The sequence below is a fragment of the Onychomys torridus genome, chromosome 1, assembly GCF_903995425.1.
Source record: "Onychomys torridus chromosome 1, mOncTor1.1, whole genome shotgun sequence".
Taxonomy (NCBI): domain Eukaryota; kingdom Metazoa; phylum Chordata; class Mammalia; order Rodentia; family Cricetidae; genus Onychomys; species Onychomys torridus.
In genome coordinates, this window is record NC_050443.1 from 64,460,252 (window position 1) to 64,582,147 (window position 121,896).

Consider the following 121,896-nt stretch of genomic DNA (forward strand, 5'->3'; position numbering starts at 1 on the left):
TTGCAAATTTTAGCAACAGGCTTTCCCTCCATCCAATTGTTCTTGTACCCTCTCTAGTCCTGTGTCTATTGTATTACATTGATAGGTACCAAGGTAACATAAGAATCACCCCTCAGATGTCCATTTGAGCCAGACAAGTGGGGGTTCCTGTCTTCCTGTAGGTTGTTACTCAGGAATATGTCACGTGTTTTGTGAGGGGGAAGCTGTTGCAAGCCCTCAGCTGGCTCAGGGTGGTAGCAAACTGCCATCATGGTATGTGTGGCCCATCCCAGAGCAGGACTGTTCTGCCTAGATCAGGAAGTTATGAGTACATAGGTGTTGCATTGCATTGTTGAGACCACTAATTACCCTCCAGGATTGTTTTCCATTGAATAGTTATCTACTGCACCTCAACACTTAGTGGCCTATGGCAAAGATCTAATATTTCTCACACTCTCAGGAGCTGCCTGGGCTCAGCTGTGCTGCTCTTCAGCTCATTGTAGTGTCAACAACTGCATTCATAGGATTGTTTGATCCCTTCCCTTCAGCGTGGCCAACACAAGTCAGATCCTCTTCTACTCAGCTTGTCTGCAGGAAGTCATTAATCGACAGTCACATCTGAGCTTCTCTAGATGGAGGCTAGATCTCAAAAGTCATGACAGGAGAAAGCTACTACAGTTCTTAAGGGTAAGGCCCAGAAACAGCACCTAAATTCACTTGTTAAAATGTGTCATGCATCAGAATCACCAGGGCATGTTGACAGGAGCCTTGCCATTACGGTGGCTCCATGAGCAAATTTACAATAACAGCCCAGTCTCTTTCAGAGAGCAAAATACACCTACCAATTCATATCACTATAAGCAATTTTACTAATGTGCTGACTGTAGACATGTATTTTGGATAGAAAACCTTCCTATTTGGATTTCCATTTTCCCAAGGTGCTAGAAAAGATGTATTTCCACAAATTCATGTATTATGCATTTTCACTTTACATATATATTTACACTTGTAAGTGGGTTGATCCCTTGTGGAGAGAGAGAGAGACATTTTAAAGCAGATCCTGGAGAAGTAATTTATAAACACTGTGACATTTATGCTGCAATAAAAAGCACCACTCTTTACCCCACCCCCATTCCTTGACAAGTGGAAGGCCTGGAATGAACAGTTCTCAAAACTTTTCTTAAGATCTCAACACTTTAGAGCCTAGCCATACTCCATAGATCTCTATTCAGCCTGCTTGACTTCTTTTATGGTGGTTAAAAAATAAAATGATAAAATTTGTCATTCTTATCATTTATAAGCAAATATTCCTGTGATGTTAAGTACAGTTGTATTATTGTGCAATACATCTCCAGAATTCTTTCATGTTGTAAAACTGAATCTCTGCACCCCTTAACAACAACAACAACAAAGACCCTCATCCCTGTCCCCAACTTACACCATGAGTCTCTGAATTTGGTGATTCCAGGTAGCTCACATGATTTGTATTTATTGATGGTAGCAATTCTTTTGTGAGTAGCTCACCATATCTTCTTAGCTCATTCTTGATATAGCTCTTGTCAGACTTTCCTTCCTGTTGGGTGAGCAATGCTCCCAGGTGAGGGATGCTCCACGGACTTGAGATAACAAGATACTTGTTTAATCCTCCCCTAATGAATCCTGGACCATGCTCACTTTTGGCTGACGTGAATATTGACCTGTACTCACGGGTATACAAATATCAGCCTGTTTGATTTTGATGGGTTCTCACTGTTCTTTCTCTCTTCTCCTGAGTCTACCCTGTCACACACTCTGCATCAACACTTTATGTTCATACATTTGTTCCCAAGCACAATGACCAGGTTCACTAACGGGCTGTGATCATCAGCACATGCCATGCAGAGAAGGGCTAGCTTTGATCCTCCACAGAGACAAGTGATTTTTACCCTCTTCACAGCAAACTACATTCGAATAAGCAGCAAGATCACACTTTGGTACTCCTCTCAGTGGCTCTGTGAACTTGAAGTCAGGATTCCATAGTAATAGTGGAAGTGGGTTTTAAATCCAGAAGGCTGGAGTGCTAGGAATTTGTGTTGCTGAGGCCTCTCATGTGTTTCTACATGATTCAACCTCCTCTTGGAACATTTGAGGCAAGTAACCTCTGCTGTTTGTGCCTCTCTGTGGCTTGGATCACATCACACAGAACTCTGTGGCATGGTGCTCCATTGAACCTGAGAGAATAGAGGGAGAATTGACTGGAGATGATGCCCCTGTGATCAGAACCCAGTGTCTGAGGGAGCCGATAATGGCACTGTGAGCCTAGGAATGGTGGGATCCAGCCAGTCTAATCAAATAGGCACGGATCACATTGTAGACCAGAGAGTGATACAGCTTATCAACAGTAATAATTGGGTAGGTCTTAAGCTCTCAGCCAGAAATGAAGATCCAAAAATAAAATTATAGAAGAGAGAGCTTTTGAACTTATAAAGTTAGGTCCTCTGGGGAGAAAAACACTACACCTATGTTAAAGAGTCTACAAAGCTGGATGATTGATTAGAATGCCATGACTTTGGAGAGTCAGAATGCTGCAGATGAAGAGCCAGTTTTCTTAGACCATTTGCCAGTCGACTATCATCTACTTCTTTGTCTTAACTTAACATTCTGGCAACTATTAAAACCTTGGAATGTGTTCTTAGCAAACCATTCACTTCCACAACCCGGAAGTTAAGAATTTAATTAGATAGCAATTGAAATCTACAGCAGAGAATTCTCAGCTTTGCCATGAGCCTGCAGTCTCTACTGATGTACTAAGTAAATGCCTCAACTTATGACTTTCTTTGTTCTGTAACAATCAAGTCTCGTGTTTTCATTTCTATGATATAACATGTTATTTAGAGAAGCTGAATTTGTGTTCCCAGACTATGGTTATTGGTCACTCACTCATATTTGGCTTAGAATAAACCATCTCTTGTTCCCTTTGAAATGAGAACTGTGCCTTCCATCAATGTTTTCCACTGACTAACAGTTCTAGAGCTAATGTGCACATAGCTAAACACCTACAAGAAGATAGAGAGTGCACAAAGCCATCCCAGGTGGTGAGGGTCTCCATACCAGGCTCCTGCCACAGCTGGGGACCCTGGGACAGTGTGGCAGTGTTAGGACAGACAGGAAGGCAGATGGCAGCATACAAGTCTTCACGGTCTGGAGGCAGAGGGGCTACACAAAGTCGAGGAAAGGAGAATAAGACAGGGATGGCAAGATCCAGCCAATGAGCCCCAGTTTGGGGCCCTAAGGTCTTCTCGAGTTCTTGGTCTGCAATGGCAGACTCTGTGAAAGAAAAAGAGATATAAGGCTGAGTAGCGAGGTCTCATTCAGCTGTAAGGAGAGAGATGGAGGACCAGGTCAAGCAAGGAGAGTGGGACCAAGGGGACCAGTTGGCACCTGAGCCACCCATGTCAAGAGGAATTCTAGCCTACTGGATAAGATCTGATTCTCTTGAACTCTTGTTAGCTTTTAGAAATCAAAACAAAAACCACTGATTTATTTATTTATTTATTTTTTATAAAAATGGATTTTTTAATAATAAAGAAAAAATTATTTATTAAAAAAATAGATTTTTTTTCAACATGTCCTTTTTAAAGGTACAATGTTTAAAGGAGAAAAAAAAAAGACTAGAGATTCAGATAAGACAGAAATGAAAGGCATTGCTTCAGGAGTTGCAATGGACAAAGGACGTGCCTCCTTCCCAGAATTCTCCTCCCTTCGCCCACACACGGTGCACACAAGGCAGAGGCTCCCAGCCATGAAGCATAAAACAAACGACCACATGACCTTCATCTCCTGTAGGCATGAGCTGAGGATCTCAGGGACACTGCCAAAGTCGGTATCTCATCTGCTCTCCAGAAGCCAACACAGCCGTGAGCCAGCAACCACCCAGCCACTGGAACCTCTTGGTCACGAGGCTCTAATCCTCCTCCTGCCCCTGGCCAGCCAGCCAGACTTCCAGGTAACAACACAAGCTTCCAGTGGGTGTGCTTGTGTTGTGTTCCTCTCATACACAGTCTCAGCACTTACCAAAGATGGAGGAGTGTGAGGAGAAACAAGACCGGAATCCAGCTTCACTTCTCATCAGCTACAAATGTAGTGATACAGAGTGAATTTGAATCTTATCCAATTACCTTTGCAGCCCTATGAGGCAAGCGTAGGACTGTCCCATTTAAAGTATCTGAAGCTCAGAGCAGTTTAGTCATCCGTTCTGGGTCACAAGGCTCAGAGTGCAGAGCTGGTCTTGAACCCAGGCGGTCTGACTCTAGAGCCCCTGCCGTTCACCTTAGCACTTGGCACTGTCCAAAGGAGCCAGCCTGCTGCTGAGTTCTCCGTGAGACACGAGTGCTTTAAGATACAGGAGAAAACCTATAATCCCTCCAGGTGGGAGAGAGAGGCAGGAGGAACAGGGGGTCAAGTCAAGCTCTGCCTTACCTACATAATGAGTTCAAGGCAAGCCTGACATCCTGTCTCCAAAGAAAAATGGAGGGTGGCTGGAATATTTCAACATAATGTGATTAATCCTCATTAGTGTTTTCAAGTGCAAAAGTTATTGTCTTTTTTTTTTTTTTTTAAATTTCAAGATGAGGAAAGTTAGGGAAAACTGCAGCAGGCAGAGAAAGGATTGAAACTTACACCAAACTGACCCAACATAAGATGAATGAAGCTACACTTCCCACATGGAGGAGTAACGGACCGGGGCTGAGGGTGGAGATGAAGGAAATAAGATGAGGTCTTTTTATCTGAGTTCTAGCAAATGCTCAGAATAATCCAGAAGTGGAAAAGAAAGGTCATGTGGAAGAAATGCCGTTCAAAGAAAAATACAGCTATCTGCACGAGAGAGAGAGAGAGAGAGAGAGAGAGAGAGAGACCCCAAAACATTGTCCTAGTCAGTGTTCTCCAGAGAAACAGAAGCAACAGGAGAGCTAGATGATGTATGGGTGGGTAGATGGATGGATAGATGACAGAGAATATAATTTATAAACAAACAAACAAACAAAAACCACAGGTCACATAATTAGGAAGGCTGAGATTCCCCCCTTTTTACCCTCTTGAACTTAAAGACCCAGGCATGCTGATGACATAATACCCAATGAAGAAGAGTCAATTCTGAGATGTCCAAGCTCAAGCCTCAAGGCAGAAGAACCAGTCCAGTTCTCCCTTTCTCCCACTTCTGTTCTGCCCAGGCCCCCAGTAGATGGGGCTGGGGTGCCTCCCACATCAAAAGGGCCATCTGCTTTATTTAGTCCACGTCCAGAATCACTGTCTCAACACTCCCAAACTTCATTAACCTGGGTATCTGGTGAACCATTCAGGTTGGCACATAAAACTACCATCGCGCAGTCACATGGTGGCACTCACAGGTCTGTGCTGGCTGCATTGGCAGGTCAAGGTGGCTAGGACTGGACAGTACTGGTGCTCCTCACAGTGGCTCTCCCAGCGCCGTGTCTCTCATGGCTTGCAGGGACCAGCAGAGGGGCAGGGGCTATACTTTGGGCCATGCAAAGACAGGAGCAAAAGAGATGCAGGCCAGAGTTAAAGAATGAAAAGTCTTATTTTATACTTCATTCAAGCAAAGAGATACTAGGAAATAAAAATAGCTTCGGAAATACATTAAAAAAAAAAAAAGACCAATATGACAAATGTTAGCAATGTAACAAGGAATAATCAGGAAAAAAAAAAAAAGCATAAAAGCAAGAATGCAAAGCTAGGTCAGCAAATGTGTACTGGAGGCTTGACATCGTTCTCCAGCTCCATGTGCACCAAGGAGTTAATTCAGCAACCTCTGAAAGCAAGGCTTATTAAACCCACATTTTGTACTGAAAGAAACTGCAGACTTAAAGATCCTTGTCTGAGTTCATGAAGACAAATAAGCAGAGATGGGATTTGAACTTAGGGAGTCAGAGTCCACAGTCCAAACTTCCTAAATGCCACTCTTCTGACTTCAGACCTGTTGGCTGTCATATTCACACGCCAATTATTGTCCCAGCAGGTCTGAATTGCTTCTCCCACAGGGTTATAAATAGCAACAATTATACAAAAGCCAAGCCTGGTGTCACAAGCAAGAGACACACAGGAAATAAATGAGCAGAGGTTTCCGCAGAAAGGAGCAATCAAAATGTACTAGGAAAATGCAAACCAAACATAGAGGCCCTACAAATACGCGATTGGAATTCAGACAATAGTAGAAGGGATGAGGGGGAAGATGCAGGCCTGAGATGTGTGAAGGATGCAGAATCCACAGAACTTCAAAAGGCTGAAGTGGAGAGGAAGGAAGAGCTGGGAAGCCTGGGTGAGTAGCAAACCTGAGAGGATCAGCTCTGGAGAAGAGATGTTAGACCCACCCACTTATCAGCTTTCACCTGAGAGCTTCCAGCCAGCCGCTCTTCCCACTCTCCAGTTCCTCAACCACCCAAATGCACACAAAATTGAGAGCTGAAGTTGGGTGGTGGTGGCACACGCCCTTCATCCCAGCATGCTGGAAGCAAAGGGAGGCAGATCTCTGTGAGTTTGAGGTCACCCTGGTCTTCAGAGCAAGTTCCAGGGTAGCTAAGGCTACCTGTCTCAAAAAAACAAAACAGAGAGAGAGAGAGAGAGAGAGAGAAGGAGAGAGAGAGAGAGAGAAGGAAGAGGAGGAGGGAGAGGGGGAGGGAGAGGGGGGAGGGAGAGGGAGCCAGGAGGGAGAGAGAGAAAGAGAAAAAAAGAGGGAGAAAGAGAAAGAGAGAGAACTCAGGAAGGGAGGGAGGGAGGGAGAGAGGGAGGGAGGGAGGGAGAGAGAGAGAGAGAGAAAGAAAGAAAGAAAGAAAGAAGAAGAAGGATGGAAGGAAGGAAGGAAGAAAGAAAGAAAGAAAGAAAGAAAGAAAGAAAAAGGAAGGAAGGAAAGAAGAAAGAAAGAAGGAAAGAAAGAAAGAAAGAAAGAGAGAGAGAGAGAAAGAAAGAAAGAAAGAAAGAAAGAAAGAAAGAAAGAAAGAAAGAAAGAAAGAAAGAAAGAAAGAAAAATGAACGCTGAAAGCTGGCACAGTCTGTTGTGGGAGGGAGCTAGGTGCTGTGGAAGATTAGGGTGGGTGGAGACCTAGTCTAGGAAGTCAGCCCAGGATTCCTGGGGAGGTAACATTTGAGCTAAGATTTGATGAAAATCTCTGACACAGACCTTCCCTGATAACATCAGCAGCAGTCCCAGCCCTGTCCCATTGTTCTTCCTGGCCTATTTGTTTGTTTTTGTTTTGTTGGTTTTTTTTTTTTTTTTTTTTTTTTGACAGGGTTTCTTTTTGTAACCCTGGAGGTCCTGGAATTTGCTCTGTACATCAGGCTGGCCTACCACTCACAGAGATCCAGCTACCTCTGCCTCCCAAGTACTGAAAGTAAAGGTGTGTGCCATCACCATCCAGCTAGTCCTGTTTGTTTTGATATCATTGGTCACTTTCTGAATATCTGATATAGGTTGTTTGTAGCTAGAGCCCATCTGTAATAAAAAGCTAAGTTCTAGGGAATCAAGATTCAGTTAGCTCATAGAAGACACCAGATAACCACTGACTGACCTACACACAAACAGACCACTGTAGTCCCTGACATGTGAGACACACACTTTTGCCCAAGCATACCACCATGCTGTCACTTCTCAAAGCCCTGATACAGTTTGATGCTGGCAATATCCACCCAGTAGACAGAAGCAAACTAATGGTGCAGGAAAGAGAGGAGAGCTAGTTACAAGATTTTCCAGAGCCTGGGGATGGATGGCATTTCAGATACCTGTGGCATACAGGCCATCAGACCATGTCATCAAATCCCAAAACCAAGCCACTGAGAACAAATGCAGGTGAGCTAAGGGAGGTGGTGATTAAAAGTTGAGATGTTCTCAAAGTCAAGCTGTAAGGATTATGTCTTTAATTACACCATCAGCCTTCGAAGGCATGCCCTCTCTGTACCCTCTCTTTCCGTAACGTCTCTCCTTCCATATTTCCCCCCTCTACACGGTCTTCTCTCTCTCTCTCTCTCTCTCTCTCTCTCTCTCTCTCTCTCTCTCTCTCTCTCACCCTGTCTCTCCCAATAAAGCTCTAGAAAGGTAACTATGATTCTTCCGCCACCGCAACATCTGTTGGCATGGCCACACAGGTGGTTGCCAGCCACGAGCGCCACCGCTTAACCAACACAAGCGACTTCCACTCTGGGAAGTGAGCCCATGAGAGTGACACATTGGGCCCACTGTCAGCAGTAACAGATAGTCTCTGTCACACAGAGGCCTAAAATCAGGATAGTATATGAGTTTTTGCTGGAAGCTCAAAAGAACACAGTCCATATGGACAAATCTAAGAATGTCTACTGGGATGATTATACAAATGGGTTCGGGAGTACGGAATTCAAATCCCTTCCTGATCCTAACCCACCATCAGGTAACAAACAAACCCCACCAAATAATAATTTTCTTACCAAGACAGTGCTGCCACCTGTACCTGGGGACCCTATTGTTTCAACAGTTCCTGGGCCTCTGCAACCCAGAGGTGTGAATAGCCTGATATCCAATGGCAAGTTCTATCATTTGGGCAGAACTCAAAACAGCAGGGCCCATATGGAGAGGAAATTATTTTAAAAGGACCAAAATGTCTGATTTGCATAACCTATGTTTCTTGTTCCTGTTTGCACCAACTGGCTGTTATATGAATATTTGAATACTTGATGACAGATTGATACAATAATATCATTTGCCAAAACCTCCCATTGTTGAGAAGGGTTTGAACCAATTTTCTCTTTCTGTTCAGGATGCCAGTATATGGAAAGAAATTAAATGGTGCCAGAATGGGTTAAGTGTGGTGGTATTGTGTTCCCTGAAATATTGTGCACACTAATAAACTTATCTGGAGTCAGAGAACAGGATGGCCACATGGTAGCACACGCCTTTAATCCCAGCACTGGGGAGGCAGAGCCAGGTGGATCTCTGTGAGTTCAAGGTCACATTGGAAACAGCCAGGCATGGTGACACTTGCCTTTAATCCCAGAAAGTGAGCCTTTAATCCCAGGGAGCGATGGCAGAAAGTAGAAAGATATATAAGGTGTGAAGACCAGAAACTAGAGGTATTTGGCTAGTTAAGCATTTGGCTGGTTAAGCTTTTAGGGCTTTGGAGCAGCACAGTTCAGCTGAGATGGATTTGGATGAAGACTCAGAAGCTTGCAGTGTGAGGTAACAGGATCAGCTGAGGAACTGGCAAGGTGAAGAAGCTGTGGTTTGTTCTGTCTCTCTGATCTTCCAGTATTCACCCCAAGACCTGGCCTCAGGATTGATTTTATTAATAAGACCCTCTAAGATTCATGCTACAGTTAAGGATAATTGTTTACCTCTAGCAAAATGATATTTTAAATATACACATATAAACACAGTACTAAACTCACTCATTTAGAGACAATGTCCAAAGTCATAGTACAGGCCCTTGGTCCTACCCAGGCTGCAGCCACTGACAGCAGTGTTATGTGGGACCCATTGTCTATATTCTACTCTATTTAGTTGATGGGCTTTGGACACTCCAGCTAAACTTTTATTGAATTGATCATCAAAAGATTAGTAACTGAGCCCTATCCAAACTTTGTCACTTGGGGCAACATCTTCCCTAGGCTAGAAAAAGTCAGGAGTGCCCCCCCCAAAAAAGGCCTTTTTCAACCTTCTAAACATGACTACTATCACCTCTTAACGGCAGATCTCATCGTTATGTTTTTATTTAGACCAAACTAAGTCTTGAGGAAATTGTTTCTTCTACTCCCGTTACCCACACAAATAGTCTTGTGATGACTCTCTCCCCACGCTGACTGTGGTCTGCTACAGTCACAGCAGCCCCCTGCACGCAGAAACAGTGTGCAGTGGGAGGGATGGGTTAACCTTCATCCTTCATAGAGATGAGTCAACAGCCCAGCCTCCTGGGAACATCGTCTTAGGAAATTTCACAAAGAAAACAGAACTCTAAAAATTCTACCATGAAAAGGACATTGGACTGCCAGGCTGGCCTCAGCAACTTCCTTCCCCACTTCTCCTGGGTTCTCAGACCATCTTCATGCTTGTCTCCAACCACCCACATCCCATGTCTCTAATCCCCCCTTTCATCTTTCCTTCACTCATTCCTCACCCCTTTCTTCCTTCTCTCGTTCCTTCCTTTTTCCTTCTTTCTTTCCATCCTTCCTCTTCTTCTTTCCTCCCCCTCCACTGAAATTCAAGAGAAATGATGGAAAGAAACCAAGAGGTTCACATAGACACCATCTGATAAAGGAAGTAGACATGGCTTAGAAGTGGTATCATGTGTTCACACATTTGGATCCGTGCTGGGATCACAGAGTTGTGTGGAAGGAAGCAGTCTCTTTACTGGGTTCATCTTCATGAGCTTCACACAGTAGTGTTACATCAGTGACATTTGGATGTTTTGTGGCTTAAGCCTGCTGTGGTAAGTGGATTTTCAGACATCAGGGCTCCTTCTCTGCCCTCTCCTGCTGCTCTCCTGAGGTAGGTAGTCTTGGCAGCCTAAGGAGGCAGCTGAATGCCAGGTAAGATCAACATTTGTTGTTTTGTCTCTTTCTGGTCACACCAGGTCCAAGAAACAGGTCATACCCCATGTTCTGCACCCTGCAGTCCTCGCCACCAGACCTGGCACTGCCTTCTGGATATTACCAGTGGGGTCCTCCAAAACAGAGGCAGAAATGAAATCTGGGATACCAGGTGTTTATCAGGGTCACATCTGTCTGGGAATAGGGGGATCATGCCTGGGTCCACTGAGCAGGTCACTCTGTATGGAAGTGACAAGCAAGGCTTGAATATAGGTCTTGACCCATGAGAACCACCTTTCTCCTTTCCCTTCCCACAGCATTCCTGGCTACAGGAGATGGCGTCCATCCTGCATGCCCAGTAGTCTTTTCTTCCTGAAGGGATGCCACACTGGCCCTGAGGGAGGTGCTGACCTGCTCAGGGAGAGCCAGAGGGAGAAGGTCTGTACAAATCAGAATATGAAGATCTCCCAAACCTTTCTTCCTGTAATATCCTTCTGAGAGCCAAGGAACTTTCATGACCACAGTTCCCAAAACTGGACTTCTTTGGAAAGTGAACTTATTCCAGTCCACACTGGACTGAGCCATGCCTGCCAGAACTCCGAGGACCTCTCCAACTCATGGGACCAGCAGAAGAACCTTCAGGTTTCAGAATGGGACCTGATCCAGGACAGGATCAGAGAGCTTAGTGCCAGCAGCCCTGGACCCCAGTCAACGCCATGGGCCAATGCAACCATCAACCCTGTATCTCAGAGAAGAAAGAATCAGTTGCTTCCACTGGGAACAGTGGTAATCAGAGATCAATCAGCTTGTGGCCAGAAGCTGTATCCCATGAAATGGAAATATCACTAGGATCCTTCCTTAGAAAGAGTAGCAGTGAGCTGGGCCACTGCCCAGGTAGTCTTGCTTGGTGACAGGAGGAGCTAGGGAGTAATAAATCTTAGGAGCAGAAAGGCTAGGGAGGAGATCCATTTCCCAGTGACTGACATTAACTTAGCATGCGGCAGATGCAGTGGAGGCTAAATCAAGGGATGGTATTGGAGCCCCGACTCAGGTGACTGCAGATAGATGCACTTCAACAAAAGATGATCCTCATCCCCACTACTAAATCCTCTGATACCGCACATTAAGTATCCCCTACAAAGGCACAACTCTGTCTTTGTCACTGTCATACACAGAGGCCCCAGGGTTTCCCCACAGACCCACTTCTGTGACATGCCTCCAGCCTCACTGCCCTACTCACTGTTCCTTGCTGTGCCTAACAGCTTTATTGAAGTCACATCCTACACTTACACTTGTGCTTGCCCAGCTCAGTGGTTTGCAGTAGGTCCACAGCTGTGCAGACATCACTAGAGGTTGACTCCAGTGCATTTTCATTACCCTAAATTACTCATTAGCCATCAACCTCCACTTACCCAGTACATGGACACTAGCAGATCTAAATAAGTCCTCATAGATGGCCTTATTCTATAGGCATACAAATGTGACCTCTGTAACCCGTTATTTTACTGTAGCATAATGCCAGCATTCCTCCACACGAATAATTTGATCTGTTGTGGTTAACCAACATTCTCCTACATAGTTGTACTTTGTGGATTTCTTTATTGACAAACAATGTTAAACATATTTTATGTTTGTTAGTGTGTGTGTGTGTGTGTGTGTGTGTGTGTGTGTGTGTGTGTGTTTGTTTGGAGAAATGTCTATTCAAATCTGCTGTCTATTTGTTAATTGGATTTCTAGTCTGTTAATTGTGGAATGGTAAGTGTTCTTCAAATGGTATTGATAGGAAAAGAAAAAACAGAGGGAAATCGCCCACTGGCTTGAGGGGCATTGAGGCCACTGCTAGCCAGGTTGGAATTAGCTGTCTGCAGTAATGGAATAGGAAGTGGGAACTCCCATGGGTTGAGAAGAGAGTAGAGGTGCAAAAAATACACTCAAGAAAAGGAAGGGATAATTTTTGAAAAAGAGAAAGAAAAAGAACATAAAGTTGGGTGAGTAGGGGGTGGGAAGGAGCTAAGAGGGGTTGAGGAAGAAAAATGGGATCAAAATATATCATATGAAAACAATTTTTAATTAAAAAAACATGTTTAAAAAAGAAGAAAAGGAAAGGGATGTTGGAAGGAGCTGGGGAGAATACACCAGTCCTAGGATACACTGACCCATATGTTTTCTTTAAAAGCAGGGGTAGTCCTTCTTTTAGCAATAGTCCCAGTGGTGCCTAACACATAAGCATTGATCAATAACAGATTTGGGAGTGGGGTGTACACTTCTGAATAACAAGTGTTGTCTGTATAAGACCATTCTGTGCCATTCTAAGAGTGCATGACTTGTTTTGATGGGATTCAGGAAAAAAGAACTCAGGTCCCCCACCGTTCAAAACAGCATCTTGAACTGTCATCCATGTGGAACTTATTGCTTTTTCACCATATGCTCTGGTGCTGACAAGAACCAGGGAGAGAAGATTCCAGCTCCTAAGAGTCCCAGGATGTGGGATAAGCTCAGCCAGTGAGGGTGAGCATGAGGAAGAGCCAAGGCACCTGGCATCCTACCAGTCCAGACCTTAAAGAATCAGAGCTGCTGGGCCATTGCTCTGGGAGAGCCCACTGTCTGTGTTGCAGAATGTTATCCCTTATCTCTGGCCCAGAAACTCAGTAGAAATGGCAATCATTTCCCTCTTGCCTATAGTGATTACAAACCTTGAAGGTGGTTGAGAGCTCCTTACATTTCATGCTCTTCTTGTGCGTGGTCTGCTAGGGGAAGGAGAAGAGGCATAAGTATGAGAGTCAGACAGATGTAGACAATTCCCAACTCCAAGCTCATGTAGTACCTATGAGGCTCTGAGTGTTTATGTCTCTCCAAAAACTAACTTCTATCCTGCTGGGTTTAAGTGGAGGGCACTTTAGGAGGTAATAGGGATTCCGTATTCTTATTGGGATGAAAACCTTCCATCCTTTTTGCCTCTTGGGGACACAGGGGGTACTGTCCATGAAAAAAGAATCCTTAGCAGACACAGCATCTGCTGATACTTTGATATTTGACCTCCTGGACTCTTGCACTGTAACCAGTAAGTTTATACTATTGATGAATCATCCAATATTAAGGTATTATGTTATAGCAACTCAAATGAAGACAAAACCCTAATTTAATTTCCTAAAGAATAATTCTCATGGCTAATCTGGGACACATGGAAGGATATTTGGGTCTTTGGTGTGCTTATACTACACTATCTTCCCCAGGTTCCATTATAGCCTGGTTGTACTAGAGGCCCAGGTACACCCCTCTGAGAAATGTACCCAAACAGCCTCATTTGATGCCATTGGGAGGTAGAAAGAGACACAAACTGTCACCGTATTTGAATCTTATACAACATGACAATTGCATTAAAATAGGAATCAAACACAAAACTAACATGCAGTGAACACAAAGATTCTAATATGCTTTTTGCATTTTCTGGTAAAAAGAAAAATGAGATAAGTAAGCTAAATCTGGTGAAATGTTACTATTCATTGAGTCTGAGTGACAGGTGTGTGCTTATCTATAGGAAACAGCTTTGTACCCCAAAGTGGTAGAGAAGAAGCCAGTGCATGTTGTAGGATTGGTGGAGGGAGGAGATGGTAGGTAGGTGAGTGCTACATAAATGTTTCTGTGGAGAAGTGAACAGACATCTATCAAACCCAGATAGAGCACTGAGCAAAGAAAGCTAGGCAAACCAGTGAGTTTATTGGGATCACTTACAGGAGCATAGGGGGCTCAGAAAACTGTGTCACCAAAAAGCATGATGACAAATTGTCATCAGAGAGATTTCACCCAGAAACTGATGGAAACAGATGCAGACCCACAGCCAAACATTAGGCAGAGCTCAGGGAATCCTGCAGAAGAGGGGGAGAAAGGATTGTAGGAGCCAGAGGGGTCAAGGACACAAGAAAATCCACAGAATCAACTAACCTGGGCTCATAGGGCCTCACAAAGCCTGAAGAACCAAGCAGAGAACTTGCATGGGACTGACCTAGGTCCTCTGCATATATGTTGCAGTTGTGTAGCTTGGTCTCCTTGTGGGACTCCTAACAGTGGGAGCAGGGGCTGTCTCTGACTCTGTAATCTGCTTTTGGGACCTTTTCTCCTGCTGGGTTGCCTCATCCAGCCTTAATAGGAGAAGGAGGTGCCTAGTCTCACTGCAACTTGATATGCCACAGCTGGCTGCTATCCATGGGAGGACTGCATCTTTCCGCCAAGAGAAAGGAAAAGGGGTGGATGGTGGTGGGAGGGAGGTTGGGAGAAGGCACTGGGGGGAGAAAAGGGAGGGAGGGGAAACTGTGATTGGGCCAGGTAATAATTAATTAATTAATTAAATTTAAAAGCCAAAGAAACAAAAAACAAAACAAAACAAAACAACAAGCATGGTTAGCAATACATAAGCAGCATCCTGGCTTGCTGGCAGCTCCACGGAAGAGTATCCTCTCTCAAGCAACGGTTTGCTGCTTAGAGAACTTCGGGGAGGGGCCTCATGGATCTTGTAAATTTTGTATATATATATTTTTTAATCTTGTAAGTTTCTGAGCTTCCTGAATCTTAGGAGTTCCCTCTTCTCTCCAGAAAAGAATATTTCAAGCTGGAGGAAAGAACTACATAATGGTATGGAAACTCCCAAATCATTGCCTGAGTGCAGCAAGGACAGGGAGCCTTGGAGCTGAGCTGGCTTTAAAAATTCAGCTTGGTGAAGAGCTACAGGCAATTAATGACTGCTGGGAAAAGGAGAGTCAGCATTCCCCAGGGATGAGCCCTGTAACTGGTTATCCAATATCAAGAAGTCAGCTCTAAAGGCATACACATACAAGCCACACTAAAGAGACTCAGTAGGTGACTCTTCTTCCTGTCCTTCTTTACAGACTTGCTAGTCTCATCCCCAGTCCTGTACCAGACTGCCTGCTTGCTGAAGCTTTTCTCCAACCCTACCTCTATCCCCTGGGGACTCCATAAAACTTTGCTGTGGACTCTCTCAGCCCTCCCTTCTAGCCCACTCCTATTCCTTTGTATTAGCTACTGGTACCTAGAAATACTTTCTACCTGGGACCCCCAAGTAGCCACACCAGACCTGAACTTAGCCTTTTCTCCTAGCCCATCTCTATTGTTCTCTACCACTCACTGACCTGCTGAAGCACTCCCTACCAGGGAACCAACACCCACCCCACTTTCCTGAGATCCAGAGAGGTCAGCAGAAACCAAGGAGTGGAAGACCCACAAATCAAAAATTAGACCAGATATCAACATCCAGAATCACCTTAACCATCCTAACCACAGATGTCCAAACAAACAAACAACCCCAGATGTCTAGACACCAGTGCAAAATCACAAATGTTAACAGCCAAGACAGTGTGCCCCCACCAGAACCCAGTAACCCTACTGCAGCAGGCCCCGAGGAATGTGATAGAGCAGAAACACAAGACAAGAACTTCAAAACAGTATTGTGAACTTGCTCAAGGAACTTAAAGAGGATGTGAATAAATTCCTTAATGAAGTCTGTGAAAACACAAACTATGAGTGAAATGAAATAATAAAAACGGTTTAAGACATGAAAACAGAAATAGAATCACACAAAAAAAAATCTAAACTGAAAGAAAACTGGAAATAAATATTTTAGGAAGTCAAAAACCCCAGAGGCAAGCTTTACCAACAGAGTGCAAGATATGGAAGAGAGAATACCAGTCCAAATACTGAAAACAAGGTAGAAGAAATGGGTATCTCAGACAAAGAAAATGTTAAATCTAAAAATATCCAGGCACAAAAAAATTCCATTAAATTTGGGAACTTAGGAAAAGACCAAATCTACAAATAATAAGCTCCTGTTTTTGAAATCCAATAAAAAAGACACAGATTAACACATTGGGTTAAAAAACAGCATCCATCTTTCTGCTGCATCCAAGAAACACACTTTAACATCAAGGATAGACATCACCTCAGGGTAAAAGATGGAAAAAGATATTTCAAGTAAATGTAGCTATTTTAAATAGACTTCAAATATCTGACAAAATAGACTTCAAAACAAAACTAACTAAAAGAGATGGCATGTACACTACATACTCACCAAAGGAAACACCCACTAAGAGGGTATTACAATTCTAAACAGCTACATACCAAACACAAGGGCACCCAAGTTCATCAAAGAAGCTCTACTACAGCTAAAGTATCATATTGATCCTCACACAGTGATAGCAGGTGACGTCAATACCCTATTCTCATCAATAGAAGAGAACCAAATGGAGAAACATTGGAGCCGATGTCATAAACCAAAAGGACCTAACAGATACTTACAGAACATTTCATCCAAACACAAAAGACTATACCATCTTTCCAGCAGTTCATGGAACATTCTCCAGAATTGACCACATCCTAGAACACAAAACAAATCTCACTAGATAAAGGAAAATTGAAATAACACCCTGCATCCTATTTGACCACCATGGATGAAAACTTGACACCAAAAATAGAAACACAGAATGCTTACAAACTCATAGAAGCCGAACAATTCACCACTGAATGAAAACTGGTCAAGATAGAAATTATGAAGGAAATTAAAACTTTTTCGAATCGAATGAAAATGAAAACACAAAATACCCAAACCTGTGTGGCACAATGAAGGCAGTTCTAGGTAGCTAGTTCACAGCACTAAGTGTTTACATTCAAATATTGGAGCGATAACATACTAGCAACTTAATGGTGCATCTGAAGGCTCTAGAACAAAAAGAAGAAATGACACCCAAGAAGAGTAGACAGTAAGAAACAATCAAACTAGAAATCAATAAACTAGAAACAACAACAAAACAATATGAAGAATCAATGAATAAAATTGGTTCTTTGAAAACATTAATTAACAGACCCTTAGGCAAAATACCTAAACCACATAAAGATCCAACAAGGACAGAGAATTAAAGACAAGTTTTCCTTATGAACATAGATGCAAAAATTCTCAGTAAACTCTATCCAAGAACACATCACAAAGATCATCCACCATGATCACATGGGCTTCATCCCAGAGATACAGAGATAATAACTCAACATATGCAAATAGATAAACATAGTCCACTATATAAAGACTGAAAAAAACCCACATGATCATCTTATTAGATGCAGAAAAGGCTTTTGACAATATTCAACAACACTTCATAAGAAAAGTCCTAGAGAGATTAGGTATACAAGGGACATACCTCAATGAACAGTGAGCCCACAGCCAATACCAATCTAAATGGAGAGAAACTCAAAGCATTCCCACTAAAATCAGGAATAAGACAAGATGTCCACTTTCTCCATACCTATGGCACTTAAAGTCTTAGAGCAATAAGGCAACTGAAAATCAGGGGGATAAAATAGGAAAGGACGATGTCAAAGTATCTTTATTTTCAGGTGATAAGATTTTATACACAAAAGACCGTAAAAACTCCACCAGGAAACTTCTACAAACAATAAGTACTTTCAGCAAAGTAGCAGCACACAAAATTACCTCACAAAAACCAGCAGCCCTCATATATACGAATGACAAACAGAGAAAGAAAATAGGGAAATAATACTTTTCACAATAGCCTCAAAATATATCTTGAGAATAACTCTCACCAAGCAAGTGAAAGACTTGTATAATAAAGATGTTAAGACATTTGAAGAAAGAAATTGAACAAATCAGAAGATGGAAAGATCTCCCGTGCTCATGGATCAGTAGGATTAATGTAGTGAAATTTGCCATCCTACCAAAAGCAATCTACAGATTCAATGCAATCTCCATCAAAATTCCAACACAATTCTTTACAGATATTTAAAGGACAAATTTAAGCTCTGCATAGAAACACACACATGCACAAAAGCAGGATAGCTATAATAATTCTGAATAATAAAAGAGCTGCTAGAGGTTATCACTATCCTCAATTTCAAGTTATATTGCAGAGCTATAGTAAAAAAAAAAAAAAAGGCAACAACAACAAACAATTGTATTGCCATTAAAGCAGACACATTGATCAATGGAATCAAAATTGAAGACCCATATGTAAGTCCACTCATTTATAGATACCATTTTTTTTTACTTTTATTGATTCTTTGTGGATTTCACATCATGCATTCCAATCTCACTTATCTCGAATTTGCCCTCCTGCCCTTGTACCTCTCCCAAATCAAAACCAAATTTAAAAGAAAAATCCAAAATCAAACAATACAAAGAAACAAAACAAAAAATAAAAGCAAGCAAACAAACAAAATCTTATGGAAGCTGTAATGTGGTCCATTAGTCACACAGTCTACCTTGAATATGTATGTATGTATGCCAGAAAATACACACTGGAAAAAAAGACAGCATCTTCAACAAACAGTACTAATCAAATTGAATGGCTGCATGTAGAAGAATGCAAATAGAAACTTATTTATCACCCTGTACAAAACTCAATTTGAAAAAGAATCAATGACCTCAACATAAGGTCAGATATTCTGAAACTGATAGAGAAGAAAGAGAGGAAAAATCTTGACCTCACAGGCACAGGAAAGACTTTCTGAATGGGATGCTAATAACCAGGCACTAAGAACAACAATTAATAAGTGGCATCTCTTCTGCTCTTCTGTTTTTTTTGAAGGGAAACAGAGGAGGAGTGGATCTGAGGAAGAGGAGAAGTAGGGAAGACTGGGAGGAGTAGAGGGAGGGGAAACTGTGGTCAAGATGTAATGTATGAGAGAAGAATTTAAATAAGTAAATGTGACCTTATAAAACTGTAAAGTTTCTGTATGGCAAAGGGCACCATTATTCAGACAAAGCAGCAGCCTATAACATGGGAAAAGATCTTTACAAATCATGCATCCATTAGAAGGTTAATATTAAAATATATAAAATAAAGCAAATAAGACTTCAAGAAAACAAATAACCTATTTTTTAAAAAACGATGTGCAGAACTAAAACGTTCTGAAAAGATGAAACATAAATGCCTGAGAAACACTTAAAGACGTGTTCAACATCCTTCATCATCAGGGGAACACAAACCAAAACCTGAGATTTCATCTTATACCAGTCTCAATGACGGCGTTGTAGTTTTCGTTTGGTTTATTTTGCCTCTTATTGCTTTGTGTACATTTTTAATCTTACATATCTTTTGCTTGTGTATTGTGGTTCCTGATTTTGGTTTTTAATGTGTGTATGTATGGTTTTCTGTGCTTCACTTATTAAAATTTTCTGTTTGCTGTTTTTGTTTTTTACTTGCCTGTTTTCTAAAGAGAGAGGGAAGGTGTGAAGTTGAATGGGTGGGGAGGTTAGGAGGATCTGAGAGCAATTGGAAGAGGAAAAACCATGATCAGAATATATTGTATGAATTTTCAATAAAAAGTATGTATATTGTATTTATTATAATATGTATAAGTATCAGTAATAATTACAGACAAAGAGGCCATTGGTTTGAAAGAGGGTGAAGGGGTAGGAATGGAGGGTGTTGGAGGAAAGAGAGGGTGGAGGAAATAATGTAATGTTTCAATTAAAACTTTTGAAAGGAGTAAATCAGCCACCAAAAGCACTTTCCCCTGCCTCACTCCCTCCTCTAATCTGACCTCAGTTTCCCCTTGATCCCTCCTCCATCCCATTGCACTTTTCTTGGAAAGCCAGCCTGACACATTGCTGGCGCTGGGATGGCCCGCACGCCTTCCTTTTGAAGGAGCCTCCCTTAGTCAGGAAAGCATTTTCTTCTGAGGTTGCCTTCATATCTGTCACTCTAGGCCCATCTCCCTAGCCCTTCCATTCTCTTCTCTGTCGTATTTAAAGGCTGGTGTGCCATCTTTAGCATTTGCTCCATCAACAATCTCAACCCAACACAGAGACTCCCCACAGTACCCCAAACTTCATCTCTCTTCTGCCTCGAGGCCTCCACATCTGACTGTCCACAAAGCCTCACTTGGCCTTTTCACACACTTCCCAAACTGCACTCATCCTGTCTGAACCCATGATGCAGTTCTCCAATCTGCCCACACCCCAACAAGAGAGTCTTCTCTAGCCCTTGCCCCCATCTCTGCTCAGCCACTGCAACTACCAAAATGAGCATCAACTTCCTTGACAGCCTTGTGCTGAGACATTGCATGCCAACCCCCAGCAATACATAGCTGTTCATCCTTCAAACAAATCTGGCAGGGCTCCTCCTGTGTCAGCTCTCCCCACTGCCACCACGGCCTTAGGCCTCCTTGCGAAGCTGTAGGTCATTCTCTGCATCTCTAAGATGTAGATATGACCAAGTCATTCGGCCATTTTCAGAGTCCTGGAAACCCGACTAGGATGCTGAGGAATATCAAAAGCACAGATGCACAGATGCGTGTACAGAAAAGCTGGGTCAGGTGGGCCATGTGCACTCTAATCGAGGGGCACCAACTTCCCAGCAACCTCAGCCCTCATCACATTCATTATGTATAGCCTGAGACTGCACATCAACAGAGACCACCTATAGAGACCTCCTACTGAAATTCCCTAACCCCATGTGTTGTATATAATAAATGCTGGGCCATCTTCCTGGACCAAGGTTAAAATTCTTATCAGCGCCCCCAAAGTAACTTGTATTTGACCTCTGCTCACCTTCTGACACCTTTCTGAAGTCTGACATTCTTTCCCCAGACTGCATGGTTCTGCCTTAAGGCTGAACTCCTCACACACTTCTGTATCCATCTGTGCTTTCTTCATATCTGCAATTGAAGCTCCTGATTCTGTGACAGAGTTCAGCATGAATATCCTTTCTTCCAGGAAACGTGCCCAGGTACAAGGATTTGGCCAGCCTCCCTACTGCACAGGTCTCACATTGCCCGCCCCCACCCCGTCTCCTTCATGCACTTAATACGTTTGCACAAAGATGAAGTGTAAATGTTTCTTGAACATCTCTTTAACTCTTTGGGTTAAAAGGTCCAGGAGGCAGGCACCGTGGCTTCCCTGTCTACTGAATCTGCCATGAGAGTTCAAATGTGCTTGCTGGATGAGGGAACACATGGTAGAGAGGAGGACAGAAGAGAGTGAACACTGTTCCTGTTCTGCAGACTCACGGGGAACATGAAGTTATCAAGCACTGACTGGAAGGAGCAGATGCAAACAAGAGGAGTTCCTGTTTGCTCCTAAGTCAGAGAAAGCAGGTCGTCACCTGCAGCTCAGATAGTAGGCTGTAAGAAGCAGGTCATCCCATGTGACCAGTGGTGATGAGAATCACTGGAAAGAACATCTGGTGCACTTGCCTGTACCTGCTGGCTGGTCTTTTCCAGTGACAGATTCATTAACCTTAGGGAACAAGATAAGAACAGATCACAGACAGAGTGGCCTGAGATTCTATTTCAGCCTTGCTCATCATCCTGCCCCAGGCTCAAAGCTCCACATGTGTTATTTCCAACCTTTCCTCTTTTCTCCCTAGTCTTGTTTGTTGGATTAGAAGTACATCCCTTCAGAGGGACAGTGCTGAGAACTAGAGCCTGGAGTTGGAGGTGTTCAGAGACATCGACAGCACAAGTCCCCAGCGGAGGCTAGACAGGTGAGCAGGCAAAGATTCCTCTTAGACTGGGGTCCCTTGTGGCTTTCCAGGGTACCCTGGACTCTATCTAGCAAAGCCTTCTGGGAAGCTCCATCCTGACATACGAGAATCTCCAGGAGGAGTAAGTTGAGCTCCCAGCAGGGAAGAATAATGGCTAGATACAGCATTATGGCAGAGTCCTGGTATCCCAGGATGTGCGTGCGTGTGTGTGTGTGTGCGTGCGTGCGTGCGTGCGTGCGTGTGTGTGTGTGTGTGTGTGTGTGTGTGTGTGTGGTGTATGTGCATACATTTGTGTAGGTTCATGTGCCCAAGTGTGCCCATGTGCCATGTGGAGGCTGGAGGAGGATGCCAGGTGTTTCCCTATCACACTCCGACCTGCTTACTTCCTTCTCTATCTGCACCCTGCATAGCACTGGGGTTATAAACACACATGTGGCCACTCCTGTCTTTTTAACATAGGTGCCAGGGATTTTAACTCGGGTCTTCATGCTTGTACAGCAAGTGCTCTTACCCACTGAGCTATCTTCCCGGCCCGTTTCTCTGCCTGAATGTGAAAGAGTAACCTGCCACATTATTCTGTAACATTTCATTGATCTCAATTTAGAATGCTAACCTAGGCATGAGATTCATAGAGCTGAGGCTGGGGAGATGGCTCAGTGGTAAAAGTGTTTCTGCTCTTCTAGAGGACCTGGGTTCAGTTCTCAGCACCGACGTCAGGTGGCTCACAACTGCCAATAACTCCAGTTCCAGGGTATCAGATGCTCTTTGGTTTCCTCAGGCATTGCACTCGGGTGGTACACATACATAGACTCCCGCACATACACATATGCTCATGAAATAAATAAATCTTTTTTTAAAAGATTGACAGCAGTCTGCAAAAATACTTCTATTGTGAAAACTCATTTTAACAATTTGTATAAATTTCATTTGTTTTTATTTCTTCAAACTATGGTACCCTTGTCTGAAATAATACAATAATGATTATAGGATTTTGTTTTGTTTTGTTTTATTTTTTGTTTTTCGAGACAGGGTTTCTCTGTGTAGCTTTGCCCCTTTCCTGGAACTCACTCTGTAGCCCAGGCTGGCCTCGAACTCACAGAGATCCACCTGCCTCCCAACTGCTGGGATTAAAGTTGTGGGCTACCACCGCCTGGCAATTATAGGATTTTTGAAAACATGCTATTTGTTTCCCTTTGAATTTGAAACAAAATAAAAATTTTAGTAGCTTGAATGAAAAATTATTCCTCAAATGGAATCTCAAGTATAGGAGAGAATAAATACAAATTCAGGCATGATTGGTTTTAGCACCTGACCCTTTGAAAAGTAGCCCCATATACTCTATACATTCAACAAATGTTGTTTGAGAATTTCATATGGAAATATAATGTATTTTAATCAAATCCATCCCACAATTACCCCCTTCGACTCCTCAGCACCTCTCACCACTTTTCCTCCAAATTTCATATACTCTTTTTTTAAACCATTGAATTCACTTAGTGCTGCTAGTATGTGGGTGGAGGGCTATCCACAGGAATGTGGACAGTCCATCAAAGACCAAATCTGAAAATAAACTGACTATTCCTCCTCCAGCAATGATCAGTTACAGATAGTTCTTCATGAGTCTCACAGTGATTCATGTGGGGATTTTGGCTGGCTTTATCTTCTGCAGGTCCTGTGTGTACAGTCATAGGCACTGTGAGCTCCTGTGTGTAATGTCCTTGTTAGGACCACAAAACTGTTTCACAGCAGTTTTCTACCACTTCTGCAGCTTGCAACCTTTCCATCCTTCTTCTGAGATGATCACTGAACCTTAGGGAGAGGTGTGTGTCATTTAGGATTAAGTATTCAACAGCCTCTTATTCTCTGCACTTAAACCATTTGTGTGTTTCTGTATTGACTACCATCTACTACAAAAAAAAAGAGAAGCTTTTCTGATGAAGGTTGAGAGTGGCACTGATGTATGGGGGAAAATAAATATTTAGGGTACAGTTTAATACTGCGTCCATTTACCTAAACAATAAAAGTAAGTTCTCCCCTATGACCTAGGACTTACCCAGCTATGGGTTCTTGGCCAAGTTTACAGTACCAAGCATGAGTTCTTTCTTGTGGAGTGGGTTCCAAATCCAATCAGAAATCAGTGGCTACTCCCAAAGCATCCATGCTATTATTGTACCAGTGGGCATATTTTGCCAGACAAATCATTGTATATCACAGAGTTCACAGCTGGGTAAGACTGTTGATGACTTTTCTCCCCCAGTAACTTGCATAGTACCTTCCAACACTATGAAAGCTGTCCAGTAGGGATGAAACTTCTAGGCCAGTACCAGATTGATTTCTCCCTATCCTATGACTTAAATATCTGGTGACTTCAACAATAAGTAGTGTTAGCATCAAGTTCTGGAAGATAAGCAGAAGCAATGTCAATAGCCTGTATTTTGGGGGAGTTAATGGAACCCTATTGAACATAACTTGAAAGGGGGTAATCCACTTCTGGCATGGGGTTTTTAGTTTGATAGCCTGTGACATCAGAGAGATGCATTATCCTTGCTTGTAGGTAACTCCATTTTAACTCTTTTTGTATATGTATATTTTTAGGAAGCTTCTACAATAGTAGGTTTTTGAATGGCTTTTTTAAAAAAAGATTTTGGTATTAGTTACCCATCCCTCTTCCCTCTTCTCCACCCTGTTCTTCTATCCTCCACCCCATTTAACCCTTCCTGTTCCATTATTCCCCTTTCCTCCTTCATCTACCTGTATTTTTCTATACCTCTGCCTTGAAAATCTTCCCCACATGGCCCCTTTCCAGTCTTTTGACTTCTACAGGTACTTCAATTTTAAATACACCTATTAAAAGATTAAAAGTTAGGATTCACATGCGAGAGAGAGTATAAAGCATTTGTTTTTCTGTGTCTGGGTTATCTCACTCAGAATGATTATTTCCAGCTTCATAAATTTGCTTGCAAACTTCACAGTATCATTTTTCTTTATAGGTGAATAAAATCCCATTGTGAACATGTATCACATTTTCACTGTGTATTTATCAGTTGATGGACATTTAGGCTGTTTCCACTTCCTGATTGTTGTGACTAGAGCAGCAATGAATTATGGACAAGCAGGAATCTCTCAAGTACATTCTCGGCAATAGTATCACTGGGTATTATAGTAGATACATTTGTAGCTTTTTGGGGATCCTACACATTGATTTCCATAGTGGCTAGACCAATTTTCATGCCCACCAACAGTAAAGAAGTGCTTCCCTTGCCCTGTATTTATGTCAGCATTTGATGTCATTTGTTTTCTTGATCTTATCAGTTGTGACCACATAGACTAGACCAGAAAATAAGTTCCCCATATATACATTCATCAAAATAGTTAATGTATGAAACAAAGAAATGGCTTGAAAGATGCAAGAGAGAAAAATCAAATTACATTATAGAAGCAAGCCTATCATAGTAGGAGCTGATTTTTCAATGGAAATTTATAAACAAATGGGTCCCAGACCTATATACAAGTTCTGGAAGACCACAGATGCCAGCCCAGACTACTGTACTAAGCAAAACTATCTGTCACAATAGAATGAGAAAGAAAAAACTCTCCACAAGAAAAGTAGGTCAAAGGAATTTCTGACCCCAAGGCAGCCTGACAAAGGATACCAAGAGGAATCCTTCAGACTGAAGAAAAGGACATGTGTATATAAGAGGTGACAGAAAGGGCTGGAGAGATGGCTTAGTGGTTAAGGGGGCACTGGCTGCTCTTCCAGGGGTCCTGAGTTCAATTCCTAGCAACTACGTGGTGGCTCACAGCCATCTTGTATCCTCTTCTGGTGTGCAGGCATACATAATAGATAAATATTTTTTTAAAAAAATGATAAAGAATGACTTAATTAAAAAAAAAAACAAGAGGTAACCAAAAAATAAATAAATAAATGAACTATGCTAGGTCAATGACTAAACAAAGGATAACTAAGAAAACAAATATCCTAAGATCCAACAAAATCAATACATAACTTCCACTAATAACTCTGAACACTAATGATCCATCACCCTGAGTCAAAGGCATAGATTATCAGGTTGGATTTTAAGACAGGGTCCATCATTTTGCCCTCTACAAGAAACATGCCTCACCACCAAAGATTAAAAACTACCTTAGGGTGAAATGGTAGACAAACACATTCCAAACTAATGGAACCAGAGAACAAGCATGACAAAATAGGAAGCAAAATAGGCTTTGAATGGAAATTAATTAGAAGAGATAAAGATAGTTACTTCAGAGTGATCAAGGGAACAACCAACCAAGAGGACATTACAATGCTAAACATATATGCACCAAACTCAGGTATACCAACTTCATAAAGTAAATGCTGTTAGAGATAAAGCCACAGATCCGTGCCAACACATTAAGAGTAGGTGACTTTGGAATCTCACTTGCACCAATGGACAGAACATCTATACACAAAATGAACAGAGACAAATAATGCTAAATGGCAGCAGAATCAAACAGACCTAATAGACACCTACAGAACATTCTTTCTAAGCACTAGAGAGTACACACTCTTCTTGGCATCCCATAGAATTTACACTGAAATAGACTACATTGTGAGCAGGAGTTTCTGTCCCTCAAGCCATCCCAAGTAACCACACTGAGGCTTGACATTAATTATAAATGTTCAACCAATAGCTCAGGCTTGTTACTAGCTAACTCTTACATTTAAATTAATCAATATTTTTTACCTATGCTTTGCCATGTGGTTCATGGCTTGTTACCTCATTTTCTACACATCCTGTTTCCTCTATTGGGGTAAAAAGTATGTCTCAATATATACAGGAAAGTTGAAATAATTCCTTGAATTTTATCTGAACACAATAAAATAAGGTAGAATCAACAGCAATAGAAACCACAGAAAATACTTCCTGGTTTAAGAGACATCCTTAGTTAGTGTTAACTGATTATTAACACCCCTCTTTAACATAAAGCTTCTCATACCCAGAAAGGGTCTATGTTCATTGCCTAGGCTGGCTAGTGAGGGATGAGACTATGGGGTGCTCAGATGACAGGTGGGGTGTTACACAGTGGAAGACAAGCAGTAGCTGGACCAACCTCAGGACCAAAAGCAAAATTATATATATATATATATATATTCCAAGTTCCACATTCCAAATTCTAGGAGAAGCCTGACTTCCTCAGCATCCACCATGATGTCCAAACTCTGGGCAAGGATAGACACCATATACTTCCCTCCACGGCTGATCTTGAATGACTTCCTTGCTTTTTCATGCTGTACCCATTTTGTCCTATGCATTGAATGGGGCAGTATCTTCAGATGTTAGACTGAAGATGGCAAATGAAGTTCAAATCTTCTTTAGTCTGGGAGAACTTGGAGGAACACCAGGTGAGAGACAGTTCTGGGAATGAAGGAGGATCAAGCTTTGAGTCAGCTATTGCTGATCTGACTTTCCTCTGCTTCTTGTAAGGCACAGTCAAACTCAGGCATATGTGTCCATGTGGGGAAGGTGCACACGGCTGTAGCAAGCAGAGTTTAAAAGTGCTTCTTTGGTAGCTGCCGGCTGTAAAATGTACTTCTTTTATCATGAGGGAGTGATGGATTTTGCCAAATGCTTTTTCAGCAACTAATGAGATGATCATGTGGTTTTTTCCTTCAGTTTGTTTGTATAGTGTATTACATTGACAGATTTTCATATGTTGAACGATCCCTGCATCTCTGGAATAAGCCTACTTGATCATGGTGGATGATCTTTTTGGTTTGTTCCTAGATTCAGTTTGCAGATATTTTTATTGAATATTTTTGCATCAGTGTTCATGAGGGAAAGTAGTCTGTAATTCTCTTTCTTTGAGTCTTTGTGTGGTTTGGGTATCAGGGTGACTGTGGCGTCATAAAAAGAATTTAACAATGTTCCTTCTATTTCTATTTTGTGGAACAATTTGAGGAGTATTAGTATTAGCTTTTCTTTGAAAGTCTCATAGAATTCTTCACTGAGACCATTTGGCCCTGGGCTTTTTGTTGTTGTTGGGAGACTTTTAGCTACTGCTTCTATTTCCTTAGGGGTTATAGGTCAATTTCAATTGTGTATCTGGTCTTGATTAATTTTGGTATGTGTTATCTTGTGGTCTTGGAGAGATCAGGGAAGTAATGAACATACCTAAACATAATAAAAGCAGTATATAGCAAACTGACCACCAACATCAAATTAAATAGAGAGGCTCAGGGCAATTCCACTAAAATTAGGAACAAGACAAGGCTGTCCACTCTCTCCATATCTATTCAATATAGTACTCAAAGTTCTAGCTAGAGTAATAAGACAATAAAAGGAGATCAGGGGGATTTAAATTGGAAAGGAAGAAGTCAAAGTATCGATGTTTATAGATAATATGATAGCAGTATACATAAGTAACCCCAAAAATTCTACAAGGAACTCCTACAGCTGATAAACACCTTCAGTGAGGTGGTGGAATACAAAATTAACTTTAAAAAAAGTAGCCCTCTTATATACAAATAATAAATGGGCTGAGAAAGAAATCAGGGAAAGTACACCTTTCACAATAGCCACAAGTAATATAAAATAACTTGACTCTAAGCAAGTAAGTACAAGACCTGTATGACAAGAACTACAAGTCCTTGAAGAAAGAAATTGAAGAAGATACCTGAAGATGGAAAGATCTCCCAGGCTCATGGATCAGTAGGATTATCATAGTAACAACGGCCACCTTACCAAAAGCAATCTACAGATTTAACACAATACCCATTAAAATTCCAACACAATTCTTTATAGACCTTGAAAGAACAATACTCAGTACCATGTAGAAAAACAAAAAACCCAGGATAGCTAAAACAATCCTGTACAATAAAATAACTTCCAGAGGTATCACCATTCCTGATGTAATTGCTACTACAGAGCTGTAGTAACAAAACCAGCATGGAACTGGCATAAAAACAGACAAGTGGATCAATGAAATTGAATCTAAGACCCCAGTATAAATCTACACACTTCTGGACACCTGATTTTTGACAATGAAGCAAAAATGTACAATGGAAAAAAGAAAGCATCTTCAATGGATGGTGCTGGCATAACTGGATGTCAGTGTGTAGAAGAATGCAAATAGATCCATATCTATCACCATGTATAAAACTCAAGTCCAAGTGTATCAAAGACCTCAACATAAATCCAGTTACAGTGGACCTGATAGACAAGAAAGTGAGAAATAGCCTTGAATGCATTGACACAACAGACAACTTCCTGAATAGAACACCAGTAGCACCAAGACTAAGATTAACAATTAATAAATGGGACCTCATGAAACTGAAAAGCGCTGGGCAGTGGTGGCGCATGCCTTTAATCCCAGCACTTGGGAGGCAGAGGCAGGCAGATCTTTGTGAGTTCGAGGCCAGCCTGGTCTACCAAGCAAGATCCAGGAAAGGCGCAAAGCTACACAGAGAAACCCTGTCTCAAAAAACAAAAACACAAAAACAAACAAACAAAAAAACCTGGAAAGCTTCTGTAAGGCAAATGACACTGTTAATAAGATAAAATGACAGCCTACAGAAAAGGAAAAGATCTTCACCAAACCCACATCTGACAAAAAGTTGATCTCCAAAGTATATAAAGAACTCAAGGAACTAGACATCAACAAATGAAATAATCCAATTAAAAAATGGGTTACAGATCTAAACAGAGAATTCTCAACAGAAAAATCTCAGAAGGCCAAGATACAGTTAAAGAAATGTTCAACACCCTTAGCCATCTAGGAGATGCAAATCAAAATGATTCTGAGATTCCATCTTACACCTGTCAGAATGGCTAATATCAAAATCACAAATGGCAGCTTATGCTGGAGAAGATATGGAGCAAGGGGAACACTCCTCCATTGCTGGTGGGAGTGCAAACTTATACAGACCGTTTGGAAATCAATATGATAGTTACTCAGAAAACTGGGAATCAATCTACCTCAAGACCCAGCTATACCACTTTTGGGCATATACCCAAAGGATGCTCAATCATAACACAAAGACACTTGCTCAACCATGTTCTTAGCAGCTTTATTGGTAATAGTCAGTTCCTGGAAACAATCTAGATATCTCTCAACTAAAGAATGGGTAAGGAAAATGTGGTACATTTACACAATGGAGCATTTACTCCATTGTTTTAAAAACAATAACATCATTAAATTTGAAGGCAAATGGATAGAACAAGAAAAAGTAATCATGAGTGAGGTAACCCAGACCCAGAAAGACAAACATGGAATGTACTCACTTATAAGTGGATATCAGCTGTAAAGTAAAGGATAACTAAAGCAGAGAACTAACAAGGCAACTCCACGTAGTTTATCTGGTAGTTAAAGGAGGTTTATTTCAGGATAACTCACAACCAGTAAAAGGTTTGGTTATAGGATCTGGGAGAGGTGAGGTGCAGCCCAGAGTGGCTCTCTGGAGAACTCTGATTTGGTCTGCAATCCAGCATCCAGGATCACAAGGAGCAAAGAGGGCCAGCACATACTGATCTCGGGTCTTAAGGGTTCCCATCTCAGCCCTGCCCCAGCAACAGGTTACAGGTAGGTATGGCAGTTACCAGCTGCCTCACTAGGGGCAGTGCTTCAAGATCAAAGCTGGAACAGCTACCCACTACAGATAACTGTCACAATCCACAACCCCAGAGAAGCTAAAAGTAGATTAACCATCTTGTTAAATAAGAAACACAGAACCAAATACAGAGTTAATAGCCAAGAGGTCAGAACAATAGCTGAAAGCTGAAAACCTTACCCCTCACTGCTGCTGCTGTCTTTCCTCTCTGCAAGAGGCCTACTTCCTGTGTCCTGTCTTTTTTATAGACTTTCTGTTCTGCCTTCTCATTGGTTGTAAACCCAACCACATGACCTACTCATCACTGCCTATCTGTACAAACCTCCAGGTCTTCTATGGTTGGTATTGAGATTAAAGGCATGTGTCGCCATGCTGGCTGTATCCTTGAACACACAGAGATTCCGCCTAGCCCTGCCTCCTAAGTGCTGGGATTAAAGGTGTGCACCTACACCACCCAGCTTCTGCTATGGCTTGCTCTGACTCCAAGGCAACTTTATTAACATACAAATAAAATCACATTTCAGTACAAATAAAATATCACCACAGCTAAGTAATCAGGAGGGCCCCAAAAAAGAATGCATGGATCTCCCTGGGAAGGGGAAATAGAAGAGATCTTGTGGGTGCAGTAGGGGCAAGTAGAGAAGGGAACATGAGGGATTGTGTTGGGGTTTAGATGGAGAAGAGAGTACTGCAAGAGATGATTGGAAAGGGGTGGCATTTTGGGGATAAGTAGAAACCTGGTGCAAGGGAAACTCCCAGAAATCTGCAACAATGAACCTGGCTAAGACTCGTAGCAAAAGTGGATGCGTATTCTGAACTGAACATCTCCTGTGACCAGACAGGACTTCCAATGGAGAGATTGGGACACAGGCCCAGCCACACAATCTGTAGCCTACAGTCTGTCCTGCCTTTGGGTAGTGTGAGGGTAGGCAGGGATGGGAGAATTGTGAGAGTGGCCAACCAATGACTGATATAACCTCAGACCCATCCCATGAGAGCAAGCCCATCCCTAACATTGCCTAGAGTGCGGGGACTCAGAGGCTGGATGGCACAAAGACCTAGGACAGAACCAAACACGACTAGAGAAAAAAGTCAATGTAATGATGCCTAATGATATTCTGCTATACTCATAGATTGGTAACTACCCCCAATTGTCAGCAGAGAGCCTTCATTCAGTAACTAATGGAAACAGATGCAGACACAGCCAAGCATTGAGCCAAGCTCTGGGAATCCTGCTGAAGGGAGGGAAGAAGGATTGTAGGAGCCAGAGGAGTCAAAGACATCACAAAGGAACCCACAGAAACAACTAACCTGGACTCATAGGAGCTTACAGAGGCTGGACTGACAGTTAGGGAGCCTGCAAGGGGCTGACCTAGTCCTTTTACATATGCATGACAGTTGTGTAGTGTGGTCTACTTGTGTGACTCCTAGCAGACAGAACAGGAACTGTCCCTAACACTTTTGCTGGCTCTTGGGAATATAGCCCTCATACTGGATTGCCTTGGCCAGCCTTAATTCAAGGGGAGGAGCATAGTCCTACTGAAACTTGATATGCTATGCTTTGTTGATACCCATGGGAGACCTGCTATTTCTGAACAGAAACAGAGGAGGGGTGGATTGAGGTGGGTGAAGGGGAGGTAGGGGGAGGGAGTGGGATGAGAGGAGGGAGGGAAAACTGAAGTTGGGATGTAAAATAAATGAATAAATTTAATTGATAAAAAAAAAAAAATTGTACTTCTTGCTCAAGCCTTGGACAACCAGCAGAGGTCACCAGGGAGCTCTGTCCTTGGAGGATCCAGGTCTATGGTATCTACACCCTATGATCCACAGTCTTATCACTTGGCAGGAGAAGGAGCCAAGAAGGCTCTGCACTGTCAATTAAATGTTAGAGAGCCTAGGAGGGACACAGTTATAACCCATTAACCAGAGACATCAAGTGAAATCTCCCTTTGTGCTCAGGAGAGGAGAACTGGCAGTTGCCCAGCACTAGGAAATCACCTCAGGTACCCCAGAGATAGACACTCCCAGAAACTCGAAACTGCCCAGTTCTCCCTTTGTACTTATTGCACAAAAACATGCCATCCAGGCCCCATCTGGGTCAAAGCACTTGCCACCAAGGCTGACAACCTGATCCCAATTTCTGGGACCAGCATGGTAGAAGAAAATTGACTGCTGCAAGCTGTTCCTTGGAATGACCTCTGTCCGTGCAGTATAACATGTTCACCTCACCCACTTCCACATACACACACATGCACAAAACATGAGATGTAATAAAAAAAAATCCTTGTTAAATATGCAGTTTATCTAAGAGACGAGCATGTTAGAGAATCCTTCTACAATTCCATCACTCTAACAAATGTTTCCATTTTGAATAATTTTCTCTCTGGTCTGTATTTCTGTATAAATAACTCTACAGAGTTCGAGGTTTCTCTTTATGTTTTACATCACATCAAAGGCCAAGTACTTTTTCACACAACTCTGGGTTCTCCATCAGCACCATCCTAACAAATGAAAATTATCTCAGTTCCTGGGTTGTCCTATGTTCACTATATGAAGGGCATAGTATCAAGTGTTTGCAATGCATCATCTGTTTCTGAGACAGATGGATTGATCCAGCCGTGCCTCAAGATATTAGGCTGAGAGAGATCAGTATCGTTGGACAAAATTTCCTAAATAAAGTATAAAATCTTTGTTGTAAATATTACTGAATTTTTTTTCCCTTCGAATAACTGAAGCTGTAAGGAGTAAGGCACTCAATTGCTTGATTGGCAGCTGTCAGACCTTCTCTGTAGCAGGGTCCTTGCTGCTTTATGAGGTCCCGGGTTTCAGCCCCAGATGTAGCAGGGTCCTTGCTGTTGTTCCCTTTGGGGGTGGGGGCCAAGTAGGTGCAGAGTCAAACCACACAGACTCCAGGAGAATGTCGAAACAACAAGCTCAGTTTCTTCAGGAAGAGGCAAGCCTTCTATACCCTCCACTCTACCCTGGGGGGAGGTCTGATGAATATACATCTGCTGGTGTGACATGGCTCCCTCTCATTGTTCCAGGTCATCTCCATGTCATGCTTCAGCTGCTGTTGCTAATCCCCTTAGGCAGACCCAGGTTGGCTCTCAGAAAATATCTTTTTTACTTGTTTGGGCCATCTGGCCCTCAAGCCCATTAGGGAATGAGTCATCCCACACCTCTCCTTGTGCTTGGATCCTTTGAGCATGAGAGCTGTCATCTAAACTTTGATAACTGCCCAGATCAGCTGTCAACCTGATATGCTGGCCACTCTGAGTACTTCTGAATGCTTCATGGACACTCCAGGACAATTCTGCTCCTGCTGCAAAGATTACAGTGATTGTGGCTACTATTGAGACCATGGCTTTTGCCTTAGGAGACTAGTCACAAGTGCTCCACACAGCTCACACTGGCCTCTGGAGAGTATACCTTAGCCATAGAAACCCTCGCTCACCTCCACCCTGCCTGCAGTGGAATTGGATGGCTGCCCGTTTCACAGTTATTCCCACTCGAACACTAGGAAGCCCTTCTCCCAGTAACTCAGCAGCAAGCCTGTGGTTGGCAGAGAGGAAGCTGTGCACACGTGAAATTTGTGGCTGGTAATGAAGGATGTTGTGCATGAGTCCACCCCATCCTTTTGGGGGGGCCATGTAAGCAGTCTGCTTTTTAGTCTCTTTGAGTCAATCCAGGCTTTCTTCCTCCTCATTGACACCCCCTGCCATGTTTTTACACCAATCTCCAGTAAAGCTGCTCTCACGTGGTATCTATATATTTACAGCCGACATTCTGTCTCCATCACAGGTAGAGCAAACTAAGCTGCTTGCACAAAGAACAAGCAAATCCCCAGGGCTTCCAGATCAGATGACAGCAGGTAGATGACTATGAGAAAGTGATTTCCAGTGTTGTAAGGCCCTGAGGATGCCTGGGGCTGGAAGCCTTCGGCTCATTCAGTGGAGAGGAGAATGGCTGCAGAGATGATGAAGGACTGCAAAGGTGCTGAGCAGGCATCAGTGGGTAGAGAGGTAAGACTAGGAAAGACTATGAAGATCCAAGCAGAAGAACTGCTGGAGCCAGCCAGTGGAAGGGTTCCAGGCTCTGCCTACGGCTAAGAGCTGAGAGCCTTGACACCAGCAGCTAGGAACTCTTACACCAACTGCTGACTGCTGGACCATTGGCGTTCAAAGCCTCAAGCAATAAGCCTCTGACTTAAGTACCTCGAGCTATAAATCTCTGGCTTTGAAAGCCTAGCAGCATAAGTCTCTCGTTCTCAAGGCCTAGCGGTAGAAGCCTGTAGGTTAGAAGCCCAGCCTGTAGGCTGCCAACACTGTGGGTGGCTTGTTGCCTGTTCGTTTCCATCTGAATAGAGTAAAAGGAGCTGATTTTTTTATAAACAGTTTAACCCTCACAGCATCCCTAAAATGAAGACATCCTTTTATTCTAACTTATAGACAAGAAGCCTGAGATTCTGCAGGATCTATAAAGAGGCAATGCTCTCTTTATAGGCTGGCAGCAGAGTCAGATTTAGAATTCACGACAATTATCAGGTTTTCACTTTCAGCATTTCGTGGCCCAGGGGCTCCACTCCTGCCCTTTTCCTCTAATGAGCTCTACTCATTTGCACAGTGAGACGCTCCCCAGAGTAGACCCCACAAAGTTTACATAGCAAGGTAGACCTTTAGTAAAGATTGTCTCTGCGGGGGGGGGGGTGGGCGGGTACTTTATGGCCGTGCCTGAAAACCTACGGATTTCCTGAAAACTTGCTTACATCGTGTCATATTTCTCTCCTTCCCTTCTCTTTGCTCTACTCCAGTTCAAACTCTAACACTTCCGAGCTCAGCTCTGAGACATCAGCAAGCTTGTGCTCTGCCTCTGCTTCCCTGTCCTCACTCCGCTGTTTTCCTCTAACTACATCTGTGTCTTTTTTCCAGGCAGAATAACTCATCCCTCTCTCCTCTCCACACACCCTGGGATGGGAGTCCAAGATGTATGGACCACGGAGAGCCCATCTTCTTGAAAAGGTAACAAAGGGCTGGTGAATGGGGTGCTGCCCACACCAGGCTCTCTCCCTCACACTCTGTTCCTTCTCCTCATAGTGCAAGCAGGAGCCTTGAAACGGGCAGCAGCCCACAGCAGCATGGAGTGCCCCTTTCTAAGTAAGAGGGAGAGAGAGTTCCTAGGCTGATGCTTGCCTTGATGTACCTCCTCCTGTTGGGTCTTTCTCCTCCTCTGCACTATTGGCTCTTGGGGACTCAAAAGCAGTTATGTTCTTGAGTCTTCCCTTCCTAGCTAAATATTCTGAGTCCTTGGCTTGGCAGAACCTAAGGAGGCATTAGCCCAGGGAGTAGTATGCTGCTTAAGCACACAATAGTAGTCTCAGTTTCCTTATGTGACGGAGTACCAGGAGGAGGTAGCAGACACTGTCAAACTCAGATGACCAGAACACTAGTTCTGGGACTTGAAACTGAAGTCTTGAGACTGCTTAATTGGCCTCTGCCTCTATTTCCTCATCTGAAAACGTGCAAGTTGCCGCCCACTCCACCCTCCTGTAAGCGGATAGCTGAAGTACCCAGGATGCGTAGGAGTGAGCGCCGCACACATGAGGCTGGTCCGGCAGGCAACAGTCATCTCTTTTCCCTTGACTGTCTCCTTTTCAGGCTGCATCATCCATCAGCTCTCCCAAAGTGCAAAGAGGAAGGATGGGCTGTCACCAATGTCTGCTTCTCTCTGCTGTCCAGCCTCTTGAGAGAGAGAGCATGAATCAACCAGGAAGCTGTGGCCCTGAAGCCCAGGGAATGGGCAGGAGGAGGAGCCGACCCCGCAGTGGCCATGCTGTGTCATCGGCAGAGGCAGGGAGCCCAGAACAGAGGCATAAACAGCACCTTGAGCAAAACAACAGCCAACAGCTGGGGAGTTGCCAAAGCTTCCCTCAAAAGCAGCCTCCTTCTCCTCCTCCTCCTCTCTGTCCCCCATCCAGGGATAGAGCAAAGGAAAGTCAGCACTAACAGGAAATTCAGAACTGCCTGGACCCCAGTTCAGTGCAAAAACTGAGACCAAGACAACAGGCGACTGGCCCAAAGCAGTGCACGGACAGAGGATTATCCAATGTGTGGTCACCATGCTGCTCCCAGGATGGGAAATAGAGGTCTTTTCTGAGGTGGATGTCTCCTCCTGCCTCTATGGGGCCATTGCAGCTGATCTGTGCTCCAACATGGACAAACAGGACAGAAATCCAAAGCTCAGCTTTGCCTGGAGTAGGAGCCTCACCCATGCTTGGGAAACAAACTGCTGTGTTAGGCATCTGGACATTCATGCTGTCAACTCAGACCTGCCACCAATGATACACAATTGAACTAGTGTCTCTGCCTTCTAAGCACACCTGCCAATGGGTAGACAGAACCGGAGTGAATCAGCAAGCATGTTGCTCAACAGCAGAGCAAGAAAGTGCCGTGAAACTAGGCAAGTGAGGTGGAAGAGAAAAACCATGTAGAAGAGAAGCATCATGAGTGAGTGACAAAGGGAACAGGCTCTGTGGATCTCAGGAGGAAGAGCAGTCTGGGTAGACGCAGCACAGAGTAGAACAAACTGGAGTCCAGGGGAATTGCTTACAGCTGTCAGGGCTGGAGAAGCAGGGATGAGGGAATGACATCTCAGAAGAGGTTGGAGGATCTGATGATCTTTTAGGATGCTCTAAACCATTCAGAAGGGGATGAAAGCCACTGTTGACCTCTGTGCCAAACTGTGGTATTCTCTGACTTGGGCACTAAAGGGGGATGTTTCTGCTGCTTAGAAGACTGATGGCCTTCAAAATGTATTTATAAGCCAAGGCAGGAAACACAGAGTAAGAGAGAGAACACTGAAAAGGACTCCAGGTCTGAAGGCAGGAAGGCAAAGTCTTCCTGAACTGCATTCCATGTGGCGGAGTGGTTTCTCTGAAGATGCTCCCCTTGTGGCTACAGGCTGAGGTGGGTCAGAAGCACAAACACCCTTTCTGTAGGGCCAGGAAGTCACGACACCAAGACCTAAAAGAAACCTAGAAAATAATAGCCAAACCCCATGGTAGAGCTGAAATCTGCCTCTTCCAGCAATGACTATGCCTAAAAGCATTAATGCTTAGCCTGCAGTGTTTGCGTAGGGTAAACCCTCCCCAACGACTACACTGGTAATTCAGGTAAGGTAAAAACTGATTTGGAGCTGCCGATAGTTTAAAATAGCCAGTAAGATTCCCGAGAGGCTGGAAGTGAGCTCCGTTGGTAGAGTGCTTGCCTAGCATTCATCACACTCTGGCTTTGATCCACAGCACCATATAAACTGGGCATGCTGGCACACTCCTGTAGGCATTGATTTTCCCCAACCAGCTTCTTGTGAAACTCACAACACAAACAGAAAACTGCCCACGGTCCAGGATAAGCTAGGTTATGCTACAATAACAACCCCCTTCAAAAGGAGGTAGGAATCAGGAAGCTAGAAGATCGTGCCTGCTTCGTGACATGGTCACCGTACACGGGACCCTTGTTTCACCTGACATTTGTAAAGACAGGAGAAGCCCACGGACGCAGATCTGAGGTTGTGACTGTGTTTCTAGGGTACAAACTAATGTGATGATGAGAGTAAAGCACAGAGACAAGGTCTGTACCAGGGTGACGCTGACACCGATTCATCTCTTCAGCCACAGCCACAAAGAAACAGGGCTCCCACCGCAGCCGGCGACAGTGATTGGCTACCCACTGAAGCCAGGGCTGAGAACCAACTAACTGTGAGAGACGACATCTGTTTTGAACTTTGAGAGTGAGAGGAAATGCTATAACTAAAGACTGAGTGCTGACAACTAGGTGAGATAAAGCACATGCTACTCAGCCAGACCCAGCCGTTCTATGGGCACATAGTTAGAAATACGTTGGGTGCTATGTTTTTGCCAAGCAAAAATAATTACCCAATTAAAAAGCCCATCTGGATACTGTACATCTCTTTGCAAGCAATTTCTATTTACTTGCAGTGGACACAGAGGAAAAATAAACTTCCTTTTGTAATGTTTACCAGTGAGGTCTGAGCTTCCCCTGGCACACTGCTTACTGGCTTACATTTGGTGCCAAATTTGATCTCTTCAGCAATCCTGAAAGAATCTTTTGTGCTTCATGACTGGAAATATGGCAAATACCATGTCTTGGCAACTGTTTTCTATCTGGTGAGTTACAAAGCGAGAATTAGAACCCAGGACTGTCTGACTCCAAGTCCCATATTTCATCCAGAGTCTTGTGTTCACTATCACTGTGATCAAAATTTATACAACTATCTGCCCAGTGTCCCACTGCTATTATTATGTTTCCTCCTCCTCTTCCTCCTCCTTTCTCTTTCTTGCTCTCACTCTGTGTGTGTATGTGCATGTGTGAGCAGGTACGTACAGATATCAGAGGTCAGTATCAGTGTCTTCCTTTACTGCTCTTCACCTTGTTTTTGAGACAGGGTTTCCCCCTACATCTGAAGCTTGTTGATTCAGCTAAACTGGCTGACCAGCCAAGCCCTATTAATCTTCCTCCCTCCACCTCCCCAGTGCTGGCATTACAGGTTCAGACAGCCATGCCCAGCTTTTTATGTGACTACTATGGATTTGAACTCAGGAATTCATGCTTACACAACAACCAAGCCATCTCCCCAGTCCTCCACTTCTTTTAAATGCAGCCATGTCAGGATGTGGTTAACACTGTCTGTTCCATCAATAGTCATGGTGGTCAATGCCATTGGCTTTTACAAGCCCAAACCCTTGGTCCCAGTGTCCTGGGTATGTGGAGCTATAATGCTGTTCTAGGAAGCAGATAATTTACTTGCTTGGCCAGATGACTTGCTCTGGTAACAACTTTATGAGTCAGGCCATAGTTGAGCGCACCCTTTCCTGTCTCTCCAGTGAGACCAAAGCATTGAAGATAGAAACTGCTTCTCCATCCTGGATTCCCAAGTGATGTTACCCACATGAAGCCAATCCACAACCAACCCTTCATAGATGTACAGCATGAGTCCTGGGTGGATAACTGTCTCCAGATGCTGAGAACTAGGGGCTGTTTGTTATACAGTACATGTCACTTATCTTGACTGGTGCCCTACCCAGTGGGTATAAGCTCCAACTTGGCTTTATAAAGCCCTGACATAGAAATCTTTAAAGTGGAACCCAACAAAATTCATTCCTTAAAGTGGTTACACAAAGCTCTGGGGACTGCCCATCTTCATAAATTGGAGAGGAATAAAAGTCAGTGTGGAATTATGAAAGAAAGTCACTGATAATAGACAGGAGAGACAGGATGTGGAGAGAGAAGCCTTGGAGTTGACAGGGACAGCAACACTTTAAGCCAATGTACTGTTTAACTCTCTATCCTGTTTTCTGGAAAATGGAGGAGTTAGCCATATCTTCCTACTCATGGAAGAATTCTTCATTTTGTTTTGATGAGTGAATGCTCAGAAGGTGCTTAAAATCATACTGTCTGACTTTAAAGTATCAATATACACTATCATTTAATTATTTTAACTAGTTCTTTTATTTAGGCCTCTAGATTGGATCCAATTTCTCACTATTATAATTTTTTTTATAAAACAATGAACATTTGTGGTATGTGTTTTATCCAGTGGCCAGTGATTCCTTCTTTTAATGAATTCATTTACATATACATGCATATGAATGTTTTGCCTGTATGTACACCATATTTATGAAGGGCTCATGGAGCCAGAAACAGGCAACAGCTGCCCTGGACCTGGAGCTGTTGACAACTATGAGCCACCATATGGGTGCTGAGAAAACCAGGGTCCTCTTCATGAGCAGCAAATGCTCTTAATCATTGAGCTATGGTCTCCAGGTCAATCCATTGATTTCCTTAGAAAAATGCCTGAAAATGTATTTGCTTGGTTTATTGTTATGAACAATGAGTACTCAATTGGCATTTGTTCACAAACTGCTTTCTAGAAATATTGTACTAATTTGCATTCTCATAAATGTGTACTCATTTATCTGAACCTTTGATTAGCACTGGATATTGTCAATATTTTAAATTTTTTCAACTTTACTTAAAAGGCGCGTTTTCCTATTTGCATTTATTGCGTCGGCAGAGGGAGCGGCTGTTTCGTCTTGTTATGTGAGTTTTTCTGTTGTAAATTGTTTCCAGCTCTCTTCTTCCCCTTATTTGGGGTGAGGGGGTTAATCCTGTCTTTATGTAATGATTATATGACCTTCACAAATTATGTTAAAATGTTGTTCTATTGGGGCTATCAGAGAAGATAGAGGATATAGGACCACCACTTAACTTTGACTTTTGGATACACAGTGAATGAAAGTATTCACACTGAAAAGTAACTCATGGGCTCAAACATGGTGACTTACACCGGTGATCCTAGCAAGCTAGAGGCTGAGACAGGAGGAGCATGATTTCGAGGACAACCTCAGCTGGCCAACAAGTTCTAAGCCAGCCTGGCTCACCCAGTGAGATCTTGTGGCAAACAAAATAAAAATAAATGAATTATGGTCTACCTGAAAATCAAAATTAACCATAGGTTTGCTTTTAAAATTAAATTTAGCAACCCCCTGTCACATGTATAGTAAATACTTTTCCAGCTTATATATTTTTCAATTCTGTTTATATAAAGATCATTTGGATTTTTTATGCTCATATCTATCAGCATTTTCCTTTATGGGTTTATGAGGTATTAGAGAGGCTTTCAGAACCCTGAGTTTATGACAAATACCTATATATTCATTGCTTGGCTTCAGGATTTCTACATTCATCATTTGAGTGATTTGTAATCTATTTTGGTCTAGGGAACTATATAGAAAGAATATTCTTACCTTTTGATTATGACTACAGCCATTCCAATATAATTTACTTCAAAATTCTTCTTGTTCCACTCACTGAAGTACCACCTTCAACTCTGAATTTTTCCTGCATTTCTACTTGGGGCAGTGTGGTATAGAATATTATTTTAAGATGTGTTATGTTTATTTATGCTGTACAACATTTGTTTAAGTATGCAAAGATCTGTTCCATCCTTTCATGTTGCATTTGTTTAATTAACTCCGTGAAGCTGTATTACTTTGCCTATCTAAAACACCTGATTGGTCTAATAAAGAGCTGAACAACCAATAGCTAGGCAGGAGAAAGGATAGGTGGGGCTGCCGGGCAGAGAGACTAAATAGAAAGAGACCTGGGAGCGAAAGAAGGAGAACTCAAGGGGCCAGTCAGCTGGTTACACAGCAAGCCATGGAGTGAGAGATAAAGAAAGGTCGACAGAAATAGAGAAAGGTAAAAGCCCAGAAGCAAAATATAGATGAAAGAATTTAAGAAAAGCTGGCTAGAAACAAGCCAAGCTAAGGCCAAGCATTCATAAGAAAGAATAAGCCTTTGTGTGATTTATTTGGGTGGTGGCCCCCTAAAGAGCAAAGAGTAAAACAAGCAACAACAGCAGTGAATATTGCTCTAGGTGTGGTCCTCCTGGGGGGTGCCATGACATTGTAATCACTGTCCTCTGTAGTGCAACAGAGGAATGTGACACAGGTGAGTAGATTCCAGAGGCACCAAATCCCTGACTCCCCTTCTCTACCTGTGTGACCTTGGATACCTACTTCCATTGCATATCTGTGAGTGGCAGCAATGCCATTATCTGCTTCATGGATTTGTTGTAAAGAATAAAATGTGCTAATGCCTGTAAGCACTCCCGAGGCAGTAATACACATTTCACTTTGCTGTAATATCCTGCAGGACTGCTTTCCCATCCTCTTCTTGGTCCCCACTCTAAAGTCATCATGTCAATTTACAAAAAAAAAAAAAAAATCTGTTTGGAATGTGACAATAATTACATTGGAAATGCAAACACAGAGGATCTGATTGGGTGACGGGGCTTCTTTTTCTTGTCCAAGAGTAAGGCTTGTGTCTTAATAGAGTCGAATTCCTCTGTTCCTCCAATCAAAAATAGAAGGGCCCCCAGTATGATGTATGTTCCCTGATAATGTTACTAATAAAATCTGAGTCCTCTCTCAGGGTTTTTAACTAATTAAATAATTTTTTAAATATTTAGAAGAAAGCTTGAGGACAACTTCATTCGAGTTTAAAAGAAAAACCTCAGTGCTGGTAGGCTATAAATACCAGCAGCTGCTTTGGAGAAGAAGATGGAGAAGAGGAAGAGAGAAAGCCATGCTATTTCTAAGAGGCCAAAGGTGGACACGCAGCCGCAGGGCACAGGGTTAAAGCATGCCGCAGCTTTGTCTAGTACCAAATAGAAAGAGATAGGAAGAAGAAATGGCGGGAATTAAGTTTTCTAAGTTCTAACTCAGAAAAGCAGGCCTTAGCTGAGCCACATGGCTCTGACTCTGTGAGCAATTCCAGGGGAGTGTTCTTTAGAAAGGAAAAGCATACTCTCTCATTAAAGGGATAATTACCCCTCCCATTTCTTTAGCATGTCTTAAGGTGCATGAGCCTTCCTGAGTGGTGGTCTCTCTACCAGCCAACCGACTGGCACAGCCTCTGAATTAACTCTCCTGTTTTGGATAGCTTGGAACGTTAGGTCTCCACCCAAAGCTAGAGGTAGATTCTGTTCTTTTACCAGAAGGAAATAGCTTTGACTTAATGGGCGTCAACAGTGCCCTGAGCAAGACTACTGTAGCAGTGAGTCTACATCTCCAGATATTTATGATTGTTCTGTTAGTGAAAAGAGGATTTATCATCCGTATTAGTGACAATAACACTGTGAGTTGTTGTGTTTATATCATGACCTGTCAGCTCACTGGGGAGAACTGCTGTTGTTACTTTTGATTTTCCTGCCACAATCATATCCCTGCAAACGGCTATTGCTTTCCTCCTGGTTCCCAGCTTAAACCCATGGCATACACTAAGACACACTCGGTCATTTACACTTCATTGCCTTCTCCTTTCTCTTGCCTAATTGCATCCAGCAGACTTTCCAAACTGGCCTCCCAGACTCTTCCCTAACTTTAATGGCCATGTCTTTGTAGGTTCTGAGCATACAGCCGAGGAATCCTCGCAGGAAAGCTTCATGGTTTGGGGGTCTGGTTTTTGCTTTCCCGCCTCACAGAGGGACTTTTACAGAGCCTGTGTGCCCTTCCCTGAGCCGGTGGCGCTGCACTGGGGGCCGAAGTTTCTCCCTGCGTTTCCGCTTGAACGGCGTCCAAGCCTTGCCTTTAAAATGCCAGGGCTGCCTCAGCTCTGCTCACAGCCGCTCTTAGCGGCTGCCCGGGGCTCACCGCGCCGCCGCCGGGCGCTGACTCAGCCGCAGTCGGGCTGCTCCGCCGAGCAGGACCTGGAGAGTGCGTGCCCAGAGCCGCCGGGGAAGCACCGCAGCGCTTGAACCGCGGGCTTCCGGAGCTGGAGCTGGGGGCTGGCCCGTTTGGGTCCCCGAGGGAGCGCATGGGACTCGCCTGGTCAGGTAAGACTGCGGGAACGTCACCCTGAGCATCCTTCCAGAGCGGAGGGCGAACAGCACCGTCTGCCCTGCGGGAGATCAGTCCCAGTTCCAGGTAGCAGGAGCGGGATCTGCTAATGCAGTGGGGCCTGGCCAAAGCACTGGCTGCCAGGAGACCTGACAGAACTAGACAACAGGACCCCAGTGCCTGTTACCTTGGCCGCCAACCTGGAGGGCCAGTCCCGAGCGGCCGGTAAATGCACCGCTTAGGATGGAATGGCTCAGGGCTACACTTAGCAGCAGATAGCTGCCTTGTGTGGTTCGGGTCTCAACACCCAGGGAACTGGTAATGCTGGGTTCAGATTCATCACCTCCCAGTAGGAGGTCCTCCACTTTCCGCCTTTAAGGACTCCAAAGAGTGTGTGTTGAAACTGAATCAAAGTTACCAATTCCCTCTTGTCAAGTTCAGCGCCTGAAATTCCATGTGCTTGTGGCTGCCAGCAGCAGAGAACAGATTCTCATCAGTGTAGTTGATGAAGGTCATGATTGATGGAACTTCTGGGGAAAGTTCTGTCGTGGCAGTCTTTCTAAAGAAACGTCAAGTTTCAGTAGGGTTTTTGTCCTGATCTGTGTGAGAAGCCTAACTCAAGTTTTCAATGTTTTCCCCCATGTCAGTGGAGAATGGTTCATGTGATGCTGTGAAAAGTGTGTTATGGTGCTAAATTTGATGTGTCTAGATTGTCCACAGGGAAAGTTCTGGAATGGGAACTCTCAGTCCAAGGCAATGCATCTTCTCACTGGATGCACCCTGGGGTCCTAGCGTCATACTGATCTGTCAAAATGTGGCTGTGTACCCAGAAAAGAAGCCTCACCGAGCCTCCCTGCTGCCTTCCTAGGAGAGGCTCCTTGTAACCACTTCTGTGTCAGCTTGGGGGTTCTGCCCCCACATCCTCTGAGATTTCTCTGGTCTTCCAAATCCCAGCCAGGGATTTTAACCTTCCAGCCTGACACCACAAACACATGCAACCTTGCTATTTCCCCCAAAGTATGTTGTCTAGTGAATCTTGCATCCAGCATCACAGCCCCTGGGTTTCCCTCAGCTTCAGCAAGCCGCTTCCTGAGCAGGGCTGTGATAATCTGATTCGTCACAATCCATGGTCTTCTGCAAAGTAGGTTTAGATCATCATAAAGCCAAATATCAAACTTTCGGGTGTGATTTGTAAACTGGACTTTGGTTAAGGTTATATTTTTGAAGGTAACTCATGGTATGATACTGCACCAACTTCAGAACACGTGAGGGGAGGGCTCAAAACCCCTCTCTTTAGGGAAGTACCCTGAAGCAAATAGCCTTGCATTTACTCCAACCAGGAACTGTGAGTAACCTATTCATTTATTCTCTGTGCCAATGCATTAAGATACTCTGGTTCCAGGGAGTTGATTCCCTAATCACTTTTCCAGTAATGCCATTTATTATTTCTGAGCAAAGAACAGAAAATGAATGCATGAAATATGTCTCTAAATTCACCTGCATGTGGAAAATCATAGCAACTCTCAGGCTATTAAAAGACAAACATAAGTCTGCAATGAACAAGGTTAGGGTGGAAAGGGGATATGTATACGTTGGTGAAAAGCACCCATGTATGTGCCTGAGGAAAAAAATTAACTAGAATTCCAATGGCTGCTTACAAACTGATTTAGTGAATGTGTATCTTTCCAGCCTGTTTCCTTACTGAGTTAATGAAAGATGCAGTCATTCTGAATATACTGCCTCACTAGTTAATCTTTATTTGACAAATATTTACACTGTGCAGGCACAATATCACAGCACAGCCTCAAAATCAGCAGCCCTGTGGTGATCCACGTATGGTATGGCTCAAATTCAACACTATTTCCAAGACCTAAATGGAAACTGAAATGACATCAAGGAAAATGTCCTTCCATTATCCTGCCTGGCCACAGTAGAAGGAGCAATGTTTATAAACCTGACGGGGTTCCAAGCCTCTGAGGTTAATGCTTCTAATAAGTTCAAATGTGAAAGAACGGCATAATGGCTCTGGATGTGGGCACTGAAGGTTCTGGAATTGCTCCATGACTGTGAGTGCTTTAGGTGACTGAAGTTTCTTCTTGGAAGTGATTTTTTTTTTCAGTATTTGCTTTGGAAGGAAATACTCCTAATGTGTCATATTTGCTTCCTCCCATCAGAGGGTTGGCTGTTGGGAATCTGTGTCCCCTGCTGACTCACAGTGGGTGCTGTGAAAATCAGTCACCCTGGGCCCCTCAGGGAGAAAGCTCATAGGTGTGAGAATAAGAGAGATTGGTCAGAGTTTTGTTTGGGCTTTGTAACTAACACATGACCTTAAGCAAATGACCTTTCTGGTTCTCTTATTTGTTAATCCCTAAGATAATCAATACTAAGTGTTGCATTTATTAAGTACTTGCCACACACTAAGTATTTTGTATATGCATTCATGTAACTTTCACAATCACATTTTATGTCTGTGCATGAGTAGTGTAGTATATGCGTGTGTGCATGTGTGTACAGGTGTGCATATACATGGTGGAGTGCATGCAGAGTCCAGAACTCTACATCAGGTGTTTTCCTCACCCACTCTTCACCTCATTTATTAGAACAGGATCTCTCACTAAACCTGGAGCTCACCAGTTCCTCTAGACAAGATGGCCAGTAAAGCCCAGAGATACTCCTGCCTCTGCCTTACTTATTACTAGGATTACAGGCATGAGCCACTGTGCCCAGCAGCTCTCATGGGTTCTTACACTATGAGTAGACACTTTACCAGCTGATCCATCTCCCCAGCCCTCAGTGTCAGATTTTTATCTCCATTTTCTGATGAGGAAACTGGTGATTAAAGGTGTTACCCCAATTAATTAAGGCTGATCAAGGATAATAAAACTTGGGTTCCAAACTGGCATGTCTGATTTTGAAAATGACACCCTTTTTCCCTGAACTGAACTCATTGCATGAAGTTGCTTAAAGAAAAGAAAAACAAAACAAAAAACAACTCTTGAAAGTCAGCTCTCAAAATCATGGAGGTGCACTTAGTGGTGATAACCATTTCCACTTTCTGAAGACTCAATTGCAAGAGTTGTTTTTTTGTTTTGTTTTTGTTTTTGTTTTTGTTTTTTTTTCTGTTTGGAACCTATGGATGGGTCCCTTTGTTACTGGCTCTGACTTACCCATTATCTCTTGAAAGCTGCTCTCTACCTCTAGGACTCAGTTTCTATATTTATAGATTATGGAAATATTGTCATCCTTACTGGGAAAATGTGGGAACTGGAACTGGAACTGGTGTTATGTGAACAAGCCCAGCACACAGCAGGTGTTTGGACACACAACGCTTGGAACCAATTCTCTTATATTTTTGGTTGTGAGCCTAGCCTTTAACGGCTGAGCCATCTCTCCAGCCCATTGGAACCAATTCTTACTAGCTGGTCCCTCCCATAGTCTGCTCCTATGGTTTCACAATGGACAATGGTAGTCAATAGATTTCCATGGCATGTCCTTGAACACAGACTTCTGTAGCTAGACATTCCCTGAAGGGTGCCCTGATGTGTTCCCTTGATTAAAATGCTTCAAGCCTTTGTAGGTAAAGTGTCCTTGTGAAATTCATTCCTAGAATAATACAAGGAAATGGTGTCACTGACTAGAAGAACTAAGGTTAGGATACCTACTCCCAGAATCCCCCAAGATTTAGAAGAGGCCCCTATAGCTCACAGAGACTCTACACAAATGAGCATCCTCCAGAGCTCATGTAAACTTGGACTGCATCCCCTCTCATGGTATCCTGCCTGGTTGCTTGCCCAGGACTGCTTTTGAACCTCACCCTGGTGTGGAGAGTAGAGGAAGCCCGGAGTGAGTGAATCCCTGAGTGTGTATGTGATATTGACATGGGTGGGGCACCGGACCTGCGAGAAAAGTGAAAGCTTCCAGCTACCAGGGTGAGTCTCATAGGAAAATGGCAAAGCTTTCCTCTGATCCATGTGTCGATGCTGCTAGTGGGTGCAGAAAAATGTCCACCATAGCTTCTCCCCTGCCCCGCCCCACCTTGCCTCGGTATTTATAGCCTGAAGACTGCTTCTCTACAGAGACTGCTCTTACCAAGATTAGTTAAACCTGTTTTCTTGATCCAATTGTATACCATAAACCCCGCCTCCTTGTTCTGCTCTGTCACGAACATGCACTTCTGTAGTGCTGCAGCGTCTCCAGCAGAGAGCTTTGACCACCTCCACCATGATCCCCATTTCCTGTCTCTGTGTCTGCCTGTCTTTCTTTTCTTCATTCCCTTGCCGACCCAGTCAGGTTCATTCCTGGAGCAATGCTTGACAAGGCACCCCACGTCCCGGACTAAGAGCAGAGCAAGTGCCTCCTTGGCCCTCTCCTCAGGGTCTAGCCCCAACCTTGGCACTCAAGACTGCTTGGAATTTTTTTAAAGTCTATTCTTTTGTTTTGATTTTTTAAGTGACTCATAATGGCTACATATTTATAGAGACTTTCAAGTGTTTAACGCTCATGTGGCAAGGACAGGCCCAGGCAGAGTAATGAAAACAAAGGGCACCTAGTCACTTAGGCTTGAACCTCTCAGCTGCCTCTACTGAAACCTACTAGTGACAGGAGATGTGACCCTGGATAGTCAGAAAATGGCCTCAACAGCATTTCGCTTTCATGGAGAGTTTTCATTCTGACCTTTGGGGAATTTCGTATTCTGTCTCTAAAAGATTTGACTCCTAGTGCTGGCCCCATTAGAATCCCAAGGACTTCATCCCTGCCCTTGGAACAGAATGATGGAAGGTTGGAACAGGTCAGAACTGTGCTGCTGCCCCTGCAGCCCAGGCTGGAACAGATAAGGTGAACGAAGTGCATTGTCCTTTCCATGGATGTAAACTCTCATGCTCCATGGCCATAATGGGATGTGTTTGTCATCTGAAGATTGATAGCTGACAAGTGCCCTAATACTGCATGGAATCACCACACACCCCTCTTTCTTTCTGACAATGCAGGTTCTTCTTGGCTCAAGTGGAACTTCTTGTGTTCTAGAAGACTGTAAATAAATGGCTTGTGTTTGCCACACCTGCATATGCCCAGAGCAGATATTGCTAATTGATCACAGTGCTGAATAAGCCCTTGGCATCCTCCCCAAGAGTTACCCAGAGTTGACTCAAGAAATGATCCCTAGTGGGGTACCATGGCTGATGGGAAGCAGGGAGGAGTTTTATGCTAGGGGAGCAATATGAAAGTGAAATTTCTGAAAGGGTTTGCCCTTCCTTCCTGACATCCTCACCTCTCCCAAGCCAAACAAGCATCCTATAAAATCTGCCCCTCTACAGTCCACCATGTCCCAAGTGTCCACAGACAGATACATCCATTCTAGATTATTTGATGCTCTTCTCCTTGGCTTGATAGGGGGTGTGTCTGTGTCTACCCTGGGCTGCTTTAAATTACGTATGACTTATACAGCTAAGACATCAGAGAGAATGAGACTTCAGGTTCAGAATGTTTGCACTTCTGAGGAGGCAGACTGCATGCTGGCATAACAAGGAGGCTTCCTGCATAAGAACAGGGACCTCTGGATCTCTGAAGGGCTAGGTGGTCCTACCAGCCAGACCCTCATTAACAGCATGGCCTTCATCTTCCAAGATGACCCCACTCCTGGAAAACATTGTTGCCCTCTCTTATTAACTGAAGTCTCAGAGGGGCTCTTGTCTTCACTGGGCCAATTGATTTGACAAATAGATATTCTGGGCCCAACTCCCAGGAAGGGAGTTCCGTTCCACTGGCATCAACCCTATAGCAGAATTGTTCAGTCGCCAGCAAAGCCTATGTCCCCTTCCCTGTGTCCCAGTTACAATATTAACATATTCATTCTCAGCTCTGCAGAAGAATGGAGGTAAGCTGCCACTTTTAGCAAGCAGAGCAATGAAAACCGTGCTCTCCCCGGCGGCCACATCTTCAAGTGAACAAGGACGTTATTGTTAATCAATATACATGCCCTCTGAAATCCAGCACTCGGAGAATTCATTTTCTTCTTCAGCAGTTCCCTTGATTTCTGAGATTTCATCTGAGAGAAAGAGAGGATTTTTATACTATTGGGAGAGGGAGGATTTGAGTACTGCTACTTGAGTACTATCCCAGGACCCTTGTACTTCACAATTCAAGGGAGGTGTTCCAACCTGTGATACCAAGGAGGGGACTTTTGCCTCCTTTAGAAACAGTCAAAGCCTTAACCCTAACTTAACCCTTTGATTCTTCCAAAAGAGATGACGCATGCTTCTTCGAGGTCCCTCAGAAGTTCCAGTTGTGAGTGAATAAGGGTGGGCCTAAGAGAGCTTCCTACATGGGCACTGTTGTAACATGGGGTAAAGATGGAAAGAGGAAGGATCTAGTTGTCAAGACCCAACAGCATATTGACCAATTTCAGAACCGTGGAAGTAATTATCCTGGAGATGCATAGGAGCCTCTGTGGTCAAACTCTCTTGCTGTGGCTTCAAATCCTAACTCCACTTTCAAGTGAATGACTGCACACACACACACACCCCTGCTGCTCTGAGCACCCTTCTCTCCTGGATAAAATGGAGGTAGGAGCATGTTCTCCTAAGCTTTAAGAGAAGCTTATAGAGGACAATGTGTGACTAACCCAGCACCATGCCCAAGGAAATGTGTTTGGCAAAATAACTTGGTTGTGAGAGTCCTAACATGCTGAAGGCAGGAGAGTGGTGCCCAAAGAATCACCCAGAAGGCTCAGTGTATAATACAGTGAGGAGCCCAATCCCAATCCTCTAGACCAGAACTTCCTGGCATAGAAGCAGTAACGCACATTTTTGACAAACTGATAGAACTTTAGAGTCAAGTATGAGAGTCACTGGCCCAGCATATACATCAGGGTTTCACACTAGCTTGACTTAAACTCCATATCTCTTGATTCTACCACTCAACATCTGGACAGAAAATCAAGTGCCCTGTTTCCCCTTCTAAATGCACACATGCACATTAGCTCCCACAGTGGGCTTTGAAAGGGCATTTGTTAATTTTCTGCTTTCTACAAAAGTCATGACACCATCAGTTGTCAGCTGTACCCACAGCATCTCAGTCCAGCAGACGCAGCCCCAGTCTTCACTGCTCCTGCCTAGAAAAATCACAGGACAAAGACAAGACCTGGATCTGGAGAGAAACCACAGGGCTTCCAGCTTTGATGATACTGTCTCTTTTAACGGTTGCTACTGTGTAGCAACATGCCAGGATTGCTCCAATTTCAATGCAGAAATGGGGAGTCTGCCTTCATTTTAGGACTAGTGTGTGTGTGTGTGTGTGTGTGTGTGTGTGTGTGTGTGTGTGTGTATCTCATCTTTATAGAAAATGAATTTTGGAAGGGTGGACAACATGCTCCTTTGGGTGAACAAGAATTTGAGTAGCTGAGTTCCGTGGATTCACATAGTAAGCATTTGCCAGTTACAGTTTTTGGCAGTTGCAATTTGGTTATGATCCTGGGGACTGAGCCCAGAGTCTTGTAAGGCTAAATGTGTACTCTATAACTAAGTACATAATCAGTTCCCCACTAGAATACTTTCTAGAAATACTTTTGGTGTTATACAAGAGGTGCTATATGGTGCTTTCAAAATATTCTGGAGATTATAAAAAGAGGAAATGACTACCTGTAATCCCAGACCCATGACCAGTATCTCAGTATTTCCTCCAATTTTTGCTTTCTTTATCTTTGTGATGTTTTTATATTAAACAGATAATAATACGGTTGGATTATGTGTAAAAGAAGCAGAGTAAACTGTGTTCATAAGTGCTGAGGCCCATGTATCCTGTAACAACGTGAGGCATGGTCAGGCCCTACCCTGAAGAAGGTTCTATGCAGGATGTGGCATATGGGCCACAGAACCTGACATAGAGTTTCAGGTGGAAAGAGCAGGGGTGGAGAGAACTAAGCTCAGTGTGGCTTCTTTGCAGTCCCTCCCCATGAGGTAGAAGAGTCTACCCCCTCCCCCAGACACTAAGTGGCCTTGAGGTGACGTCAATAGGCAAAAGGGAAGTGATGCTAGGTGACTTTCAGGGCTGAGGAGGCAAAGGCCATGCCCCTTTTTGCTGGTCTCTCTTGGGACACTCACTCTATGACTTTGATCTGCCATATCTGCCCTGAAGCTGCCATGTGGGACCACATAGAGAAAGTGATACCTAAAGGACCCCAACTGTGAATCTCCCCAGGCCAGGTACTGGAGCTGTGAGTAAAGGGCCTTCTCCAGGACCCCAACCTCAACCACCAAATGACAAAACACACAGAACCACCCGCAGCAGAGTCCAGTCACCTCCCAGATTCATGATCAAAGTAACTATTGTCACTATTTTTAAAAAATAAATAACCAGGACAACTTCTCTGGAAATTACACTTATTTTAGACTTGAGATAAACAGATTGTCAAGGGCAACATGCCTGGTGGGACTGTCTAGGGACAGAGTAGAGAGGCCATGGTATTGTAGTACAGCAGGGTGACAGAGGCTCTCCTGTGGAGGGAGTTTGATGACAGCTGGCCAGACGGATCATTTCTGGTGGTTTCTGCCCACAGTGTCCCCATGCCTTCACTGTCATCCTGACTTTAGGAGGTGGGCACACTGGTCATCGGCCATGAGCATCCTGAGATCTGAAGCCAAACATATAAAAGGAGTCATTCAAGTCCTGATGCTAATTAATGGTGGGACCCTTTCTTAAAACCCAAGGCCTGGCTCTGTCTCCACTGCCCATCCTGATATTTGTTTCAAGTTAGGTGGAGGCTTCTGGTACACTGATGGAACACCACGTGAGGGTCTTGATAAAGTATGAGGTGTCTGCCTGACTTGGGAGGTGCTGAACTTTCCCTTCCCTTTGGGAAAGATCCAACTAACAGGCTTTGGGACCCATGGCAACAGCATTGTCAGGAAACGTCTCGGAGACCAATTGCTAGACATTTGAGTTTCCTTGGCTCCAACCTCAGAGTGGCATCTAGGTTGAACTTATGCCTGCTGCCAGAACTATCCAAATCCTGATCTCACACATTTGATTGTTCAGAACAACTGACTCAGAGGAAAAGCTACCACCAGACTGTCAGTACGGTGGTGCTTTACCATTCCAGAAACTAAGACCCCTCCAACTCCTGTGCACATGAACAGTCTCCTAGATTGCCTGACCAGTGACTTACAGTGGCTCCTGACCCAGCCTCCTTCAGCCAATCCGGGTTTGTTGAGTCAAGAATACTGTAAGGATCACTTCAGCTCCTGCTAATTCTAACACATCCTGCAGCGGCTGCGTACCCCTCACTGCCTTCAGTCCGGATATTATGTCACTCACTGGCCTCATCTGTGCCTCAGAGACTTGCTTGCTGGGCTCAGAAGGAAGAAGGCATTGGTAGAGGCTGAGCACAACTGCTTTATGTTCACCCAAAAGCAGGCAGACATTTTCAAGGACTCCTAGCAGTGGAAGGTAATGAGTAGACGCCGGATTGAGCTTTCCATTTCTCACACCCTTAGCGACTAGGAGGTGGAAATAGAGATGAATGAGGGTCGGGTAGCTGGCTCCAGACATGGGGAACCCTTGGCAAAGTCACACTCCTTTGCCCTCTGGATGGTTCTTAAGTGTCAGTATCCTCTACCAGTCTCTGCTCTGCCCTGAACACTGACAAACAGCTCTTTCTACACAGACAAATGCTCATTGGGCTGCTACACCCACCAGGTGGCCAATCAGACATGGAATGTCACAATGTTCACGAGGAGGCTTGAGAGGACTCACTGACAGGTGATGGGTAGGTGTTCCCAGGCCCCAGCCCAATACAGGACAGTGTCAACAGCACAAGGGGAGGGGCTCTGTATCTCAATTGTGTAGGTAAGCGGATGAGGAAGATGAGACTGGCAAAGATCCCCACTATGTTACCCCCATTATAAGCCCTGGAGGGTAACTCTGGCCACTTGTGTAAGGCATGTGTGCATCCTGCGTGTACCAGCCCGTGAAAGACACGGCCATGGCAGGACTCTACCCCACCTCTCACCACTCACCCCAAATGGCCACCCATACTCTCCTTCTAGAGTTCTTCACCTTGTCTCAGAGATCATACTGAGGTGACCATTGGCAAATGGAATCCCCAGATGCCCTGGTACATACTGGAATAGCCATCATCTGATGAGTACCTTGAACCCCGGGCTCAGGGGACGTAACTTCAGTTTGCCAACCTTGAGTGGTTTATAGCATCTTCCATTCTGTAGGCCACACAGGAGTCCCTGGAGCCCCTTCCCCACAGCCAGGCCTTGCTGGCAGTACTGACTGGCATCTGTTCTGGGTGTCAGGTCAGGGGAAAATGGCAGGTATACTTGGCATCACCTTCCTGAGCCAAGGGGGACTCTGACAAGCGGCAGGTGGGAGCCACAGCTCATGTGGCTGTCCAACAATCCAGGGTTCCTGAGCTCTCGGAAGAGCGAAGATTGAAGGCTCTCATTCCAAGCTTGCTCCTTGAAATCCACACATTCATGGGCTGGCAAAATAAGATGTCTGTGGAAGCCAGGCAAGTGCCATGACTGAAGCAGATGAGTCTAAGGGACAGAGGATAGACGACCCCGAGCACAGACCCACAGGCAGTTGTAGTTAGAGTTTTCCTGCCTGGCCCACAGTCAGGACAAATCTCTTACCAGCCAGTCCCATAGACACTCAGACCCAACCATGAAAGCACACAGAGACTTATATTGCTTACAAACTGTATGGCTGTGGCAGGCTTCTTGTTATCTACTTCTTCTATCTTAAATTAACCCATTTCTATAAATCTATACCTTGCCACATGGCTTGTGGCTTACCAGTGTCTTTACATGTTGCTTCTCATGGCGGCGGCTGGCGGTGTCTCTCTCCAACCTTTTACTTCCCAGAATTCTCTTTTCTCTTGTCCCACCTATACTTCCTACCTGGCCACTGGCCAATCAGAATTTTATTTACACAGAGTGATATCCACAACAGGCAGTCTGAAGGGTGCTGGTGACTCAGCTTCAGCTTTGCGTGGCTACTCCCAACTGCAGCCTCAGTGCAGCCCCAGCACAGCCAGACCGTTTTCCCAAAGCAACAAGTTTCATGTAAAATCTTCCAGTGGTCAGCACCTTCAAATGAAAACATCATAGAACTGTTCAGACCAACATGACAGCCACCATGTTGTGACCTTTGGTTTAAGTACTCTGTGGAAATTGATTAGTGAGCTTCCGTGGCTGCAGACTTTTGAACTGGCAGATACTCCAATACAGAGAGGCAAACTGGAACTGTTCTGGTGGATGAGGACTCAGATGGAGCTTACGTTGGCTTCTCACTCTTGCCTCACAGTGTCCAAATCCTGAGGCCTCTCTATTAATCTCTGTTCTCTGACAGATATGGTACATGCCTATATTTGCAACACTTCAGAGGTAAAGGTGGGGAAAATAAAGGCCAGTCTGGGATACTTGTCAAGTTTAAAGCCAGTCTAAACTGCATAGCAAGACCCAGCCTACCTTCAAAACTGAGTGCTGAGTATATAGCTCAGTAGTATAATAACTGTATAGCATACTCAAGACCTGGGTTCAATGCACAGCACCAGGAAGTAGAAAAAAGAAAGAAACAAAAACCCTATTGCCCTGGCTCACTGGACCCTCTTCCCCACTGTGGACCAGGAGTTGCTGCAGACTTCAGAGATTCTAAATTGCTACCAAATCCTGAAAGCATAATGAAGGACATCTGGGGTGCAGAAACTCCTTTTAGACAATCTCTCAGCTGCCATCATGCAGGTACAGGTGCATCCCCTGTCTCCTTAGATGCTACAGGTCTTCACAGCCTGCACAGAGTGAAACACAAATAGATGCAGTGACCAGCCCCTGTAAGCCTCCATTTTCTCATTCCTGCCCTGCCCGCCTCACCAGGGTGATGCTGGAATGAAAAAAAAATGGGGTATGGACTGTCTTAGTTAAAGTTTCTATTGCTGCAATGAAACACTGTGATCAAAAAGTAGTTGCAGAGAAAGGTGCTTACTTGGCTTGTACTTTCACATTGCTGTTCATCACTGAAGGAAGTCAGGACAGGAACCCAATTAGAGCAGGATCCTGGAGGCAGGCGCTGATGCAGAGGGCATGGATGGGTGCTACTTATTGGCTTTCTCATAATGGTTCGCTCAGCTTGCTTTCTTATAGAACCCAGGACCAGCAGCCCAGGGATGGCACCATCCACCAGGGGGCTGAGCTCTCCGCATTGATCACTAATTGAGAAAATGCCTTACAGCTGGATCTCATGGAGGCATTTCCTCAACTGAGGCTTCTTCCTCTCTGATGATTCTAGCTTGTGTCAAGTTGACACACAAAGCCAGCTAGCACATAGTAATAGTGTTTCCAACAGGGGAGCCTGGCAGGAAAAAGGACATGCTACCATTCTGCGCATCTGTCTTCCTTACTTGTGGGAAGGGAAGACAGTGACTTTGACCTTTCTGCTCCTCCTTCTCCAATCTGCTTTAGACAGATTTCCTGGAGGAGACCTGGCCTTGTGGTGTTCAGAATGCTGAACCGACCATGAGAACTCATAGCTTTGGCTAACAGCATGTTACCATTGTGGTGTTATGGGTAGAGAGGGAAAGCCAACCACAAGCTCTCCTTCCAGACATGTAGACCCAGCACCAGCACCAGTGGGTACCTGGGGCTCTATAGCTTGTTCAGGGTGGAAGGTAGAATGGCTACTGTCCTCATCTCAAATAATTACAAGAGCCCATTAATACCAAAGTGGAGAGGACACAGTGCATCTCCCTGTCCTCAAAGATGCCAAAGCTTGTACATGTTTGATTATAAGTAACCCAAAAGGGGGCCTTCCATTCCGGCTTCCGCTAATAAAGATTTCCTAAAGTCTTCAGGCAGAAGGGTCTGTTGAGCAAGACATAAAAGTGGGAAAACCCACATTGTGTTTAAGGATTTAGGGGAATAGAGAACAATATTCGAGAAGAGAAGGTGGGGAAGGGAGGAGGGGGCAGAGACAAGGCAGATCTTCACACCTAGACGCACACTGCTCTTCGGAAATCTGGATATGAAAAATTGGGATGGCTTCTTCCACCCCCTCCTATCCAAACTGCACTCACGGTCACCGAGACGGTTCACTCCTTAGTGGGAAGCCTCCTCACAGTGATGCCCTTCTGGGGTTCCTCTGGTCCTGAGGAGGGGCCAAGGTTACCAGTCACCGCACAGGCACTTTCAGTCCTAGCTCTATCTCCCAATCCTTGGTAGCTGGTACTGGCCTCCAGCTCTCTTTGTATGAGGACCACACAGCTCTCCTCCTAAGTCTTCTCTTGAAAGGCCTAGTGAGAACAGTGGACAGGAGATGAAGCACAGATCTCACAGCCAGGTTTAGGGTTGCTGGACCTGCGACCATATTGTCAGAGTTTCAGCAACTTTGGGAGTGGCTAGTGTGTCTCTGAAGGATGTGGGTCCCTGGTGGACTACTTCAGGGCTTGATAGAACAAGATGAGAAGACAAGGGAAGCCAAGATTGTCTAGGGGAAACTCTAAGCCCCTAGAGACCCAAGAGCCTGGAAGGGGAGTCACACTGCTGCCCTGTTATCTCCAAGTGACCATATCTGCTGCGTGTGCCTTTAGTCACTGCGCTTATTTTCACTTTAAGTGGCATCTGGTCTGTACATTTGTATCTTGTACAGAGTGTCTCCAATAAGCAGATGCATCTTCAAGAGTGCTTATCAATGAATCAATGAGACAAATTAGCTTCTAAGATCCTGTTCCCCTTAACAGCATGTAAGGAAAGTTCTCAGGACTTCCAGATGGGAGACACTCAACTTTACAGGATGAATTGGAATTGACACAGCAGCTAAGAGCTGGGGGTTGGGGAGGGGGTGGAGCCACCAGCAGTAATGAGATGAGTATTGCAACTGAACAAGCAGGGCATTGGTGCATAGCAGTTTAATGGCAGAGGGGAGCCATGTCCCCAAACGGTACACTGATTAAGACAGGCAAATGAGAGATGGGAGGGGGAGAGAAAGAGAGAGAGAGAGAGAGATGGGGGTGGCAGAGAGACCTGATCTCTCTTAGACACAAAGGACGGAGGCAGATGTAGGGTTTATGGCTCCTGAAGGTTATGCAATCTGGGAAGTCCTTTGTAATAACAAAACAAAAGTAACTAAAAAAGCACACATTTGGAATGAGGAAAGTCACAGCAAATTACAAATAATAAAACGATGTATTTTTATACTTTTTCGTAAAAAGGAAAAGAATAATAAACACCCTTTTAAATGTTTCATTATTTATGTGTGTGTGTGTGCATATGTGTGTGCTCACCTGCATGTGGGGGGTCTGTGGAAGCCAGAATAGGGTTTCAGCTCTCCTGGAACTGGAGTTACAGATGGTTGTGAGCTGCCTGATGTGGGTTCTGGGACCTGAACTTGAGTCCTGGAAGGAGACTACAAAAGCAATACACACTCTTAACCACTCTTAGCCATCACCTAAGGATCTTCTTTAAACAGTAAACTGTTGAATCTACTTCCATGATATTTTCAGAACCTCATGCTCTATCAACTGAGCTAGACATACACTTCACTTCCATGGCATTTAAAAACATGTTTTGACTGATCTTTGACCATCTATTATATTTTAATTACTTTTATATAATTGTTTCTATAGAAAATATAAATACTGCCAGTCTTCCAGCATAGGTGATCATACTTTATTGGCTTAGCTCAGAAAAAAATTAAGTTCATAGCTCACAATGCCATGAAGAAACCCCTGTCAATATTCTTTCATGACCAGGCTGTAAGCTTTTTAGGCATTTCCAATTTTCTCAGGCACCATCAATCTTAATGACTCTGTGAACTGATGGCATTCATTAGCCAGTCCTCTTCAGTGTCCACACTGCTGTGAGATTAGGTGAACTGCCTCTTGTCTTCCTGGGAGTCAGTATTTCATGTCAAATAAACACAAAGTTAAGAGTTTCACAGATGATTGAGCTACTTCAGCTCAAGGGAAGAGAGTGGGAAGAGGCGACAAGTCCACATGGGGCACCTCAGCAAGCAGGGGGGATGCGAGGGGGAAGGAAATACATGGGAACAGTTGAAAGGTGGAAAACAGCATTAGACACTGACAGGTCTCTAAACACAAACTAGCCTGCCTTTAATTAAAGAATCAGGGCCTGTCGATAAGTTGCCGAGCATACAACAGCAAAGAAAATGTGTTTCTAAAACAGTTAATTAGCAGAAAAGCCAGGGCTCAAATCCTCCTTGCCATCAAATACCCTTTGAAACCTTGCTACATGTGAGTTCATTATGCAAAGGTCATCTTGAACCATACAAATATGTGGCTCTAAATCAACATGAAGTGCAGCCCCAACTCAACTTCTCCACATCCTGATCCCCCAAACACTGTAGATTCTCAAGGATCTACAGACAGGAGCCCAGAGTCAGAGTACTGACACAAGGCTGTGGTTCTCATCCATTGCAGCCACTGTATCTAACTTCTGGAAATTTTGCTAAAACAGGGCACAATGTAAACATACTCTTTCAGTGTGTGCCTCCTCAGACCTTAGAAGAGGCTCATGAATGTAGGGAAGTTGGATCTTAAGCTCCACTACCCTAATACTAAATGTACCTCTGCAGTGGAATCCAGAAAGGAAGGCTTCAGAAGGAAATGAGAAACAAAGCCAGGTCTGCAGACTCTAGCTGGCATGAGGATGGCCTAGGTACAGAGATGGATATGAAAGAGAGTCCAGCATGCTCAGGACAGTGGGCCAGGGCAGTGACCTGCTGTGGGCTTCACGCAGACAGGCGTTAGAAGACTCGGCCAGAGAGTCTTGGACTGGGCTCTGTAAAGAAAGCTGCTGGTAATGCTGCCTCCTGAGATATTTTGTTTGGTAGTGGACATAGGATAAAGAAGTGAGTAGTAGAAGACCAGAAACCTGGGTACAGAGGACTCTGGGCTCAGGAGAGACCTGGAACATAGAAGCTGAGTAGGGCAGATCCAGAAGGCAGAAGACAGGGTTTGGAGGCTGAGGTGATGAAGGTAACTGAGAGATGAAGGAGGTCCCTCGGCAATCTTCCCTGGCATCACTCTCTGCTCAGAATGCCAACTTATGACTTGGAAGACAAGAATGATGTGCTCACTCATTTAGGAAATGCTTATTGTAAAACAGCTAAATTGGATCTCTCAGAACCTATAAGAGGAATCAGCATAGTGTTTTGTAAGGGGCCAGAATGGAAATGCTACAAAACTTTATCGCCCCTTTGGCCTTTCACAACTACTCAGAGGTTGAAAGAGCAGCCACTTTGCCGGACAGTGTTGGCGAATGCCTTTAATCCCAGCACTCGGGAGACAGAGCCGGGGGATCTCTGTGAGTTTGAGGCCAGCCTGGGCTATCAAGTGAGTACCAAGAAAGGCGCAAAGCTACACAGAGAAATCCTATCTCAAAAAAACCAAAAAAAGAAAAAGAAAAAAAGAAAGAAAGAGAAAGGAAGGAAGGAAGGAAGGAAGGAAGAAAGGAAGAAAGAAAGGAAAGGAAAGAAAGGAAAGAAAGAAAGAAAAGAAAGGAAAGAAAGGAAAGGAAAGGAAAGGAAAGAAAAGAAAAGAAAGGAAAGAAAGGAAAGAAAAGAAAAGAAAGAGCAGCCACAGACACTTGTGGGTCAAGATGTTTGGCTGCACCCAACCACTTAGGGACATAGAAATGGAATTTTGTAATATTCATACATTTCATGGCTTTCATTTTTTAATGGTTTCTAACCATTTTAAAATGCAGAAGTTGTTCCTGCCTTCTGGACTGTAAAGCAGATTTGGCCATGGGTTGCTGGCCATCCCCTACCATATTACCATGTTTGGGGAATTCCCCGTTGCAGAGGGCGTGATCTAAGTGACTCCCTACTCAGGGAGCATTCCCCAGAGAGCTCTCCATGCTACACCCTTGAGCATGCATGCTGTTATGGGGCATGTTGTGTAGCAATCTGAACCTGTAGAATTCTGGACAGCTCCCAGCCAAAAGTGGGCTGCTGCCTGAGTGTGCAGGGCTGTGTTCACTCTGAGCCAGGTACACAGCTACTGGCCCCATAAGCATCAGCTTGGCTTGCTATGTGTTCCAGTTTTTCAGAAAAGCAAGCTGAGGTTCGAAAGAGATAAAGAATGTACTCCCGAGTGCCCCGTTGGCAAGGAACAGAGCCACACATGAGACAGTTGAGGAGAGGAAATGGGACAGTTATGCCGTGGCGAGAAGGCCAGAAAAGGTTCCTTGTCTTGACCACACAGTGAGGACTTTTTGGTGTCAGGAGAATATCCAGGAACACCCCAGTGAAGACCTTCGGCGGTTGAGCCTCCTCAGGAGAAAGGCCAGGCTGAAAATGGAAATTGGGACTTGATTTCCCCTGAAGCTTTCCACAGTCTTGTGAGGCCACTCCCAGCATGCCTTCTGCTCCAGTCAGTCAAACCCACAACTAGGTTATGTAAAATGAGTGTGATTTAGGGTAAGTTTCTTATGTGATGCTTAACCAAAGAAACCAGCATCCTGACCAGTAACTTCTGCAAGGCCCAGGTGCACTATGGCCCTTGGCTTGGGATACACCTCTCCTGTACACTTTCCACAGTTTTCTTTAAGTGGTGCTTTGCATACTAAGAGGAAGAAATTTGTTCCCTAGGCTTGTGGGTCTTGGGTACCTCCCAGGTCCTTGCTAGCACCCAGTGGGGTAAGAAGGTCCACACACTGGCTCTCTATCTGTTTAGCTGAGCTCAGAGAGGTACCTTGTGCCTACCTGGCTCAGCCAGTTGGAGAGATTTTTTTCCTTTCTTCCAGTTGAAATCTAAGAGCAGCTGAGAGCAGAGGAAAGGCCCTGGCTGAATAGCACCGAGAGATCATGAAATCTATCTGAAGTCACACAGCCATCAAAGGGCACAGCTATTCCTGAAACCCTGAAGACTGGTCCCAGCCTACAGCTCTCAGCATCTCACTGTTGCTCCCTCTTGGGCCATGGCTTAGAAGTAAGGGAAGGACCTTAGCAGGTGTGTGTTCAGAAGTGGTCAGAGCAAAGGTGCACTGTGGAATACCAAGGAGCAGCCTTGGCTGTATGTGATACAGGGACATTTTGACATTGGGGATTTTCCAAAGCATCACAGGGTGGAATGGTGGTGGGTTTTTTTTTTTCCATATTGTACATAAACCATGCCCCATCTCCCTCCACCCCTGATTCCGATCCTGCCATGACTCTCTACATACTCAACTGTCTCGCTGACTTAATGCATTTCTTAGGTTAAGGCAACGCATGAGTAATTTGTTTTCAAAGTTTCATCTTAAATGCTCCCATCTCAGAGGAGCAGTCTCCAAAATGTCAGCTTTCCATAATCCATATATGTGTCCCCAAAGCCTCCCCACACGAGAGCACTCCAATGAGTAACTGCTTTTCTTTGTTTCTTGGTTTCTGCCTCACACGCTATATGTCAGGACCCTGTTTCCCATTACACTACAGTTGATACTGGGGAGAATCTGCCCCATGACTCGAGGTCACTCAGTTCTGAAGCTGCATTTCCCTCTGTTGATGGGGATGGAGAAGGTGACAAGGAGCTGTAATGGAGACTTGATTCCTGGCCACTTAGAAGCCATAGACAAGCCCTGTGGGTTCTCAGAGCCACGGGTGTCCAGTGCGGGGGTGAACTGTCTGTCCTGGCAAACATCTCTACAGATGCAGTGAATCCTGCTTTATGGGTGCACACAGCCTCTGTGACTGCTGCCTTTAAGGGCCCATTAATTTCAGAAAGATTAATCACTCCCTGAGACAGCCAAGCTGGTAGCTTGCAGCTCCCTACAGTTGGTGTGAGTCATTGTGCAGGATATGGATTTGAGACATTTTCCCCAGAATCTTTACCACCATCATCTGAGCTGGTGCAGTCTGGTCCTTACCACCTCCATGCAGCCCCAGCTCCAAGCTCACTTTGAGCAGGGTGAATGTATCTTAGAGGACTTGGTCCTTGTGAGATGTCCCCTTGTCAGAGGAGGGCAGTGGCCATGCTGTGAGTAAGCCTCACTAACAGTGAGGTGGCACCATAGCTTGGAGGATGGGGACATCTTGTGTACCTGCAACCTGATTGGAAGACTAAACATCTACAGAAGGAAATAATACAAACAAAAACACAAACTGTAGATGTATATTGTTTTCTTCAGATACCACTTCATTCTTTCAATTCGGTAGCTTGCTTTTATTATCTTTCTTGTTGAACATAACTGTATTTTTATGGAAGCACTTTAGATCTGTGTTCTCATTTATTCTTCTTGGAGATCCAGTGATCCAGTGGTATATTACAATGCCATTGCAAAGGTAAAGAAACTGAGACTTGCTATTGCATGACTGGTCTAAGGCCACATTGCTGGCAGTCAAACAGCCAGCCGGAGCTGAGACTTTGCATCACAGGCCATGTCTGCAAGGGCCTGGTTTCCAGCTTCCCTGGCAAAGGCCTTTGGGCTTTTATCTGTGATGGTGAAACATTACTGCTGAGTGTCTCTGGCTATCTTTAGGGAGAAAGAAACTCACTGCTGGAGCATTCTTGGGGATGGAGGGATGTTACTTGGGAGCTCTATGCATGAGGTGTTTGTGAGGCTCTGAAAGGTTTTTAGGAGAGGAAACCTCGGTCAAGAGCTGGTACATCCTGCTGCCAAGAGGACTCGCACTGCCCATCCATGCCATCCAACTCCGTTTCTTGGTTTGAAGAAGATAGCTGATTATTAACATTAAAAAAAAAAAAATCCAGCATGACCAAGTATAGTCACTCATACCTGTCAACCCAGCACTCAGAAGGCTGAGACAGGAAGATTATAAGTTAGAGTCCAGACTAGGCTGCAAAGTGAGACAGTCTCGAGATGAAGGAAAATCAATTGAGAGCTCTTTGCCAGGGTTTAGCGATGCAAATGGTAAATAATCACATAAAGGGCAGCAGATTAAATGGCAATCAGATTAGAGATGAAAATCCAATTTCCTCAAGATCTTTTTGGCCACTGGTTTAACATATTTGGAGATTGCCAAGATCGTGAACAGTTCCTCTGAGACTCAAGGTGGGAGGCGGCCACAGAAGCCAGGGCTATTCCTGTGTTCATAGCAATTCCCATCCCTGCAATACCTTGCTGCCCTGCCTGGTTCTCAGCCCACGGTCTTTCCTGCCTGATAGCCTCCAGTGCTGTCCACAGCCAGGGTCCACCCTGTTCTGGCAGCCGTGCTCCCCCACACGCGTCCATCTTTCTTTCCAGTCACAACTGGAGCTACTGCTGATCCCCACGGCTCTGACCCATCCTGACCCCAGAAGCTCTGTGCCACCCAAGGTACATGAGATTCCCACAGTGTTTTTGAAGCCTCATGGCTGAATTATCACAAGACCCTCCTGTTTGTTCATGCTTGGTGACACCATGAATGGAAGCCCTCTTCCAAAATAGAAATTATGGACAAATAGCAGCAGCTGCTGTTCTCAGTGTACATACAATCTTTCTGTGTTCTCAGATAACAGGACAAAAGTTAACGTGCTCTTTATCATTACATGGTGTTAAGAACAGGTTTTGCAGGGAGGTGATGAGAATGTGACAGAAGGCAGGCAGAAAAAAAAAGCCACAAGGACAGTCAGAGATCAACAGTCCAAATACAACGATGCAGCAGAAAAACAACCCTGGCAGTCAGGATTTCTCCAGAACAATCAATCTTCCAAACTCCCTCATTTCCTTCCTTGGTTTGTATATCACAGAACGATGCTTAGGACTTGCCTCATAAATCTCTCCCATGGTGTTCACCATCTTCCTGCTCTTAATGAGGTGGCTCACATTCAGGAAGGGGACGCTGACAGGGGAAGTTAAATGTAACAGGGCAAAGAAAAACATGCAGAGGGAATGGGGAGAGGAGGTCGGAGGACTGTATCCCAGTCTTTCCCATTGATCAGATGGGGTGGGGGACACGATGCAGGAGAAAGGTGGGAACAGTGAGTCCCTTGGCCATTTGGACTGCTGGGAAGACAACTTGAAGACCCCCATATGAAGAGGGAGCAGGAGGGCAGACAAAGCAGGGGTAGGAAGATAGCTAGAAAGGTCCTAACTGTTTGGAAATCAGGCAACACCCTTTAGCAACAGTCAAACAAGAAAATAGTTGAGAGCAGAAAACATCTGGAGCCTGTGGGTTCTGGCTAAGTCATTGCTTAGAGGAATGTTTACAACTCCAAATGGGGACTTAAAAAAAGAGAAGAGGTCAAAAATCAATAATGTAAGCTCCCAACTCAGCAAGGTAGAAAAAGAAAAGTAAATTAAACTCAAAGAAAATCAAAGGCAGGAGATAAAATAATGACAAGACCTAAACCAATGGAACAGAAAGCGAAAGGCCAAGAGCTGCTGCTGCAGAGATTGGGAAAGTTATACGCTGATATGAGAAAACAGAGGAAGGTCTGAATTGCCAGTATCAGGGATGCAAAAGATTTGACCAACATCTTCAAATAGCAAGAGGGTTGTATGAATGACTCCCTAGCACTAAGTTTAAAGGTTTAGAAAAAAAAGGACACATTTCTTTTAAAACCCAAGATATTGAAAGCAATAGTTAGAATGACTGCAGCCCAGGTCCACCTCTTCTAGCTAAGTCTTAGACCAGAAATGGGAAGAAAGTCCATTACAGGGCCTGGGTCAGCCACTAGGTGTGGAAGAGACAAGGGCTCAGGTTCTACAGCACACAAGAGCTATTGGGAATCCACTCCAGCCGAGCAGTGGACAGCAAGGCCTGAGCTGCTATAGCCAACGGCTTAAGTAATAGAAGCCCACAGGGAAAGATTCAGATAGACCGGAACGGTATCCAGAACCGACATGGGCACAGACCACAAGCATCCAAGGACACCTTCCCCAGGTGTTCCAGGACACCAAGTTCTCACTCTCTCCTGTCCTCGTCGTCAGACCCCAAGTAGATAGATCATTTGCATCACATTTTTCCAGATCATGGAAGCTGCCTTCAGCTCCCAAGTATCATAAAATCTCCTGCTAGGAAGAAAGTGAAACTGTGTTACACACTTGAAAAGAGTCTACTTCCTTTATAGCAAAATAAAGTAATGACGTTGTCTCTGTGTGTGATAAAATGAGTCTCAGTTTTGACAGTCCTTTTTCCAAGGACACAATAGACGTATCAAGGCCTAATTTTTGAAAACCTAAATTACAATTATCACACAAGTGTAGAATGAGCAAGTGACAGTGATTAATTTAATTCATTAATAAGAGAACTAGCAAGACTGTAAAGGTGGTGCTGTGGTCTGAGGTGTCCTGTGAAATTTGGAGACTGACAGCTAATCTCAAATGCAAGAGTATTAAGAACAGCTGTTGGGACTCATTAGGTCATGAGGTGGAGCTAACAGAAACAGGATTAGTGCCCCTCTAGAAGACTACCGGTCTGTCAACACAGCCTCTTGGGATGTTGAGGCAGGAGAATCACAAGGTAAAGGCCTTCGTGGGCTAGGAGGCAAGATCAAGGTCAGCCCAGGCAATTTAGTAACACTCTGTTTTAAAATGAGTTTAAAAACAACAACAGTATGGAGAGGTGACTCAGTGGTTGGGAGACCCGGCTGTTCCTCCAGATGACCTGGGCTCAATCCTATCACCCACAAGAGACTCAAAACTGCCTGTGACTTCAGTACCATATGCTCTCTTCTGGCTCCCACAGGCATTACATGCACGTAGTAGCCAGACACAAGGGCAGATAAAACACACATACACATAAATTAAATTAAATGTATTTATTTATTTTTATTTTTTTATTAATGACATTCATTTATTTATTTTACATTCCAACTGCAGTTTTTCTGCCTTTCTCTCCTCTCATTCCCTCCCTCCACCTCCCCTCTGCCCTTCCCCCACCCACCACTCCTCCATTTCTCTTCAGAAAGGGCAGAGCTCCCACGGATACCAACAAAACATGGCATATCAAGTTGTGCTAGGACTAAGCACGGACCCCTTGAATTAAGGCTGGGCAAAGCAACCCAGTATGAGGACTAGGCTCCCAAAAGCCAGCCAAGAGTTAGGGATAGCCCCTGCTCCCACGGTTAGGAGTCCCACAAATAGACTGAGCTACACAACTGTAACATGTAAGCAGAGGGCCTAAGTCAGTCCCATGCAGGCTCCCTGGTTGGTAGTTCAGTCTCTGTGAGCTCCTATGAATCCAGTTTAGTTGATGCTGCGGTTTTTCTTGTGGTGTTCTTAACCCCTCTGCCTCCTACAATCCTTTCTCCCCGCCTTCCAATGGATTTCCCCCAAGCTCTGCCTGGTTTGGCTGAGAGTCTCTGTCTCTTTTTCCATCAGTTACTGGATGAAGCTTCTCTGATGACAATTGGGCTAGGCACCAATCTATGCGTATAGCAGAATATTGTTAGGCATCTTTACATTGACATCTTTTTCTCTGCAGTCATGTTTGGTTCTATCCTAGGTCTCTGGGATATCCAGGCTCTGGGACCTGGCACTCCAGGAAGTGTCAGGAGTGGGCTCACTCTCATGGCATGGGTCTTAGAGGTTGGACACTCCCACAATCTGTGCTCCACCTTTACATATCCCAGAGGCAGGACAGACTGTAGGTCAAAGGTTGTGTGTCGGGGTTGGTGTCCCAGTGCCTCCACTGGAAGTCTTGGCTGGCCGCAGGAATGGCCAGCTCAGGTCTATCTGCTGTTGCTAGGGGTTTCTCTTTCACCATGTTTCTACTTAACCACAAAATGCACCGCCTTCCAGCCATCTCTTTCAGGACTCCCCCTCTCCATCCACCCCTCAACCTGATCCCTCAAGTCCCTAGCTCACTCGCCCCCAGTCCAACCAGGAGATCTCTATTTCCCCTTCCCTGGAAGATCCATGCCCCTTCCCTTGGGCCCTCCTTGTTACCTAGCCTCCCTGGATCTGTAGATGGTAGCCTGGTTATCCTTTACTTTACACCTAATATCCACTTATGAGTGAGTGCATATCATGCTTGTCTTTCTGGGTCTGAGTTACCTCACATAGGATGATTTTTTTTTCTAGTTCCATCTATTTGTCTTCAAATTTCATGATGTCGTCACTTTTAACATCTGAGTAATAACTCCGTTAGAGTACATGTACCACATTTTTCTTTATTGATTGTTTTTTCAGTTGAGGAGCATCTAGGTTGTTTCCAGTTTCTGGCTATTATAAATAACATTGCTATAAACATGGATACCACTCTTTGACATATACACAAAGGATGCTCAATCATTCCACAAAGACACTTGATCAACTATGTTCAAAGCTGAGTGTTGAGGTAGATCAATTCCCAATTTTCTGAGAAATCACCCTATTAATTTCCAAAGTAGCTGTATAAGTTGCACTCCCATCAGCAATGGAGGAGTGTTCCCCGTGCTCCACATTCTCTCCAGCATGAGTTGTCATTTGTGTTTTTGGCCTTAGCCATTCTGGTGTAAGATGGAACCTCAGAGTCATTTTTATTTACATTTCTCTGATGACTAAGGATGTTGACCATTTCTTTAAGTGTCATTTACATTTCTTGGCCATTTAAGATTCTTCTGTTGAGAATTCTCCGTTTAGATCTGTACCCCATTTTTAAAATTGGATTATTTGGGGTTTTTTGATATCTAGTTTCTATAGTTCTTTATATATTTTAGATATCAGCCCTCTGTCAGATGTGGGGTTGGTGAAGATCTTTTCCCTTTCTGTAGACTGCCATTTTGTCCTATTGACAGTGTCCTTTATCTTACAGAAGCTTTTCAATTTCATGAGGTCCCATTTAAATTTTTCAGTCTTAATGTCTGTGCTATTGGTGTTCTGTTCAGGAAGTGGTCTCCTGTGCCAATGTGTTCAAGGCTGTTCCCCACTTTCTCTTCTATCAGGATCAGTGTAACTGTATTTCTGTTGAGGTCTTTGATCCACTTGGACTTCAGTTTTGTGCACGGTGACATATATGAATCAATTTGCATTCTTCTACATGCAGAAATCCAGTTATTCCAGTACCATTTGTTGAAGATGCTTTCTTTTTTCTATTGTACAATTTCGGCTTCTTTGTAAAAAATCAGGTGTCTATAGGTATGTGGATTTATAGCAGGGTCCTTGTTTTGATTCCATTGATCTACCTGCCTGTTTTTATGCCAATACCATGCTGTTTTTATTACTATAGCTTTGTAGTAGAGCTTGAAATCAGGGATTGTGATATCTCTGAAAGTTTTTTTATTGAACAGGATTGTTTTAGCTATCCTGGTTTTTTGTTGTTGTTGTTGTTGTTGTTGTTGTTTTTCCATATGGAGTTGAGTGTTGTTCTTTCAAGATCTGTAAAGAATTGTATTGGAATTTTAATGGGATTTTGTTAAACCTGTAGGTTGCTTTTGGTAAGATCGCCATTTTTACTATGTTAATCCTACCAATTCATGAGCATGGGAGAGCTTTCCATATTCTGATATAGTCCAGTGGAAGACCTCTTACCTATGTTGCATAGACCCTAGATTCAGTCCCCAGGAAAGAAAGACAGAGAGAGAGAGAGAGAGAGAGAGAGAGAGAGAGAGAGAGATTTTCATTTCTCTTTCCTTTACACAAGGTCACAGCAAATACTGCTGCCTATGAGCAAAAGATCCTCATCAGACAACAAATCTGTCTTTTCTCTGATCATGGATTTCCCAATCTCCAGAACAGGAAGCAATACATGGTGGTTGCTTACACACCACTTATGATATTCTTGTTGTAGCAACCCAGACTGTCCAAGACAGTGGTCAACAAAAAGTGTAGAAAGTGAGTCTGTACAAATGCTGAAAGGAAGGCCAATAAGATCTGTCATTTATATTGAGACTGCATTACTGTCCTAAGGATAATAATAACCAGACAGAATTCTTTGTGTTGCTATCAGGCAATAATCATGTGATGTCTACCAGCATTCTTTTCCTCTTCCCCTCAGAGTTATGTAATATTCTAATCAATAATGAATAGCAAGTTAAACAAAGGAACAGGACAGAAAATCAAATAACCTCAAAGCCGTTAGTCAGAGCTGCACCTAGCTAGACACAGGAAGACTTGTTGGGACCCTTTGGCTCCATTAAAAGCTTGGACATTTTTCCTCACCAGAAGTGTGTGAGCATGTGCTCATGTCGGTGACATTTAGGAGGTTATGAATATTTAAGAAATAGGAACTGAAAGTCCTCCTGTTTACTAATGGAGGTGACACCCACATCAAGAGAGGCTTTTCGAGACACTCATCAGGCCTGCCAGCCCAGCAGGATACAATCTGCAATTACTTCACTGCAGATCTGGAAATAGAATTGATTTTACCTTACGTAACCCTACTGACCCTAGAAGTCTAGAAAGCCATTTTGGAAATGATTCAGGGTCTATACAGTAAATAACTTCCAAGCCTGAAAGTTCAAGCCCTGAAAACAATTCTAAATATGATCATGCATTTCTTTTCTAGCATGCTTTGGCTGGATTAAGAAGGTTGGCCTCACAAAAATGCATAAGATACATGGTAGAATTTCTAAAATATCCGCCTTTAGTTTATGTCAAACTAAAGTTCTATACCTGTCATCAGTATTTTGCCACTATGTGGAAGTTTGTAGTCAAGATAAAATATTGCCCTTAAAATCCCAAATAAGAGGAACAATGGATGTTTTTGCATTCATGAGTTGCCGTTATAATATCTAGACCACAGTTTCTTTGTTCTGTGGGAGAGTGGATGTCTTCCTACTGTCACCCCATTTTGGCTGCCCTGGCTGTGGCTCTAGAGTAAAATATCATGCATCATTGATACATCTCACACTTGCCAGTGAGTGAATGCTTACTGTTTTCACTAATTTCCCACCAGTTATGGATTTGTACATGGGTTATTTGGGTGAGCAGGCCCCAACAGGCACTATGTACAACCCACACAATACTCCCCTATGCCATGTTCAAAGAGTGTCCCCACCATACAGTTAGACATCACTGCAATAGTGGACTGCTTAAAAGGTTTCTAGCACTCTCTTGTGCTTTCCTCAGTGTGAGCCTATCACAGTAGGTCAAGGAAAATATCAGGCAGGAGATCTAGAAATCCTAAAACCCTGTCCATCCCAACCTGGGAGACTTGAAGATAGAAGAAGGAGAAAACTGAGAAAGTATTAGACAGTCTCCTTTCCCAACTTCACTCCAGTCTGCACTATGGGCTTTCAAGATACCCAGGCTCATGTGAGGAGTTCAAGGGCATAAGACCAGGGGTCACTCACTGAGCATGTCACAGAGGAAGCTGCAGCACTCTGGACATGCCCAAACCACAGTCAGCATGTACAAAGAAGAATGGAGTGGAGGCAACAAGTTAAATAGGCCTGAACTCATTTTCTTGGTTCTATCTGTGCATTGTAGGCAGAGCACCCCAATATCACTCACACAGGCATCTGGAACATGCTGTGGGAGGACAGCAAAGCTTCAACATTAGGACAAAAGGAGAGCCCTGGTGAGGACTTAGAAACAGGGGCAAATATTCCACTTCTCCCAAAAAAGACCAGATGGACCAGGCACATCCAACAGTCACCCTACCAGGGAACAGAACCCAGTATGGATCCAGGATGTTCTGCATGGATCTCAAAATAATCATCACCATACCATAGGGGCATAATGACTCTCCATACACCCACTTATCAGCTGGAGGAGAAGTAAGGAGGGCAGGCAGAACTCAGAATGCCTGAAAAATGGAGCACTGAACTCATCCTGGGTTAAAAGTCAATCATCATCATCACCATCAGCACCATCACCATCATCATCTAGTGATCATTTAGTCTGAAAAGAGATTTTTAATTGTAGAATATTATGGAAGACTTGATAATAAGTTTCCCTCAACAACCCAAAAAGTGGGTGCCTCTGAACCTGAGAAGGACTTTAAGTCTGTTGCAAGAAGTGCAGGCATATTTTCTTCATGCCTCACAAGAACATGGACATACTCCTTGTACACCAATTTCTTGCTTTTTTTTTCCTTCATAACATTAAAGAAGAAGCTAGAACTTGAGAGTCAAGGTAAACATGGAGGAAATGATGGATTTCCCCAAATAGAAGTAAAAATTTTAAAAGCATCTGCTGTGTACATGCAGTGAAACTCAGTAAGTAAGTCACTATCTCCATGAATAAGATATGAAGAACTGAGTAGTTAACAGGCAGAAGAGCCAAAAGATGGGGGAATCCTGCTCATCACAAAAGGGTAATTGATTACTTGTTCCCTCTTTCTTTATATCCTGGAGAAATTGGCAAATTAAGAAAATAATAGATACTAAAGTTGGAAGCAATGTTGGCAAACAAGTTAGGATGCTCTCTGAGGAGCTCCAGAGTCAGTAGAGCAGACAGGGTCACACTGGTCATCAGAAGTGAACACTACACCCCCATGTCAAAGGGAGACCCCTATCATGAGAGGAGCAGAGTGCTGTCCCCAGTAGAATAGCCACAGGGCTGTGGGTCAATAGGAAAGATGTTTCAGTAAAGAGGGCCCTGGCTACCGGAGAAACTGAGGCAGTCCAGTGTTGGAATTGGTTCCTCTCATACACAAAAGTCTTAATATCCACTGTTGGGCTCATGTGTCATACTGCTTCCTGCCTGAGCTAATGAATATGCACTGGGAGTCAGTCTCTTAACTCAGCCAAGAGAGCTGGAAGACATGAAGGACAGTGGCTTGAGCCACCACAAAAAACATGGGCAGGAGGACTATATTTCAGAAAGTAAATGTCCTGATGTCTTTGCTAGCCTTCACTGGAGTTATTGTCTTATTTCCTGCTAACACATATGTCCTACTTAATATTAAATCTGGGTATGAAGGAAGAGCAGGCAGAGAAGTAATACATATTGGAGAACACCTAAGAAAGTTTAGAAAGATATGCCCTAAGCATATCTAGGCTGCTAGCAGCTCAAGAAGCTACCTCATCTCTTTTCTAAAGTAATTTTTATAGCGTGTGTGCTCACGTGCACATGCATACATGCGGTATGAGTGCTCCCATACCAAAGTGCATGTGTGGAGATCAGAGGAAAACTTGAGGAAGTTGATTTTCTCCTACCATCACGTGGACTCCAGGAATTGAACTTGAGTTGTCAAGCTTGATGACAAGCACCTTTCCCCACTGAGCCATCCTGCCAGTCCCATCTTTATACATATATAAATCTGTATTGTTCTACATACCAAAAACAGTCTGTAAAACATAAAGAGAAAGAAGATGTTACTGATTATATCAATGCTTAAACTATAAAATACCTTGGGGGGAAAAAAGAAAAATTGTTTTTGTATGAATAAAATTATAGAACACAAGTAATTGATATGATTGAGAATCTAAATAACTTCTCATGAATACAAAGCCTTGATACCATGTACAGAATAATTCATCACAAATTCAATTGTAATTTCAATGCAAATCCAGTCAACATCTCTATAGAGTTCTTCATTGGCTTAACAAGATCCTCCTAGCCTGTATGCAGCCCTCATCTGGGACACTCTTGAATGAAAATTACAAGGGGGACTAGGAGCAGCATCCTGCAAAATGCATGATAATGCCATTTTAATGCAACTCAAGACAGTGTAGAATTGGCTCAGATATGGACAGTAAACACATTCAAAGTGATAAAGCATCCAGAAATGGATGCCTGTGGAGATATGAGCTGGAAATAGCATTATAAATCATGAAGGAAAAGATTGCTGATGTATATAGGAAGATGCATAGCTAAAGTCCTACGTGGAAATCCATTTCAGATACACTATACACCTGAATATGAAAGATCATGTTTCAAAATTCTAGAATATGCAAGTAGAACACACTTAAAATATCACGGCAAGAAAGAAGTTAAGGAGTCACATAAAGAAAGCATAAACGATAAAGGAAAAGATTAGTTAAGCTTGCTACATAAAAGCTGTGAATTGAATAGAAATGACCTTAACTTTACCAAAATGATTTACAGAAACAGACACACAACATCATAGTTTTAACAAGGATTCTCCCTGGATTTTGTCTGGGCCTGATTCTTGGGAGACTTGTCTCAATTTCCTAGACTTTTCCTTTACAGTCAAATCTTCCTTTGTTGCTATTCTGCCCACAATGATAGCGTCTCAGGTTGTAACTGGTGTACAAGTGGAAATGAAGAGAGAGAGAGAGAGAGAGAGAGAGAGAGAGAGAGAGAGAGAGAGAGGAGAACAAGGAGGAGGAGGAGGAGGAGGAGGAGGAGGAGGAGGAGGAGGAGGAGGAGGAGGAGGAAGGGGTGGAGGGAGGGAGGCCAAGTTTTGTCTCTCATGTCCTGGTGGTAGAAACTACCTTCTGTGTATCTGGAACCAAATCAAGGAAACCAAACGACTGAGTTGTCAGTATTGTGGAGAGTTGCTGCATCAGCAACCAGAGTCCCAGGGCTCTGCTTCCCTGTGGGGACATATGGGGATCCTTTATCAAGTCTCTTGCCCTGCCTGAGTCTGGTTCTCTTCAGCTCTAAAACAGTCTCACTAGGTGGAATGATCTTATTGCTTCCAGTTCTATATGAAAAGATGGATGATCCATAGTCAAGGTCCACGTTGCTTTTGCAATGACAGTGAAGGCTTGGTCATCTGTTTTTTGCTGTTGCCATTGAACAGCTGTGAGGTGTTTGAGAAGGGAGGGTGAAGAGCTCAATGCACGAAATCAAATGAAAGATGATCTTGAAGCAAAAAATACCTCTTCCCTAATCTGCACAACTTCGGGCTTTTGTCCATTTACAGGAATTCAGAATCTCAATTTAGCTCTGCAGAGGGAAGTCTGCATTAGTTTAGGGAAAGTACTATTAAAAGACAGTGTGCTTTTGCTTTGTGTCTATTATGAGCAAAGCCAGAAAATGCATGCTCTGTGTAGTGTAGTGGACCCCTGAAGAATGGAGACATTGTGCTAAGAGTTTTTCAATGAAAGCTAAGATAAAGACAGACTTTAAAATATATTGTCTTGGTTCTATGCCATTGGATATACAAAGAGATAGAATTTACCATTTCTTTCTGAGACATAAACTTTAATGATCAGATCTTGGAAGATGCCAGAAGGACTTAGGCACATACATCAAAGGTGCCGAGGACCCTGGAAGTGAAGACTTAACTAATGGTCCTCTCCTTTCTCTGAAGGACTGAAGGCATAGAAGTTTGCTTCTGTATCTTTGGTAGCCCACAACTACCTCAACCAAAATCAAGAGGGAGGAAAGAGCCATGAAACCCCAGAAATGAAGGCACCACAGGGAGAATAGGCATTCATTACTTTAGGTTAAGGAAGAGTTATTCTGAGTTCCTAATACTGTAGGTTCTGAAGCAGGTCTGAATTCAGCCCTCCTGAAAACCAGCTACCATTTCAGCCGGGTAGCCCAACTGGATGAGCAGATTGACGTTGCTGTGACATTAGGGCTTGTGGAAGAGGGCTAAAGAGACCCAAGAACCCCGAACACAGTGAAGGTCCACTGTGGACCAACTTCCTAGTTATTTTGTGAGTTTTGCCAAGCTAGCCTTTGTCCCTAAGGGTCACTCCACCCGGAAGTGACCAATTCATTGTTTATAAATAAGCACTTTGTGGTGCTTTAATCATAAGCCAAATATTCAAAATAGGAGCTCTAGCAGAACGACTCAGTGGAAATAGTAGCAGGAAATATATTGCTGTTGCTTTAGGACCCACAGTGGTGAGGAGGAACATGGGGATACACAACCCCAGTGTTCCCAGAACAAGGATGAGTGACCTTGATCCAGGGATGCTCCAAGGGCAGCCCGTGATCCTTGCAGGACGATGGTCAGCTCTGTGATTTAGACTTGACCTACCTGCTGGGACCCAACTCATTTCCAAGAAAACGTTCCGTATAGTTGTTTAATTGGGGATTTTCATTCAATTTTGACCATTTAGGTGTTTTTTTTTTTCTAGAAAAGCATAATCATTAACATTTTCCTGTGTCTTGGTGAGGTTTACAGAGAATCATCAGCTCATTAGGGTTTTCATCACCCTAGTATCTATGCTTCTGGTTCATTTCCTTCCTAAGGGTATGTATTTGTTTTTTCTCCTCTAGAGTAAATGTATCACAAGTTTGTCGAGGTCCATACTTTAACAAAGAGCCGGCTGTAGGGCTTGTTTTTAATTCTGCACATTTGCTTTGTCAATTATTAACTACCACTCTACCTCTGCTAACCTCATCTGCCAGATGTCCTTGGTGCTGATTATACAACTTCTATGGTAGAGCCTCTGTTTCACTGCATTTGCTTCCTCTTGTTCTGTGATAAACATCATGACTTTGCCTCTGAGTACAGTCAACAGCTGCCACCCATCTCACCCCATAGGTTTTACTACATCCTATTTTCACAGAGTGATTTTCTAAAGATGGTATTTTATCACAAAACCAAAATGTAACTAATCCAACATAATGAAGATGACATATAATAAACTGACCAGTAACATGAAATGGAGGAGGAGCGGACTGTGGGGGGGGGGGGAGAAAAGAGGAAAGAGGAGAAGGACTGAGAGGAGGGGACTGTGGTATGTAAAACAAATAAATTTATTAAAAACATTATACTTACTAGAGAGAAAACTGAAAACACTTCTTCTAAAATTGGGAATAATATAAGGATGTTCACTGTCACTGCTTTTAGTAGTACTTGAAATCTTGGCCAGAACAATACGGAAAGAGAAACAGCTAAACGGAGTACCATGAAGGAAGATGAAGGATGAAGCCTAAGTATCCCTGAGTGCTGATTATGAGATCTGTACCTTCTAGACCCCACCAGAAAGCTCTAACATTTGAAGAAAAATTTTCAGCAAAGTATGAGACTAAAAATCAATATGCTAGAAGCAGTGGCTTTTCTTTTTCTTTCTTTCTTTTTTTGGTCTGTATCATGCAACTTTTATTAAGCTGATTTATTCATTCAATACTCAGATCAACAGGTAAGAAGCATAAATATTTGTAACAAAGGAGTTTGTGTACAGTGTTGAAAATCTACAACTTCTTGTTAAATTCATATTTGCTCTTTACCTTTTTAAACAAACATTTATAATCATTATTTTATACAGCTATAGATATGTAAATATAACATCAGAGTTCAGTGGTCCTTCAGCAGCTTCCACTTAGATGTTAATAATTATTGTGGTTATTGTTATTAAAGTGTATTAGCTTAATTTCTCAGCCTTAAATGAAAGCTAGGTGTTCCCACAAAAGCGTGCCTTAGCCAATCACTGAGTAGCGCTCCACGAGGTCAGCTGCTTTCGTTTTAGTTAAATGCATCTTCCCATCTCTTTCTTGGTTGTTCCTGCTTTCCTCCAACTGGGTGATAGACATCATCTCAACAGTAGCAGCAGATGGCCCTCCATGACTGTGCAGCAGAGAGCATGGGTCCCTTAGGACTGGAGATACAGATGGTTTTGAACATGGGAGTTGAACCATGGATCTTTTGGAGGAACAGCCAGTGTTCCAAACTGTGGAGCTGTCTCTCTAGCACTTGGGAGACAGTTGGATGTACCTTGAGGCCATCTTGATCTATGTAAGTTCCAGGCTAGGCAGAGCTACGTAGTAATATCCTCAGGAGTTGCAGAGGAGGCCTGAGATCTGCCGAGACTTTGGTGTCTCTCAGCAGTGGCTTTTCAACACACCAAAACTGTCTTACTGAAATAAAACAATTGTATTCACAACTGCCACAACAAATAAAATAAGAGGCCTAGGAATTGATAGAATCATGAGGTTAAAGACTTCTACAACAATGAAAACTATAAAGTACTGACTGAAGAAAGAAACTGGCGTAGACTCTACAACAGTGGTTCTCAACTTCCTAATGCTTCGACCCTTTAATAGAGTTTCTCATGTTGTGACACCCCCAAACATAAAATTATTTTTGTTTCTACTTTATAACTAGAATTTTGATACTGTTAAGAATAGTAATATAAATATTGTTGGAGATAGATTTGTCAAAGGGGTTACAATCCACAGGTTAAGAACCACGGCTTTAGAAACTCGAAATACCTCCTTTGTTCAACAAAATTAATATCGTTCAAGTGGCCACATCCCTGAAAGATATTTATGGTTTCGTTACAACCTCTTAAAATCCCAATACATGTAGGGCTGGAGAGATGGCTCAGAGTATAAGATTATGAACTGCTCTTTCAGAGGACCTGAGTTGGTCCCAACACCCACTTCAAGTAGCTCACAACTACCTGTAATTCCAGTTACAGGGGATCTGACACCCTCTTTTGGCCTCCCCAGACACGTGAACACATGTTACACATAAATTTATGCAGACACTTATGTACGTACATTAATAATAAAAATAAACAAATGAATCTTTCCTAAGTTCCAATGAAGTTCTTCAAGGGAATGGAGGGGGGAGTCTTAAAATTCATGTGTAAATACAAAAGACCCCAAATATCCAAAGAACCCAGCAAAAAGAGCAGTGTTGAAGGTATGTCTGACTTCAACAATGCTACAGTGCCACAGTAGCTAAAGCAGCATGGCAAGAGCATAAAACAGTCATGTTGGCTGTGGAAAACAACAGATTGGAGGACCACAAGTCCACACAGTTACAGTCATGTGATTCTTGTCAAAGGTGCTGAAAACCTGTATTGGAAAAGAGACAGCCTCTCCAGCTGGCAAAACTGGATATCCACATGCAAAAGAATGAAACTAGAGCCCTCTCTGTCCCTGTACAAAAGCAACTCAAAATGGACCTTAAAGTAACACCTGAAACTTTGCAGCTACTAGCAAAAATTCCAGAGGAAATTCTTCTAGATGTTGGCATGGGGACTTTCTGAAAAGAACTCCAGGAACTCAGGAAATCATTGCAAGAGCTGACAAATAGGGCTCTATTGATCTCAAACATTTCTACCCAGCAAAGGAAATAACAGAGTGAAAGACTAACAACATAATGGGAGAGAGTCTTTACCAGCTATTCATCTGACAGGCAATTAATATCCACAATACATAAAGAACTCAAAAAAGTTGAACAGCAAAAGAGCCAGTAATTATCAGTTTTAAAAAAAAGTGGGCAAGTGAACTAACAGGAACTCTTCAAATGATGTAGAAATGATTGATCAATACATGAAAAAAAAAAAACCATACATTATTCCAACCACCAGGTAAATGCAAAGCAAACCATCCTGAAATCTGCACATGGTGGGGTACACCTATCATCTTAGCACTTGGAGGTTGAGGCCAGAAGAGCATTATGAGTTTGAGACTAGCCTAGGGTAATTAGTAAGTTCCAGGCCATTTGAGGCTATAGATGAACTCTGTTTAAAAAAACAAAACAAAACAAAACAAAACAAAAAAAAAAACAGAAGAAATAAGTAAATCTTACATTAATATTCCATCTCATTCCATGGAAAGTTAGAATGTCCATTGTTGAGAAAACTCAAACAACAAATGTTAGCAAGGATGCATGGGGAAAGGGAATCCTCATGCACTATTTGGGACTGTAATAGGGTAAGAATGTAAGTTGTCCAATGGCCATGCAGATCACTATAGGGGTTCCTTAAAATAAATGAAAATCTGAACTAAATGATTAGAATTTATTCACATGAACCAACTCTAACACTCCTTTTTACATACCTAAAAGGACCAAAGTCAGCATGCAATAGATACACTTGACTATCTAAACTTATTGTTGCACTGTTTACAATGGACAAGATGTGAGTCAGCCTTGGTACTCACATTTTGTTTGTTGTAGGGATAAAAGGATAAAGAGAATGTAGTGTTTACAGATACCTAGAGTTTCATTTAGCCATAAAGAATGAAATTATTATGTGTAAGAAAATGAATGGAGATCATCGCGTTAAACAAAATAAGCCAAACTCAGAAAAACCCTAAGTATTGTAAGTTTTATTTCATATGTGGAACTTAAGGGCAGAAAGGTCATGACAGTGAAAGGGGACCATTAGGGATGTGAATGAGGATGAAGAAGAAGGAGACCAAGAGGCAGGAGAGAGTAATGGAAGGGGAATAGGATCCAAGTAGATGGCATGTACATATAAAAATATCATTGTGAAACCTATTACTTTGTACAGCTAGTATATACAAATAGCAACAATAATGTCTGTTAGTTTATTGATCATATTATTGCTCTCATTTTACCAATTAAATGCCTAAATATCTTTCAGAATCTACACTCTTATAATCATATTTTAAAAGTAATATCTACTAGCATTATCCAAACAATATAAAAAGGTACCTAATGTCCTGCTACTACTCTCCCACAAATTTTTGTCATAATATTATTAAATTGAAGATGCAAATCATTATGAAGGATGTTCAAAAATTACTTTTAGCATTTGTAGCTTTCAACTATTATAATTGCTTGCATGGGTATTTGTTGTTTTGTTTTAATTCTCTGTATGTCTTTACCGCTTTTGAACTCTTCAATTTGTTCTTGGTAGCGGAAGTGCTACTTCACAGAATTTTTTGTTATTGTTGCTATGAATGTTGTGTCTATCTAGCATGCATGAGTATTTAAGATCCTCTACTGTCTGAAGAAACGGATGTTGTTGCTGTCACAGCTGCACAGTCCCATTCAGTACTGAATCTTATCCCTCAGTGCCCTCCTTGTCCTCAAATGTAAACTGTAGAGAATCTACACTAGCCTAGGAATGAGTTTCTCCCCTCTCTATAGATAACCAATTTCCTCCTTTCTCTTTATATCCTTTTTATATATGACAGGATTATCTTTGGAAATTAGCTATCATTAAGAAGAATGGATTTTCTTTCCCTCTGAAGTATCTTATATTTGCTCAATCTTTCTAAGCTAAAGACATGGGGCTTTCTTCATCTCAAGGTACTATTCATTTATTTTTTTAAATGTTCCTTCTATTTTTATCTCTTTTTATAAGTATAATTGAATTCTTGGGTAGATGATGGCCTTTGTTGTCAGAAGATACATTTGCATCAGGTTTTCTCAACTTCAGGGGCAGAAAAGCCCTCCTTGATGTTGAAGGTTGAAGGCATCAGATAGGAGCCAGTATGAACAGGAATCAGCTTTCTTCTGTGTCAGCAAAGGCTAGGTGTGGAGTGCTGCTTTGTGGTGTCCTCTCCCTTTCAGTGAATAACAATGGTGGGAGTCACTATGGGGTAAGCACCAGAAGGATGCTCTTAGTAGGGCAACATGTAGGCCAAGCTGGATCCAAGACTGAAGATTGAACAAGACAAAATGGCATAGGGTATGAGGTCAGAGACAACAAGAGAATTCAGATACCTAGTTACACACCAATTATGCAACCAAGTAGAGCAGGGGCCCCCACAGCAAGGTAAATCCAAGAAACACAGATTTGCTGTGGATATCACTCTGTGTAAAGTTCTGATTGGCCAGTGGCCAGGCAGGAAGTATAGGCAGGACAAGGAAGAGGAGAAGGCTGGGAAGTAGAAGGCTGGAGAGACACCGCCAGCCGCCGCCATGAGAAGCAACATGTAAAGACACTGGTAAGCCACAAGCCATGTGGCAAAGTATAGATAAGCAGAAATGGGTTAATTTAAGATAGAAAAAGTAGATAACAAGAAGCCTGCCACAGCCATACAGTTTGTAAGCAATATAAGTTTTTGTGTGCTTTCTTGGTTGGGTCTGAGCGACTGTGGGACTGGCGGGTAAGAGAGATTTGTCCTGACTGGGCCAGGCAGAAAACTCTTAACTGCACAGATTCATGCTTGCTGTCAGCCCAGGTAACAAAGCTCAAGAAGAAAGCAGGTTCAGAAGAGACCAGCATGGTGTCAAGCCCAAAGTCACAAGAACTTTCCAGTGGGCATCCTATTCTTATGCTAGTAGGAGACTATGAGAAGATGTAGGCCAGGGAAGGGTAGCTCTTGCCTTTTGTCCATGTGAAAACCCCTTAAGATAGACCTGCCTTATTTTACAGACAGGGAGATTCACCCTTTCTCAAGGTCCTCCACCAATGTACACAAGATTTTCACCCACACACAAGGTGTCTCCACAGTGTGTGTTTTTCTCACATGACACTGGAACAATTGTATAGAATTACTCATTTTGTTTGTTTATGCCCTTCATAAACAGTGGCAAGGTCGGGTCCATCTGTGGGACTGTTGAGTGCCCCATCAACTAAAAGTGAGTATGTTATATGTGAGAGTGATTCTGTAAGGGACAAGCGTTCCCCAAGGCTGCTTGAAGGAGAGGGTCTTCTAGAGCAAAGCCAAGCAAGGTTATCACCTAGCTTTTTTCCCTGGTGTTCTTGCTCTGACTTGCCAACATGTAGAGGTAGAGCTCCACAGCCTGATGGGCCAGCAGGTCAGAAGGAGGCCCATGTCGAGCTTCACGAGCAAGCATCCATACCTTCACTTTGGTGCTGCAGCCTCTGTGATACCACAGTTAAGGATTGCCTTGGCTTTGTGCAGTTTCTTTCTCTTCCTTTCTCCAGTTTTGTGACTGACATGGTCTGGCACAGCCCATGCCCAAAGCTGGTGTACACTTCCTGCCCTCATTTTAGTTCTTGGTTCAATTTTAAGATGCAGTTTTTCTGACAATATGCCAGTGAGTCATGCTTCATCTGGTAGGCAAACACCATGGTCTCAGGGACCCTTGGCTGATTTGTTCCCATTTCTCTGAGCTTAGGGGAATAGCGCAGATATGGCCTGTGTCTTTTATAGACTGGCTATAAGAATCTAAAGGACTAGCCAGTCTTAGCTGCATACTGACACCCTAAACAAAGTGGAACCAAAGCAGATAGTGGCTGCTTATTGTAACCAGACAGAAACAGTGACAAATGGGCACAGATGTCCTTGAAATTGCTGACAAGTGACTACCACTATGATAGGGAAAGACATCTCAAAGACAAATCATTGAGGATTATGAGTAAAAGTGCACTATTCTGAAACTTTTCAAGACTCCCCTATGAGTTTCCCATTGGCCCAATGATGAGTTAGTACAAGTCTGGTGACTTAAAATAATACAAAAGTATTTAGTTATGGTTATAGGAATAAAGCATCTAGAATGTACCTTAAGAAAAAAAATCAAGGTATTGGATTACTTCTGGAAGCTCCAAGAAAAAAAAATCTATTCCTTTTATCTTCTCCTTTTAGAAGCTGCCAAAATTTATTGGCCCTTAGCCACATCAGTCCTGGCTTGTGATCACCTTGCCTTCTCCTCTACTATAGCCTAAACTCCCTCTGTCTCCTATATATCAGGATACTTAAGATTACTTAGAGCCAAGATAACCCAGAATAACATATCCTTGATATAATCAAATCTTCAAAATCCCTTTATCCTGTAACATCCACAACTTCCAAGTGTGAATTTGTGGTAAGTAATTTTCAACCTACCATAGTTCACTCTCTGGCCCCAAAGACTCATGCTGTCCCTATGTACATCCATTCCATTTCAACACCCCCCCCCAACTTTCAGCTCATCACATCATCACATCAAGGTCCCAAATCTCATCAACTCTGCAAGACAAGGGTGAGACATGAGGATGAGTCACCCCAGGGAAAACGCCTCTGTATCTATGAACCTGGAAAACAAATTAACTTCTCCAAAGGTACAGTGGTGTGATGGGCACCAAACAGCTGTGAAATGCTTTCTCATTTCAAAAGAGGACAAACAAGTGGGAGGAGGAAAGGAGTCATTAGTTCCATGAAATTTCAAAACCCGACCAGAAACACTTGACCTGTCTCGGAAGCCTGAGCGTCTCCTGCTGTCCAGTTAGGGGGCTCCCTTTGCACCCAGCCTCTCTGCTCTCTGTGCTCCTGGACCCTTCCCTTTTCTCTTGGCAGTAACATACATCTCATCAGCATGAGAATTCCAGGAGTCCACAGCCTCTTCTCATTTCCTTCTGTCCATTTTAGTCTAAGCGGGCTGTGCTTCTGTTGCTATGGTGCCTTAAAACATGGTGGCTTGGAGCTGTAGAGATGGCTCAGAGGTTAAGAGCTCTGACTGCTCTTCCAGAAGTCCTGAGTTCAATTCCCAGCAACCACATGGTGGCGCATAACCATCCGTAATGAGATCTGGTGCATAAATAAATCTTTAAAAAACAACAACAACAAAAAAGAAAACCATGGTGGCTCTCCCATGACTGTCATGGGGATTCACTCCACTAGACAAAAGGGTCTTGCAAGCCTCTCCTCTGGACACTCTCCTTGATACCCTGACTTTTGCTGAGATGGCTGAGGGGACCCATGAGTGGCATGTCTAATTTCTTCAATATTATCAGAAGGTTGTCTAATCCCATTTTTAGCCCTTTCTCTAGAGCATGATTTCCTGGTGTCAGTGTCATAATTCTTGCAATGTTTGCCACTTGGTGTGGTAGGCTGAAATGTTTGAGAGCAAGGACTAGGTCTGATTCAAACTTGGTATCACAAACACATTATGTTCCTACTCTGGCTTTCAGTAGGAGTTTGACATCTCAGTATGAGACAAATACAAAGAACTAATGTCTATCTGTTTGGGGTCTGCTGACCATCAAAGCAGGTTCTGAGATAATGACCAATGTATGGGGCTTAATCTTAGAGTGCTCCAGGAGAAACCATCATGGGATTAGGACAAGCTGAGTTTGCCCAGTAAACATGCAGTTTCAGGAGAAAGACTTTCTCGCCTCCTGGTGCCAAGGTGCTTTGATGTCTAAAGTATAAATCTAATTTGTCTCCACCCAAGACTAGTAATCTGGATTCCCCAAATTTACAGCATCTGTCTTTAGCTATGGGCCACCCCAGGGTGACAACTCCCAGGTACTTTCAGCTCTGTACATGGAGTACCTTAGGGACATATTGCCTTAGAAGCCTAATGTTAAGAGTCTAGGAAGTTGCCGGGCAGTGGTGGTGCATGCCTTTAATCCCAGCACTCGGGAGGCAGAGCCAGGCGGATCTCTGTGAGTTTGAGGCCAGTCTGGGCTGCAGAGTGAGTTCCAGGAAAGGTACAAAGCTGCACAAAGAAACCCTGTCTCAGAAAAAAAAAAAAAGTCTAGGAAATTGTGGTAGTGAGCTGTTAGGAAAGAAACATGCAGAGGCTGGAGGTTGTATATATGAAATAACAAGGAGGAATCTAAGAGACCAACAGCATAAGCATCACATTATAAAACCACACAGTAGAACTGATGTGATGATGCATGCCTTTAATCTCAGGAGGCAGAGGCAAGCGGATCTCTGAGTTCCAGGACAGCTAGGTGCTGTTACACAGAGAGACCCTGTCTCAAAAAAATCAAACAAAATAAAAAACTGCTGTGGTGATTAAAAGTGGTACAATGACCACATGTGCTCTTAGCGGGAATACTACTATTTTCTCTTACCTGAGGCAGTGCTGTGACATGCTGCATTCTTGCTTGGGAAGCTTCTGAAAGACCAGAGATGTCCTGATATTGGAAGTTAAGCCCTGACCGCAGTACTGCATCCCACTCGCTCCTCCACCCATGCTCTGCCCAGTCCTAATGGTCATCATGGTTTCCGTCATCTGTTACTATACATTCATCCCCTTCCTCTGACAGTCTAGCTAAGGTTCTGATAGAAGAGAGAAGAGACTAAGTACATTCCCACTAGACAATGCGATTGGTTCCCTCTGACCTGAGAAAATGCCATTCACTTAACCAATTTGTCAGCTGGGGAGGTGATTCAGACATGTCACCTTCTATAATAGTTCTGCTTCTATTTATAGATCAAACTGATTAATGCTCACGGTCAGCCCTGATTCGTGTTGCCCTGCGTGAATTCACAATGTCGCTGCAGCCTGCTGCTCATCCCTCTGGTGGCAAGTGGCACGTTCTCTCAATACCTTCATTTTGTGCCCTTGGTGCCTGGAGGGATGAGGCCAAACATGAGTTCTCATCTGGAGGCCAGAAGAGGTAGACCCAGCCCTGGTCTAAGGTGGTAGTGCCCTCAACGAGCTCACTGCCCCGTATTGAACTCTATCCCCAGATCCATGTGTGGACAGTGTTTTGAAGGTAGAGTTTTTAGGAAGTAATTGAGATTAAGATAGCTGACATGAGAGGATCAGAAGTGGTCAGAAACACAGATGGTACATGATTTTTAAAAAAGATGCTGGAGGAGGAGCTACAGGAGGAATCAGCGGTAGCAGGGGTGGGAAGATGGGGGAGGAGAATCACTGAAACACACTTGGTTTGAAAATGTCAAAATGACAACTAGCCCCTTGTATGCTAATTTTGAAAATAAAAAATTATACAGAAAGATTAAGTAGTCACAGTAGTAGGATCTCAATCTGATAGCAATAGTGCCTTGTGAGAAGGTACGTACACCAGGTGTGCATGGTTGTTCATGTCTGCAATCCCAGCACTTAAAGGGTAGAGGTAGTAGGGCAGTCTGTAGTAGCAAGTGAGATCCTGCCCCCCAAAGATGAAAAACCAAACAAGACCCACAAAACTGCTTCTGGCTCATTGTGTCTGAGTGAAGGAGAAGGAAGTTGGAGTAAGTTTCACTCACAATACTTTCTGACACTAATATGTGTTGTCATCTCAAGTTAATTTAAATCAATGCTTAGTACTAACCCTTAGTACACTGTCTAGAATAAGCCTGGATTTGCCTTGCAACCACTTGGCTCCCAGAAAACAAGAGCAATAATTAGAGAGCAGCAAGCAAACACAACCAAAGACACTCATCAAACGCCAGCCATGACAGACCTGCACTTACAATTGACACAATTGGAAATGAAATTCCAGAAATGTATTCTAAATGCTGAGAGGCTATTTTAATGTATCTGTACAGATTCCTAGCCCCTCTGCAGCTGAGAGAGCAAGAGAGGGAGAGAGAGAGAGAGAGAGAGAGAGAGAGAGAGAGAGAGAGAGAGAGAGAGAGAGAACCCACATGAGCATATATGTACATGTGTGTTCATGCATGCAGAGGCCAGGGGACAACATCAGGCATCATTTCTCAAGATCTGTCTACCTTTTGTTTCTTCTCTTCTCTTTCATTGTTCTGGAACTCACCAAATAGGTACTAGGCTGGCTTGCCAGCAGGCTTCACATCTGGCTTTCCCTAAAGTGGGGTTCTGGAGGTCCCACTCAGGCCCTTATTTGTGTGTGTGTGTGTGTGTGTGTGTGTGTGTGTGTGTGTGTGTGTGTGTGTGTGCCTGAGCCATCTCTCTAGCCCCTCTACCAAGTGGATTTTGACTTCACAACTTTTCATTGAGTTTGAATTCATGCTTACATGATTAGAAGCAAACAAACAAATAAGGTCTTTGTGGGGTATAAATTGTGGTGACTGGCATGTTAGCAAATGTTACCAGTGCTGTTATGAGTCCAACGGAGGTTTCTCTAAGGAAAGGTCAAGGTGAAGAGGATGGGCTGAGAGTCTCCCCTGAGCATCTCCAACTTGGCCTGGCGTAGTTGCAAATTTGAACAAATCCCTTGTCTGTCCACTCCCTCAGTTGTGACCACCTTATCCCTAGGTTCTTCTACACCTCTGACTCAGACTTTGCTGCTGGATTCTGCATTTGTATTCTTTATTTCACCCCTAGCTTTCCATGGCATTTGGCAGGAGTCTTTCCTGCTTGGCTCTTCTACAACCTAACTATGATACTACAAGCTTTGACCAGTCTGCAGGGTCAACCCAAAAGCCACTTCTTGCCTAAATGTTACTTGTTTACCATGGTCTGAGTCACCAACTCTGAACCTTCTACCTGCAGCTAGAAGATGGAGGAGAAACACTGGCTTAGGCCACTCACTGTGAAAAGAGGATGCAGTTATGTCAGAGCCAACTGAGCAGGTGACTGTGAAAGCCTACAGCTCAGTTCCCAGGACACAGCAGCTGAGTGCCAAGTTGAATTCCTTCCCAGATGTCATGTCCTGACTTTGAAACAGAGCTGGCTGGGACTTGTGCCCTCTAGTAATTAAGGTTAATGGGTATTCCCCATCTGGAGGGTAGCATGGGGGAATCTACCTCTTTGAGGCCACATTCTTGGCACTTGCCCCTGGGCCAGGAGACACTGATAATATTCCCCTGGGGTGAATCGCCAAGATCTAGGGCCAGACAAGACAGGAGAGGGTCACAAGATGAGTCTGCTGAGGTCTGACCCTGCAATGTACAAACTACCTGATACTAACCTGAGGCCACTTGCCTAGAACTTCAGTTGGCTCTTGAAAAACCAGAGGACTCAGCTCTGCTCTGCAACCCAGGAGCAGAAAGCTCAGCATTTTCTTTCTCTCAGAAAGCCACTCAATGGCCATGTGGAGACCATGCTAGCTGCAGGGCCTGAAGCTCGGGGAGGGGTGACAGAATCCTGGACTTGCCCCAAATGCCACTGTGATATCACTTTGAGACCATAAATGTCTGTTCCCTGCCTGCCAGTCTCTTCATCAATGAAATTCTCAATTTATAAAAAACAGTATACTTTTATAAAGAGGCCCAAAGTGATGGCTGCCCAGCCTGATGGTCTGAGATTAGTCACAAACTCACATGGTGGAGAGAACAAACTCCCATACCTCTGACCTCCACCATACATGTGCCATGGAATGTGTGTGAGTATACACACTCACATAGAAAGCGTAATTTAAAAAAAGAAGAAGAAACTAGGAAGAGATAGTGAATTCCAGTTACTGATGTGAATGCTGCAGTTCTTGGGGCGAAGAGTTCTTATATCTGCATCTTACCTAATATACATTCAAGAGTGAGAAGGACAGAAAGGTGCATTACAATTCTCTCAGCTTTTCTGTATGTTTGAGAACATTGAGAAAAATATCTCTAGAAGATATCCTCCCCCCAAATTGGCAAAAACTTAAAAGTTTAAAAAGTTCTGGACATGTAAGGAAGGACCCTAAGTCAACAATACACCACAGATACTTGTGCATCCATATTTATTATGCCATTCACAATAGCTAAGAAATGAGACCAGCTTAGATGTCCATCAGCAAATGAATGGACAGAGAAAACATGGGACACATACACAAAGGATTTTATTTGGCCATAAAGAAAAATGAAATTATCATCTTTGCAGGAAAATGAATATGACTGGAAACCATTATGTTAAGAGAAGTATCCAAGATGCCAAAAGACAAATACTATGTATTTTCTCTTCCAGGAGGACTTTAATTTCATATATGTGTATATACATAGGGAGTATAGGACATGAAATTCAAAGGGGACGATGGGAAGGGGAGGAAAGAGATCGTAAAGAAGGGCTGGAAAGGGGAAGAAAAAGAAGGTAATAGAACCAATGTGACATGAAATCACAATAGGGTCATCTCACCAGGGGTCAGGGAGAGCAGTAGAGGAGGGGAAAGATGGGGGAAACAAAGCAAAGTGTCTATGAAAATTCCATAATAAAACCCATTTCTTTGTGAGCAATTTTCAAAAACTAAAACTAATTTGGAAAAAAGAAAGAAAGAAAATCCATCATGAGCCAGGGAATGTGTGGAGGGGCTGTGGGACACTCTTCCTTCCTGTACAGCCATGGTCTCATTTGGGGTAGAAGTCTCCAGAAACAACCAGTCTTCTGTCCTTCTGTTGCAGCCACCTACAGCTCTGCTCTCTGTGAAGCCATACTGACTCATTGGCTCAAGCTGTGATGTTCAGCTGTCCATCTTGCCTCCTGGAAGAGCTCAACCCAGGGTCTTCCTGAAGTGGTGACCACTCCAGCTGGCAGGTGAGTGGTCCAGCCAGGGATGGCTGAGGAGAGAGGAGGTCTAAGGGGAAATGAGGATGCTTTGAGGTTGGGGTGTTGGATGTTGGCTGTCATTTACCTGCTTTGTAGCTAAGCTTCCATATTTACCAAATGAGCCTGTGTGGAGAGCTGGGCAGGCCTCTCATCTGCATGCTCTCTGCTCTGCAACTGGCCTTGCTGGGAACTGAGCTAGTCCTCCTCTTGTGCCCCACTCCCAATCCTGTGTCAGCCCACCTACTTGTTAACTGGCCAGTCCCAGGGCCAGAGGTTCTGCTGGATTTTCGAACACAGGATCAGTTTTATTTAACGCATAGGTCCCCATAATTCAGGTATGATTGCCTGCACTCAGCAGGGAGAGCATTGGGCCTGAAAGTCTGTAAGGCACCCCTAAGTGCTTAAGGGATGCTGCCCAGACATGTTACAGCAGCAGAAGAGGACTGGGGTCTGCCTAACTGCTCCAACTTGCACCTTCTGTCCCCAACACATCTTTCAAGACAAGGCTGAGCCCCATTACAAGCCCTGGGGAGTCCCCAGAATAATGTCCCTGCCTCTCACTGCTCTACAGCAACAGCTCTTTTTTGTCTGTTCCTACTGGCTGTTTATGCCTAGTTTCTTTAGAAATCCAGGTTCTACTGAATACTTAAGAAATATTCTCTGCCTATTTTTTAAAGTGTTTTGATCATTCTCTGCCGCTGCATTTGTTGAGTGGAGAATGTTACCCTCCTGACTTCTTAAGGGCTTTAAGATGGGAGGTAGCTACAGGGCATTGCCCTCAAGGTGGTCCCTCAGCCCATTCCACCCATGTCCTGCCGAGATTCACTGTCACACCACCACCACCACCCTGGGGTGCATATTGCTGGAAATAAAGATTGCTTACAAGGTACAGCACTGTGACCATGAGTGCCCCTAAGTTGGGTGTCCTTAGCAGTAAGCTCTTGACCTTGGAGGTAACTTACACAGACAAGTGACCCTAATTTCCTCACTAACTCACTCTCTCTATAGGGGTAGAAAATGGTACCAGTCAGGCCAGAGCCCTGGGAGGCCACAGTCACTGCTGCAGGATGGAGGAACCCACGCCCGAGCCAGTCTATGTGGATGTGGACAAGGGGCTGACCTTGGCTTGCTTCGTTTTCCTCTGCCTCTTCCTTGTAGTCATGATCATCCGCTGTGCCAAGGTCATTATGGACCCCTACAGTGCCATTCCCACATCCACCTGGGAGGAGCAGCACCTGGATGACTGAGGCATAGGACAAGTCACAGTGTCCCAGGATGCACCTCTGCATACCCTAGCCAACATCCTCCAAGCACTTGGAGGCTGGCAGTGGTTATGACCACCCAAAGATGGAGAAGGCTCACCTTCACCTTATTGGCTCTCACATGACCACCAGAGGGAAATGCCAGCATGCTAGAGGCAAGGCAATTTGGGGAAGCCTGGGGAGAAGAGTGCTAAGCCATGACTCAGGCAAGTGGGGTCCATCCTGGGACTCCACTGGGAGACTGCAAGGTGATGGTTCCCTGTCTAGGCTCCTGTGCACCTTTGGAAAATGAACAAAGAACAGACACTCTGATCTGCAAACAATGGTCAGGAGGAGACTGCCCTTCAAATGCACAGCACAGAGAAGCTGTTGAGAGCCCAGGACCCTTACCTACAGCCTAACAGTGGAGGGGCAGGAAGAATAGAAAATTCAGGGGGCTTCTGTAAATTCTCACAAGGCACACAGCTACTTCCAAATGGGGTTTGTTTTGTTTTTTTTTTTTTAACTAAAATATAGAGGGATATATTTTTCCTGTTAAAAATGAGATGTGCATTTTAGACACCTGGGAAAATATAGAAGAAATATAGATATAATAAGAGAAAACTATAAATAGAAGAAAGGGAAGTGGAAAGCACTTACAGTCTGACTTCCCAGAAGCCATCATTTTGATATATTTCTTCAAGTCTTTTTTACAAGAAATTTTTTAGTAATTCACACTGTATGCATGATGCTGCATTGATTCATGTGTTAGCTCAGACATCTTCTGCCTCTCAAAATACTGTGGCTGTTTTTTTGTGACTGAGAGTATGCTCTGCAGGTCATGACTGAATATAGTCCTTTTCTTTCTCTATTTAACTTTTCCACAATGTTCTCACACAAATTACTTCACCCAGGAACCTTCAGAAGCCCTGCACTCCAGGAGCTCCAGGCAAGATCTGGGTTCTAGTCCTGCTACAGCTACTCAAAGGCTGTATGATCTTGAGAAAGTCACAGCACTTCTTGTGCCTCAGTTTCCTCACTGTAAGATGGAAAGGGGATGTCTGTCTGTCTATCTGTCAGTGAAAGCAGCCAAGCTACAGTGGGAGCTAAGACTAGGTTGCTGGTGATCTCTCTTCTCTGTCTTCCTTTCCTCCTCTTCTCCCACACACTGTCACCTACATCCATGACCGTGCTATAAGGATTCTAGGTCAGAGCCTGCACCCCCCCGCACCCCCCACACCAGCAGCCTCAACTCCTGTGTTCTTGTTCTATGACCCCTAAATAAATCAACACCTGTCAGCTCCAATTTCCTCATCTACAAAATAGGGGAGTAACATCTACCTCACAAGGTTGTTGCAGAGATAAGATGGGAGAGCCTGAGCAAATGGGAGCACCCTTTCCAGAATCTCTCACCCTAGGAAAAGAGCCCTGCCTTCCAAGAGCCAGAGCTCCCAGCACTGGCCAGCAGAACATTCACGGTGACCCCTTCTGTACATGACACCACAGCATCTGGGGTCTACTGACACACATCACCATCACTATTGTCAGCTTTTTCACGTCTGTGAGCTGCATCTATTGTGTCCTTCCAGGGTAGGACTTGCTGCCCTATCAAGAGACCTGTGCTGTGGACCTCAGACCTCCTCCATCACCCACACTCAAGCCATGGGTTCCCATGCACCTCAGGCTACCTGGGAAAAAGGTTTCCAAAGCACTGCTAGGTGACGCCTAAAAGTGAACAAATGATATTGAGGTGGCTTTCCAGAGCATGCCCAGTCTCTGTCTCTCTGTTTCTGTCTGTCTGTCTCTATTTCCCTTTCTCTGTGTCGGTGTCTCTGTATCTCTCTGTCTTTCTCTCTGTCTCTCCCTCTGTCTCTCTCTCTGTCTCTCTCTCTGTCTGTCTCTCTCTCTCTCTGTCTGTCTCTCTGTCTCTCTGTCTCTCTGTCTCTCTCTCTCTCTCTCTCTCTCTCTCTCTCTCTCTCTCTCTCTCTCTCTCTCTCTCTCTCACACACACACACACACACACACACACACACACACACACACACACAGAGGGATGCACAAAGGGACAGCTGGCACAGGCTCCAAAAGTGGCTATGAGGCATTACCTCCAGCCAAGCCTTCCTCAGAAACCTACCTCACAGACCGCAGGCATTTCTGTGGGACCTGTTAGGATGGGGTTACAGAGTCAACCAGGGCCTGTTCCCGGCTATTAATGACAGCACAGGAAGAAGAGATCTGAAGAGCTCTGACGAGTTCTGAAGACTTCCTATTGGAGCTCTCTGGAGGGAAAATGGGATGCCCCAAGCTCCTTAGACTTCCTGCTGAGGGCAAACCACACCTGCTAGAAGCCCCTTCCTGCCCTCCCCAGATCTACAGACCAGACAGACTAGAATCAGACTAGACAGCCTGGGCCCAGGCACCTAGGTTAGCCAGATTCCTGGATGGTAGCACACTCCTGTTTGAGAAGCACTGCCCGGGCCCCCGGGTCTCAGACAACTTGCCAAACCCAGACAGACCCCTTAGTATTTTTCACCTTGTCTCTTTGTGCTGTTTTCATGGCAAGGGGCATAACATTTGAGAAAAGAGGTAATTTCAAAACCCAACCCCACCATCCAGAGCCAAGCTTCTGAGAAGGCAACAGAGCAGCAGTTTCTATTTTGTGCCCACGTCCTTGCTTGGCTTGTTCATCCTCTTGCAAGCTGTGCAGAAGTACCTTTGGCTGTGTAGCTTCAGACACTCGTTCAACCAGAATCCCTTCATAATCAGCTTTGCACAGTGTTGCTTCTCCTTGCTTTTATCTCTCTCTCTCTCTCTCTCTCTCCTCTCTCTGTGTGTGTGTGTGTGTGTGTGTGTGTGTGTGTGTGTGTGAGAGAGAGAGAGAGAGAGAGAGAGAGAGAGAGAGAGAGAGAGAGATTGATTCAAGTAAGTGGTGGGACCCAGCTGCCCCAGTGTGGCCTATAAATTTCCATCACAGCCATTTTACTTTCCCAATTAATTTTCAAACGTCCACATGTTGTTTAGTTTTGGTGGAGTGATCGCATTGCTGGGTATGGCACTCATGGCCTTGTGCACATGAGGCCAGCATTCTGTCATTGGTATTTGCCTCTAGCCCCACATGTCCTTGCTGACATGAAAAACAAGTGGATCTCCACCCCACAAAATTGACCCAGGACTCCAGAGGTCCCCAAAGAGGCTGGTCCTTTTTTCAAGCACCAAGTGGAAATAATTGCAAAGACTTTTGTCCCCAAGAATGGGTCCCTTGTCCCATTGCTATTGGGGACTGGTCCTGCTATGTGGGATAGATAATATCCATAATAGTCTCTGTAGCTGATGGCCCAGGCTACTGAGAAGTGATCACCTTGAGTTTCCTACATCAGTCTGGCACACATGGACAGATAGCTTCAGCATACTTGCTTCTGCCCATCTGCGTTGATTCCATAAATCCTTGACAGTCATCAACTAAGACTTTCCCTCCTTTCCCTGCCCCTCCCCCCAGGGAAGGCTCTCTGTAACTGTCAGTGGCTAGCAGGAGTGAGAGGGTGTACTTGAAATATGAATAGAGTTAAAGAAAGTACATTCACAGAGGTTGGGTCAGGGAAACAGAAAGCAGATACCAAGGTCAGCCCTCAATGAGACATCAGACTTACCTAAGCCTGAAGAGACAAGGAAGGACAACCAGATCTCAGCAGGAGTTGCTGCAGGGTAGAGTCAGGTAAAAGGAGCTGTGCCACAGGTACATCTAATACTCTTGCCTAGGATTGGACTATAGCTTAGTGGTAGGGCACCTGCATAAGATGGTTGAGATCCTGGGTTCAATCCCCAGAACCAGAAAGAAAAAAAAAAAGATCCTTGCACAATTCCAGGCCAGAGTTGGAGATACCTTTTGCCTCTTTTCTCGGTCTCCCATTAACAAAAGTAATAGACACTAAAGGGTGGGGTTGCTGAGTAATAGGATCTATGTATGTCGGCACACTGGAGTGACTAAAAAATAACCAGCACAGCTCAGCCCAAGCAACACTGAGCATCCATCTGGAACTCTGCTAAGAAGCGGGGGCAAACACTAATCCTAAAGAAACAGTCCTCTGGACACCATATTGCCCCAGATAATGTCAATTTTGCCTCATTCCCAGCCAGACCTTACACTGTGTAGCCAGTGCAACACAGAGAGGATAGCAGGGCCTCTGTAGTGGTTATGAGGCCTGGAATGGACAGCAGTCTTGGTCTTTCCCCTCCTAGCCCATATCCCCTGCATAGTCCCTTCTTTGTGGGGGCATTTTACCTCATTGAGAAAGGAGACAAATCCTTTCCCTGCTTTTATTGAGTCAATACATGCCCAAAGAACTTAGGAAGAGGCCTTGCAGGTCTAGTTGGAAGCACACTTTAGAGCTTCCAGAAGAGGACTGTAGGAGCTCTTGGTTCTGTAGTCCCAAGAGGAAGAGCAGTGGAGTCTCCACAGAACTAGTTAGGACTCTGAACCCTAGACTTCCAGAATGGAGACACAGGGCACCAGGTATGCCAAGAGTCCCAATGAACCTTTGGGCTCTGGAGTGAGTCTCCTTTGCCCCGGTGGGGTAGTAGTAATGCTGCTTCTAGGGTATGGAAAAGATTGCCTGACAGTGCAGCAATCCCCTTTTCTGTACACTGGTTCACCTAATAAGCCCCAAATGGCACAAAGCCATCTTTCAATTTATTGGACTCCCCCAATGTGTGCTGGTGATTCCCAGTCCAGACCATCTACGCTTATTTATTATAAGGGTGGAAAACTCAATTTCATGAGTCACACACCATTAGTTGGAAGATACGATAGAAACAGCATGGAGGTTCCTCACAAAGTCAAAACTAGGCATGCCAAATGATCCCACATTAGGGGTATATCTAAAGGAAATGAAATATTTCAAAACACTCTACTCCCATGTTGATTATAGCACAATTCACAATAGCCAAGGGCTGGAAGGCTTATAAATATTCATCAATGGATGAGCAGATGAAGAAAATGTGATACCTGAGTACAAGTGGAATCTGATTCATCTATAGAAAGGTTGAAGTTTTGTCATTGGGACATGGATGGAACTTGAGGTCATTTTGTGAAATGAGCCAAGCACAGAAACACAAGTACTCATGATGTCCCATATGGAGTCAAAAACTGTTGTTTCCCCAGAAGCTGAGAGGAGAATGGTGGTTACCAGAGACTGGGAGAGCAGAGGGGGACCTGGTCACTGGGTCCTATGTTACAGTTAAAGAAATCAGTTCTGTTGGGTTACTAGGCTGCAGATTCAAATAAGTTTGGAGAAGGGATTTTGAATGCTTCTACCACAATGAAGTAATGTTTGAGGTGATATATAGGGTTACCCGGACTTGGCTCTGCACAATATACACACATATCAAAACATCCTATGATATGCTATAAATATGTACAATTTGTGTATCAATTTAAAAAAATAAATAAAATAGAAAAGGGGCAGATACTGCTTTTTTTTTTTTTTTTTTGGTATGTCAGTCACTGAAATTAAGCCTTTCAAAACCCATTCTATACTACAGTTTTGCCAGTTGTTTCTGGAGGTGGGAGGCAAGACAGCTGGAGAAACAGAGTTGAGGAAGGCTGCAGCTTTTACATTCCCTACAAGTTGCTGGCCAGAGCAGTGAGTAGGGCACCGTAATCCATACAATCCCCCTTTCTGTACACTGGTTCACCAAATAAGCCCCATATTGCCTCTGCTGTAGGTTGCATGCCCCAAGTAGATGTTAAGTCTGCATTGTTGAAAGCACCACATGCTCTGGCTAAAGCACCTGGAGAAATCAAGCTGAGACTGACCTGGTTATTGACCTAGTACCTGGTATACCATGCTATCAACATGCCAGGCAAGGTGTGCCTACTGGTACAATAGTAGAATGCCTGTTGTAAGTGCAACCAACCACGTTCTAAATAGATTTAAGGCCTATTCTATGTTTGGAATAAGAGGGAACCTATGTTTGAAACTGTAAGCCAGGGCAAGTCCCAGCAGTTGTGGAGGTGACCGCTGTTGTTTGTTAAACAGAAATATGTGCCTATCAAATGATCTTCTAAAGATTTGTGCACATATCCTTGGATGACTGCACTGATCAGCTCCTATCATGGAGGGAAACTTCTTTTTTTTTTTTTTTTTTTTTTTGCAGTGGGCAGGAGTTACTATGGAGTTTCATGAAGGGTCAAACTAGAGAATCAGTGACTGTTGCTGTGACATTGTGGCCCAATTCTAAGATATAAATGGAAGAAAATAAGCAGGCATCTATATCATCCTCTCTAAGACTCAAGGAACATTTCAGAAGAGGGAGGGGAAGGCTGGAGGAAGTGGTGGAGTGTTGTGTAGCTATTTCCTCCAAAAGGAAGGTAGGGGTGAGGGTTATGAGACTCAGGAAGCAAAACAAGGAGCCCAGGAAACTCATAAGACTCAGGAACGTCATAAAGTTACAAGGCTCATAAACGACTACTGAATGGCATTAATTATTAGCGTGCCTGAATTCCCACTCATCTAGCCCAAGAAGAGTTATGGGCATCCTCTTTGATCACTCAGAAACTGGGCCAGGGATACTGTGTAGAGTGGGTTGGGACAGAGGACCTCAGGCATGGCTACTTCTGGGCTCTAGTGGGTATGAAGGAGAAAGGTGAGCACCAGGACCCTTGCTTATCCTAGCCTTCACTCAGGTGTGCACCTAGGACTTGGTTCCATGGTGACAGCCACAGGAGAAAAGAGAGTTTTGCCAGATAATCAACACTTAGATTTGGAGTCTCTATAATACCTCCCCACCTTGTGTGTATGTGTTTGTCTCCAGGCACACACATGCACACACGCACACACACGCACACACACACACACACACACACACACACACACACACACACACATACACACAGGATGTATCTCTCTGGGGAGTGCAGGATACTTCAGCAGGCACCCTCTTCCCACATTCCAGGGAGTACTGAAGGCCTGAGGTGTCTGATGAAGAACCCCATCAGGGCCTTCAGCCTCACACCTGGAAGCGATGAACTAATGCCTGCCTCCATGGGAGCAGCATACACTGACCCACTGGACAAAACCAAGGACAGAGAACTCTGTGGCACTTCCTACAAGCAAAATGGCTTTATTCATTCCTGCATGAAGGGCAGCTGCAGCATTGTCCCCAGCAGGCAAGGCTGTGGCCTGTGGCTTCTGGAGCCTCAGGCTGGCGAGAGGGCAGGCAGCACCTTCCCAGCACACTGACCGAAACCAACACGGTAGCCGTCCCCCTGGCAGTGACCTGAAACACAGTAGGGCAGAATCAGTCACAGAGCTGCAGACTTCCTGGATGTGAGCTGCTTCAGAGGGTGGAGTGGGAACGCATGAAGACAAAGGTAGCATTGCTCTGGATGGAAGCCGAGCCAGGCCTTTGCCTTTCATTTAACTCACGGCACACCCCCACCCTAGAGACAGGTCCCCTGTCCAGAGCTGTGCCTCCTGCTACTCAATGTGAGAAGGAAAAAAATGGAAAGAAATGAGATCCCGGAAGCCAGTGGAAGAAAACTCAAGCACATTACTGAGAAGCCCAATGGTTCCCTGGACCAAATGGGCAGCACATCTGTGTGGTGAAGAAAAACAGGCACAGAGGCAGGTGTGAGAGACACCACTATCACATGACTGCAGGAAAGGAAATGGGTTTGTGTCACAAGATTTCAGGTGCCAAGACAGAAGTCTCAACTAACTGTGAGCTAAAGAGCAGTGGGCAGAGAAGCATTGGTCTCCAGGAACAGGTCCTCGCAGGTCCAAAGCAGAATGCCAAGTGAGGACAGAAGGCAAGGCTGGAGGAGATTGATGCCTGAAGCCACTTGCTCAAACTGAGGATGTTTGGTTACTTTCTTCTCCTATGTGGTTCTCTGCAGGGGCCACACTGGAGAAGAGCCCAGTTCAAATCCTGGCTCTGTTTGTACCCATCTCTGCAACCCAAGGATGTGGATTTCAATTGTGGTCTCTGTATATGAAGGGTGAGGTCTGGGTACCCATGGGTACCTTGTACAGTGTCATATAAACTACATGAGAAGCTACCACATACTCAGTCATCAGGGGGTGACTCCTGGGGGAACTTGTCTCCTCTTTGAGAAAGCAGAAGGCAGGAAAATGACATGGTAAAGGAAAGTCAGAAAAAGCCAGTAGGAAAGAGCCAAACAGAACCAGAGCATGTGAAGCTGGAAGGCAGTTTACAGGCCATGGTGCCAAGGCAGGACAAACCGGGGAGCCTGTGGATCCTGCTTCCCACAACCACACAGAAAAGGACTCCTCCTGCCCCCTGTGGTACAAACATCAAGAACACCATGGGGCTGCCTGCCTCAGCCCCAGGGCCCTTTTTTCCAGGCCTGACAACTGCCCAGCCAAGATTGCATTATTAGAGGCAGCTTATTCAGGTTCTGTCATACTGACATCAGAGAGTCAATGTCACTTTCTCTCTTTCCACATCAACACTTGAAAAAAAAAATGCTTTTACTCAATCCACAGGACCACAGCAAGAACCTGGGGTTGGCTGGCAGGTGCCGGAACAATACCATACATAAAACTGGCATACAGCAGTTGGAGTACTTGCCTGACGTGCAGAGGTCTAGCCTTGGAGAGAGCAGCTCACAACGGGAACTGTGTCCTGACCTTGTTGTCTGTGTGTGCCCTAATTCACCTCCCTTATGCTCTCCTAGGTTTTTTTATTTTGCAAAACTGGGACAATGACACATTTTCCAAAGGCTTGGGTGAGTAAAAGGAGAAATCACGGAAGTAGATATATACCTCCAACATAGCTGGACTCTGCAGACATTTAGTAAGTCCAGTCGGCCCTTGGCATCTCCAGGGTAAGCCCCTGGACATTTTGCATATGGCCTACACACATGGTCCCTACACTTCAAATCATGCAAGGGTGGTTTACAATGTCTAAGACAATACAAATGCCATGTCAAGAGTTACACTGTACGGCTTCGGGAGTAATGACAGGAGAACTGGATATTTCCAGTAAAGACACAACTCTTCTCAGTGTTTTCCCTCCGCAACTGGTTGGATACATGGACGCTGAGGCACAGAGACCATGAGGCACTACACCGTTATGCAGAATTAAGAACTGTGAGAGCAAAGTGGGTAGTGATCAACAGTGACAAGCTTGTTGTCTTGAGCTCTGCCTGTACCTTTCTCCTTGGTTCGGTCCACTCAATAGTGTGCTTGGCCTGTCTCTGGGCACTTCAGATTGAGCTGTGGACTGCAAGGACATCAGCTCCCACACTGGGACCTCAAACCTACCTCACAGAGTAAAGGCTTTCAGATGGGACTGTGGAAAGAGCCTTCAAAAGAAGGCTCTTTGGGTGGGCCCGAAAACCAACACGAGCATGTCATATGAGACAAGGAGCGAGGTTTGGGGAACAGAACAAGACTGTGTCTTGATGGGAATGGGCACTGGGAGCTCTGCTGGTGGCACTGTAGCTGGCAGGCCAAGAATAGGCCTTCCCCCCAGGCACCTGGAGGGAGTGCAGCCCCTTCACCACCTGCATGGCTGATTTCTGCCTTTCAGAACTGTAAGAAGACCATCAAGCCCACGAGCTCTTATCACAGCCCAGGAAATGAAGAGGAGCCCTTGGCTAGGTATGGGAGCTGACAGGCATGCTGCCGGCTTGAATGATACTAAGTGAACTCCTGGCAGAGGACAAAGGTGACTACTTTAATGGCAGGAAAGGCTGAACCAGGCTGAGTCTGAGGAGCCACAGTATCTATGAAAAGTGGTGCTATGATAGCAGAGGGTCTGTAGTAGAAGGACATTGAGTTGACAAAATGGACTCTCATGATGTTTCCTGTGAAGACACTAGCACATGAAGTCCCCAGGCTGTAGCCCAAGGCATACCAAAGTGCTGATAGATTGTATGAAGCTGCAGATGGGTACCACAAGAGGAGCTTGGGCAGAATAGAAGCATTGTGGAGCAAGCAGGGGGACCCTGTGAGCAGAACTGACTAAAAGGTCTACTGTAGAAGCTTCACGAGGGCTCCAGCTGTGGAATATGTAGAGCATGTCAACTGCACAGAGAAAAGAGGGCACCTTAAGGAGATATTCAGCAGACTAGGATGAAGAAAGAGGTCTAAGATTCCTGTTGTAAAATATTATTTTAAGAAATGTTACTTTTGTCCATGTTGCATTTGTTTAACTCTGTGAAGCTGTGATGCTTTGCTTGTATAAAACACCAAATGGGTTGGGTGGTGGTGGTGAACACCTTTAATTTCAGCACTCGGGAGGCAGAGGCAGGTGGATCTCTGCAAATTCAAGGCCAGCCTGAGCTACAGAGCGAGTTCCCAGGACAGGCTCCAAAGCCACACAGTGAAACCCTGTCCTGAAAAACCAAGTAAATAAATAAATAAACAAATAAATACACTTGATGGTCTAATAAAGAGCTGAACAGCCAATAGTGAGGCAGGAGAAAGAACAGTCGGGGCTGGCAGGCAGAGAGAACAAGTAGAAGAAGAAATCTAGGAGGAAGGAGCAAGAGAACAAGGAGGAAAGGATACTGAGGTCAGCCACCCAGCTACACAGCCAGCCATGGAGAAAGAGTGAAAGAAAGACACACAGAAGTAAGAAAAGAAAAAGCTCAGAGGCAAAAGGTAGACGGCATAATTCAAAGTTAAGAAAAGCTGGCAAGAAACAAGTCAAGCTAAAGCCAGGCATTTATAAGTAGGAATAAGCCTCTGTGTATTTATTTGAGAGCTGGATGGTGGGACCCTCTGATATAGTAAAAGAGTAATAAAGTAAGCAACAAAAGTTTCAGTCCACAGGACTGACTACTGGTACCAGGGCAGCATCAAGGAAGTGTTGGGAGAGCAGAAGATACACAAAAGGAAATGAGTGGCAGGTGGGCTGAGAGCAGAACAGGTGAGAATGTAGGAGATGGTTATAGGCCCCATGGAGGAATGCCCTTTAGAGACGGTCCCACCAAAGAAAGGTCAAGGTGCTTGGCTCTCCAGAGTGTTATGTAAAACAGCAGAGGACAAGAAGACCTGGATATACATCGTTACTGGTTCAAGTACTTTAATTGTAACATATATTCCATGCTTTAGATGCCCCAAGGTGAAAAGAATTCGGACTGTACAGATCAGTTGCCTGGAGGAGAAACCAGACTTCCTTATTCACCATCTGCAATGCCTCCATGAAATGCCAACCTCACTGTGTATCCTGTACAATAAATAGTGTAGGGACGACGCTGCAGTGTAAGCCAATGTGAGCCAACTCTACTGAGAGCTACTCCTCATTTCTGGAGTCCCAGGATGCCCTTCTGGGGACTCAGTAGGGGCCCAGTGCACTTCATCCAAGAGCAAAGCTATGGGCACATCCTCCAGCTCTGTTATCAAATTGTGAAGATGAGGCCAATCAAGCCTCAGGATGTTGAGTACATCAACGGTCACACCGTTGATAAGTCCCTGGGAGGTCACTGGAATGTTTATGACTCCAAGAAGTGGTCTGCTAACCATGATTGTGTCTTCCTTGCTATTGATGAATATGTGGAGGGCAGAATGGCAACAATGATGTGAGGTCTTCAATCTCCTGGAAAGGAGCTGCTAAGGACCTCAGGCACTACTGTAGTCATGCCCTCCCTGACCCCAGTTCCACATCAGCCCCTGCCCATGGATTGGGACATAGTCCAGAAAGCAAGGACCCCACCATTACTGAATAATTGCTGAGGGAAAGGGATGTAAAATGGACTCTTATGATGTTACCTGTGTAGACACTAACACATGAAGTCCCCAGGCTATATAGCCCAGGCTGTAGCCCAAGGCATACCACGCAAACACAGAATCCAGAAACGCCAGTGAGTGAAAGAGAGATAGATACCTATCTATCTCGGCCCATGGGGCTTGGTGGTCCATACCTGTTATGATGACTTCATCACCATCCAAAAGGAAGGTCCTGGTCTGCCCCTGGCCTAGATCGATGGCCTTTGTTCCCCTCCAGGACAGTTCCAGCATAGAGCCGAAGCTTCCAGGTTCCTTTAGAAGAGAAGGGAGTGACATGTATTTACATCTTGGTGATATGATATATCAGCTCTAGTGTAGACAGTACAGTGAGACATAGGGGCCCATAAATCTTTGAGGCCACTATGGACATGTCCTGGTAGCTCAACAGGCTGTGCCTTCATCTTTCCTATAAGCATGCTGTCTATTCAGGGTCCTGTGCCCGGGGCCCTGTTTCAGTGTGCCTTCTCATTCCACAGACTGCAGCTAACAACCCCAGACAGTGTCATGTCCAACACCCTACCACTGGCAAGAGGCCGTCACCTCCCAGTTGACATGGCCAGGATCTCACAGAGTGAAGCCAACCTATTTACCACCCCACATCATCATTTCCAAAGTTGTGCACCCCTCTCCCCAGGCTCGTGGTGGCTCAGGGGTAGATGAGAAGGCTGCAGCTGTGAGGTCACCTCCTCCTAGGAGGGAACAGAGGGTTAGATAGAATGGCTGCTGCTTTCCGGGGAGACAGAGTCAAGCTCTGGATCTCACACAGATCTCCCTTAGCAGGGAAGCAGTTTACTCTCTCCCCCCACATTGCTCAATTTGACTATCTTTGGTTTGGTGTCCCAGGGGGGTAGTTTGACTCACTGATCCGCTGATGGTTCCAGAAGCCAGGAGGTCCCCAGGTCTCAGATTGCAGCCATTAACAGAATGGTGTGTGAGTTGCTGCAGCATGGTCCAGTACATATGCTGAGGGCAGGAAGCAGCAGGACACGTGTGGGCATCCCGCTTTCCGGGCAGGATGTAGTCTGCTTGCTCCGTGCCTTCCCTGCCCTCCACAACCCAGGTGTACTTATAATTTATGCCTGCTTCGTTTCAGTTGAGATTTTGCCTTCCTCTAGTCCCTCTCCAGATGCCCTGCTGTCCACCTGCTAAGGTTCCAACCCACCTCGCCCACCAGCTCTAACCTCACTTCCTCTGGAACCTCATCTCTCCCAACCACCTTTTCCGAGATGTCTGAAACCTGGGCCTTCTCAACCCTTTCTGTCTGCCCAGGCCTATGTGTTCATGAGCACCTGAGGCCTGGGAGTTCCCAGAGCTGTTCCTGGTGGACTGTCCTTCCTGCCGTAAGGTCTGGCTGACCACCCCTCAGACCAGGACTTGGAAGTGACACCAGCCCTGGAGCTGAAAGGATTCTAACAGAATGTCAGAGTGAGGTCAATGCTCCTGTGCCTGAAACACTCAGAGGCAATGCATGCCCAAGCCTCCACAATAGCACAGCTTCCTGTGTCTCCCTTCGACAATCATACTGGCAGGTAATGGATCCTCAGAAGTAGATTCTTCCCTTGGTTCCTCTTCAAGCTCTCTACTTTTTAACTCTCTCTCTCTCTCTCTCTCTCTCTCTCTCTCTCTCTCTCTCTCTCTTTTTTAAAGATTTATTTATTTAGTATATAGAAGAGGGTGCCAGATCTCATTACAGATGGTTGTGAGCCACCATGTGGGTGCTGGGAATTGAACTCAAGACCTCTGGAAGAACAGTCAGTGCTCTTAACCTCTGAGCCATCTCTCCAGCCCTTAACTCTCTTTTAACTACAAGGAGATTATGCAAAACAAATGCATCCACTCATTCTTCACGTGGCCAAAGAACATATGAAGAGGTACCCAGTTGTGTTGGCCATTATGGAAATACAAGCAAAGCCACAATACCCCTAATGGCTGAGTTGAAAAGGCAAACACTTCATGTCCATACATGCAGTAGCAGAATTGTTTAGATGTCAGTAGTGGGAATGTTCATGTGATGGCTAATCTCAGTTGCCAACTTGATATAATCTAGAACCAAGTGGGGAAGAAGCCACTGTGAAGGACTATCCAGATTCAGCTGACCCATGGACACACCTGTGAGGGATTCTCTTGGTTAAGTGAGTAGAGGTGGAACATCTTGGAAAGCTATTCAAAAGTATTCCTAGTTATGCACTCTGCTTTGTGGGATGTGTTTGTGAGCATGAGTGTGCATATGCAGTGTGTGAGTGTGTGTGTGTGTGTGTGTGAGTGTGTGTGTGTGTGTGTGTGTGTGTGTGTGTGTGTGTTATCACCCAGCAGTTCTAATCCTGAGTATGTAACCAACAGATATGTGCACACGTGTACTCCAAGAGATGTGTACTAGAATTCAAAGTTGGCCAAAATATGGTAGCAACCAAATGCCCATCACCCATTGTAGAGCTGGTACAGCAGCATCCTTTATAGCAATGAGACAAACAAGTTCCCACTGCAAGAACAATGTGGCTGAACCTCACAAATCTAGCACTGCAACAATGAAGTCCAGCATAGAAGATACGCACTATAACCATCCCCATAAAACTGATAAACAGACAAAGTCTGTATGGCAAGAGAAGCAAAGAGATGTGGTCTGCCTTGGGAAAATGGTGGAGTAGCTGTAAAGAGGCAGCAGGCTGACAAGGGCTGGGAATTCCCCTTTCTGACATGGGTGCTGGATGCACAGGGATGCTTGCTTTGTGAAAACTCCTGAGCATTTACACTTTTGATCCTAGCATTTCCATATATGTACTGTATCTGTACATGTGTGTGCTGTTGTTTCAAAACAAAACAAAACAAAACAACAACAACAACAACAACAAAAAACCCTCTGCTCTTTGATGGCTCTGTACTTATAACACATACTTCTATAGCAGGGAGCCTAAGGTGGTTTTTCAGTACCCATGTTGGGTTCTCACAACCTCCTGTAACACCAGCACCAGGGATCACTCTTTTTCTGGACTCCATAAGTGTTTGCACATGCATGTGTATACATGCATACATGCATGCACACACAATTTTTAAAATAAATATTTTTAAAAGGTTTGATTAAAAAATAAGTGGGCTGCCAAGGTGTTAGTAAAGCTTGCTGCACAGACACGAGGACCCAAGTTTGACTGAGTCCCCATGGCACACATAAAAATCTGGGTGCGTTGTGTGCCTGTCCTCTCAGCACTAAGGAGGCAGAGACAGGAGGATACCTGAGATTGCTAGCTGGCCAGCCTAGCCAGTCAATGAGCTCCAGGTTCAGGAAGAGACATTGTCTCAAAAATAAGGAAGACACCCACTGTCAACCTCAGGCCCCCCACATGTGGACACAGCAGCACTTTCATCAATCCAGCCCGTGAGGACATGGAATCCAGAGGCTGGCCATTACAAGATGTGAAATGCTCCCAGAAAACTTGGGCCACATCTGTGCAGCACCCTCCATCTTGACAGGACTCTGTGATGTCATGCATGTCTAGGAAGGGACAGGGTCATGGAGACTCCAGGCTTTCAGGTTGATGTCATGCATGTCTAGGAAGGGACAGGGTCATGGAGACTCCAGGCTTTCCAGCTGACCTGCCCTCTCATCCTAGGTGGATGCTAGTCTCCTGTTCCTGTCCCTTTCTTCCCCTCCCACAAAGCAGTCTAATGGCCTCCAAACTCACCTTAAAGTTGGACCTGCAGATGGTAGCCGCCTGGCTCATTCCTTCTCCTGTCAGAAATTAAGAAGTAATACTCATGAAGATTTAGTCCCACCGATCAGAAAGGTAACCTTTCCAATTGCTTCCACTGGCCTGCTAGGATTTCACTTAGAATGTGGAACAATATGTTTAGAGGGTATCAGAGCTTGGAGATGCCCACTGAGGTCATCTGGTCCAGGAAGGGCAAAGATGTGTACCTAAGCTCTCGGTTTCTTCTCCCACACCCACAGCAAACACTGCTGACAGAGGCATGTGAGCCTGAGTCTAGACCTGACTTCAGAGTACCTCTTCCTATAATGTTTCTAATAGCCACCAGGAAACCTACATATGACCTTGATCAAACACAGCCTGCTACTCTCTGGAGAGCTGGGACAGTGTTTTAGTTCATCATTAATGCCAGCAGTCCTTACTAAGCACCTACTTCATGCAAGGAACCAACCATCTTCTGATAGTATGAACCGCTAGAAAGCACTTCCACCCTCAAAGCCCAGCCCTTCCTTCCCTTGGTGCTTGTTGCCCCTCTACAACAGGAGGTGTGCTCTAAAGCCTACCAGGAAGTCAGGGTGCCCACATGGCTGCTTTCCGACCCCGTCATTCTGACGTCAGCGCAGAACGTCAGAGTGAGCTCTGGACCCCTGGATGCTGTGATTTCACTCCTGTCCTGCCCCTTCCCATCTGTGCCCTTTGTTGACACAGGGAAATGCCCAGAACAAGAGCAAGCTAGGGAGGCACTGCAAGGATGTGTCTAGAAGTGAAAACACTAGCTTGGAACTTACAGCCCTGGCACTTAGTTCCAGCCTGGCCCTCACCGGTGCCACAACTCAGGGTAATCCTCCCTGAGCCTCTGCTTCCTGACTTGAAACAGGAAAGGATGGGACCAGCAGTTTCCCAGAGGATGCCGTCATGGCTCTTAGATCTTTCTTAGATGGAGCATCCTGCTACTTGATCCTTAAGAAATTGAGTCTTGGGGCTGGAGAGATGGTTCAGCGATTAAGAGCACTGGCTGCTCTTCTAGAGGACCCGGATTCAATTCCCAGCACCCTCACGGCAGCTCACAACTGTCTGTAACTCCAGTTCCAGGAGATCTGACACCTTCACACCAATGTACGTAAAATAAGTGAAAAAGAAAGAAAGAAAAAAATTGCATCTCTTGCCACTTATGAGGGCTCAAATCCAGGAACTGACCATAAGGACACAACACAGCCTGTGTGTAATCACAGACAAAAGGAGAGAAATTGAGGGAACAAGGAGCCAGCTAGAGTCTGGCCTTGAGGAACTGAATGTGTCCCTCGGGCAGGCTCTCTTCCACCCTGAACATGAAGATGACACCTGCCCCTTCCTAGTTATGGGTTCTGTTCTGGGGCTAGATCCAGGTGTATGGATCAGTTTCCTATTTCATCACCATTGTACAATAAAACCAATGCTATAATCCCCCTGCTTCACAGATGACAAACTAGGACATTACTTGGTACCTTGCCCAAGCCCCACAGCTGGACAAGAGAAGAGCTGAGACTGGACTTCCACCACGGCCTGCCTAGCAGGCCCCTCACACCACAGCTTGGCCTGGAGAGCCATCCCCTCACAGCTCAGTCTGTGAAGAGGCTCAACGGAGGCAGGCCATCAACATGGATCTCTGTGCTATCTAACCTGCTGCTCAGGGCTGAGCCCTGCTTCTCACAGTCCCATGAGCCTCTGAGGTCAGGCTTTCAAACAGGCATTTGATGAAATGTGCCACACATCTGGGGGGCAGTGTAAGGTGACTAGCAGTGACAAATGTAAGCAGAGACTAGGTAGACCCTGGCTGGAAGAGTCCAACAGAGTAGGGAACCAGTGTTCCCATGGAGGACAACACCTCTAAAATGGAGGATGGCCCTTGCATTCTCTTTTTCTTTATAAGAGCCCCACACAGGCTCCAGACTGGAGCAGGTGCCTGTAGTGCCCCTCAGCCAAAAAGCTCAGGATCCCTTGGGGCAGTGGCACCTGCCCATGCCTGCCCGCTGAGCATGGGCAACACCACTCACCCTGCCACATACCTTTCAAGGCAACAGACAGGTTGATATCAAATGTGTAGGGCTGCTTGTGGCAGAGATACGGCAAGGGCTTGGGGTCCTGGAGTAAAGAGCACATCAGAGAGGTGGCTATCAGGAGGGCTGAGTTCCCAGCAGCCTCTGCTTTCCAGCACAGAGTGTGCCATGTGGCAGCAGTATTTTTTCTCCAGAGACCCAGTCCCTGTATACTGTCCATAGTTGGGCAGTAAGAATCAGGAGGTCGCATGTGCTAGCTTTGAGAAAATCAGCTGAGGATGGGGAGCATAAGCAGGTCAGGCAAAGGAGCAACGCTGCAGGAGAGGATAGGTTTGGAAAGGGGACCAGGGGAGGCAAAATGATTCATAGAATCTGTAAGGAAAGGCTAGGACAACAGAGAGAGCAAGGTAGGTGCCCTGGAAGGCAGAGTGCCTGACAACAGTGAATCTGGCAACCCTATTTGGTGCTGGAACACCTGGGGAGGCAGCTGGTGGCCAGGCGGAGATGCTGTATACAAAAGAGCATTTCCCTAAAATACAATACAGAAAATCGTTTAGCAGGACATAAGATCACGCTGGGTGATTTGAACAGCTGTGTGTTTCTAACGGTAACGGTGTTGACTAGTGATGCTAGTGCGGAATGCAATTCCTTCCCAGTGCGTGAAGGGTTAAACTCGAAGCTGCTTTCGAGGGAAAAGACACTGATTAGTTGGGAATGGACAAGGGCGGTGACAGCTGTTCATAGATGGTACTTGGGAAGGACAGAGGCAGCTGGGGTCCAGACAGCTCTGTGAAGATGGACCTGGAGAAGGATGAGGAGGGAAGATGTGGGCCATGGAAGGCAGGAGCCCAACAGGTCCTTTGAGGGCAGACAAGGAGAGGGAGGGTATGGAAGGAGACAGACAAAGGGGAGGGAGAGCAGTGAAGGGTAAAGGTGGGTGCTATGATGGAAGCAGCTAGGGAAGATCTGAGGAGATGGAGTGAAGGCCTTGCTGGGACTTTCATGAAGGGCCAATTTGCAGGGAAAATCCCCAAGTTGTTCAAGAATGAAGTTACGTGGACGAGTGAGGGAGAAATGCACAGTACGCAGGCTGTTGAGACAATGCCAGGGAGAATGTGGGGAGGAAAAGTAGAGGGCCCTGAGCAGAACCCTTTGAGGGACAGTTGGACCCAGAGACAGACACGGGAGGACCGGAAAGGTCACTGACAGACCCATGTTTCAGAGAACATCTATGCAAGTTAGGGCCTGCAAGGTGTTGGCCTTAAGACCATAAAGGCAGGGTGACTGTAGTGAAGGGGTGGGGCAGAGCATATTAGGACAGGCTGGGGAGTGAGAGCGAGGGCCACCAGCCTAAGCCTGGGCAAGGGAACTGGGTACAGTGTCACAGAGACATGCACTTTTCCCTCTACCCTCTATTCCAAATGCATTCTACAAAGTAGACTCCAGAGGGAGCCGTTGCACAAACCAAAATTGTGCAATGGGGCAACTGTGTAGTCAGGGTTTTGCCAGGCAGTTCCCTGAACTCAGAGAATTCTGACAGCTACATTACATTTTCCCCTATGAACTGTGTTGGAGGGAAAGAAATCCCTGGAGCCACGGCTGCCTGGCCACTGCACCAAGATCCTCCAAGCACTGCTTTGTCTCTGTATTTGCTCAAAGGGCAGCAGGAAAGGGCAGAGGCTGGAACTGGGAGCAGGGCTTTCAGCAGAGGGGTGCTTACCTGATCTGGGTTGGGCACAACAAAGGGCATGAGGGCATCCATGGGCACCACCCAAGGGGAGATGGTGGTTCCGAAGCTCTTCCCCAGGAACGGCCCAAGGGGGACATACTCCCACTGCTGGATGTCTCGGGCTAAGGGAGAAGGCAGGAGCTTAGGGCTCCCCTAATGGCTTACAGGCTCACACCTATCTGCTTCCTGCCCTTGACCTGCATGGACCTCTCTACAGGGCAAACCAGACCTCCCAGGGAATGCAAAGAAGGGTGTTCAGTGTGAAGACCGAGGTCTTTGGAGGCACCGTACCAGGCTACAACACAGGGTAACAAGACAATCCCTGAATTGGGGGGTGGGGGGCTCTCCTGGGATGGGTGAACCCACTTCCTTTTATGCATGGTAGCAGGGCACAAAGCTGGGACTCAGAGGCTAGGCTGCTGAACTTTAAGGCTCAGCTCTGTTCACCAGCAGAATGGGATGATGGTGATGGCAATAGTGAGTGCAGATAGGTGGGGCTTGACAAAGGTTTAGATCCTGTCAGCTCCATCCTTCCACAGATGATGAGGAAGCAGCTGAGGGAGGCTGTGACTGGCCCACACCCTTAGAGTCAGAGGTCAGAGGCATCACTCTTCCAGGCCTTGGGCCTCCTGCCCCATCCCCAAGCCCTCTGCGCTCCTCAGAGCAGAACCTCAGAGGAAGCTGGGCCACCAGGCATTACCACTCCAGTCGTTCATGAGGACCATCCCGAAAATGTGCTCGTGGGCTTTGGAAATAGGGATCGGCTCTCCGAATGTGTTCCCAGGGCCTACAAAGAAAGCCTGTCATAGGGAGAGTTGGTTAGATCTCAAGATGACCTGTCACTCTGGGTCACTATGGCTTCCAGAGCAAAGGGAAAATATTTCCAAAGTCCAACCAGGAACCAGGGCTGCCCGAGGACCTGGTACTAATTCACTGGATCTCTGAGACCGGAATGGCACTCATGTATGCCCTGTTTTCCTACCATCCCCATGACAGTTTCTTGCTGACCCTCAGGGCACCAGTGGGACTTCCTGTTCCTTTCTTTGTTCCCTATAGTCCATAACCTAATATCCGACAGCTCTATTGTGAAGAACAGAAGCATGAGATGTGCTCATGCCAGAGCACCTGACACGGTAGCTCACAGCCCAACCTGTCTCCAAATGAATGCTATCTATGTGATGAACCAACAGAACACCCAGTCATGTCTAGGTGGAGCTAAATGGGGTAGGGGGAGACTCCTTCAAAGCACAGAATCAGTTACAGTCATGACACCGGGGTCATTTTTATTTGTTCTGTGACAAACAATGCAAAATTTTTCATCAAGATAAAAAGAAAAAACACCTGGGGGCACCGAGACCTGAAGGATCCCACCATTTTCTTTTCTTTTTTTCCCCCAGAGCTGAGGACCGAACCCAGGGCCTTGCGCTTGCTAGGGAAGAGCTCTATCACTGAGCTAAATCCCCAACCCCCCACCATTTTCAAGTGCAGGGGCTCACCACCTCATTTCTCACAACTGCATGGGAGTCTTCAGCACTCTCGTAATAATATGCTTAATTCAAATAAAATGTGGAGCCTCGCTAGGAGGAGAGGAGGGAGGGAAAATTTTGGGAAAAATTATTTTAAATTATAAGTAAATGTCTTTAAAAAAGGGAAGCCTTGGTATAAGCATGTTTATGAAATGGTACAGGCCCTGCCACAGGTGTAATGAGGTGGATATGGCTGTTGGATGCTTGTTACTCATGTGACATTCCATAAAATCACCGTGAATGTGAACAGACTAGGTGAAACAATGCTCCCATCAGAAGCAAGCTGGGTTTTCACAGCCTCTGCCTACAGTACTCACCAACTGAACAATAAGTCATTTTATCTAACCATATTTTACCTCTTCTTGTTAATGATATTTGGTAGAGAGCGTTGGCTCAACACCAAATTCTCCATCAATAGCTTCAACTTGGAGAGGAAGGAGGCTTTTCTAACACATGTTTCTGTAAGGGACATCTGCCTTATTGCAGTTAGGAGAGCACAAGCACTCTTCACTTGGGGGACATAATAAATAACAAAATCAGCTCAAAGCACATAAGAATGTGGAAAACATGGGGGGAAAACAGACCAGAAAATTAACAAGTGTTTCGAGAATGAGATCTGAAACAAGAAGACAGGGAGCCTGGTGTGCCCTCAACGGGGGACCAGTGTGTGCATCAAGACACTCATATTTTCCATTTCTCTGTGTGGCAATGGCTTGTGTTAATATTTGGGTTGCAAATAAGCTTAGCAGGTGGGCAAATTCACAAACACAGACCCTGAAGGAAGAACACCAATTGCACTCAGTGGTCAGACGGGTCCACAGGGCTGCTATTTGTGGCTGGACAGGCATGAACTGCTTCCCAGCTTTCCTGCTGCAGGCCTTTATGGATCCCACTCAATGAAACTCTACACATAACTCACCATTTCCAACTCTATGTCCAGGAGTCTGCAGGCACCATACACAGGAGGCTTTGCTGGAGAGACAACAGATCAAAGGAACCATCAACACCAGACTACAGAGCTCAAAGCAAAAGGGCAGAGCAGGGCATTGGCAGGGCCTGGATACTGGAGTCACTTACAGTTATCAGGTCTCATCTGTCCCATGGGTCTTCGGATTGGGGTGCCAGACACCACGATGGAGGAAGCCCGGCCATGGTATCCTACAGGTAAGTGGAGCCTGACATAGGAGAGTGAGAGGTCATGGGTGCCAAAGCTGTTACATGGTGTAAATTAAACTTCAGAAAGAAACAGTCAATATACACTCACAATTCAAAAGTGAAAACATGTCTCCAAGTATCCAAAATGAATTAAGAAAGGTAAATGGAGACACCAAATGTGGCGTCACACAGGGGGAAATGATTCAGCTTTAGGAAGAGAAGGGGGCAGGGTGTGCCTGTAATCCCAGCACTCAGAAGGCAGAGACGGGAAGGGTACCACACGTTTCAGGCTGGCCTGGTGTACATAGTAGGTTCTAGGCCAGCTAGGGCTAGCTACACAGTGAGGAGGATGAGGAGAAGGGGGAGGAAAAGCGAAGGGGGTCCTGTCCATCTCCAAGGCACGGGAACCCTAGGAATAAATGATAAAGTTCAGAACAAATAGCTATCCAAGGCTGGGGAACACTGTCAGAAGATGCTTGTAAACCAGCAATATGGAGAGGAAATAAAGGAGTCTTCCACATATCAAAACACTACCAAGCAAGGTGGGGCCAGGGGCGCTCTCTGATGAACACACGGAACTACGTGTAGGTGAGAAGATAGCCCATGATAAACACCAATGCTGTTCTGAATAAAACAAGAGGTTGTGCCTGCAGTGCGGTGAGTGGCAGCTCCCCCAAAAGATCTGTCTGTGCCCCCCCCCGGAAGATGTATTAATAATTATTAGCCCTGGATCATCTAAGAGGCCCTATAGCCCAGAGTGCCTTTGTATAAGGTAGAAGACGAGACAACCATGTGAAGACAGTGATAGAACCATAAGGAATGTCCACGGCAGCAGGAAAATGGATAATCAGGGTCAGACTTGCAGGACACAGCAGGCTGGACCCGGCCTCCAGGTTCCTGCTTAAGGTGGGTAGACCCTGCATGGTTCCAGGCTGTTTATCCATCAGAAACTGTCTGCTCTCATGACCTCAGGGAAAATGATCCAGCAGCCTGTCTAGCCCCAAAGGGAGCCGCCTCTCACCACGGGGCCAGAACTTGTCTAGCCAAATTATCAGGGATCAGGAAGTGAGCAGCAAGGCTGGGTGAGGGAATGCACCCTTACCCTCATCTGAAGCAAACTGGGGAGCCACAGCCTTTGACCTGCACTCCCTTCACAGAGTAGGAACAAGAGGCCTTCTCTTGTGGTGTGTGATTCAGGGTGGTCCTCAGTACTGCCTTTGGTTTACCTTATGCACACGTTCTCCAATATAAAGATAACATAGGATGAGCCTCCCTCCTCGAAAATGCTTGAGATTGGAAGTATTTCAGATTGCTGGGTTTTGTTTTCTTTCAGAATGCTCATGGTTAGAACATAGGCAGTTTGCCAACAGAAGAATCTAGAGATCAAGCAGCACAGGGAATCTAATCCCCATGTCTGTTCTCCAGAGGGGAGTTGAAGGGAACTGCCCACAGGCCCTTGACAGCCCCCCATGCCTAAAGTCAGTCATGCTGAGGGAATCAGAAGCTAGGTCGGCTCTTTCCAGAGGCTGGAACATCATCATTTCTAGTTTTTCCTCTAGGGCTGCTTCGACTACAGCGGGTCTTTGCAGTTCCTAGGAAAAACATTTTACATATCGATATATATCTAGAGAGAGAGATGGTTTTGAATGTATCCCACCACCTGATCTAGGACGTACCAGTTGGGCATCAGCGCATTCTCCTTGCCCCTGAACATGATGCCAACATTCGTGGCGTGCTGCCGGGAGGAGTAGAAGTCTGTGTAGTCTCCTGCAGAAGGGAGACCCAAAACAGCCAGTGACCTAGATGAAGGAAGGCCGGTCCCACGCGAAGGACTCACACCCTTCTTCAAGATTCAAGGACCCCTCCAGAAAAAAAAAAAAAAAAGAAAAAGTAAGCGCACACTTTCTGAACCAGGCAGCGAGATTGAAGTATGAAATGGCTGCTACCGTTCCCTCCCAACTTGTACCACATGTAACTGCTGTGACCCTCACATGGGCGAGCCTTGGCATGCCTTTGCTTACTCTATGCCTGCTCCCTAGTCTTATTTCTTCCTCACCTCGGCCGGCTTAAATCCTGGCAAGTCTAAGGCCCCACTACTGAACCCTTCTTTGGAGTGAGTGGGCTTCACTCTGCTCCAGTCCCAGGTGTGCAGAAACTGTCACCATTCAGGCCAGTCCCAGCTCAGCCCCTATTTCACGAGACTGGCTCTCAGCACCAAGAACAAGGCATCTGTATTTGAACTTGTATATCAGTGCCTGTGGGTTGTGATGAGCTGAACTTGGAGGTTCCGGAACTCCAGGTGGCCCTCTCTCAAATGCAAATGAATCACTAAGATCTCCTAGAAAACCCACTTAGGGTAGTTTGCTTACTCATCTTCCTAAACCTTATGCCACCACCACCACCCCAAAGCAAAGCTGAGTACCCCAATCCCAGCAGCTTGGACTGGAAGTGGAGGTGGAAAGATAAGGAGAAGAAACAGTCTGGGAGCCAGCTAGGCAAGGGGTGGACAGCCCATCGCTTACTGTACTCACTACTTCCCACCTTCAGTCCTATGCACAGAAGTAAGAGTGAATGCATTTACCACAAAAGCAATCGTGTCCATGACAGTAAAAACAAGAAGCCACAGCATCAGTTAACTGGAAAGGATGAAGGACCCCTAGGAAACAACTAGCTTGCTGTGAAAGTATAGCACAGTCCTAAAGGGAAGCAAGAGACAAGCCCATCCTCAAGCCCGCTGTGGGCACTAGCACCTCTGGAAGACTCTGCCGAATGGAGAAACTGGTTCAGGAAACCCCATCCTTCCAGGGCAGAACTGGACAGTTCTCTGATCATAGGTACTCATGAAAGAGCAGAGACCCCCCTCTCATTGCTGACATACAAGGATACATACAGGCTGATGGGCCCATCTCAGCTTCAGGCTATCAGGCTGTATCGACAGCAACTTGCAGATTCAATCAAATCAGATGCCTGGTCAAATGCATACATGGGCCCTGTGGGGGCCCTCTGGCTTTCCTCAAAACTCTCTTTCCTGACAGCTCACAGTGTTTGCCTTCTAGGAAGAAGAGGTGAATTTGCTGTACAGGGAGCCATGTAGCTAGTCACAAACTTAGATAGGCTGCTACTTCTTCAGGAGAGCAGGCTTGAGACAACCTGAACCAAGGCTAACTGTGTCATGTTGGGATCATCTGGCAATCTTAACGCCCTCACTCTGCTTTCTTTCCACCAAGATATAGGGGTTCAATGCTTCTGCCCAGCCATCTAGGCCCACTAAAATACTCAGGTTGATAGAACATGGAAACAGGACTCACCTATGGTAGCAGGAAGGTGCATCTTGGCAGAAGCCTGGGAGGTGAATGCACTGAAACATAGAATCAGCGGCTCCATCCAGTCCTTCAGGCCCAGAACCCTCCCACCAACATGCAACCCAGAACTGCGATGGATGAAGTTGGCCTGATTGTACTAGGCCAGTCAGCCAAGCAGCAGTGCATGAGGGTACTACCAACTCCCCCATCCTTGTCTCCCCTGACATGTCCCTCTCTCCTTATGTGTTCCTCACCGCTGCCGAAGCTCCTTGTCATCTCTCAGCCTGGCTTGGCTGGCAGACAGCAAGTTCTGCAAGGCTGTTCTTGCCTCCTTCCAGGCAGCTTGGCCCAGGCCCATAAAGCTGTTGAGAGTTGTCTAAGACCAAAACAGGATCAGAGATGGTTATGCCTGAGAAAAATCCTTGAGCCAGCCCTCTTGTCAGAGTCTGACTTCTCTCTGTGTGTTCACAAGTTGGGGCCTTTGTTTACATTTTTGTCTTCTCTGCATACAGCTAGAGAAAGCTGGTTACCTTCTTGATGCCCTGTCTACTCCTGGATATGCACCCCACAATCCATGCTCCACAAACTGCATGAGTCCCTCTCATCTAGAGACAATACTGAGTCTGTGCTGGAGGGTGGCTAGGAGGACTGACAGAGAGGATGTAGGAAAACTCCTGTACAAAACAGGCACTCAGTGGATACCACAAGCACCCCTGCCTGTGTGTCAGGAAAAAGCAGATCCTAAGAGCTGGCCTGTGCGTGACAAGGGAGGAAAGTGGCACCCATTCCACACAGACATGGAAGCCAAGCTGACTGCCCCCGGTACTTCTGCACACCTAGATGACAGTGCAACTACCAGAGATAGACAGACACAAGCAAGGCTGGGTGACCCAGGACTGTGCCCTTGAAGGAGTGGGCAGCCATCCCTCATGAACATGGAGGCCAGCATGACTGTCTCAAGCTGTTCCCCAAATCTGGACTATAAGGCTCACAGCTCCTTTTCTCATGGTTTTCTTGGGCCTTGAAAGACCAAAGTTCAGTATAAAAAGGAACCAGAGTTACAGAATATCCTCCCATCAGAGGTAACTTGGAAAGACCCTCTGGTCTCATGAGCTTACATTCTGCTGAGAAACCACCCTAAGATGTGGTTTAACCAGGGATAACCTGTGACTAAGAAAACACTATCTCATTTGCAACAGGTGATGAAATGGAGACCATCTATGACATGATATCATACCTCATCGAAGACATGCTGGTGTTTGGAGAGGACAGGCCCAGTAAAGAGGTGTTTAATGACACTGAGGTCCAAGATTTGGTCACCGATGGCCACACCAATCCGTGGCTTTGGCTAGGAGGAGAATGACACGGTTAGTTCTGACAGGGCCAGCTCATTCACGGCAACAGCAACCCAATATGTAGGGATCAATGGGTCCCTTTGGGACAACCCTCATAAAGAGAGAATAAAGCTATGATCTCTTGATGGAAAGAGGAAGAACAGGGAGCCTGTGGAGGCAAAGTTCCTAGCATTGCTTACATGCCTCTAGGGATGAGCTGCTCACCACCTTACCAAGAACCTGATTTCCTCTTTATACTGGGCCTAGGGCTTTGCTCAGGGCCGTTCTGTGGAGCAGAGCAGTGAGTGCTCCACATGCAGTAACTTGGAGTGACAGCTCTGTGGTAGCTCAAATGCAGCAGAACTCAGGTTGTAGGGTTCTGCAGAAGCCACAGTGCTCCAACCACGTGAATGAATTTCTTGTATGCCCCCATAAAAGCTCTGCAGGAGTTCAGATGAATACAGTGACCCAAATATTTTATCAAGACTGGTCTCTGGCCCCACAACACTAAGCATGTTGGAAGACTTCACCTCCTGGAACTCTGTCCTAAGCCAGGCTTCCTTGGCACCTGAACCAGCAGTTCTGCCATTCTAGGAAATTCATGGGAGCCGAGCGGTGGAATTCTTGGCTGGCCCCGTCTCTACCCTTAGGGGTTAGGAATAGAGCAAGGCCACAAAACCCTGAGAAGCTACACTGGAGAGCTCATATGTTCTCAGCTCTGTAACTCCATGGGCCTCAGTCTCCCCACTGTGCTCCAAAGAACACAAACCTGAGTTACATGGGTCCAAGTGACAGTCCACTCAGGTGATGTACAGGACACCCTGGGGCAACTGTCCTGCCTTGCTGAAGGCAAGAAGGAACCTCTATCATTGAGTCACCTCTGTGATCTAATCATAGGCATTACCTGCCTAGTCATATGTGAACAAAGCCTATAAATTATACTAAGTCGCTTTGGTATTATAACAGCTGTTAAGGGAGAGGGGTAATCGGTAGTCTTACCCAGATCTAAGGCCTATGAACTACAACAATCACTGGAATAGGAAGATATTCACAAAGCGGTAATAATGGCACTTAGATCCTGAGAATAATCCACAGCTGTCTAATTGGACTTAAGGCCTGCTCAATAGGAGGGAATCCATGCCTGTTACTGTAAACCTAGCCAACTGCCCATGGCTGGAGAGGTCACAGACCCAAGAGGATAACCTACTATTGCCATTTTCTGAAACCTATAAAAATCTAAGTGTTCTAAATATGTATCCTTATACCCACAGATAAGTGTAACTCTCACCCCTCATTAAAGAAGCTTCTTTTTGCAATAGATAGAAACCATTAGAGATCCACAAGGGGTCAAAATGCAGAGAACAATTCATCATGGGTGCCCAACTTCGTGATACATCTGCGATGCAATCTCTACTCCTATGGCTCAGGAAAAAATCATCCAAGAGGGACCAGAGAGACAATAAGAGCCAGTAGCTCAGGACACTTGTTGATAGATCATTTCCCCTAGACATGACCAGGGAAATGCCCCTAGGAACTCTCAACAATATAGCTGCCTGAATAAGACCAGCACAATGACACCAGGTGGCCTGCCAGTGCTGATGGGAAATTCCACATGGCCCCACCCCTAGATGAAGAGCTGGAGGTCAATTGTTGCCCCTAGGGACAAACTCCCACATAGGTTGTCCAATTCCAAGCTGTCAGCCCTGGATACAAGTACATATGAGCAAAGCTAAATATATTCAGTGGGTTTTATATACATATGAATATACATGTAACAATAATAAAGGAGAGATCATTAGTTTGGGAGGGGGAAGGACGAGTGGGAGGAGCAGGAATGATTTAGATACAGTACTTATATATGAAATTCTCAAAAATTTAATTTTAAAACTAAAAAATAATTTTTTTTGAGCTGAGGATCGAACCCAGGGCCTTGTGCTTGCTAGGCAAGCGCTCTACCACTGAGCTAAATTCCCAACCTAAAAATTAAATTTTTATTACTAAGATCTGCAAACCAGGCTAGCCTCAAACTCAGAGATCTGCCTGCCTCTGCTTACTAAGTGTGGGTTCAAAGGAGTGTGCCACCATGCCCGACTTTTTTTTTAAGAGGCAGGCAGATCTCTGAGTTTGAGGCTAGCCTGGTTTGCAGATCTAGTTTCAGAACAGGCAGGGCTACACAGGTAAATCCTGTCTCAAGAAATCAAAATAATATTGGTAATAATAACAACAACAACAACAACAACGAAGAATCTGCAGAGTATGTCTAAAAAGCCTCTAGCCACACATAAAAGAACAATAGCTCCAGATTCCTCTGGGAGCACAAGTCAGAGTCCCTTACTACCTAGGCAAGTGCCTGCACAAATGTGATACATCTGCGTAACCCACTGGTGCTCCCAGAAAAGGCTGAGAGAGAGGGCTCCTCTGCTGAGGGCAAAGTACCAGAGGAGGCCAGAGGGAGTATTCTGCTTCCAGAAGGTGGTTGGCTGGCACAGGTGAAGGCTCCACACACCTCCTATGTGGAAAGGCACACACATTAACTTCGTGTCCTTGCAACATCTAGTCATGCTTGGTGGTTGTGAAACCACGAGTTGACTCTTCTGACCAAAGCATTCAGCACACGCAGGAGACAAAAGGGCAGCCATCTGGGCAACAGATGTAGAGAAAGGGACCAACTGCCAGGAACCCCTTTCTTCCTTCCTTCTGCTGATGCTAGCTAGCCAAGCACCCTCCCTACCTATGCTACCTGCCAATCCTGGCGAAGATATTCTGATTCCTGTACGTCCAAGCAGTGTCCATGGCTCTATGGCTTACAAAGCTGAATCAACAGTGTAAGCAAAAAGCAAGCAGAAAATACCACAAACATTTTGGAAGGATGTGCTTTTCCCACCCAAGGAACCCTTTATGTATTCGCTGATAACTCAGCTACACTAAAACCGTTTTTAAAGATTTCTTTCTAATCAGACTATGCGTGCAAGTCAAAGTTCGTTTCTCTTGCCCCACGGGACTTGTGATCAGTTCAGGGAATGCCTAGCAGCTCACACTAGAGCAGAAAGAATTTAGGCTAAAGGTAAAAGAATCTGGTATCTTAGACCGCACAGTTTCTAAGCCAGGAAGTACTTGCATCCTCAGAGTTGCTCAAAAATATGGGAGTCAGCTCATACTTTCCAGGTTGTAGAGTCAAGGACTAGCAGTATAGAGTGAGCGACCACCAGGCTTCTTGAAAAGAAAGGGCCTGAGGGACTACGCGTCGGTTTCTGGGTCACAATAATCTCACGGGCCTGCTGTCCAGGCGAGGGGCGATAATTCCCATTTCTCTTTGCATTTGTTCTCGTACAACCACACAAACTGGGACTGAATTTCAACATCGTGTACAGCTATGGTGGATCATGAGCCGCGTTCGAGTCACAGGCACCTTCCACCGAGGCTCGGGAAGAACTGTTCCCACCTCCCCGCGCCCTAGCCCAAGCGCCGAAGCTCACGTGGCTTTGAGTGGAGAAAACGCCATAGGGCAGGTTTTGGATGGGGAAGTCGGAGTCCTCGGCCACCGGAATAAAAGACATGATGACGAGCACTAAGCAGGAAAGCCCTCGGCGGCAGGGGTTGGCTAGCGGGATTGTGCTTAGAGCGAGGATCAGTCTAGAAGAGCACTCTTAGACGCAGAGACCGCCCCGAACCGTGGGACTGCTGTTCCCCGGAGGCCAGTACCCTGTACCGCCTGACAACACCCCTACCCGCCCCCTCGGGACCGCCTCCCCACCACAGGCACCCTTTTAGCACCCGCCCCGGGACCATCCAACACCCTTCGCTCCTCCCTTACCCCAGGCTCACCCTCTTTCCCACCCAGCACCCGCCCCGGGACCACCCCACTTCGGCCCTCTTCCACCCCAGAACCGGCCGGCACCGGCTCCGAGACGACCCCATTTCTCTCTCCTGCGACCTTCCCGCATCCATGCAGTGAGACCACAGCACCCATCCTGACACATAGAACAACCCTCTTTATCCTCCCCAGACAAGACCGGAACTATGGAATCGTCCGGGCCCCATCCCGCCCCTGGGACTCCGCCTCGTCCAGGCCCCGCCTTGGTCCTGCCCCCTCTCCATCCCGGAACCCAGGACCGTTCTGCCCCTATGTCCATACAGCCCCCTACTCGGTCCAACACCTAGGTCCAGGTCTTCGTTCTCTCCCAGAACGCCCTAGCCCCCAAGGCCCCGCCCTGTGGGTGCTTCATTTCCACAATCCCTCAGGCCCCCGGGTTCTTCCGAGCGGCCCCGCCTCCATAGGAGCCCTACTTTTCCCCCGGACCCCACCTCCAGTTTGCACTTGGGGATCCACCCGGTGACCCCATTCTTCTGTTCAGGGTTGCCTCCCGCTCCTCTGGCATCACTGGATACTGCAGATGCCCTGTCCCCAGCTCCTCTGCGTGCACTGCCTTGCTCAGGATCCGAAGAGACGCTTCCAGAGCTGTTGCTGGGAGGGTGGAGTTGGAGCCAATTTCCGGAAAAGTGTGACGCGCCTGTGTTTAACTTCTCATGGTTCTTCTACCTCAGCTTCCCACCCCCCCCCCCCCATACAATACTAGTGGGAAGTCCGCTTCTGAGTAGATAGAAGAATTCAATTCGTTAATGTT

The 121,896-nt window shown here is 44.9% G+C and overlaps 2 protein-coding genes across 4 annotated transcripts; one reads left to right on the forward strand and one right to left on the reverse strand.

Annotated features, from left to right (window-relative positions):
* Positions 1-43,815: 43,815 nt before the first annotated feature.
* On the forward strand, positions 43,816-92,038 carry Ctxnd1 (cortexin domain containing 1). Its single transcript, XM_036180124.1, has 3 exons — positions 43,816-44,034; positions 89,347-89,479; positions 90,500-92,038. Exon 3 carries the CDS (start codon positions 90,559-90,561, stop codon positions 90,736-90,738), a length of 180 nt encoding a protein of 59 aa, XP_036036017.1. The 5' UTR covers positions 43,816-44,034; positions 89,347-89,479; positions 90,500-90,558; the 3' UTR covers positions 90,739-92,038.
* A 5,783-nt stretch (positions 92,039-97,821) lies between these two features.
* On the reverse strand, positions 97,822-121,042 carry Fah (fumarylacetoacetate hydrolase). 3 transcript variants are annotated; one of them, XM_036186669.1, is made up of 15 exons: positions 120,748-121,029; positions 119,708-119,780; positions 117,175-117,285; positions 116,192-116,313; positions 115,944-115,993; positions 114,312-114,402; positions 112,558-112,655; positions 112,400-112,452; positions 110,655-110,754; positions 109,946-110,076; positions 108,235-108,310; positions 106,166-106,212; positions 103,350-103,451; positions 102,623-102,740; positions 97,831-98,007 (listed from the first exon to the last, which is right to left on the reverse strand). In XM_036186669.1, exons 1-15 carry the CDS (start codon positions 120,771-120,773, stop codon positions 97,928-97,930), a joined length of 1,278 nt encoding a protein of 425 aa, XP_036042562.1. In that variant the 5' UTR covers positions 120,774-121,029; the 3' UTR covers positions 97,831-97,927. The 3 variants fall into 3 exon arrangements, with proteins under 3 accessions (XP_036042570.1, XP_036042562.1, XP_036042571.1); XM_036186677.1 differs by lacking the exon at positions 119,708-119,780 and having other exon boundaries at positions 97,822-98,007; positions 120,748-121,042; XM_036186678.1 differs by lacking the exons at positions 109,946-110,076; positions 110,655-110,754 and having other exon boundaries at positions 120,748-121,032.
* Positions 121,043-121,896: the final 854 nt, after the last annotated feature.

Bases quoted from the DNA above. Each gene is read 5' to 3' on its own strand.
- Ctxnd1 (XM_036180124.1), top strand. From the start codon at position 90,559: ATGGAGGAACCCACGCCCGAGCCAGTCTATGTGGATGTGGACAAGGGG.
- Fah (XM_036186669.1), bottom strand. From the start codon at position 120,773: ATGGCGTTTTCTCCACTCAAAGCCAC. The intron at 114,403-115,943 runs GTGAGTCCTGTT...TCCCTTCTGCAG, and splicing joins GCACCTTCCTGCTACCATAG to GAGACTACACAGACTTCTAC. The intron at 102,741-103,349 runs GTGAGTCAAACT...TCTCTTCTAAAG, and splicing joins CTGGAACCATCAGCGGATCA to GAACCTGGAAGCTTCGGCTC.